At 45.3% G+C, this 108,896-nt stretch overlaps 2 protein-coding genes, 2 long non-coding RNA genes, 1 other non-coding gene and 1 pseudogene across 6 annotated transcripts in view; 2 read left to right on the top strand and 4 right to left on the bottom strand.

The window, feature by feature from the left end:
- H3-3A (H3.3 histone A) overlaps positions 1 to 5,920 on the top strand; it is a 9,118-nt gene extending 3,198 nt beyond the window's left edge. The window contains exon 4 of the mRNA XM_054248373.2: positions 5,274 to 5,920. Coding sequence (XP_054104348.1) covers positions 5,274 to 5,402 — 129 coding nt within the window. The 3' untranslated portion in view covers positions 5,403 to 5,920. The remainder of the gene's footprint in view (positions 1 to 5,273) is intronic.
- LOC128930250 (uncharacterized) lies at positions 5,418 to 14,716 on the bottom strand. Its single transcript, XR_008478036.2, has 3 exons — positions 14,422 to 14,716; positions 12,804 to 12,928; positions 5,418 to 12,473 (listed from the first exon to the last, which is right to left on the bottom strand). It is a non-coding gene; the product is annotated as an uncharacterized LOC128930250 (long non-coding RNA).
- Positions 14,717 to 18,571: 3,855 nt separating this feature from the next.
- LOC118149618 (small nucleolar RNA U13) lies at positions 18,572 to 18,675 on the bottom strand. The gene has a single exon (XR_004737187.1). It is a non-coding gene; the product is annotated as a small nucleolar RNA U13 (small nucleolar RNA).
- A 19,963-nt stretch (positions 18,676 to 38,638) lies between these two features.
- Positions 38,639 to 40,350, top strand: LOC144580375 (uncharacterized). The gene is made up of 2 exons (XR_013529797.1): positions 38,639 to 38,858; positions 40,166 to 40,350. It is a non-coding gene; the product is annotated as an uncharacterized LOC144580375 (long non-coding RNA).
- Positions 40,351 to 67,196: 26,846 nt separating this feature from the next.
- ACBD3 (acyl-CoA binding domain containing 3) lies at positions 67,197 to 108,659 on the bottom strand. Of its 2 annotated transcripts, XM_002807720.7 has the most exons (8): positions 108,326 to 108,659; positions 91,096 to 91,237; positions 89,725 to 89,865; positions 85,516 to 85,674; positions 82,494 to 82,668; positions 77,290 to 77,476; positions 74,949 to 75,233; positions 67,197 to 69,371 (listed from the first exon to the last, which is right to left on the bottom strand). In XM_002807720.7, exons 1-8 carry the CDS (start codon positions 108,609 to 108,611, stop codon positions 69,160 to 69,162), a joined length of 1,587 nt encoding a protein of 528 aa, XP_002807766.1. In that variant the 5' UTR covers positions 108,612 to 108,659; the 3' UTR covers positions 67,197 to 69,159. The 2 variants fall into 2 exon arrangements, with proteins under 2 accessions (XP_002807766.1, XP_054104331.1); XM_054248356.2 differs by lacking the exon at positions 89,725 to 89,865.
- Positions 67,865 to 68,923, bottom strand: LOC100894558 (uncharacterized; annotated as a pseudogene).
- Positions 108,660 to 108,896: the final 237 nt, after the last annotated feature.

Here is a 108,896-nt window from a genome sequence, read left to right as displayed (position 1 = left end):
TCGCTTACAACCTCCACCTCCGGGGTTCAAGTGATTCTGCCTCAGCATCCAAGTAGGTGGGATTGCAGGTGGGCACTACTATGCCTGGCTAATTTTGTATTTTTAGTAGAGATGGGGTTTTTCCATGTTGTTCAGGCTAGTCTCAAACTCCCGACCTCAGGTGATGCCCCCGCCTCTGCCTCCCAGAGTGCTGGGATTACAGGCATGAGCCACTGTGCCCACCCGCTAATATTGTTTAATCACAAGCCTGTTGGGTAGTAGATTTCGTGACTTCACTCTTGAGACTTCAGAAAGGTTAAGTTGCTCAAGGTCATGCCCATAGAAAATGGCAAAACCATAACTTGAACATCTGACTCCAAGGCTTAGTGCACATTTCATTATACCATTTAAAATTTTGAAACATTGCACTAAAAGCAATATTTAAAGAAAAGCCTCTGATTTGGTTTATGGATGCTGTAGGACATTAAGAAGAACTGAGACTAGAGGTCTATATTTTAGTAACAGTTTCAAGCCATAGTGCCTAGAATGAAAGAAATGTCTCTTTAGTTCCTGAAGAAACAGATATAGAGAGACCTTAATATCTAGGATGGGAATAGGCAGTATTAAAGAATTAGGCGTTAAGATGTAAAAGGAGCAGTGAGTGGAGGATAGGATTGGAAGGCAAGATGGGGGAAACAGTGCTTAAAGGTGATACTGGACATGTAAGGGGGCAGGGATTTGCTTTGTGATTTGCTGAAGGAGATTAAGGATTTCCACTTAAATGTGGAGTGTATTGAATTTAATCTTAATCTCTAGCATGTCAGGATTTAGAGAAATAGTATTCTAGAGATGTTTTTATGTATTTGAGATATTTGTGCTTTATGTCAAGACCAAAACTTTGCATCTGTTGCTTCAGTATTGGCAAAATAAAAGAAAAAAAAAGACAAAAATTTGAAATTACTACAGGATACTTGATAAAGGTATGTAGGTGTAATTAACAATAGTAACTTAAGTAACCTATTTTATATTGTGTGGTTGGAGTTTTTAGATGAAAGTATCCCAGAATACAGTAAAGCTACCGCCTCCATCAGAAGCATGCAGTTGGGTCCGCTAAAAATGCTGATTGCTAGGCATCATTGCAGACCTGAATCAATCTCGTGGGGGGGGGGGGGGAAGTATCCAGAATCTAAGTACGCTCCATTGGAGGATTTTCAAGGCTGCTGTTGCTGTGCCGGGCTTTTGCTTTATGTGTGAAAAAGATTTGATAGGTGGATTCCACCCTGAAGTGTAATTGGCCGAGCTGTTTCTATGGTTAGTCTAAACTTCATTTGATTGGTGAATTCCAGGATTAGGCATCCATTAAATTCTCAGTGAATTGCTGAAATTTCAACTACTAAAATCTTGTATTCTGTTACTTAAAACTTTATTTTCTCTTTTTATAGCCAATTATTTTCAGTTCTCATTTCATATATTACTAAATGCAGAAATGTTACTAAGATTCCCAAGCATTGGTACAAAGCTGCTAATATTTTCTAGTTAGAACTATGCGTAAGGAACACAATACCATACTTGAAAAGTGCAGCTTTTTTTTTTTTTTTTTTTGGAGACAGTTTCGCTCTTGTTACTCAGGCTGGAGTGCAATGGCCCGATCTCGGCTCACCACAACCTCCGCCTCCTGGGTTCAGGCAATTTTCCTGCCTCAGCCTCTGAGTAGCTGGGATTATAGGCACGTGCCCACCATGCCCAGCTAATTTTTGTATTTTTAGTATAGACAGGGTTTCGCCATGTTGACCAGGATGGTCTTGATCTCTTGACCTTGTGATCCACCTGCCTTGGCCTCCCAAAGTGCTGGGATTACAGGCGTGAGCCACCATGCCCGGCCGAGTGCAGCATTTTTTAGCTTAAATATCAGTAATGTAGCCTTTTAAATTGAGTTTACTAAACAATCTGGGTAAAAGACTCATCTTTCTAAAATTATTCATGTGTAAACTTCAATTGTTACTATTACATATTTGTCATTAAGTGTGGTTGTATTGGTTTTAAGCAAAATGTTCGCCTCTTCTGTCCACAGTGCTCTTAGTGTTAGCTCTTTATTGGAAGGAGTGATCTGTGTAACGGGCTTTTGTGTTTTGTGTTTGCTTTTTTATGCATATGCTCTTAAAGATGCAGAGGGAGAATTTTAAATGGAATAGAATAGTAAGATTGCAACTGAAGTTGAAATCCAAAGGTCACTTTCTTTTTGGCCTTAGAATTATACATTTTACAGCTAAGGGATGGGAGGGAGTCCAGTGAGAATGGTAGAGAAGTTAGTCTCAGTTTGCCATAGGTAATCAAAAATTGACTTGCTTAAAATTTAGTCTTTGCCTTTAATGTCTGAGAACTTGAACTCAAATATCCTTATGTTAAATGAACAGTGGTTGCTTTGAAATGGTAAAGAGCCAGACATTGAATATAATCAAAATGTCCTAAACTATTATTTTCTTGTAGTTTTTTCTTTTGCCATTAACTCAATTCATTGGGTCATAAATTAATGTAGCAATCTTTAATTCTCATTACAGTCTTAATGTTTTAAGGGACTTTGGGTTACTTGTAACAGAACTGGAAATGTATGGTTTATGGTCAGATCCTCTCTAGGAGTTTAATCTTTAGAGCTGACCAGACACAACCCTCATAAACTACCAGCCAGGTTCTAAGAGCTGTGAGAGCCCCAGCTGCCGCATGCCACATCTGAATAGTTCTAGGTGATACCACTCTAGGCCTCAGAATCATGGGACCTGATGGTTTGCCCACCTAGTAGCTTGTGCCACATTTCACAAAAGCATTCTAGCTTTCTATAATCCTGAGGTACCAGGTTAAGCTTGTAAGTAAAAGTAAACTTTTCTTTCCTGAGAAACTTCACTACTAGTAGGTGATGTGCGTTGTGAGCCCCTAAGGAGGCTACAATATGCCGTGTTTTCCAGGCTTTCTACCCACTCTAGAATAGGTTAAGAACGAATCTCTGAATATTAAGGACTTTTGCTTTTTAATACCTTTGGAATAGGTAAGATGTGATGGACTAATTACATAGAATAGAAACTTTTTTAAACTAGCAAAGATGAAGGTGTAAATGTACTTTTTTAAAATAGTGTAAACCATTTGAATTCATTATTGGTGTGATGATGCTTTTAAAGGGATCTCAATTGTTTTATTGCAAAGTCAAAACTTTTATAAAACAAAGGTCTGTATCCTGGTCTTGAGCTCCTAACCTTGTTTTATGTGGCATTGTGGGGCTTAAATTGCTCTGTTATTTGTGTATGTCTTATTAGGATAAAAATAGCAACTTAAAGACTATTTTCTCCCTTAATATATCTTGAGCAGAGAAATAATTTTTCCTTATAGAGGAAGAGAGGGCTGACTAATGTATTATTTCATGCTCCAAATCCAAAACTGTTGGATTCATGGTTTATTTATTTATTTTTTTGAATAGAGACGGGGTTTCACCATGTGTTGGTCAGGCTGGTCTTGAGCGCCTAACCTTGTGATCCACCCACCTCAGCCTCCCAAAGTGCTGGGATTACAGGCATGAGTCACTGTGTCTGGCCTGGATTCGTGATTAATTTTCAAGATGGCAATTTCTCGGCCGGGCGCGGTGGCTCAAGCCTGTAATCCCAGCACTTTGGGAGGCCGAGGCGGGTGGATCACGAGGTCAACAGATCGAGACCATCCTGGTCAACATGGTGAAACCCCGTCTCTACTAAAAATACAAAAAATTAGCTGGGCGTGGTGGTGCATGCCTATAATCCTGGCTACTCGGGAGGCTGAGGCAGGAGAATTTCCTGAACCCAGGAGACGGAGGTTTCGGTGAGCCGAGATCACGTCATTGCACTCCAGCCTGGGTAACAAGAGCGAAACTGTCTGGGAAAAAAAAAAAAAAAAGATGGCAATTTCTCCATTTCAAGATGAGTAAGCAGGATGGGAATCGTGGTTCACACCTGTAATTCCAGCACTTTGGGAAACTGAAGTGGAAGGATCACCTGAAGTCAGGAGTTCGACACCAGCCTGGCCAACATGGTGAAACCCTGTCTCTACTAAAAATACAAAATTAGCTGGGTGTGGTGGCGGACCCTTGTACTCCCAGCTAATCAGGAGGCTGAGGCAGGAGAATTGCCTGAGCCAGGGAGATGGAGGTTCCAGTGAACTGAGATTACACCACTGCACTCCAGCCTGAGCTACAGAGCAAAACTCCATCTTAAAAAAAAAAATTAGTAAGCAGATGTTTTAACTTAGACTAAAAGATTCTCAGCTTTTCAGACAAGTTGTTTTTTGTTTTTTGGGTAGGGACAAGGTTTCACCCTGTTGACCAGGATGGTCTCGATCTCTTGACCTGGTGATCCATCCACCTCGGCCTTCCAAAGTGCTGGGGTTATAGGCCTGAGCCACTGCACCCGGCCCAGACATCTATTAAGTATACTATATGTGTGCGAAAGTTAATAACAATTTCAGTTATTAGTTAACTAACTAGAAATGCCCCTTCCTCTTCACAAGCTACCTGTCAATGAGTGATTCATATACCTGTCATTCTTGAGTGGTAGTAGTAATAAGGTAACTTGAAAGGATCTTCTAATCAAATGGGAAAAACCAGGGAGATAAATATTAGTACTAGAGAACAACAAATGCTGTTACAAATAGGGGTACATAGAGGAAGGTACTTGGTAGAGGACAGGGGCACATCTCCAAGGCATAGATCAAAGTATATAAATAAGGAACTAACTTGTGGTGTGTTCTGGAACCAGAAGTACTCTCATGGTAAAACAGATATAAAAGGGAAGGTAGATGAGGAGCATGTTATAGAAACCAGTTGAGCATATTAAACTACTGGGCAAGGCAGAGGTTCGGATACTGTGTGAATGGGATTCAGAGTGAGGAGGAGACTAGGCTGGGATGGGGTATTTGGATTGGACATGATTTTGTTTATAAGAATGAGAATATTAAAGAAGTTGGATTTCTTGGCTTTGAGACATTTCAGTTTATTAGAAATCAAATTACCATTAGAAAAATTGAACTTTGTTGGTAACAAAGCAATTTAACTTGTGTAACTTGATAGAGATTTACTGACTTAAGCCTTGGGGTTTTTCATAAGCTGCCTTTGAGCATTGTCCTACAGGTTTTAAAATGTAAGCATTTGATAAAATCGTCAACATCCTGCAGAGCCATTTTTTAAAGGGTTTAAAAACCTTTTTGTTTTAATTCATACAGTTGGGTCTTAACTATTGGCGATAACACCATTAATAATTTTTTCTTCATTCCTTTTGCAGGAGGCAAGTGAGGCCTATCTGGTTGGCCTTTTTGAAGACACCAACCTTTGTGCTATCCATGCCAAACGTGTAACAATTATGCCAAAAGATATCCAGCTAGCACGCCGCATACGTGGAGAGCGTGCTTAAGAATCCACTATGATGGGAAACATTTCATTCTAAAAAAAAAAAAAAATTCTCTTCTTCCTGTTATTGGTAGTTCTGAACGTTAGATAATTTTTTTTCCATGGGGTCAAAAGGTACCTAAGTATATGATTGCGAGTGGAAAAATAGGGGACAGAAATCAGGTATTGGCAGTTTTTCCATTTTCATTTGTGTGTGAATTTTTAATATAAATGCGGAGACGTAAAGCATTAATGCAAGTTAAAATGTTTCAGTGAACAAGTTTCAGTGGTTCAACTTTATAATAATTATAAATAAACCTGTTAAATTTTTCTGGACAATGCCAGCATTTGGATTTTTTTAAAACAAGTAAATTTCTTATTGACGGCAACTAAATGGTGTTTGTAGCATTTTTATCATACAGTAGATTCCATCCATTCACTATACTTTTCTAACTGAGTTGTCCTACATGCAAGTACATGTTTTTAATGTTGTCTGTCTTCTGTGCTGTTCCTGTAAGTTTGCTATTAAAATACATTAAACTATACCTGCTTTTGGTCTTTATTATCAGCCTTGCCCCACAATTCATGTTCAAGATAATATTAGTAGTAAGTGCTTTAATTGTCACTTTATATATGAGACATAAGACTTACTGAGAGATGAGGAAATTATGGGCTTGGTGGCAAAAGGAAACGAATACTGGCTTTAAGTCTTAGAAGCTTGCCAAAACCTAATGATCTTAACTCTGGATATGTTGTCTTCTGAACCAATTAATTCTAAAAGCTAGTCAATAGGATCACCTGGAAGTAGTGGAATCTGTAAGTGGATTCAACTTTCATAAATGTTGAATAACAAATGGAAGTGTGTAACAGTCTTTAGCTCAAAAGTTAATGCATTCAAGATCTGGCTATATTAAGATGCTCTGTATTCATTAACCCGAACTTACCCAAGCACTAATGGTTAATTCTTAGCCCTGTTTTATTTAGTATTGGTATGATTAATGTGAAATGAGGATGATAATAACCTTCTTAAAACTTTTAACGATCCCATTAGTTGTAATGTTTGAGTGTTTGAAACTGCCCCAGAAGTGATGAAATGTTAATCACTGTGCTAAGAATAGACTTCGTGTCAATAAGATACAACATTGGGCTTGCATTTTTACTGCTGTTAAACATTTTAGCGATAACTTAATCTTTCAACTATAGGTGAGTATAAAATTCTTTAATGGGAGAATTCTAAGAGCCTAAGTTTGTTAGCATGCATCCCAGTTTTCAGCATGATCTTTTGCCTATATGGGGAGGTACTGATAACGGTTGGTATTTTCTCAGTAGTTGAATATTCTCTGTTTAGTCCAGTTTTTCAGTGCAAAGGACCAAATGGTAGGCCTTTTCATGAAAAACACTCAGAAGAAAAAGTTCGTGTCCCCATTAAGGGAGGAAGTTAATATTACCTGCTGGAATCTGATAAGGACCAGTTATTTACAAGTGGATGATACAGTCCTTTGAGTTCTTGGAATCCTAAATTCTCTAAAAGTTTTTGTGTGCTAAAAGTACATTTTTTATTGCCCCATGAGTGGTTGTTAACAGTTAATTTTTTTTTTAAAGCAAAATTTCAATTCGTTTAAACAGATAATTAGTACTATGTGGTCATTGTCCAGGTATAAGACAGTAAGTTGTACATTATAAAATGGAAAAAAGTACAAAGATGAACTTGGCACTCAGTGTATGTACACAGATGTCTGGTCAATTTATTGAATTTGCCTCATAATGCTGTGTTAATATTGGGCATGTATTCCTAGAAAGTAGGTAACTTGTTAATACTTACAAATGAGGCAGTGGAATTTGGGAAGACATTTTTAACTGACGAAGGACCTTACCAATATGCTTAGTAGTTTTGAGCTCAGGGCTATCCTTTGACTCCGGTGCGGATCTGCCAGCTCATTGATCCCTGGCTCAGAAATGATTAGGCTGATAATCCTCTTTCCTATGATGCTTCAGAGCTGGTATATGACAGTTCCACCCAGAGAGAAAAACTAAAGTGGATTGGAATTAAGCTCAAAATGTATGGAGACTAGGTAAAATCACCACTTTGTTTCAGCTTTTGAATAGCAAAGTAACTTAAATAGCCAATAAACACCTTTTAAGATTTCAGAAAAGTTCCCTAAAGTCTAAGTTGACAGATGAAAAACCCCAGAAAATTATATTTTAAGTTAAAAATTCAGGTAAATGTCTTAGGAAAGTCAGGAATACTACAACTGGAAGAATCTTTAGGAATTTGAAAACATTAACCAAATAGGGGGAATCTTAGTTATTACAGATAAGTGCTTGCACAATGCCCAAGCTCTTGCTCTTCTTGACAGTCTAGAATCTTTAAGAGGAAATACATTCAAATTTGCAAATACCTTGAGGGCCTCCCGAATGCTGAGGATGCAAAAGTATGCTGGAACTCAAGATTTAATTCTCAGCAACCCTATGAAGTGGGTACTGTTTTATGCTCTATTTTACAGGTTAAGAAACGGCAAATGGAGGAGGTAGACTTTGTCTCCAGATAGGCTAAATCCAAGGCCATTCTCTTAAGTGATAGTGTAGAATAAATTAGAGCAGTTAATTTGCCAGGGATTGTAGAAGTTGAAGTCTTGGCAGTGGGAGAAACATGGTGGGTGGGGGTAGGAAACAAAATTAGGATTGAAGGTGATGTTTTAGAGATCACAAGAAAAGCCTATATGCAAAACCATGCTGCTCATCACCTGCTCAGTCATAACCTACCCCCTAATTCCCTTCTCATCCATCACCTGTTCTTAGGCTCTTCCTCCAAAAAGGCATCCACAACTTTCCACTTAACACAACTACTACCCTAATGCAAGCTGCTATTTTCTTTTTCTTGCTTGCTTGCTTTTTTTTTTTTTTTTTTGAGATGGAGTTTCGATCTTGTTGCCCAGGCCGGAGTGCAATGGCATGATCTTGGCTCACTGAAACCGCCTCCTTAAGCGATTCTCCTGCCTCAGCCTCCCAAGTAGCTGGGATTACAGGTGCCTGCCACCATGCCCAGTTTTACCATGTTGGCCAGGCTTGTTCTCCAACTCCCAACTTCAAGTGATCTGCCTGCCTGGGCCTCCCAAAGTGCTGGAATTAACAGGCATGAGCCACTCCCTCCAGCCTAATTTTTGTATTTTTAGTAGAGATAGGGTTTCACCATTTTGATCAGGCTGGTCTCGAACTCCTGACCTCAGGTGGTCCACCCGCCTCGGCCTCCCAGAGTGCTGGGATTACAGGTGTGAGCCAACGTGCCTGGCCATTTGTCTACTATTTTACTGACTGCTCCCACTATTATACTGCAAGAACGGGGGTTTGCTCTATTTCCCATTATACTCCCCGTGCTGATATCTAGTGAGTCTGAATAAAAATCTGTCGAATTAGTGCTAGAATGAATGAGTGGTTCTGCTTGCCTCTATGTCAACGTTAAGCTTCTGTAACCTTAATATATGGTAACTGATCTGGTATTTTGAGGATTAAATGAAAGCAGATGCAAAAACAAGGCCTGGCTGGGTGCAGTGGCTCACGCCTGAAATCCCAACACTTTGGGAGGCTGAGATGGGCAGATCACTTGAAGTCAGGAGTTCAAGACCAGCCCGGCCAACATGGTGAAACTGTCTACTAAAAATACAAAAATTAGCTGGGTGTGGTGACACACACCTGTAATCCCAGTTAGGAGGCTGAGGCAGGAGATGTGCTTGAACCCGGGAAGTGGAGGTTGCAGTGAGCCGAGATCTTACCACTGCACTCCAGCCTGGGTGACAGAGTGAGATCCTGTCTCAAAAAAAAAAAAAAGTGCTCAGAACAATTAACGTTAGCAAAACCATCAAACAGGTTTTTTTGTTTTTTTTTTTTGAGATGGAGTCTTGCTCTGTCGCCCAGGCTGGAGTGCAATAGCACAATCTCGGCTCACTGCAACCTCTGCCTCCTGGGTTCAAGCAATTCTCCTGCCTCAGCCTTCCATGTAGCTGCAATTACAGGTGCACACCACCATGCCCAACTAATTTTTGTACTTTTTTTTTAGTAGAGATGGGGTTTCACCATTTTGGCCAGGCTGGTCTCGAACTCCTAAACTTGTGATCCTCCCACCTCAGCCTCTCAAAGTGCTGAGACTACAGGCCTGAGCCACTGCACCCAGCCTATTTTTTAAATAAAATGTTGAATAGCTCATGAATACTAAACTGAAAGTGACAAAGAGAATGGTTGTAGGGGCACTCCAAGGACAGTTTCTACTGAATGCATGTCACTTTTGCATCATCGTAAAGTTGAAAAATTGTAGGTCTAACCATCATAACTTGAGACCATCTGTACATAGTTTATCAGGAGTAGTAAGTGCTAAAAAGAAAAAACAGAATGTGGATAACAACTGTCTTGGGTGGCAGTGGGGGAGATGTTGGCAGTTAGGCTAGCCAGGGGAGGCATCGTTGAGGTATCTTTCAAGTCAAGTCCTGAAAAAAATGAGAGTAAGCCACACAGAGGTGAGAGAAGAGTACTTCAGGTTCTATTAGGGGTCCCATTAGAGAAGCCAGCCTGGTATGTTCTACGTTGGAGCATGCCACAGTGGAGCAAATGAGAAGCACCGTGGGAAACCAGAGATATAATGGGAGTCAGAGCATGTAGTGCTTTATAGGTCCTGCAAGGACACAGTGAGATGGGAAACCTCTGGAGTTTTGAGCAGAAGGATAAATGGTCTGACTTATGTTTTAACAAAATCACTCCAGCTGCTGTCTGGAGAATAGACTGAAGGCAATAAGGGTAGAGCAGAAAGGAAAACCAGTTAAGCTATTGCAGTAACCTAAGTGCAGCATGATGTAGTGGTTTGGACTTGGGTGGTGGCAGTGGAGGTGTGCAAAGCGGCATTCTGGATATTTTATTACAATGATAGGAGGATGGCTAGGACTTGCTGATGGGTGTAGGCATGAGAAAAATAAAGCAAGGGCTTAATGGGGCCAGGGTTTTCATCTGAGTAACTGCATGAAGTTCCTATTGCTTGACATAGGGAAGACTGTGAGAGAAACAGGTTTGGGGAATATAAGGGCTCAGTTTTGGACATGTTAAAATTGAGATGCTTAATTGGACTTTTTAGTGATGTCAAGTAGACTTTTGGATTTGAACCTGGGATTAAGGAAAGAGGTTTGGGCTGGAGATACAAATCTGGAAGTCATCAGCATGGTCTTAAAACTAGCTGAGACGGCCAGATGTGGTGGCTCATGCCTGTAATCCCAGCACTTTAGGAGGCCAAGGTGGGTGGATCACAAGGTCAAGAGATCAAGACCATCCTGGCCAACATGGTGAAACCCCATCTCTACTAAAAAATAGAAAAATTAGCTGGGCGTGGTGGCGCGTGCCTGTAGTCCCAGCTACTCAGGAAGCTGAGGCAGGAGAATTGCTTGAACCTGGGAGGCAGAGGTTGCAGTGAGCCAGGATCATGCCACTCCACTCCAGCCTGGCAACAGAGCAAGGCTCCGTCTCAAAAAAACAAAAACAAACAAATAAAACCTAGCTGAGAGGCCAGGTGCGGTGGCTCATGCCTATAATCCCAGCACTTTGGGAGGCTGAGGCGGGTGGATCACGAGGTCAAGAGATCGAGACCATCCTGGTCAACAAGGTGAAACCCCATCTCTACTAAAAATACAAAAATTAGCTGGGCATGGTGGTGCGCGCCTGTAGTCCCAGCTACTCGGGAGGCTGAGGCAGGAGAATTGCTTGAACCCAGGAGGCGGAGGTTGCGGTGAGCCAAGACCGTGCCATTGCACTCCAGTCTGGGTAACAACAGTGAAACTCCATCTCAAAAAAAAAAACCTAGCTGAGATCACCAAGAAAGTAGGTGTTGATAGAAATTAGAGAGGAGGGCTGGACATGGTGGCTCACGCCTGTAATCCCAGCACATTGGGAGGCTGAGGCAGGTGGATCACCTGAGGTCAGGAGTTTGAGACCAGCCTGACCAACATGGAGAAACCCCATCTCTACAAACAATACAAAATTAGCCAGGCGTGGTGGTGCATGCCTGTAATCCCAGCTACTTGGGAGGCTGAGGCAGGAGAATCGTTTGAACCTGGGAGGTGGAGGTTGCAGTGAGCCAAGATAACACCATTGCACTATAGCCTGGTCAACAAGAGCGAAACTCTGTCTCAAAAAAAAAAAAAGAGAAAGAAAAAAGAAAAGAAAGAAATTAGAAATTCAAGGACTGAGGCACTCAACATCTCAACATTTAGAGTTTAGGGACTAACAGACAGCTCCAAAGAAGACTGAGAAGACACAGACATAGAAGAAGAAAGCCAGACATATGTGATAATCTGGAAGTCAAAAGAAGATAGTGCTCCAATGAGGACAAAAAGTGATCTATTGTGTCAATTACTACTAAGCCAAGTGGGGTGTGAGGTCTGAGAACTGACCATTTTATTTGTAGAGGTAACTGGTGACCCTAATAACAGTTTTGATGAAACAGAGGGAACAAAACCTGATTAGAGTGAATTCTAGAGAAACTAGGGCTTTCATCAAATGATGAAACTTCATATCATCAAAAAAAGAGACAAACTGACATCATACTGAGGACACAACATCACCGAAAAGTTTACCCAAAATGTTTAAACTGAATATAACAATAAGGATAAGGAAAAAACCTGATAAACCCAAAGTGTAAGACATTGAGCCAGGCACAGAGGCTCACGCCTGTAATCCAAGCACTTTGGAGACCAAGGCGGGCGGATCACCTGAGGTCAGGAGTTCAAGACCAGCATGACCAACATGGTGAAACCCCGTCTTTAAAAAAAAAAAAAAGGAAATTATTGAGGAGATTTTAATAAGCCCTGTATATTAAATACTACATCACTCTCAAATTTATTGAATGTATAATAATAACAGTATTATGATTGTAAAGAGAATGCTCTTGTTCTTTGAGGTAGTTGCTGAAGGGGTAAAAGGTCATAATGGTTGCAGTTTAAAATTTAGGAGTCAGGCATGGTGGCTCCTGTCTGTAGTCTCAACACTTTGGAAAGCCGAGGCAGATGGACTGCTTGAGTTCAGGAATTTGAGAACAGCCTCGGCAACACAGTGAGACCCATCTCTACAAAAAATACAAAAATTAGCAGGGCATGGTGGCATACACCTGTGGTCCCAGCTACTTGGGAGGCTAAGGCAGGACAATCCCTTGAACCCAGGAGGCAGAGGCTGTGGTGAGCTGAGGTCATGCCACTGCACTCCAGCCTGAGCAACTTTCTCACAAAGAAAGACAGGGCTGGGCGAGGTGGCTCATGTCTGTAATCCCAGCAATTTGGGAGGCCAAGGCAGGCAGATCTCTTGAGGCCAGGAGTTCAAGACCAGCCTGGCCAACATGGCAAAACCCCATCTCTACAAAAAATACAGAAAACAACAACAACAAAAACAAACAAAAAACCTGGGTATGTTGGTGCACCGCCTGTAGTCCCGGTCACTCTGGAGGCTGAGATGGGAGGACGGCTTGAGTCTGGGAGTCAGAGGTTGTAGTAAGCCAAGATCACACCACTGCAATCCAGTGAGTACCTGTCTTAGAAAAAAAAAAGGAAAGGAAAGGTAGCAAGGAACAGTTCAAAACAAGCAGTTAGGGGAAATGCTTATAAAAAGAGAATTGGAGGGGCCAGGCCCGTGGCTCACGCCTGTAATCCCAGCTCTTTGAGAAGCCAAAGCAGGTGGATCACCTGAGGTCAGGAGTTCCAAACCAGCCTGGCCAACATGGCGATACGCCATCTCTACTGAAGAAATACATAAATTAACTGGGCGTGGTGGTGTGTGTCTGTAATCCCAGCTACTCGGGAGGCTGAAGCAGGAGAATCCCTTGAACTTGGGAGGCAGAAGTTGCAGTGAGCTGAGACCGTGCCAGTGCACTCCAACCTGGGTGACGGAGGGAGACTCAAAAAAAAAAAAAAAAATTCAGAATTAGAGGAAATGAATTAGAGACAGCAAGTATAGGTAGTTTCCAGGAGTTTTGCTTAAAACGGAGAGAAACGGTAGTAACTAAAGAAGAAAGTGGGAACTCAAGAGACCTGTTTGTTTTTCCTTTCCAACTTTTAAGTTTGGGGTGCATGCATAGGCTCGTTACATAGGTAAGTTTCGTGTCTCAGGAATTTAATGCACAGAGAATTTTGTCACCCAGGAATTCAGCATAATACCTGAGAGGTATTCTTTTATTTATTTATATGCAGGGACTCACTCTGTCACCCAAACTGGAGTGCAGTGGTATGATCACCACTCACTGCAGCCTCAGCCTCATGGGCTCAAGGGTTCCTCTTTCATCAGCCTCTTGAGAAGCTGGAGCTACAGGCATGAGCCACTGCACTCAGCTAAGTTTTTAAATTTTTTGTAGAGACAAGATCTCACCATGTTGCCCAGGGTGGTCTCAAACTCTAGGCTCAAGCAACCCTCCCACCTCAGCCTCTTAAAAAATTTTAATGGTAAAAGTTCAGTTTTACAGTTAGTGCTGGCAACGCAAAAATAAGGAAAGTGGCAGGAGGTCCGGGGATTATGAGAGAACGCATGACAAATGTTTAGCACAGAGCTGGCCACACACAGTATGGGCTCAGTTCACGGTGGATTTTATTTGGTCATCATCATTACATTTGGATCTGAAATAAAACACTTCTGATTCCAAATGAAGGGGAGGGAGGTAGAGTGGAGGCAGTGCGGAGGGCTGGCTTGGATTTCTGCTAAGATGTCACAGCCTCAGATACCCTCAAGGCATGCCATGCCCGGCTTAGCCGAGTGAGGGTCTGTGAAGCCTGATGGCGTGTAGGAAAGCTCGGTGGCCTCACTGTCAGCGCAGCCGAGGCCATCACGCTGGCTCCAGACTAGTCAGCAGATGGCCGCGCACCAGGCCCTTCCTGAGGCCGGGGAGACTCAGCTCTCAGTGACGGAAGCGGCCGGCCCGGGACAGACTCCTGAGGAGCGCTGCCGCAGACTCGCGAAACAGGACGTGGAGCCAGGCGGCTCCTTCCAACCCCTCCTGAGGGGGCAGCCTGAGGGAGGGTCGCTGTCAGGACCTCGAGGACTGAGGGTTCAGGGTGCCCGCAGCTCCTCGCCTCGCCGCTCCCTCCTCCCTCCAGGTCGTGGAGGCCAGTCCCCAGCATCGCTCCAGCGGTCCCCACTGTCATCGCTCCAGCGGTCCCCACTGTCGTCGCTCCAGGGTGGGCTTCACCCTTTTCAGGCATTTCTGAAATCGGCGCCTCACCCGGATTCTCTTCCTCCCGGTAGCCCTCCCCAGCCCCAGGTGTTAGACCGTTCCCAAAACGCGAAACCGATTCTTCCAGCCGCCTGGCGGTCGCCCAACAGCACCTCAAGCCCGGGTCGTTGTCACGTGACACGGCCCCTGCGCCCTGGCCCCGCCCCCGCCCCCGCCCCCGCCCCGCGTCCGGGCCCCGACCCCCCCGCGCCCGCCTGCCCGGGGGCGTTTCCGCCACCCTCTCTTCCCAGGTTTCCAGAACTTGCGGGCCCCCTCTCCGCCAGCCCGGCTTGGCCCCACCCAAGCTCTTGCCCAAAAATTCAACAGATCTCATCTCCCAGCATGGAACAAGTGACAGTGAGTGCTAGAGAGGAGGCAAGTTAAAACTGCTCTCCAGGTGGGGCACCGTGGCTCACACCTGTAAACCTAGCACTTTGGGAGGCCAAGGCAGGTGGATTGCCTGAGCTCAGGAGTTTGAGACTAGCCTGGGGAACATGTAAAACCGACATCTCTACTAAAGATACAAAAATCTAACTGGACATGGTGGCTTGCTCCTGTAATCCCAGCTACTGGGGAGGCTGAGACAGGAGAATGCTTGAACCCGGGAAGCAAAGGTTGCAGTGAGCTGAGATGGTGCCATTGCACTAGGACAGAATGAGCCTAGGACAGAGTGAGACTCCACCTCAAAAAAACCAAAATAAAACAACAACAAAAAAACTGCTCTCCACAGGCAGATACTTTCTTTCCTTCCTTCTTTTCTTCCTTCCTTCCTCCCTCCCTCCCTCCCTCCTTCCTTCCTTCCTTTCTCACTGCAACCTCCACCTCCCAGGTTCAAAGTGATTCTCCTGCCTCAGCCTCCCTAGTAGCTGGGATTACAGGCATGTGCCACCATGCCCGGCTAACTATATTTTTAGTAGAGAGGGGGTTTCTTGGCCGGCATGGTGGCTCATGCCTGTAATCCCAGCACTTTGGGAGGCTGAGGCGGGTGGATCACCTGAGGTCAGGAGTTCGAGACCAGCTTGGCCAACATGGTGAAACTTCATCTCTAAAAAAAAGAAAAAAAAGAGAGAGAGGCTTTCTTCATGTTGATCAGCCTGGTTTTGAACTCTCGACCTCAGGTTATTGCCTACCCTGGCCTCCCAAAGTGCTGGGATTACAGATATGAGCCACCACACTGGGCCTAGAAGGATATTTTCCTAAGGAAAAGGTGGATTCACAGAGAGGAATGGTGCAGCTCCACTGTTGGGGATTTCAGCTAGGTTCTGCCATGGTGGGATCTCCCCAGAGCCTTCCTTTCCTCAGCTGGGTGGTTGGGAGGGGTATGTGGTGGGGGGGAAGCACAGACCACTGACTTCTGCTAGTGCCCACCCTGCCCACTCATAGGAAATAAAGACAATGGCTTAGCCTAAAAGATTTCCAGGGACCGGCTGGGCGCGGTGGCTCAAGCCTGTAATCCCAGCACTTTGGGAGGCCGAGGCGGGTGGATCACGAGGTCAAGAGATTGAGACCATCCTGGTCAACATGGTGAAACCCCGTTTCTACTAAAGATACAAAAAATCAGCTGGGCATGGTGGCGCGTGCCTGTAATCCCAGCTACTCAGGAGGCTGAGGCAGGAGAATTGCCTGAACCCAGGAGGCGGAGGTTGCGGTAAGCCGAGATCGCGCCATTGCACTCCATCCTGGGTAACAAGAGCAAAACTCTGTCTCAAAAAAAAAGAGATTTCCAGGGACCCTGGAACTTAATATTGAAAACAGTTGACAAACAGTTTAAAGAGGGATATTTGGCTGTATACTCCGAAGTGAGCAGATGTTTTTGAATATTGTCTCCACCACGTGCCAAGCACCAAGCAACCCTGTGGAGCAAGTATTGTTTTCCCCATTTTAGAATACGAAAACTGAAGTTCATAGCAATGAAGTGACAAGGCCCAACAACAGCTATTGAATGACAGTCAGAATTTTAAGACAGGTCTTGACTTCAATCTTAGTAGAAGAATGAATTTAGATAATTAAGATGTATATGAAACATTTGTTAGCTTTTGTAGAGCATAGAAGGACAAATATGGACTCACCTTCGGATTTAGTAAGTAATGTTTCCCAAACTAGAGTTGTTGGGGTCCTGCCTCATGGTCTTCCCCGTATCTGTGAATTGCCCCAGGCTAGTTCTGCTCTCTGATGCTGGGGCTGGGCCTCTGCTTTCCAGCTGACACTCTAATAATAGGCTCCGCCAGTAGAGAACAGTGTCCAGAGACTATCAGGAGATAGCAAGGCTGCTGGAGGAAAGGGGACCTGCTCCTCCCCGTGGGCTCCCTGTTTCCAGTTCTTGGGAGCATCGTTCCTGTCTTAATTCCTTAACCCAGCAGTATGGATTCCCTCCTGTTGCAGCAGTTAAATCCAGTTAGTGTTTTTTTCCTACACTTTTGCATTGGGCACCCCCTACCTCACCCACCAGAGATACAAGGACAATGCCCCCTCCCCAGAAGTCAGTACCAGACCCACAGAGCCCCTCTTCCAAACTCAGAAACACTGGCAGCCGCTAGCATTGCACCCTTCTCAGAGAGCTGTGTTTCTGCTCCAGGGCCGCTCTAAATTCCAGGATTTAATAATTCCAACTTCTTTGATTCTCCCAGCCGTTGCTACTTTTGTGAGACCTTAGACTTCCCTTTTTATTACTAGTTAACTATTTTTTACCTACTGAACCATTTTTTTTTTTTTTTTTTGAGACGGAGTTTTGCTGTTGTTACCCAGATTGGAGTGCAATGGTACCATCTCAGCTCACCGCAACCTCTGCTTTCTGGGTTCAAGCAATTCTCCTGCCTCAGCTTCCCGAGTTGCTGGGACTACAGGCACGCACCACCATGCCCAGCCAATTTTTGTATTTTTAGTAGAGACGGTGTTTCACCTCATTGACTAGGATGGTCTCGATCTCTTGACCTCGTGATCCACCTGCCTCGGCCTCCCAAAGTGCTGGGATTATAGGCGTGAGCCACCGCGCCCGGCCTCTGAACAATTCTTTAAAAAAAAATTTTAGAGCCATGGTCTAGCCCAGGCTAGAGTACAGTGGTATGATCATAGTTCGAGGTAACGTCAAACTCCCAGGCTCAAGGGATCCTCCTGTCTCAGCCTCCTGAGTAGCTGGGACTACAAGTGTCAGCCACAGCAAGGATTCTATATTAACAATTAGATATTAAATTTGTTTCTGGCCAGGTGTGGTGGCTCATGCCTGTAATCCTAGCACTTTGGGAGGCCAAGGTGGGAGGATCACTTGAGTCCAGGAGTTCAAGACCAGCCTAGGCAACATAGTGAAATCTCATCTCTACAAAAAAAAAAAAATAATAAAATAAATAAATGAGGCAGGAGGATCATTTGAGCCCTGGAGTTTGAGACTGCAATAAGCTATGATTGCACCACTACACTCCCACCCAGGTGACAGAGTTCCCTGCTTACAAAAATTTATTTTAAAGCCACTGGTGTGGGGTCAGTTGCAGTGGCTCACATCTGTAATCCCAAGACTTTAGGAAGCCAAGTTAGGAGGATCTCTTGAATCCAGGAGTTTGAGACCAGCCTGGGCAACATAGCAAGATGTGGTATCTAAAAAATAAATAATAATGCCCAGGCACAGTGGCGCATGCCTGTAATCTCAGCACTTTGAGAGGGCGAGGCAGGCAGATCATGAAGTTGGGAGATCAAAACCGTCCCGGCCAACATGGTGAAACCCTGTCTTTATTAAAATTACAAAAAATTAGCTGGGCATGGTGGCAGGTGCCTGTAGTCCCAGCTACTCAGGAGGCTAAGGCAGGGGAATCGCTTGAACCTGGGAGGCGGACGTTGCAGTGAGCCAAGAGATCTCGCCACTGCACTCCAGCCTGGCGAAAAAGCAAGACTCTGTCTCAGAAAAAATAAAATAAAATAAATTAATTAATAATTATAATAATAGTAATAAAACAACTGGTGTGGTTTCTTTTCTTTTTTCATGTCAGCTGGGTAACGTACCAATGTCGGCACAAGGTTTGAAGATGGTACAGCTCACACATGCACGTGAACATCCAGTCATCACATTTAGGAACTATAAAAGGATCTGGTGTGGTTTCTGTCTCCTGGCTGGACCTTAACTGATACAGAAACTGGGACTATGAAAGGAGGAGTTAGGTGTGATAGTTGTGAGAGAAGCTACTTCTACCCCTCAAGTCCCAGGCCCATGTATTGTGGCTAAGAGGAAGATGGCGCCATGTAACGGTCTCTGATTGAAAATATGTACTGTATTGGCCAGGTGCAGTGGCTCATGCCTGTAAGCCCAGCACTTTGGGAGGCTGAGGTGGGCAGATCACCTGAGGTCAGGAGTTCAAGACCACCAGCCTGCCCAACAAAACCCTGTCTCTACTAAAAATACAAAAATTGGCCAGGCGTGGTAGCTTACGCCTGTAATCCCAGTACTTTGGGAGGCCAAGGCGGGTAAATCACCAGAGGTCGAGAGTACAAGACCAGCTTGACTGACGTGGAGAAACCCTGTCTTTACTAAAAATACAAAATTAGCCAGGTGTGGTGGCAAATGCCTGTAATCCCAGCTACTAGGGAGGGTGAAGCAGGAGAATCACTTGAACCTGGGAGGCGAAGGTTGCAGTGAGCTGAGACTGCACCATTGCACTCCAGCCTGGGCAACAAGAGTGAAACACCATCTCAAACAAACAAAAAACAAAAACAAAAATTAGCCGAGTGTGGTGACGTGCACATGTAATCCCAGCTACTCGGGAGGCTGAAGCAGGAGAATTGCTTGAACCCAGGAGGTGGAGGTTGCAGTGAGTCCAAATTGTGCCACTGCACTCCAGGGTGACACTCCATCTCAAAAAACAAAAAACAAAACAAAAAAATTACTATATTCGATGAGACAGAAACTATCCCTTCAAAATATTGACTCTCAGCAGGCTTAACACCCATTGGCCATCCCACCTTTGTGTGAAGTCACCTGCTTTTGAGAGATAGAGTATGTGATTAAAACAGATAGTTCTGGGGTGGGCACAGTGGCTCACTGTCTTTAATCCCAACACTTTGGGAGGCCAAGGTGAGTGGATTGCTTGAGCCCGGGAGTTTGAGACCAGCATGCACAACATGGCTAAATCCCATCTCTACCAAAAATACAAAAATTAGCCAGGCGTGGTGACATGTGCCTGTAGTCACAGCACTTTGGGAGGCTGAGATGGGTGGATCACTTGAGGTCATGAGTTTGAGATCAGCTAGCCAATATGGTGAAATCCCATCTGTACTAAAAATTATAAAATGAGCCAGGCTTGGTGATGTGAGCCTGTAATCTCAGTTACTCAGGAGGGTGAGGCATTGCTTGAAACCAGGATGTGGAGGTTGCAGTGAGCCAAGATTGCACTACTGCACTCCAACCTGGGCAACAAATGGAGACTCTGTCTCAAAAATAAATAAATAATTTAATTTAAACTTAAAAAATTTGACAGGCCAGGTGCGGTGGCTCACACTTATAATCCTAGTACTTCAGGAGGCCAAGGAGGGTTAATCACTTGAGTTTAGGAGTTTGAGACCAGCCTGGCCAACATGGTGAAATTCCACCTCTACTAAAAATACAAAAATTAGCAGAGCTTGGTGGCAGGCACCTGTAATCCCAGCTGCTCGGGAGGCTGAGGCAAGAGAATCACTTGAACCCAGGAGGCAGAGGTTGCAGCGAGCCGAGATCGCGCCACTGCACTTCAGCTTGGGCAACGAAGGGAGACCCTGTCTCAAATAAAATAAAAATTAGCCAGGTATGGTGGTATGTGCCTGTAGTCCTGGCTACTTGGGTGGCTGAGGTGGGAGGATCACTTGCTCAAGAGTTTGAGGCTACAATGAGCTGAGATCACACCACTGCACTCCAACCTGGATGATAGCGAGATCCTGTCTTAGACAGGGGCTGGGCAAGGTGGCTCACACCTGTAATCCCAACACTTTGGGAGGCTAAGGCAGGTGGATCTCTTGAGGTCAGGGGTTCGAGACCAGCCTGGCCAACAGGTGAAACCCTGTCTCTACTAAAAATACAAAATTAGGTGAGTATGGTGGCACGTGCCTGTGATCACAGCCCTACTCAGAAGGCTCAACCAGGAGAATCACTTGAGCCTGGAAGGCAGAGGTAGCAATGATGCCACCGCACTCCAGCCTGGGCACAGACTGAGACTCCATCTCAAAAAATAAAATTTTAAAAAGATAATAAAAATAAAAGGCAATTTCTGAGTTGTTGAGTTTAGGAAAAGAAATAAAAAAATTTAAAAAAAGAAAGAAATGAAAAATAAAAGGCAATAAGCATCTGCTTATCAATTGCTCTCGGGAGGCTTGCTCTTAGAACCCATGCCCCAGGCTACAAGAAAGCCACACAGCCATGCAGAAAGGCTATGTGGAGGTGTTTTAGCCGTAAGTCCAATTAAAGTCCCAGCCAACAACCTGCATCAACCAGACATGTCACTGAGAGAGCCCTCAGATGATCTCAGCACCCAGGCTTTGAGATGCTTGAGCTGATACTGAGTGGGGCAGAGATGGATAACCTATTGCCATCAAATGCTACAAAAATAGATCTGTGAGCAAAATAAACATGGTCAACAATTTTTGTTTTCTAATTTTTAAAAATCACAACCCGGCCGGGTGCAGTGGCTCACTCCTGAAATCCCAGCACTTTGGGAGGCCAAGGCAGGAGGATCATGAGGTCAAGAGATCGAGACCATTCTGGTCAACATGGTGAAACCCTGTCTCTACTAAATATACAAAAAATTAGCTGGGCATAGTGGCACGTGCCTGTAATCCCAGCTACTCGGGAGGCTGAGGCAGGAGAATTGCCTGAACCCAGGAGGCAGAGGTTGCGGTGAGCTGAGATCGCGCCATTGCACTCCAGCCTGGGTAACAAGAGCGAAACTCCGTCTCAAAAAAAAAAAAAAAAAATCACAACCCTGCTCACCTATGTTGTCAATATATAACACTAATATGTTTGAGATTATTTATTTATTTATTTATTTGAGATGGACTCCCACTCTGTCGCCCAGGCTGGAGTGCTGCGGCAGGATCTGGGCTCACTACAACCTCCACCTCCCAGATTCAAGCAATTCTCCTTCCTCAGACTCCCAAGTAGCTGGAACTACAGGTGTGTGCCACCACACTGGGCTAATTTTTTTGTATTTTTAGTAAAGACGGGGTTTCACCATGTTGTCCAGGATGGTCTTGATCGCCTGGCCTTGTCATCTGCCCGCCTCAGCCTCCCAAAGTGCTGGGATTACAGGCATGAGCCACCGCACCCAGCCCTTGAGATGTTTTACTATGCAGCAATAGATCACTGGCACAGGAGTCCTCTTCTCTCCCTAGGCTCTCTTTTCTTGATCTTACTGCTTGTCCCCACTTCCCTGCCCCCAGAAGCACTCAGCCTAATCTCTTCAATGACACCAGCTCTGAGAAAACTAAAGCCAAAAAGAAAAATGTAGTAAGCTGCTAATTATGCCTGAAAATACCTTCTCCCCTTCTTCCTAATAACTGAGTTTTAAATAAGCACACATTACTCTAGAGAGAGAACACATTTCTCAGTATTCCTTGCAGCTAGATGCGTCCATATGATGTGATTCCAGACAATGGAATGTGAGTGTAAGTGATGTGTGTCATTTCCAAGCCTTGGCCATAAAACAGAAAGCACATGCTTTTCTAAATTCGCTTTCCCTTTTCCATAGCTGCAACCATGCAGATGAAGACAATACCCTAGGAGATGGAGGAACAACACAGACGAGAAAGAAACCTGGGTTCCTGAATAACCATGTGGAGCCGAGCAGCTTACTTATCTCAAACCACTGCTGCCCACCTCCAGATTCATACATGAGAGAGAAACAAACTTCTATCCTTTTTGCATGACTGCATTTTTGGGTCTGTGTTATAGCAGCTTAATCTCGATCTGAATAATATTGGATTGAAGTGTCTGAAGCCATATGAATCAACCTTCCCTGAGGCAAAGGCACAGAAGAGCCTATTTTCCTAAAATGGGAACATGAAGACATAGGAAGGGAAAACCCACCAATGGTCAGGAAATGATGCTGCTATAGGCGCTTCTCTGATGAGTGTCTAGTCCTAGTGAGGGGCTGTGGGAATTCAAAGACGGAGAAACTGCCTTCAGATAGAGCTAGTAGGGAAGACGCCTGCAGACAGTGACATTAAATTGAAGGTAGAATTTGGATAGATGGGTGGAGGGAGGGCAATTCAAACAAAGGGAACTTGAGCAAAAGGGTGGAGGTAGAAAGTTGCCAGATCTTTCGGGAGATGAAGTGATATCACACAGTTTAAAGCCAGAGTTAAATATAAACTGATACTTAGAAGCTTAAATTCAACATGGCAAATTCACAGGTTTAGTTTCCTAAAAGGTTTTTCATGTTTTTATTAGAGAACTGTCTGCAAACAAATCTTTAGTTGATGAGAAGTTTAAACATAATTAATTCTAGTATAATACATGCATATTTCATTGCTTTATTAAGTCCTTCAAACAACACAGTTTTTTAGAGATATAATTAACCTCTTTAGAATATTCTCTCACAAGGCCGGGCGCGGTGGCTCAAGCCTGTAATCCCAGCACTTTGGGAGGCTGAGGCGGGTGGATCATGAGATCAAGAGATCGAGACCATCCTGGTCAACATGGTGAAACCCCGTCTCTACTACAAATACAAAAAATTAGCTGGGCATGGTGGCGCGTGCCTGTAATCCCAGCTACTCGGGAGGCTGAGGCAGGAGAATTGCCTGAACTCAGGAGACGGAGGTTGCGGTGAGCCAAGATGGAGCCATTGCACTCCAGCCTGGGTAACAAGAGTGAAACTCCGTCTCAAAAAAAAAAGAATATTATCTCACAACAGAATAAACAAACCAAAAACTTCAGATATTCTTTTTTTTTTTTTTTTTTTGGATAGTTGGGATTACAGGCATGTGCCACCACACCTGGCTAATTTATTTTTTAGTTTTTATTTTTAGTGGAGATGGGGTTTCAACATGTTGGCCAGGTTGGTCTCGAACTCCTGACCTCAAGTGATCCACTCACCTCGGGCTTCCAAAGTGTTGTTATTACAGGTGTGAGCCACTGTGCCTGGCCTGTATGATTCCATTTATATGAAATGTCCAGAAAAAAGAAATTTAGGTAGAGACAGAAAATAGATTATGGAACTGGGAACTGCAGCTCACACCTCTAATCTCAGCACTTTGGGAGGCTGAGGTGGGAGGATTGATTGAGGCCAAGAGTTCAAGACTAGCCTGGGAAACATAGTGAGACCCCCCCGCCAATCTCTGCAAAAAAGAAAATAGATTAAAGGTTGCTTGGAGCAGGGAGACAATGGGGATTAACAGTAAATGGGACTGAGGACTCTTATTGGGGTCATGGAAATGTTCTAAAACGGATTTATGGTGACAGTTACACAACTTGGTAAATTTACTAACAATTCACTGAATTGTACACTTGAAATGCGTAAGTTATACAATATGTAAGATATACATCAATAGGGCCGGGTGCGGTGGCTCATGCCTATAATCCCAGCACTTTGGGAGGCTGAGGCGGGTGGATCACGAGGTCAAGAGATCGAGACCATCCTGGTCAACATGGTGAAACCCCCATCTCTACTGAAAATACAAAAAATTAGCCGAGCATGGTGGCGCGTGCCTGTAATCCCAGCTACTTGGGAGGCTGAGGCAGGAGAATTGCTTGAACCCAGAAGGTGGAGGTTGTGGTGAGCCAAGATCGCGCCATTGCACTCCAGCCTGGGTAACAAGAGTGAAACTCCGTCTCAAAGAAAAAAAAAAAAAAAGAAAGGTGACTTGTTCCAGAGCTTCTGTGTCTTAGATTCCTAAATCCATAAAACTTCCCTTTCCTGATCCCCTGAAAGGGCGAGTTTTCTTTCCTTTTACATCCTGCACCAGGACTTCTGTGGAGGGTACCAAGACGAAGGCCTGCTTCTAGAAATTATTAGCCGGTTAAGCTGTCAGGGTCTTTTTTGTGTTTGTTTGTTTGTTTGAGGCAGAGTCTAGCCCTGTTGCCTGGGCTGGAGTGCAATGGCACAATCTCGGCTCATTACAACGTCTGCCTCCTGGGTTCAAGCAATTTTCCTGCCTCAGGCTTCTAAGTAGCTGCAATTACAGGCACACACCACCATACCCAGCTAATTTTTTTTTTTTTTTTTTTTTTTTGGTATCTTTAGTAGAGACAGGGTTTCACCATGTTGGTCAGGCTGGTCTCCAACTCCTGACCTCATCATCTGCCCATCTCAGCCTCCGAAAATGCTGGGATTACAGGTGTGAACCACCTCACCTGGCCCACTGTCGGGGTCTTACAAGGAGACAGCAGAAGAGAGTGGCTCTGTCCACAGGGAGCAGAGAGGTAAAGATTTCAGAAGGCTGGGAAACCTTACCCTTCAGGTTGCCCTCCACCCACCACCACCATGACACACACAGACTAGGAGCCTATTGGAGGTGTTTTTTGTTTGTGTCTTTGTTTGAGACAGAGGTTGACTCTGTCGCCCACGCTGGAGTGCAGTGGCCCAATCTCATCTCACTGCAACCTCCACCTCCTGGGTTCAAGCAATTCTCCTGCCTCAGCCTCCCAAGTAGCTGGGACTACAGGCATGCACCACCACGCCCAGCTAATTTTTGTATTTTTAGTGGAGATGGGGTTTCATCACGTTGGCGAGGCTGTTCTTGAACTCCTGACCTCAAGTGATCTACCTGCCCCTGCCTCGGCCTCCCAAAGTGCTGGGATTATAGGCATGAGCCACTTCACTTGGCCCCTATCCTAGGTTTTTATAACATCATCAAGCTTGTCTTGCTCAGAGCTCCCCTCAGAGGAATGGCTGGAAGAGGTGAGACTGAAGCTGTTGCCTTGAGGATCCAATCTGGTCTCCAGCCTCAGTCCTTCAAGGACAGGGTCCTTGCTGGATAGAACTACTGGTGATTCAGACACAATCCACCCTGTGCTGCCTAGGGCTGACCTCTACTGGCAGGTACTGCCTCCCTCTACAGGGGAGGTGTATGCACTCAGGAAATGCAGACACAGCCCAGCAGTAGTCCCCTGGAGGCAGGGAGCCCTTTGAGAGGTCTGAGCCAGGGATGGTTGCTCTCAATTGTCATCCCAGCAGTTTAGGAGGCTGAGGCTGGAGGATTGCTTGAGGTCAGAAGTTTGAGACCAGCATGGGCAACATAGCAAACCTATCTCTCCAAAAAACAAAAACATTAGTCAGGTGCGGTGGTTCCTGTAGTCCTAGCTACTCAGGAGGCTGAGGTGGGAGGATTGCTTGAGCCCAGGAGTCCAAGGCTGCCGTAAACTAAGATTGCATCATTGCACTCCAGCCTGGGCAACACAGCAAGACCCTGTCTCTAAATAAATAAGGAATTTTTTTTTAATTAAAAAAAAGAGGCCAGGCACGGTGGCTCATGCCTGTAATCCAAGTACTTTGGAGGCCAAGGTGGGCGGATCACCTGAGGTCGGGAGTTCAAGACTAGCCTGACCAACATGGTGAAACCCTGTCTTAAAAAAAAAAGTCAAAAAAAAGAGAGAGAGACAGAGAAATCCAAGCCAAGCCAAATCCTCCAGGAGTCCAAGTCCTGCTGTCCTCCCCTGCTCTGCCAACCCCCATCCTACCTCTGTGTTGGGTGGGAGTGTCAGGCGAGCCCAGGCTGCTGAGCAAGGAGCTACCTCAGCTGGTCTTTTAGTCATGTCAGGCTAGGTTCTACCTCAAATCAACCCCAAATTTAAATGATTCACACAACAAAGTGTATTTCTTTATCATGTTATATGCTAAATGCAGTGGAGAAAAGAGGATGGAAGGGCAGGGCTCTGTTCCACCTAGTGTCTCAGGGATTCAGGTTACTAGAAGAGCCACCATCTAGACAATCACCTGTCACCATGGCATGGGAAGAGAAGGCATACCAAACTTATACCTTTTGATCCAGTGGTGACACATGTAAACCAAAAGGTGACTGAGGCAGGTCTCAGTCGATTTGAAGCTTATTTAGCCATGGTTGAGGATGCAAAACAAAAACAAGTCACAGAAGCATCTATAACCTGTGATTTTCCCAAAGAAGATTTCGGGAACTTCAGTATTGAAAGGGGAAAGAGCAAACAAGAGAGGAAGAAAAAAAAAAAAGGAGGGAGGGGCTGGGCACGGTGGCTCACACCTGTAATACCAGAACTTTGGGAGGCTGAGGCAGGTGGATCACAAGGTCAAGAGATGGAGACCATCCTGGCCAACATGGTGAAACCCTGTCTCTACAAATAAAAAGTTAAAAAAAAAAAAAAAAAAAAGGAGGGAGGGTTCTGGGTACAGTGGTTCACACCTGTAATCCCAGAACTTTGGAAGACTGAGGTGGGTGGATCACCTGAGGCCTGGAGTTTGAGACCAGCCTGGCCAACATGGTGAAAACCTGCTAAAAATACAAAAATTAGCTGGGTGTGGTGGTACATGCCTGTAATCCCAGCTATTCCTGAGGCTGAGGCACGAGAATCGCTTGAACCTGGGAGGCAGAGGCTGTAGTGAGCCAAGATTGGGTAGACAATAAGGCAGATGGATACAATCTTAGGTTCTGATTAGCCTTAGTGAATGTACCTTTTACACTTGAAACAGAGGACAAAGTCAATTATGCATTTGTCTTAGGGCAGGAGGAGGAATGATTTCTAGTCTTGTCGTTACCCTGTGTCTATGAAGATAAGCTGGTAATTGACATTGTCAGGGTGAAATTTAACAGAACTTGATTTTAGGGCTAGCTTATAGGGTGAATGTGTATCCTGAAAGACTTAGGGGTCCACAAGGAATTTCCTTGTTAACAATTTGGGAAATATGTAGCCTTCTATAGTTGTGGGAACCTGGCTTATGAATGAGGCTATGCCACAGGATTGTGAAACTACAGCTATCCGTTTGGGAAGAAAAGGAAAGCAGTTTTTGTGTGACCAGTTCCCAAACGTAACTTTCCCTTTGGCATAGTGAGTTTGGGGTCCTGAGATTCTGTTTTCTTTCACACATAGGTCATACTTCTGATTATAGCCAACTGGCCAGCACTAGCCCCCTGGCCAGCAGCCAGGGCTCTGGAAAGGTAGAAGAGCCCAGGAGTACTCAGTGGGCAGTGACTATCTGCTCAGCCAAGTGCAAGCCGGGTTGGAGAGCAGGTTGGCTCCTGCCTGGACATAGGAAGATAGATAACAAAGGATGCCTGGAAAGGTGTAGACTTCTTCCCAGTTACCTCCAGCCTCCATCTGCTCTCTGATTTCTAGAGCACAGCTCAGAGAACGTCAGTTCCACTCTCCCCCAGCTTACCCAAAATACAGCCCCTACCCATTCTGGCCTCAGCACAGCCCTGCCTAATTTCCCTGCACTCTTTCTCTCCTCCCCTCCTGGTTCCTTCTCCATCCCCCTGGGGAGGTGATACCTCCCAGTTCCAGCCACACAAGGCTCCCCCTGCTCTGTAATATATACAGTATCCTTATCCCTCCTGGAATGTTCTACCCATTTCTGCTAACTAGAACTCCACCCATTCTTCCAAGTCTGGCTCACTTATCACCCGGTCCATGAAGATTCTTCCCACAACGTATCCTCTGCTTCCTCTCATCCCCACAGTCTCCTGCAGGTGAAATGCCCAGCCCACAGCCCCCCCAGAGAAAGGGCAGCCCCAGGCAGACCATGTGATCCCATTTCCTACCCCAGCCACAGTGAGATGGATACTCATGGTCACTCAGTTGCCTGGGCAGTGGTCTATGAGGTAGGGCCAGTTGGGAAAGATGAGCTGAGTCTATCAAACTCTCTTTAGATAACATTTTTTTTTTCTGGAGACAGGGTTTTGCTTTATCACCCAGGTAGGAGTGCTGTGGTGCAATCATGGCTCACTGTAGTCTCAAACTCGTGGGCTCAAGCAATCCTACCACTTCAGCCTTCTAAGTAGCTGGAACTATAGGCATGTGCCGCCACACCCAGCTAATTTTTTATTTTTTTATAGAGATGGCAGGGCAGGAACTTGCTTATGTTGCCCAGACTGGTCTGGAACTCCTGGCCTCAAGCAATCTTCCCACCTCAGACTCCCAAAGTGCTGGGATTGCAGGTGTGAACCACTGCACCCGGCCACCTGATGGTTTTTTTTTTCTTTTTCTTTTTTTTTGGGGGGGAGACAGAGTCTCACTCTGTTGTGCAGGCTGGAGTGCAGTGGCGTGATCTTGGCTCACTGCAACCTCCGCCTCCCAGGATCAAGCAATTCTCCTGCCTCAGCCTCCCAAGTAGCTGGGACTACAGATGCCCACCACCACACCTGGCTATTTTTTGTATTTTCAGTAGAGACAGTTTCACCACATTGGCCTTTAGTAGAGACAGGGGTTCACCATGTTGACCAGGCTGGTCTTGAACTTCTGACCTCATGTAATCCCCTTGAGGATCCTGACCCTGTGTATGCACTTGGCCTCCCAAAGTGTTGGGATTACAGGCGTGAGCCACTGTGCCTACCTAATGTGTTTTGTAACTAGATTTCTTTCCTTCCCCTCTTTTTTTTCTTGTTTCCTTTTCCTTTCTCTTTCTTTTCTTTCTTCTCTCTCTCTCTCTCTCTCTTTCTTCCTTCTTTCTTTTTTTGAGACAGCATCTTGCTCTGCCACCCAGGCTGGAGTGCAGTGGTGTGATCGATCTCTTGGGCTAAAGGAATTCTCCTACCTCAGTCTCCCAAGTAGCCGGGACTATAGGTGCATGACACCATACCCCAGCTAATTTAATTTTTTTTTTTTTTTTTTGTAGAGATGGGGCTCACTATGTTGCCCAACTCCTCACCTCAGGTGATCCTCCTGCCTAGGCCTCCCAAAGTGCTGTGATTACAGGTGTGAGGTGTCTTTGCATTACTTAGAGCAGTGGCTGCGATAGCAGCCCAAAGCGAAGGGGACCAGACCACCCCCATTTGCTCTGGAGGAAGTACCCTGGACAGAGATGGTCCAAGGCAGACCCTACTGGCCAAGAACCTAGAAAGAGTGGGCTGCCCAGAAACTCCCCAGTCCTCAGGTAACTGCCCCCACAACCTTGAAACTGGAGTTGAAAGCTAGGTAAGTAGCACAGAGGCAGCCATGATAGCAAGTGCATTCAAGATGGGCCTGATGTGGAGCCTGTGGCTTCTTGGAAGGATGGGAAGGGGCTGACAGAAAGTCCTAAGACTAGAAAGTCCTGGTTTCTAGCACTTCTGTACTCAAGACTGTCCTAAATGGCGCCTTCAGGGAGTTTCTACTCAAGAGTAATAGACTGAGCCAGACACGGTGGCTCACGCCTGTAATCCCAGCACTTTGGGAGGCCAAGTAGGGTGAACCACGAGGTCAGGAGTTTGAGACCAGCCTGGCCAAGATGGTGAAACCCTGTCTCTACTAAAAACACAAAAATTAAACGGGCGCGGTGGGGGGGGCCTGTAATCTAAGCTATCTGGGAGGCTGGGGTAGCTTGAACCCGGGAGGAGGAGGTTGCAGTGAGCCGAGATCGTGCCACTGGCACTCTAGAATGCAAAGACACCTCAGAGAGAGACTCTCAGGGCGACAGAACGAGACTCCGTCTCAAAAAAAAAAAAAAAAAAAAGTAATAGACTGTATTTCCCGAAATATATTCATGGCCTTGGATGTTAACAAGCATTCCGATTTTAAAAGGGTCCGAGGTCAAAGCCATTTAGGAAGAATGCCTAATTCCCAGTTAAGGCTCTGATGGGAGGGCGCATGCGCACAAGTTCCTCGCCTCCAGGCATTAGCGGAACCCGCTCAGGAATCGCTTTTTCCAAAGGCCCAATTTCATTTCATTATACACCACCAGACACTGTGCTGGTCTCTGGGGGAAGAACGGAAAGCAGTTTTGGTCCAGTCCAACAGGACCTAGTTTTAGGAAGAGGGTGGCAAGGCAAAAAAAAAAAAAAGAGTAAGGCACAAATTCAGTTCAGTCATGAGCCCATGACAAGGTTTCTATCAATGACAGACCGCACATAGATGGGGCCCCAGAAGATTATGACGGAGCTGAAAAATTCCTGTGGCCTAGTGATGTCATAGCCGTCTGCATTACTCACATGTTTATGGTGACGCTGGTGTAAAGAAACCTACTGCACTGCCAGTCATATAAAAGTATAGCACAGGGGTCCCCAACCCGTGGACCAGTACTGGTCTATGGTCTGTTAAGAACCAGGTGGCACAGCAGGAGGTGAGCGGCGGGCCAGCCAGCAGAGAAAGCTTCATCTGTACTTACACTGACATTACTGCCTGAGCTCTGCCTCCTGTGAGATTAGCAGAAGTATTAGAGGTCCCTAGAATCCAGAACCCTATTGTGAACTTTGTATGCTAGGGATCTAGGTTGTGCACCCCTAATGAGAATCTAACGCCTGATCCGTCAGTGTCTCCCATCACTCTCAGATGGGACTGTTGCAGGAAAACAAGCTCAGGGCTCCCACTGATTCTACATTATGGTGAATTGTATAATTACTTCATTATATATTACAATATAATTATAATAGAAATAAAGTGCACAAAACGTGTAATGCACTTGAATCATCCTAAAACCGTTCCCGCCCCCTTACCCCGATCCATGCAAAAACTCTTCCACAAAACCAGTACCTGGTGTCAAAAAGGTTGTAGACCTCTGGTACAGCACATATAATTATGTACAGTACAAAATACTTGATAACAAATGACTGTGTTACTGGTTTATATATTTACTATGCTATACTTTCAATCATTAAAGTAAATTATAAAAAGAGAAAAGAGTGTATAGAATAAGGATATAAAGAAAGAATATTTATTTATTTATTTTTGAGAAGAAGTTTCCCTCTGTCACCCAGGCTGGAGTACCGTGGCACAATCTCAGCTCACTGCAACCTCCACCTCCCAAGCTCCAGTGATTCTCCTGCCTCAGCCTCCCAAGTAGCTGGGACTACAGGAGCACGCCACCACACCAGGCTAATTTCTTGTATATTTAGTAGAGATGGAGTTTCAACTTGTTAACCAGGAGGATGGTCTCGATCTCCTGACCTTGTGATCCACCCGCCTTGGCCTCTCAAAGTGCTGGGATTACAGGCGCAAGCCACCACGCTCAGCAAAAAGATGTTTTTATACAGCTCTATAATGTGTTTGTGTTTGATGCTAAGTGTTATTACAAGAGCCCGGCCGGGCGCGGTGGCTCACGCCTATAATCCCAGCACTTCGGGAGGCCGAGGCGGGTGGATCACAAGGTCAAGAGATCGAAACCATCCTGGTCAACAAGGTGAAACCCTGTCTCTACTAAAAATACAAAAATTAACTGGGCATGGTGGCCCACGCCTGTGGTCCCAACTACTTGGGAGGCTGAGGCAGGAGAATTGCTTGAACTCAGGAGGCGGAGGTTTCAGTGAGCAGAGATCGCGTCACTGCACTCCAGTCTGGGTAACAAGAGCGATATTCCGTCTCAAAACAAAACAAACAAACAAACAAACAAAAACAAAGTCCAAAAGTGCTGCAACTTCATCAGAGAGCATGAACCAGAAAAAAAAAAAGAGTCCAAAAGTTTAAATTTTTTTTCCGACAGTCTTGCTGTGTCACTCAGGCTGGAGTATGGTGGTTCAATCTCGTCTCACTGCAACCTCCCCATCCCGGGTTCAAGTGATCCCCTAACTTCAGCCTCTCGAGTAGTTGGGACTACAGGCGTGCTTCACCATGCCCAGGTAATTTTTGTAAAGATGGGTTTTGTTTGTTTGTTTGTTTGTTTTGAGACAGAGTCTTGCTCTGTCACCCTGTCACCCAGGCACAATCACTGCTCACTGCAGTCTTGACCTCGTGGACTCAAATGATCCTCTTGCCTCAGCCATCTGAGTAGCTGGGACTACAGGTGTACACCATCATGCCCAGCTAATTTTTGTATTTTTGTAGAGATGGGGTTTCACGATGTTGCTCAGGCTGATCTCAACATCCTGGGCTCAAGTGATCTGCCTGCCTCGGACACCCAAAATGCTTGGATTACAGGCATAAGCCACTGTGCCTTGCCGAAGAAAATTTAAGTCACTTTAGTGTAGGTTAAGTGTACAGTGTTCTAACACCTACAGTAGTGTACTGTGATGTCCTCGGCCTTCACACTCACTCACCACTCACTCACTGACTCACCCTGAGCAACTTGTAGTCCTGCAAGCTCCATTCATGGTCAGTGCCCTGGACAGATGGACCATTTTGTTTTGCTCTGTTGTTGTTGTTGTTTTCGTTTCCTTTTCTGAGACAGAGTCTCATTCTTGTTACCCAGGCTGGAGCGCAGTGGCGCGATCTCGGCTCACCGCAACCTCCACCTCCCGGGTTCAAGTGATTCTCCTGCCTTAGCCTCCCGAGTAGCTGGGACTACAGGCACACGCCACCACACCCAGCTAATTTTTGTATTTTTAGTAGAGACGGGGTTTCACCATGTTGGCCAGGATGGTCTCGATCTCTTGACTGTGTAATCCCCTGCCTCAGCCTCCCAAAGTGTTGGGATTACAGACATGAGCCACTGAGCCTGGTCTGCTCTTGTTTTTACAGGTGGCATCTCACTACATTGCTCAGGCTGGAAAGCAGTAGCTATTTATAGGCACGATCATCACCTTCTACAGCCTCAAGCTCCTGGACTCAATCACTCCTCCCACCTGTCTCCCTAGTAGCTGGGACTACAGGGGTAGGCCACTGCACTTGGCTGGATATGCCATTTTTCCCTCTTTTTTAATTTTTAATTTAAAAAAATTTTTTACTTCATTTTATTTTTTTGAGAGGGAGTCTCTCTCTGCCAACCAGGCTGGAGTGCAGTGGTACAATCTCAGCTCACTGCAGCCTCTGTTTCCTGGGTTCAAGCGATTCTCCCACCTCAGCCTCCCGAGTAGCTGGGACTATAGGTGCGTGCCGCCACACCCAGCTAATTTTTTGTATTTTTAATAGAGATGAAGTTTCACCATGTTGGCCAGGCTGGTCTCAAATGGCTGACCTCAAGTTTTTTTGCCAGCCTTAGCCTCCCAAAGTGCTAGGTTTACAGGCGTGAGCCACCGAGCCCGGCCCATGTCTTTTCTTTTTTATGACATATTTTGACCATACTTTTTATCTGTTCAGATGCACAAATACCATTGTGTTACCATTACGTACAGTACTCAGTACAGTAACATGCTGTACAGGTTTGCAGCCCAGGAGCAATAGGCTGCACCATGTAGCCTCGGTGTGTAGCAGGCTCTACCATCTAGGATTGTGTTAAGTACACTCCCGGAGGTTCACAGAGCGTTTAAATCACCTAACGACGCATCTCTCAGAATATATCCCTGTCATCAAGTGATGCGTGACTGTACTCAACACCCCTAGAAAGGTGAGTCCAGAGCGGGGCTCATCAGAATGCAGCTGTCTTAACTGAGAGAAAAACTCAGTAACCTGCACACCCCCACAACCCATGGGTAAGAGGGAGGCTAGGGCCCAAGTTCACCTGTGTCCCAAGGAGAGACAGGCTCTGTGGGGCTTGGCAAGAAGAGGAACTGGTCCTGGATGCGGGAAGGAGAGGGAGCCAGTGCTGCCCAGTCCTTGGAGCATACAAGAAGCAAAGAAGATGGCATATGCCTTCACTGGGTGCTGTTTTCCTTCAATCTTATAATAAAAAGAGTTCTGATGGAGAGATGGACAAGGGGATAACTGCAAATGGGGCACACCGATTAAGAGGCAAATCCAAAGGACCAAACTGCAGCAGTCAGAAGAGAACTTCCACAAGTTCTCACCACCGGCTTACGCACCTCCCTGCATCTGGACCCAAGAATTCTGCTTTCCCTGTTGTACCTATGAGCAAACCCTCAACCACCCTCTCCGCAAAGACTCCAGCTGTCCCCATGCACGCCATCCAGCTCTCTCCCGCTCAGGACTTCGCTCCAGCCACTCTCACCTCTCCCACTCCTCCCCATCAGCAGGACACATGCTGCCATTCCTCCCAGCTGTGCAAGAGCCCTTTCTGTCTCACCTCCCACTCCAGCCACCCCTCCCTTCTCCCTTTACAGCAAAACTCTGCTGATGAGCTGTCAGTCCATTCCTGTCCTCTCCTGGATCTACTCCCGTCAGGCTTGGCCCTTGCTGTTCCTCCAAAACTGCTCTTGCCAACATCACCATTGCTGAACTCGAGGTTCCTCCCTTGTCCCCATTACTTGATCTTGCAGCAACATCCATCTGACTAGATAGCTCCCTCCTCCTGGTAATGCCCTTTTCTAGGAGCTTCCAGGACAACACATCTACCTGGTTTTCCTCCTACCTCTCAGACTGTTCTATCCCAGGCTTTTCTGCTGGTTCTGCCCCAGATCACTGGCTTGTGTAAAGCAGCGCCCCAGAGTGTGATCCACAGACCCCTTCTCTTCTCTGTCCATACTCTCTCCCAAGATTGACACTAACAGAAATTTAATGTGAACCACATATATAATGTAAAATCATCTAGTAGCAACATTCTATTTTTTTTTTGAGATGGGTCCCCCTCTGTCACCCAAGCTGGAGTACAGTGGCCCCATCTTGGCTCCTTGCAATTCTTGCCTCCCAGGTTCAAGCAATCTTCCCACTTCAGCCTCATGAGTAGCTGGGACTACAAGCATGTGCCACCATGCCCAGCTAATTTTTATATTTTGATAGAGACAGGGTTTCCCCATGTTGGCCAGGCTGGTCTCAAACTTCTGGACTCAAGCCATCCACCTACTTTGGCCTCCCAAAGTGCTAGGATTACAGGCGTGAGCCACCGTACCTAGCACATTTTTAAAAAAGTAATAAGAAGGCCGGGCACAGTGGCTCACACCTATAATCCCAGCACTTTGGGAGATTGAGGCGGGCTGATTACCTGAGGTAAGGAGTTTGAGATCAGCCTGGCCAACATGGTGAAACCCTGTCTCTACAAAAAATGCAAAATATTAGCTGGGCATGGTGGTGAGCATCTGTAGTCCTAGCTACTCAGAGGCTGAGGCATGAGAATCACTTGAACCTGAGAGGCAGACATTGCAGTGGGCTGAGATTGTACCACTGCACTCCGGCCTGGGTGACAGAGTGAGACTCCATCTCGGAAAAAAAAAAGTAATAAGAAACAGGTAAAATTATTATTATTATTATTATTGAGATGAATTCTCCCTCTGTTGCCTAGGCTGGAGTGCAGTGGCGGGATCTTGGCTCACTACAACCTCTGTCTCACGGGTTCAAGTGATTCTCCTGCCTGGGCCTCCCAGATGGCTGGTACTACAGGCATGCATCACCATGGCCACCTAATTTTTGTACTTTTAGCAGAGGTGGGGTTTCAGCATTTTGGCCAGGCTGGTCTCAAACTCCTGACCTCAGGTGATCCCCCCACCTCAGCCTCCCAAAGCGCTGGGATTATAGGCTTCAGCCACTGCACCTGACCAGTGAAATTAATTTTAATAACATTTTATTTATCCCAATGTAGCCAATTAGTATCACTTAAACATGTTATCAACATAAAAACTATTAATGAAATATTTTAGTTTTTGTACTAAATGTTTGAAATTCATTGTATATTTTTCACTTACAGCTTATCTCAATTTGGATGCTAAATTTTCATCAGAAAATCTTTATCTGTATTTAGATTTCATAAACTCTGCTGCTGAAAAAGTCGATTTATATACTTGAGTTTTTCCAAACATACTTAAAACATTTCCAATAACTGAATCAGATATCAGTTTTCAAAATTTATGTTAATTATTAGTTCTAGGCTGGGCATGGTGGCTTACACCTGTAATCTCAGTGTTTTGGGAGGTCAAGGTGGGAAGATTGCTTGAAGCCAGGAGTTCAAGACCAGCCTGGGCAACATAGGGAGCTCTCATCTCCACTAAAAAAAAAATAATAATAAAATAAAATAATTAGTTGGTCACAGTAGTGTGCGCTTATAGTCCCAGCTGTCAGGAGGCTGAGGTGGGTAGATCGCTTGAGCCCAGGAATTTCAGGCTACAGTGATTGTGCCCCTGCACTTCAGCCTGGGCAAAAGAGCAAGATCCTATCTCTTTAAAAAAAGTTAGTTCTTCAGTCACACAATTTGCACTAATTTCAAGTGTTGGAGAGCCATATGTGGCTGGTGGCTACCATATTGGACAGTACAGAGCTAGATAGTCTTAGAAAACAGTGGCTTTGGCCTGGGTGTGGTGGCTCACACCTGTAATGCAAGCACTTTGGAGGCCAAGGCGGGCGGATCACCTGAGGGCGGGAGTTCAAGACCAGCCTGACCAACATGGTGAAACTCTGTCTTTAAAAAAAAAAAAAGAAAGAAAGAAAACTGTGGCTTTAAATACCAGCAGGTCTGTGGTGGCAGCTCCCCAGGATTTATCCCCGGCCTGCACATTTCCTCTGCACTGGCCCTCCCTCACCAGTGTCTACTTAACCCTCCACTTGGATGTATCTAATGGGTGTCTGAAACCTAACCCATTCAAAACTAGGCTTCTACGAGCCCCATCCCACCCACCAAACTAGCAAGGCCAGTCTTCTCCATCTTGGTTAATGACAACCCTTTCTTCCTGTTGCTCAGGCAGAAACCTTGAGACTCCCCTTGATTCCTCTCTCTCCTTTCTCTCTCCCACTTCATATTTGGCCTGGCGATAAATCCTGTCAGCCTTTAAAGTATTTCCAGAGGCCACCATTTCTCACTACCTCCTCAGCCACACCCTAGGCTGGCCCCTAGGGTAATCATCTCTCCTGGGATTACCCCAAGAGCCTGCTGACTGGTCTCCTGTTTCTGCCCTTGCTTCTGTCATCTCCCCGCCCTCCAGGGTGTTGCTTTCAAAAAGTCACAGGTGTCCCTCCCTTGCCCAGAAAGAAGAACCCTGCAGTGGCTCTCATCTATAAGCCCAAGTCCTTACAATGGCCCACTGTCTCTCTCCAAGATCTGACCCTCTCTCTTACCTCTCCAGCCCTAGGTTCTTTTTTTCATTTTCAAAGACAGAGCCTAACTCTGCTTCCCAGGCAGAGTGCAGTGGCATGATCATAGCTCACTAAAGCCTGAAATTCCTGGGTTCAAGTGATTCTCCCACCTCAGCCTCTGAAGTAGCTGGGACTATAGGCACCACCATCATGCCTGAATAACTTTCTTTTCTTTTTTTGAGACACAGTATCACTGTGTTGCCCAGGCTGGAGTGCAGTGGTGTAATCTCGACTCACTGCAACCTCCACTTCCCAGGTTCAAGTAATTATTGTGCCTCAGTCTCTCACATAGCTGGGATTACAGGCAAGTGCCACCATGCCCAGATAATTTTTTTTTTAATGAATGAGATGGAATTTTGCTCTTGTTGCCCTGGCTGGAGTGCAATGGCACGATCTCGGCTCACTGCAACCTCTGTCTCCTGGGTTCAAGCAATTCTCCTGCCTCAGCCTCCTGAGTAGCTGGATTACAGGCACATGCTACCTCGCCTGGCTAATTTTTCTATTTTTAGTAGAGACAGGGTTTCACTATGTTGGTCAGGCTGGTCTTGAACTCCTGACCTCGTGATCTGCCTGCCTCGGCCTCCCAAAGTGCTGGGATTACAGGCGTCAGCCAGAGCCAGGTCCCTGGCTTTCACTAGGCACCTCCTCTTCACTCTGCTCCAGCCACTCTGGCCTCCCTGTTGTTCTGGGAACACAGGAGGCCACCGGATATCTGTGTGGGTAGCTTGCTGGGTTCTCTCTGGTCTTTACTCAAAAATCACTGTCGCCTTCTCAGTGAAGCACTTCCAGGCACCCTACCCAAAACTTCTCCTAACACACATTTCATATCCTTCTTCCCTGTGGTTATTTTTTGCCTTGGCTTGATCACTATTTTAACATATTTCACATTTTACTTTGGTCGTTCTGTCTCTCCCATTACAATATAAGCTCCAGGAGGGCAGGGATTTTTGTGTTTGTTTTTGCTCCTGTATCCCCAGTTCCTAGGAATAGTGCCTATTAGGCGCTCACTAACTATTTTAAATGAATGAATGGATGGTTTGAAGGTGAGGAGAACAGTTGGCGCAAATGCAGCTGCTCCCTTCAGGCCTGAAGCCTGAGCTGGGGCATCCGGGCCGCTCCTTGGGGTGTGCAGTCGAGCTGAGCACTGACACTTCCCCACCCTGGAACATTGCTACGGTCAAGATGGGAGCAGGCGCTGGATCCGCGGCGCAAGGGGAAAGCGGCGGATGGAGTGGGGTTTCCTGGCCTGTCAACGCCTCCTAAGCCGCTAGGAGGAGAGGCGCGTTGGCCTCCAGAGCCACAGCTGTCTCCTTGCCCAGGGAATCCCGGGAGATGAGAATATCGAAGAACTCTGAAAACCAAATCGCATTTCTAAACGCCAGGTGGGGATTTGTTTTGAGGCTCCTAAGTGACAGATGTCCTGGCTGAGGGGCGGAGAGGGCGGGCGGGGTGCGTAGCTGTAGGAGAAACCGCGGGCTGGGGCTGGCGGGCGGGGCGCACGGCCGGGCAGGGGTCGGAGGCGTGCGCGTGGCCCGGCGTGCGCGCGCCCACCTGGGACGTCCAGGCTGCGGGCGCGCGCCCAGGCCCTGTTTACAAAACGGACTCCCGAGCTCGCACTTCCTGCCCGGTGCGTCCCGCGGGACGTTAAGAGAGTCCGCGCCGAGCGCGCTTGGGCCGCGGTGCAGGCCCGGTGGGGGGTGGGTTTGCGGCAATGCCCCCGGATTCCCCGCCGCCTGGCCCCGGAGCTGCCCATTATTTATTTCAGTGGGCAAGGTGGGGTCATCTGTGTTGAGGACGCAAATCTTTCCAGGAAGTTTGTGCCTATTAATATTTCAGTTTCTGGCAGCCGCCTCCAGTGCGGGGCTGGGGAGTTCAGTGCTGCGGGGAAGGGAGGCGCCTGCAGCTGCCGCCTTGGTCCACTGGCCTCGGCTGGCCTCGCGCGTTGGTGCCACCTCTGGCACCAGGGCCAAGACTTGGAAACCTCTGGGCAAAGGGAGGGTTTCTCGCGTAAACTTTCTCACTCCAGGGTCCCCTTCCTCTTCATAACTCCCCCAGTCTACCCTCTAATCCGTTCAACCGAAGCACCTGGTCCTCCCAGGTGGCTCAGTAGGAAGGATATGACGGATTCGGGCATTTTAAGGTGGCTGACTAGAAGGTCTTCATGAACTCTTCTCCTAGGAAAAATGCTCAAAGTCCCTAACGGAGTGTGAGCAGAGCTGGCTGTGGCATCTGCCTCCCTGAGATGCCAGGCTTGGTGATGCAGTGGAGGAATCTCAGCTCCCACGGCTGCAGGCAGCAGGAGACGAATTTTGGAGGCTTAAGTCCTCAAGCATGGTTGGCTCCTATGAGACTTCCCAGCTCTGAGCCATACCCAAAGCGGTCTGCTTCTGTTTGCATTCACGCCCACGAGGGTTCAGTGAGGGGGGTCCATGAAATAAATGCCCTGTCCTCCGCTTGGGTGGGCCAGGCCCTGCCAGCTGCCTTCACTTTTGGCTGCAGAAAGCCTGCCAGGCTGCAGTGTGCAAGGGCCTGGAACAATGACTGGGAGCATCAGCTATTTTAATGCAGAGTTAGGCACACAATCCTTGCTAAAAATAAATACAAAGGAAAGCCCCAAAGTAGCTAAGCCTATTTTAATACCTTTTATTTTTCTCATTCCTGGTTCTTTTGTCTTTTCGCTACTTGAAAGCTGCGGTTCACATAGGGCCCACCCGGAGTGTCGGAGTGTCGTCAGGGCTCCCACCCATGTCCTGGACACACAGCCCAATCTTGATCATTGGCAGAAATGGAGTCAGAGGGAAGAGATTCAATAACTGTTGTTGTTTTTTTTTTTTAATGCAATTTACATTAAATCAGAAGTGAATGATGGCACCACTTCTGAGACTTGGTTACTGAAAAGGAGCCTAGGGTTAGTGACCGGTCTTCCCATCCCTTCCCTCTTCCAACTCTCTACACAGTCCCTCCATGGGGAGCAGGGATGTTTGCAAATCACCAACGTAAGAAATAGCCAGCAAATGAAGAATTTGTCCTCCCAATGGGAGATAAATCCAAATGCCACTCGGCTCCTGGAGGCATCACCACTTACCTTTCAGAATAGAAGCAAGAGCAACAGACACCTCTGGGGATGTCTACTTAAACTGGAACCAGTGACCCCTCTTTTCTCTAGGAAATGCTCTTCATCCATGTGGGTTCAAAGAGGTAGCTTCCACCTACTATGTTATTATAATTTTTCTCTGCCCACCCCACCTCCTCCACAGATGGTAGAATCAGGGGTGGAACCTGGCCAGTCAGAGCCTCTTCCCTGGAAATTGGAACAGGGAGAAAGAGGGAAGGAGAGAGAGTCCAACATCTGGGCCCCTCAGTGAGTTTCTGTTGACTCCTTTTTCTTTTTTTCCAGAGTGTGGGTCACACTTTCCTTTTTCTTTGCATGTCTTGTAATTTTTTGTTGAAAATTGACATTTTAGATAATATATTATGGCCAAACGTGGTGGCTCACACCCGTAATTTCAGCACTTTTGAAGGTGGAGGTGGGAGGATCTCTTCAGGCCTGGAGTTTGAGACCAGCAGGGGGCAACATAGTGAGACCCTGTCTCTACAAAAATATATAAATCAGCTAGCTGGTACGCCTGTAGTCCCAGCTACTCAGAGGCCGAGAGGTTGCAATAAACGGAGATTGTGCCTCTGTACTCCAGTCTGGGTGACAGAGCAAGACCCTGTCTCAATAAATAATAAATAAAATAAAGCCGGGCACAGTGGCTCATGCCTGTAATCCCAGCACTTTGGGAGGCTGAGGCGGGCAGATCACCTGAGGTCAGGAGTTCAGGACCAGTCTGGCCAACATGGGAAAACCCCATCTCTACAAAAATACAGGCATCAACCCCCACTACTCAGGAGGCTGAGGCCAGAGAATTGCTTGAACCCAGGAGGTGGAGGTTGCAGTGAGCTGAGATGGTACCATTGCACTCCAGCCTGGGCAACAGAGTGAGACTCCATCTCAAAATAAATAAATAAATAAAGGCTGGTGCAGTGGCTCACGCCTATAATCCCAGCATTCTAGGAGGCCGAGGTGGTGGATCACAAGGTCAGGAGTTTAAGACCAGCCTGACCAGCATGGTGAAACCCCATCTCTACCAAAAATAGAAAAATTAGTCTGGGCATGGTGACTCACGCTTGTACTTCCAGCACTTTGGAAGGCTGAGACCAGTAGATCACCTGACATCGAGAGTTCAAGACCAACCTGACCAACATGGAGAAACCACTAAAAAATACAAAAGTTGGCTAGGCATGGTGGCACATGCCTGTAATCCCAGCTACTTGGGAGGCTGAGGCAGAATCGCTTGAACCCAGGAGGCAGAAGTTGTGAAGAACGAAGATTACACCATTGAACTCCAGCCTGAGCAACAAGAGCGAGACTCCAAATAAAAAACAAAAAACAAAAATTAGCCAGGTGCAGTAGTGCACACCTGTAATCCCAGCTACTCAGGAGGCTGAGGCAGGAGAATCCCTTGAACCCGGGAGGCAGAGGTTGTGATGAGCCAAGATCCACTGCACTCCAGCCTGGGTGACAGAGTGAGACTCCATCTAAAAACTAAGAATAAACAAACAAATAAATAAAACACACTGTAGCAACTCTGGATTCCAGTTCCCTTACCCGAGTTGTTCTTGCCATCTTGTTTGTTCATTTAATGGCTTGCTTGGACTAATTCTGTGAAGTCTGCCTTTTCCTCACAGTGTGCAGTTGCTGCTATCTCTGCTCAGTTTTTCTTTCTTTTTTTTTTCTGTGAGACGGAGTTTTGCTGTTGTTACCCAGATTGGAGTGCAATGGCGTGATCTCGGCTCACCGCAACCTCCGCCTCCTGGGTTCAAGCAATTCTCCTGCTTCAGCCTCCCGAGTAGTTGGGACTACAGGCACGTGCCACCATGCCCAGCTAATTTTTGTATTTTTAGCAGAGACGGGGTTTCACCTTGTTGACCAGGATGGTCTCAATCTCTTGACCTCGTGATCCACCCGCCTCAGCCTCCCAAAGTGCTGGGATTATAGGTGTGAGCCACCGCGCCCGGCCACAGTTTTTCTTTTCTTTTTTTTTTTTTTTAAGAAAACAAGCTTTATTTTTATAATTCGAATGTTCTAATAAAAAAATTATTGTAGGCCGGGCGCGGTGGCTCAAGCCTGTAATCCCAGCACTTTGGGAGGCCGAGGCGGGTGGATCACGAGGTCAAGAGATCGAGACCATCCTGGTCGACATGGTGAAACCCCGTCTCTACTAAAAATACAAAAAATCAGCTGGGCATGGTGGCACGTGCCTGTAATCCCAGCTACTCGGGAGGCTGAGGCAGGAGAATTGCCTGAACCCAGGAGGCGGAGGTTGCGGTGAGCCGAGATCACGCCATTGCACTCCAGCCTGGGTAACAAGAGCGAAACTCCGTCTCAAAAAGAAAAAAAAAATTATTGTAATATTAGCAACCTTCATTCCGGGCCCTGATCTCAGTTTTTTCTTGCTTTTATTTATTTATTTATTTATTTATTTATTTGAGACAAGGTCTCACTCTGTCACCCAGGCTGGAGTGCAATGTCGAGATCTCAGCTCACTGCAAGCTCTAACCTTATCCCCAAACCCCTGGGCTCAAGCACCACCTCAGTCTCCCAAGTAGTTGGGATTACAGGTGTGCACCACCATACCCGACTAATTTGTGTGTGTGTGTGTGTGTGTGTGTGTGTGTGTGTATATATATTTCTTTCTTTTTTTTTTTTTGAGACGGAGTTTCACTCTTGCCCAGGCTGGAGTGCAATGGCGTGATCTTGACTCACGGCAACCTCCGCCTCCCAGGTACAAGCGATTCTCCTGCTTCAGCCTCCCTAGTAGCTGGGTTACAGGGATGTGCCACCGCACCTGGCTAATTTTTGTATTTTTAGTACAGATGGGGTTTCACCATGTGGGTCAGGTGTTTGAGAACACCTGACCTTGTGATCCATCCACCTTGGTCTCCCAAATTGCTGGGATTACAGGCAGCCTAATTTTTGTATTTTTAGTAGAGACAGGGTTTCGCCACGTTGTCCAGGCTGGTCTTCAACTCCTAACCTCAAATGATCCACCCACCTGGACTCCCAAAGTGTGGGGATTACGGAGGTGAGCCACCGCGCCCAGGCTGCTTGTTTTTATTTTTAAGGCTGACTTTCTAGGGGTTGTCCCTGGAAGCCAGTGATTGGTCGGAGGTTGTGCCCAAACAATTTGATCCAGTAAAGCTTCCACTGTTTGCTTTTTTTTTTTTCCCTTCCTCCCTCCACTCCACTGTTTGCTAATAGATCTGTGTGTAGATTGTGGGGGACACATTCAAAGTCCAGACAACTTTACAAGTCTGACACTGCTTTTGCTTTCTGCCAGGCCCTTTCATGTCTCATGTTCAGTGAGCAAGGCTGATGTTCATCTCCGCATGTGTGGGTAGCTAGGGCTCTCTGGTCTCTTGAGTGTGATGCAAACTGCCTCATGCATGCAGCCCTCCAGACCACCGAGGGTGTGAGGCTGCTCACCCACCAATCCCTCCTTCTCAGAGGGTCAGGGTGAGCCGTGTTCGGGCCCTTGACTGGCAAGTCAAGAAGGGTGCCTGTGCATTATGACCTCAGGCAGAGCTGAGAGGCTGCACTCCCCTGTGGAGGTGCTTCAGGGAAAATGGGAGTCTTTCTGCTCCCACAGAAAGGTGACTTCTGCTCCCCGGCCAATTCTATATGGCCTTCGTCCTTCTCTTCCCCTTCACAATTATATTCAGCAGTCCACAGGCAGGGCCCTTGGGGAAGGAGAAAACAGACAAGGTTCTCAATGACAAGAAACTCGGGCTAGCCCTGTATGTGATTAATTCCTTTTCTTTTTTGAGACAGTCAGACTGGAGTGCAGTGGTGTGATCTTGGCTCACTGCAACCTCTGCCTCCTACCTTCAAGCCATTCTCCTGTCTCAGCCTGCCAAGTGGCCTGCCACCACGCCCAGCTAATTTTTGTATTTTTAGTAGAGAAGAAGTTTCACCATGTTGGTCAGGCTGGTCTTGAACTCCTGACCTCAAGCCATCCACCCTCCTCTGCCTCCCAAAGTGCTGTGATTACAGGCATGAGCCATCGCACCCACTGCCCCCCTCCCCCTAAGTGATTAACTCTTAGACAACGTCCTAAGTGCCCCAACCAAGGTTAACTGGGAGCTGAGGGCAGAGTGTTGGTGGGCAGATACTGTGCTCTGAGGGATGAGGAGCATCCCTGCTTCCCCCATGCACCCCCAATTCTACTATCAGTGGAGCTCACAGCTGGCTCCCCAGAGAATCCTGCCTGGATAATCACACTTTGGTCCTTTCATGGGCATATATTGAAAAGATTTGTATGTTGTGAGTGATGTTCATTTTTTTGTATGCTTCACTTTTTTTTTTGAGACGGAGTTTTGCTCTTGTTACCCAGGCTGGAGTGCAATGGCGCGATCTCGGCTCACCGAAACCTCCACCTCCTGGGTTCAGGCAATTCTGCCTCAGCCTCCTGAGTAGCTGGGATTACAGGTACGTGCCACCATGCCCAGCTAATTTTTTTGTATTTTTGGTAGAGACGGGGTTTCACCATGTTGACCAGGATGGTCTTGATCTCTTGGCCTCGTGATCCACCCACCCCAGCCTCCCAAAGTGCTGGGATTACAAGGTGTGAGCCACCGCTCCCGGCCTTTTTTTTTTTTTTTTTTTTTTAAGAGACAGGTTTCGCTATGTCACCCAAGCTGGAGTATGCAGTGGCTATTCACGGACATGATCATAGCTCACTGCAGCCTCCATCTCCTGGGCTCAAGCGATCTTCCTGCCTCAGTCTCCTGAGTAGCTAGGACTATATATGTGTAGTCTGGCTGTCTGTCTCTTTCTATGAATATTTTATTTATTTATTTGTTTATTTGTTGGGTAGACGACACAATCACATAGCTCAACATTCTGAAGGGGCCATAGGGTATTGAGGGGTAACCCCCGACCCTCCCCAGTCCTAGCAGCCCAGCTGCTTGCAGCTCTGTGTTCCAGCTGTAAGGTGTGGGCTCCAGGTGTGCAGCATATATTTCCCTTCGAGTGGGATAATGAGACTGCCTGTCAGGAGCACCTCCAGCCCCAGCCCTGGAGACAAGACTGCCTCATAGCACTCTAGTTTGATGGGTACAGACGACAGTGACAGCCAAGGCCAGAGGAGGGCAGGACCAGAGTGGGTAGGGACCTGGGGAGGCTACAAGCAAACCAGGGAAAGTTGTGGCTCCGGCCTCATCTTCCAGAGTCCCAAAGGTCTGCTCACTCTCCCCTCAGGCTGACCAGGACTCAAGTATTGCAAAGTCCCTGCAGTGGGTCTCTCTGGCTGCCCCCACCACGCAGCTCCTGAGGGCAGGACTCTATCCTGTGGGAGGTGTTGGGTGTCGGCAAATGGCAACTATATTCCAGACGACACAAGGGCTGTTGGTATTTGGGGGAACTAGGTCAGGAAGGGAAGTTGGGGGAGGGTTCTCCCTCATCTGATGATCTGTTCCAGCAGAGGCATGTCATTTCTTGAGGGACAGTGGCAGCTGTCAGCTAGAAGGTTCATTAAAGAAGCCCCTGACACTAACAGAGAGGTGATGAAGAACGATGGTGACGAATGTGGGCACAGTGAACTGTTCATCTTCTCCCGATGCTGTCCCACACGAGGCTTCTGCCTCAGGCGGCCTCTGTCTAGGTTCATCTAGGCAATTAGGATTTCTGTGGCAGCCGGTCTGTGCTGTCTCCCCTCCCACCTTGGGCTGCTGCTCACAGTGTGGAGGAGAAGGGAAGAGGAAGGAAGAGAAGGGTGAAGGAGGGAGAATCAGCTTGTTCTTAATAGGCAAACTCTTGAGGCTGGGGACCTTGGCTGCTGGGGACGTTAATGGCCAGGAGGTGGGGTAGGGGGTGGGGAGAATCCTTAGACCTGTGAATGGGCGTTTTCAGGAGCTGAGAGTCTATTTCTAAGGGAGGAGAGGAAGGGTCTGGATGAGGCATAGCCAGTTCCCTGGGCTGACGGCTGACTGCAGGGAGGCATGCACCCGCTTTCAGACACGTCCAGAGCAGGCCCTCATAGGATGGGGAGGCCCTGCAAGGTCACACAGGGTGAGTGGCAAGCGAGGACATGGGCGGGGCCTCATGACTCAAGTGGCTTAGAGAGCTCTTTCTCCCCTTGTGGGATATCTGTCCCTGACCCAGACAGGAGTCTTCAGTGACCCTCAATATTCAATCAGTTGCCGGACCCAGTGGCTCACGCCTGTAATCCCAGCACTTTGGGAGGCCAAGGTGGGTGGATCACCTGAGGTCGGGAGTTCAAGATCAGTCTGATCAATGTGGAGAAACCCCATCTCTACTAAAAATACAAAATTAGCTGGGCATGGTGGCACATGCCTGTAATCCCATCTATTCAAGAGGCTGAGGCAGGATAATCACTTGAACCTGGGAGGCAGAGGTTGCAGTGAGCTGAGACTGTGCCATTTCACTCCAGCCTGGGCAACGAGAGTGAAACTGATTGAATTCAGGCAGCAGGCCCTTGGATATCACTGATCAACAGGGAGGGGCCCCAGGTGGGTGAAGGAAGGTGGAAGAGAGATGAAGGACCTCCCGAGAGAAGTGTCTGGCCTATCTCCAGCGTCCCAGGTTGTCTTTCTGCTGTGGCCAGAGGACATTCCACTGGAACCCTTCACAGCCTATGCCCAAGACTCACAGTGGAGGTCTCTGGGCAAGGCCCCCTTGGTTCCATTTTATAGATGAGGAAACAGTCTCAGAGAGGCTGGGTGACTTGCTTTGGGTCACACAGCCAGTAAATGGTGAATTCAGAGTGTCGGCCCAGCTCCCCGGTATGAGGAAATAAGAAGCACTCTCCATGAACCCTATAAAAATGTCTTTATGTCTCTGCCCTTCCCCCTACTGGAGAGCCTGAACTGTGGGTAGGACAAATGAATAAAGAATAAACAGAAAATGATGGAGGCAACCGCTGCATGAGGTGTTCTGCCTGTGCACAGAGGATGGAGCCCCTATCTCTTGAATGGGCTCTGAGCCCTCTCAGGCTGCAGGGATGGGGTGGTGGGAAGGACAGGCCCAGAGCTGCAGCTGTAATGAAGGCAGCTGGGTGCTTCCCACCTGAGGCCCCAGGTCTGGCGCCCCTCCCCATAGGCTTCTCAGGATTCAACCCTCACTGTGCACCAGGGCAGGCCTGAGCATCATCCCAGAGGAGGCCGGGGCTGCTGGGGAGGAGCAGCTTTCCAGCCTCAATGGGAATGGAGAGCGCCATCAAACCAGCACTGGCTTTCCGCATCTTCTGCAGCTGAGAGGCTGCTGAGCCTGTGCTCGTTCCGCCAGCTCTTTGGATTTAATGAAAAATTCACAACATTCAGGAGATTGATTTTTTTGTTTTTGTTTTTTGTTTGTTTGCTTTTTTGAGACAAGGTCTCACCCTGTTGCTCAGGTTGGAGTGCAATGGCACAATTCTGGCTCACCGTAACCTCTGCCTCCCTAGTTCAAGTGATTCTCCTGCCTCAGCCTCCTGAGTAGTTGGGATTACAGGTTGACATCACCACGCCCGGCTAATTTTTGTATATATATATTTTTCGAGACGGAGTTTCGCTCTTGTTACCCAGGCTGGAGTGCAATGGCGCGATCTCGGCTCACCGCAACCTCCGCCTGCTGGGTTCAGGCAATTCTCCTGCCTCAGCCTCCTGAATTTTTGTATTTTTAGTAGAGAAGGGGTTTCACTGTGTTGGCCAGGCTGGTCTCAAACTCCTGGCCTCAAATGATCCACCCGCCTCCGCTTCTCAAAATGCTGTGAGCCACCGCGCTCTGCCAACCTTCAGGAGATTTAAAAGCAGCAAGTGAGCAATGGTATTTGCTATAATGGGTCCCTCTCCAGAACCGAGGGGCCCCAGGAAGGCTGAGGCTTGAGTGGCCAGGGTGAGCTGAGGCTGGTGGGCCAAGATATGGCCCAGACTTCCCATGCAGTCCTGGAGCCTGAGTCACCATTTCCTCTGTCCCCCGTGCCTAAAGAGATGTCTTACTGAGTTTGGCAATGCTGCCATTGAGCGAGGTGGCAGTCCCCAAGCCAGGCGGGACAGCAAAGTCCGTTCTCTGGCCAGCGGCCTCTGTTGGTTCGGGTCCGGGAAAGAGACCCCGAGATTGTCCCCCCGCTCGCCAGCAGCACCAGGCCGCCCCGCTCAGGGGCCGGAAGTGGCCGGCCCGCCGCTGACCTCCCCCACCCAGCCTGGGTCCCGCGCTCGGGTGGGTGGCGGCGGCAGGGCGCTGGAGGAGCGAGGTGATTGGCGGCCGGGCGCCCTCTGGTGGCCGCCGCGCACGGTATGGGGGAGCGCCGAGCCCCGGAGCCTGCGGGGGCGCTGGCGGCCTGGTGACCATGCACCTGGGGCGACCTGGCCTGGCGGCCGCGCTTACTCCACTACAAAAAGGAACCATATCTTGGAAACAACGAAATTCTGTGACACCAATAGTGACACCTGGCCTTAATCGAGCGAGTAGCGCCCTCCCGTCCCCAGCACTGAGCAGGGACCCGCGGGGAGTCGAAATGGTGGCTGCCGTTGTTACCGCGCGGCTTGCTTTCTGGGGAGCCCGCGGACTGGCGCGGCCGCCAAACCCCGCCGGGCCCGGGGGAGAGGAGACCCCAGCTCCGGACGCCGAGGCTCCGCCCCGCCGGCGATACACCCACCGCCCACCTCCGCACCCCTTTGTTCCGCGGCCGCAGTCCTGCCGAGGGCCGCACGGGAAAGTCCCGGCCCGGCCACCCAGCGGCTGGGCAGGGCGCAGGCCCGGCGTTTCCCGCCGCCTCACGGGTCTTGGGCGGGTGCGGCCCAGGCGCTGGAGTGGCCGCGGCTCCCACAGCGCAGCCGGCACTGCACTCCGGGCTGCTGGGGCTCGCGTACGCCCCGGGCGGCTCCACGCGGCGGGGTCGCCCTCGCGCCTCCCACCCCCGGCCTCTCGGGGCCGCCGGGCTTCGCGCGCCCTCCCGGTGGAGGCCCGAAGCTACTGTGAGGGCCACCGGGTTGGGGGGTCCTCTGCAGCACCCCCAGTTTTTTTTTTTTTTAAACAAAAGTCGCCCTGTTAAACAGCCGGGTCGGAGACGCAGCTCTCTGGTCGGTAAAAGCCAAAGCAAGAGCCGGCAATTGGCTGCGGCGGCGGCCGCTTCCGGGGCGTCAGTCCAGCGTCCCGGCCCGGCCTGGGAGAACCGCACCAACCACGGGAGGGAGGACCGGGCGTGGGCGCAGCCCAGGAGCGGAAGCAGGGTTAGCACGGCTGGCGCGGGGGCGGCGCGGGGGCGGCGCGGGGACACTGGGAGGCAGGGAGGTCTGAGCCCGGAGCCGCTGAAGACTCCAGGGGCGGGCAGCGTGAGGGAGCCTCGCCGTGGCCGGCCCGCGTGAGCGCTGCCGCGTGACGGAGGCGGGACCTGGGCTGTGTCTCCTGCTGGGCGAGAGCACGGAAGAGATCTGAGGGCAGTTCTTGAGTCTGGCGGGAGGCCAGGGGTTTTACAGGGCAGGGAGGAACTGAGGCGCCACGTTGTTGGTTGCTAAGAAGGGTGGCCGGGTGGGGAGGAGGCTGGCAAAGGGTTTCAGGGAGCAGGAAGGGCACCTGTGAAGGCGCCTTGCCGAGGGTGCGCTAGAGGCGGGGTGAAATGAGCACTGCTCATTAAGTAACTGTTGTTTTTGTTTTTTGAGACGGAGTCTCGCTCTGTTGTCCAGGCTGGAGTGTAATGGCGCAATCTCGGCTCACTGCAACCTCCTCTTCCGGGGTTCAAGAGAGTCTTCTACCTCAGACTCCTCAGTAGCTGAGATTACAAGACTCGCGCCACCACGCTCGGCTAATTTATTTTTGTATTTTTCGTAGAGATGGGGTTTTGCCATGTTGGCCAGGCTGGTCTCGAACTCCTGAACTCAGGTGATCCTCCCTCCTGAGCCTCCCAAAGTGCTGGGATCACATGCGTGAGCCTCCAGCCTGAAGTGACTGTTTAAGACAATAAGTGCAAACAATAGGTCACCAACATTTGTCTGCTGAGGCTGGGTGTGCCTAGGTAGCCCCTCTCCTCTCCAGTCCCTCCCCGAGCCTGCCCACTGGTGGGGAAGCTGCAGGGCCATGCCTCCAGGGGGATGCCCTACCAGGCCAGGGAAGGTCCAGGTGGGTGCTCACCAAACTGCCTAGGTTCCCAGCACAGTCATCTCTCGTGGTTCCCTTTAGCAAGCAAGTCACATCCCCTGACTCTTAACATCTGGGTCCTGGCAGCTTCTGGGTATGGCACCATCTCCCTTCATGGACCACAGGTTATCTATCACACGGACCCGCTGTCCCTCACACAGTCACCCACCTGTGGCACTTGGACAGGACTAGCTTCACAGGCCTGGCTGGGGCCCAAAGGGAGGTGGCCAGCAATCGAAACCAACCCTGATGACTAAGTAGAAAAGGAGTCATTGGGAGTGTTGTGGGGAGCTCAGGGAGCTGACTAGGGAATGTCTTGGGAGGTGACTGTGGACGCCATGGCTACTGGGCTGCAGCATGGCTGAATGCCACCCCTGCAATGGCTCTGCAGGCTTCGGCTGTAATCTTGGGCGAGGCGCTGGGTACTGCGGCCCGGAGGGAGCTGTCTTGTCCCTGTGTCTTTGCCTGGGTCTGCCAGATCCTCAGGAAGGGAGAAGGAATGCTGCCTCCTTCAGCCTTTGTGGTGGGAGGCAGAGCTCTGGCTCCCATGACAGCTCACAGAGTGGGGATTGCCTCCTTGTTGGGATGCTGATCAGCCCACCCGGTGCTCACCACTGAGCACCATGGAGGCTCTTCAACAGGAGCAGCAGTTGGTGCTTTCCAAAGTACACCTGGCTGGGAGTGATGTGGGGAGGTGCTGCCGCGGCAGGTGTGAGGGGAAAAGGCTGCAGAGAGGTGGCAAGGTGGACAAGGGAGAGGAGAGGAGAGGAGCCACCACTGGGAATCTGGTGGCTCAGGAAGGAAACTGGTGTGGGTGTGGGAGAATTGGGTCAGAAGGCCAGCACTGCTCATCATGTAGCACCTGTGAGAGCCACAGCCATTCCGCTCCTGGCACCAGGTGAGTCAGGAAAATAGCGTCTGGAGGCAGGGAATATAAGGCCGATTCACATCAGCTGTAACAGGAAATAACCTCTCCTTAGGGCGTACCCGGTAGATGACTTTGTGACTCTACTTCATCCTCTCCATTTACATAGGGCATACCCGAGGTAACCAGTGGAATCCTCTAGGGGGTGTTGAAACTCAGGGGCCTTTTGAACTCCTATGCTGGGACTGTCCCACACTGTAGAGTGTACTTTCATTTTCAGAAAATCTCTTCATTCCTTCCTTGCTTTGTGTGTCTGGTCCAATTCTTTGCTCAAGATGCCAAGAACCTGGACACCCTCCACCTTTAACACAGGGTTGTTAAATTTGCTGTTTGCCTTAGAAACATAAAAAGATACACACACAGTGAAGGTGTGTAAAAGGAAAGGCCTTTCACCATCCCCCCAGTCCCATTCCTCCCTAGAGGTCCCCAGGATTACCTTGTCCTGTGTCCAGCCCACCCTCCCTCTACATTTCAAGCGGATATGTAAACAGTGGGTCAGGCTCAGGTGTGTTTCTTCTAGTAAACGCCATCATGCTGTATGTATTGTTCTTTAATGTGCTTCTGGAGATGTTTCCAGTCCAGCACATCCTTTTATCCATGCATAATATTCCATAGAATGCATGCTTCGCATCTTGAGGGATGTTTGGGTTGTTTCATTCTGCTCTGTCACGACAAATCCCTGCTTTTGTGCACAGTGTTGAGTATGGGGCGAGGATGTAAGGGGAAGAGACTCTGTTTAGAGTCCCTGTAAATGTGAGGCGAAGGTGTGCTGGCCCGGCATTGAGCAGGCAGTGGGCGGTACATGCTGAGCTGGGCTGGGACAGTGACTGGACTGTGGATTTGGGACTCAAAAATAATGTATGGCCAGGTAAGTTTTGCTTCTGGGTCACAGAAAGGGCTGCGGTCTCCGCACATCCAGATGCGTCCACTAGATGGCGCCAAAGCCAGTAAGGTGAGGCCATTGATCTCGGCAGGAGTCTGGGCCCAGGGTCTGACACCCAGCTCCTAAGAGGTGGATGAATATTCTCTCCTGAGCTTAAATAGCAGGGAGGCTGAGGGGGTGCAAAGCTGGGTGACCATGAATGGTTAGACAGGATGTGCCCTGGCCAAGGCAGGGAGCTGAAATTCAGTCTGTGGGACAGGCCCAGAGGAAATCGACAGATGGCAGGAAAGCTATGTGTGTGTCATGTTGCCAGAACCTGCAGAGGAGCCAGCTTCTGCAGAAGATACAGGATTTGGACGGGAAGATGGGGCGAGTGTTTTCTTTTTTCTTTTTTTTGAGACGGATTTTCACTCTTTTTACCCAGGCTGGAGTGCAATGGAGCAATCTCGGCTCACTGCAACCTCCGCCTCCTGGGTTCAAGCAGTTCTCCTGCCTCAGCCTCCTGAGTAGCTGGGATTACAGGTACACGCCACCATGCCCAGCTAATTTTTTGTATTTTTAGTAGAGACGGGGTTTCGCCATGTTGACCAGGATGGTCTCGATCTCTTGACCTCGTGATCCACCTGCCTCGGCCTCCCAAAGTGCTGGGATTACAGGTTTGAGCCACCGCACCCGGCCGGGGTGAGTGTTTTCTATACTGGGCACTGAAGATTTGATGAGGACACTGGGATGATCCCTGTCACCAAAGCAGCTCACGCTCAGGCAGCGGAAATAGGCACTAGACACATGCAGTATTTCCTTTTTTTTTTTTGGTCTCACTCTGTCACCCAGGCTGGAGTGCAGTGGCATGATCTCAGCTCACTCCAACCTCTGTCTTCTGGGTTTAAGCGATTATCCTGCCTCAGTCTCCTGAGTAGCTGGGACTATAGGTGTGCGCCACTGCGCCTGGCTAATTTTTGCATTTTTAGTAGAGGCAGGGTTTTGCCATGTTGGTTAGGCCAGTCTTGAACTCCTGACCTTCTGATCCACCTGCCTTGGCTTCCCAAAGTGCTGGGATTACAGGTGTGAGCCATTGCGCCCAGCCCAAATGCAGTATTTCTTATGGGCACTGCTCTAAGGAGTAATTTGAAATCCAATAGGGTGATGTAAGTGAAGGTGCTTTGAAATCCCCCAAAGCCCTCACCCAGGTAAGGAGGTTGTGGTCCTTGTCACCATTTACCCAAGAAAGCTTCAAAGCAGCAGCAGCAGCAGCAGCACCAGAATTTCCCTCCTTTCCTGTCACTCTCCCACCCAAGTTCAGAGCTGAACCCCCTCCTCTGCTACTCATGGCAGTTCCCAGGCCTGTGCCTCTCCCAGCATTCGAAGCTGCCCCAGGCTCCCAGACTGAAGCTCAGACCTGATTTTGGAAAAATGAATGGATGGCTGAGAGTGGTGGCTCAGGCCTGTAATCCCAGCATTTTGGGAGGTCAAGGCAGGTGAATTGCTTGAGCTCAGGAGTGTGAGACCAGCCTGGGCAACATGGCGTAACCGTCTCTACAAAAAAATACAAAACTTAGCTGGGCATGGTGGCACACATCTGTAGTTCCAGCTACCCAGGAGGCTGAGGTAGGAGGATTACTTGAAGCATGGGAGACGGGTTTCAGTGAGTCGAGATTGTGCCACGGCACTCCAGCCTGGATGACAGAGCAAGATTGTCTCACACACATACACAACTGGAATAGTTGAGGGTTCTTGGGCTAGGTGTGGAGGCTCATGCTTTTATAATCTGAGTGCTTTGTGAGGCTAGGTGGGAGGATTGCTTGAGCCCAGGGCTTCAAGACCAGCCTGGGCAACATATCAAGATCCTGTCTCTACAAGCACACTACTTGGGAGGCTGAGGCAGGAGGACTGCTTAAGGACAGGAGTTGGAGATTGCAATGAGCTGTGATGGCACCTCTACACTCCACCATCACTGACAGAGCAAGACCCCGTTTTGAAAACACACGCATACACACACACACACACACACACACACAATGCATAAAGTGTTTCTGAAACTTTGGTGTGTGTCAGAGAAACCTGGGGACTTATAAAAACACAGATGGCTGGCCTCACCCTAGAGTTTCTAATTAAGTAGGTCAAGGGTGGGGTCCAGTAATTTGCATTTCTAACAAGTTTCCTGGTACTGCTGCTGTTGCTGTTGGTTGAGACCCAAACTTCCAGAACAACTGGTCTGAATGAAGGGCTGGGTCCACGACCTGCAAGTCCCAAGGTACTGCATGCCTGAGTACCTCCTCCTCAGTCTGGCCCAGCAGCGTGGCAGGAAACAAAAGCCTATCACAGTCAACCAGGAGAAACGGGTGTCTTCCTGGCAGGGTGGCAGGGCACTGTGGAAACACAGCTCAGCCCAGAAGTGCCCAGCCTCCTTCCCAGAAGTAACTCCAGCCCCTAGGGGAGGAGTGAAGTGAACAAACAAACCGAGAGGGCAGAGCTCAGTTCCTGGATGGAAGGGGCACCAGCATGGAAGCGCCCTCAGCAACCTCAGGGCCCAGCCTTCCAGGAAAGGAAATCATTCGCCTTACAGTGCCCCTGGCTTGAGTTTTGAAGCTGGAAGGGAACTTGGCAATCTTTGGTACAACTTTTTATTTCAGGTGATTCTCTTGCCTCAGGCTCCCAAGCAGCTGGGATAACAGGCGTGCACCATCATGTCCAGCTAATTTTGTAGTTTTAGTAGAGATGGGGGTTTCCCCACGTTGGTCAGGTTGGTCTCGAACTCCCGACTTCAGATGATCTGCCCACCTAGGCCTCCCAAAGTGCTGGGATTACAGGCATGAGCCACCTTGCCGGGCCCATGTTGAAATTTAATTGCCATTGGCCGGGCGTGGTGGCTCACGCCTGTAATCCAAGCACTTTGGAGGCCAAGGTGGGCGGATCACCTGAGGTCGGGAGTTCAAGACCAGCCTGATCAACATGGTGAAACCCTGTCTTAAAATAAATTAATTAATTAAAGAAATTTAATTGCCATTATGACAATGGCATTGGCAGGTGGGGCTTTTGCAAGGTAATTCTGTTATGAGGGCTCTGCCCTCAGGAATGGATCGATGCCATTATCTCTGGAGTGGGTTCTTGATAAAAAGGATGATTCTGGACCACTTTGCTCTCTATCTCACATGCTCACTTCTGCTTTCCATCCTTCTGCCATGGCAGGGCTCTCACAAGATGCTGGTGCCATGCTCTTGGACTTGCCAGCCTCCAGAACTAGGGGACATCAATTTCTTTTCCACCGTCTATGGAATTCTTTTTAAAATTTCTTATTAGAGATGGAATCTTGCTCCATCACGCAGACTGGAATGCAGTGGTGCGATCTCTGTTCACTGCAACTTCCACCTCCTGGGTTCAAGTGATTCTCTTGCCTCAGCCTCCTGAGTAGCTGGGATCACAGGTGTACGCCACCATGCCCTGCTAATTTTTGTATTTTTAGTAATGATTGGGGTTTCACCATGTTGCCCAGGCTGGTCTCCTGGGCCCAAGTGATCCGCCGGCTTCAGCCTCCCAAAGTGCATGAGCTGCCGTGTCTGGCCCAGTCTGTGGAGTTCTGTATGGCAGCAGAAAATGGACTAAAATGCAGAGCAGAGATGTGCCCATGCAGAGCCCTTCAGCTCAGTTCCACCAACCAAATGAACCCGTCACGACCTTCCGCAGCCTGGTGGGTTTTCTGGAAAGACTTGTTGCTCTGTTACTGGCCCTCCGCCTCCTCCCTTCCTGGGAAGGGAAGTGTTCACTGTATTATTAACGTCCTGTTACTACGACAGGAACTGCAGGAGACCCACAGGAAAGATGGCCCTGCTCTCCAGGGCTCGCCGGATTCTTGGTTCCCATGTGGAAGAGATGGGCAGGTAAGAGCCAGTGTGGTCCGAGGTCAGGGCTATGCTGAGAAGCTGTGTGAGGACAAGGGCCCTGTGCTGTGTGAGCAAGGGGGGTCGCTGGGCCTCTGTGGAGGGAGGACAGAGTACTGAAGGCCAAGTTAGCAGGAAGGGCAAGGCCCAGAAGGGTGACTGATGAATTTGGGTCATGTCCTGGGGAGCAGGTGGGAAGTGGTAAGGAGGTGGGAGGAGGAGGTGGGGCTGAGGTTGCTGAGCTTTGGAGTTACCTCTGCTTCAAAGTTTGGCTTTTGTCTGGAATTCTCTGGGATTGAAGAGTTTTAAGCTGGGGAGGGACATGATTAGATCTGCCTTTTGGAAAGCTCCCTGGCTGTGCTGTAGAGACTGGATGGGAGGCTGTGCTGTAATGTGACAGATAACCAGCGAGGGCCCCGGGGAGGGTCCTTGGGAGGTGGACGCAATAGAACTTGGCGCTGACGGGAAGGAGGATGAAAAGGGGATGCCACTACAGACACAGGGATCCAGGACGGTGGACCTGGGGGCTGTTTTGGACACACAAGGTTGAGATGCCAGTGGGACTCCACAGTAGAATCCAGGACAGCTCAGTGTAACCTGGGCACCTCCGTTGCCCTTGTGAGCAAGGGGAGCTGCTCCATCATGTTTCTAAGTACATCATGCAGCCCTCCCTGCAGCACACACAGGAGATTCCCTTTCCCTTCCCCAGGTGTCTTCTCCCAGGTGACACCAAACTACTCAGTGGACGGGGTGAGACTCGGTGGATGGGGTGAGACCACTCAGTGTGCAGGTGTGGTGGCCATGATCTCAAAAAGGGGCTCCCAAAGGACTTTTGAACACTACTCAGAACACCCTCAGCATAAACTGTGGCCCAGCAGCACCTCTTACATTGTCACTGCAAACAGGTCATGTTCTGTCAGCTCTGTCTCCAAAACGTACCCTGCCTTCAACTCCCATCTTCACTGCTCCAGCCTAGTTCAAGCCACCAGAGCCCACCGGGACCACTGCCCTTACCTCCTAACTTGTCTCCTGTGTCTACTGCTTCCCCACGCTATACAGCAACCAGAGAAATGTTTTCAAACAGAAGCCAGATCATGCCCCTCCTGGGCTTCCCGCCTCCCCCATGGTCCCCACCCAACACCTGCAAAGGAACAATGTGCCCACCACCTTTTCCAATCCCATCCCCTGCTGTTCCTCCACCTCTCACTTTGTGTTGTCCTGCACACACACAAACGTGTTCCTACCTCAGGGCCTCTGCACTGCCTGTTCCCTCCTGGAAGGCTCTGCCCAGATCTTCAAGGGGCTAACATCGCTCAGGTCTCAAATAGTCCCTCCACATAGTGCCTTTCCTGACCTCTCAAGCTAAGGTAGTGGCCCGGTATTATTCATTTTTCTCACTGCTTTTCATTGTTATTTGCTTTCCTTATTTGGTCTGCCTCTAGCCAACGGATGTCAGTTACTTGACAGCAGTGCCCATGCTGGACTCCTTCCCCGCATCTGGTGCTGGGAGCGCAGGTGCTCCAGGAGTGTTTGTTCAATGAGTTGTTACTGAATGCTGCAGAGCCCTGCTCCACGCTGCTTCCTAGCCCTGGCATTTGGGAGCCTGACAGCCCTGCCCCTGAAGACAGCACCCAGGGACAATGTCAGCCTGAGTAGTTAGCCAGGTGGCCCTGGCTCTGATGCTGCTGCTCTGTGCACTTGGCCCTTCTCCTGCATAGTCGGGCCCAGCACAGGGCAACTGCACAGCCTCTGTGCTAGGCCTGGCCTTCAGCCAACACCTCTCCTTTCCTAGTGCCCATCCTCTCCTAGTGCCAAAGTCCACTCCCCTTCTGCTATGGGAAAAATGGCACTCCTTTTTTTTTTTTTTTGCCAATCAGTGTGAACTTGTAAGGTTGCTCAGGTTAGCCTTGAACTCATGACCTCGCCTTCGTAAGCGCCACGACCTCCGGCCGGAGCCACTTTGGACCCCCAGAAAAATGGCACTCCTCTTAGGGGGACTGCCCACTCCCCACTCAGTTTGAAGCTGAGCTTAGGAGCCAGAGGGAGCTGCAGGAGGCGAGAGACCCGCCGGAGCGTAAGGAGCAGTGGACACGCGCTTCTTTCAGTGTCCTTTGAGAACAGGGTGGAACCTGAGAAAATGCCTACATGTCCACACCTTGCACTGTTTCCGGAGGTTCACACATCACCGAAGCCAATCCATGGGGTTCCAAAAAGGACAGAGGAGCCCGCCCTCCCGCAGTGTCTAAACTGATAACATAGGTTACCCAAGGCATTTTACACACAAGACTGCTCAAAACCCTCGAAGAATGCTTTGCAGGGAGTGCTCATGTTTCCTAGACTACAAGAGAGGAGGCTCCCAAGCCAGTGGCCGGGCGGGAGCACACAGGGGAGGGAGAAGAGGGCTGCAGCCAGAATTCTAGGGACCTGGTGGTTGAGAGACAGGTGGGAGCCAGGGAGAACGCACAGAATGTAGAGTACCCGGTGCCGACTTTCAAGGAGGAAGGGGCAGGAAAGAGGGCGAAATACTGCAGAGCAGATGTCAAAGGCTTTATCCACAGAAACTGCTGGTGACCTCTGGTGAGGGCAAAGTCAGCCTACTGGGTTGACAGGACAGATGAGGGGTGTCAGATGTTGTTAAGCAGCCTGCGGGTGTGCAACAGAAAGGAGATGCGGCAAAAGCTAGCAGGATCAGGCTCCAGGCACATTAGCTTCTTTCCCGCTAAGATGAAACTTGAGGGCTGGGTGTAGTGTGTTGGCTCACACCTGTGATCCTGACACCTTGGGAGGCCGAGGCGGGCAGATCGCTTGAGCCCAGGAGTTTGAGACCAGCCTGGGCAACATAGCATAACCCATCTCTACAAAAAATACAAAAATATTAGCCAGGATTGGTGGCACATGCCTATAGTTACAGCTACTCGGGAGGCTGAGGTGGGAGGATTGCTTGGGCCCAGGAGGTCAAGGCTGCAGTGAGCTATGATTGTACCACTGCACTGTAGTCTGGCCAAAAGCAAAAGAGAAAGAAACTTGAGTATGCTTTTCATGCTGAAGGGAAAAGGTGGCCATGCCAGGAGGAGGACTGCAATTACTGCAGTGAGGAGGACTCGGGGCAGGCCTGCGAAGGAGGCAGGGGAAGCAAGGCCAGCAGATGTGAGGATGATGCAGGGCTGAAGGGGGGCCTTCTTCCCTTGTTGGAGAAAGGTGAACTCATTTGTCAGGAGTGGAGGGCTGAGGAGCAGCTGGGGCCTGTTGTGCTGCTGGAGGGGAGCCAGGGCCTGTAAGGGTGCAGAAGGAAGTCTATGGGCCCTGAGGCCCAGCACACAACCTGGACCTGAGGATGACCTCAGGTGACCCAATCACCTCGGCGTCCCAAAGTGCTGGGATTACAGTGAATTTTCATATTTTCAGTAGAGACGCGGTTTTGCCATGTTGGCCAGGCTGGTCTTGAACTCCTGGCCTCAAGTGATCCTCCTGCTTCAGCCTCCCCAAGTGCTAGGATTGCAGGTGTGAGAAAAATAAAATTCTGATACATGCTACAAAACGGAGAAACCTTAAATACAGTATGCTAAGTGAAATGAGCCAGACACAAAAGAACAAATACATGATTCCGCTAATCTGAGGAACCTAGAATAATCAAATTCGGAGACTGAAAGTAGCATGGTGGTTACTGGGGCAAGGGGAAATGAGGAGCTACTGTTTAATGGGTAGAGTTTCAGTTTGGGAAGATGAAAAAGTTCTGGAGATAAAAGGGGATGATGGTTTCACAACACATAAATATACTTAATGCCAACACACTGTATACTTGAAAATGGTTAAATTTATGTATATTTTGCCACAATAATAAATAACAAATCTGTCATCAGACTGCTATAACTGCCATGTCTCAATACCAGTGTCAGTCTTGTTCTAATGCTGGAGATTAAAAAAAAAAGTCAAATCCCTTCCAGATGACTAATTATTCTAAGAGTCCTGAATACAAGATCAGTATGCAAAACAATTAGCAACAAACCACATGAAAAAGTATTTTTGAAATATTTAATCTAGGTTAATTTCTGCTTAAGCTGTAGAAAAGTGTAAGAGAACATTGCTGCTATATTATTAACAGTTAGAAAAGGCTAGGCACAGTGGCTCATGCCTGTAATTCCAGCACTTTTCGAGGCTGAGGCAGGTTGATCACCTGAGGTCAGGAGTTCAAGACCAGCCTGGCCAACATGGTGAAACCCCCATCTCTACCAAAAAAATAAAATACAGAAATTAGCCAGGCATGGTGGCACACACCTGTAGTTCCAGCTGCTCAAGAGGCTGAGGCCTAAGAATTGCTTGAACCCATGAGGTGGAGGTTGCAGTGAGCCAAGATTATGTCATTGCACGCCAGCCTGGGCAACAGAGCAAGACTCCATCTAAAGACAAAAACAAAAGGCCGGCCATGGTGGCTCACGCCTGTAATCCCAGCACTTTGGGAGGCCGAGGGCAGATCACGAGGTCAGGAGATCAAGACCATCCTGTCCAACGTGGTGAAACCCCATCTCTACTAAACAAACAAACAAAAAACAAAACTTAGCTGTGCATGGTGACATGCACCTGTAATCCCAGCTATTGGGGAGGCTGAGGCAGGAGAATTGCTTGAACTCAGAAGTTGGAGGTTGCAGTAAGCCGAGATCACATCACTGCATTCTAGCCTGGTGACAGAGTGAGACTATCTCAAACAAATAAAAAAACCCAAAACCCCACCGCCCCTGCCAAAAAAAACAGTGAGATAAAACCAGATAATATTCAAAATCATAACACTCCTTAGGCCCATCAGAGAGCTAGAGCAAAGGCAACTGAGCAAACTGAATTCCCAAGTGTGAGGAGCCCATCCCCACTGACAAAGGATGTACTGCCATGCCTTACCATGTTCAGCATGGATGAAGAGGGTCATGCTGCTGGAGACAGGGAAGAACAGTTCTTAAAGGTCAAGTGGTGGGGTATCAATTTTGAACAGCAGAGACCCTGACGAGGAATCACAGTCACCTGCACACTTTCCCATGATGGGCCTCCAGTGGTACAGAGCAGGAGGGTGGGGAGAGTCACCCTTGGCAGCACAGACAAGTAGAAATGATCAGCTGATCCCAAGGACAGGTAGGAACACCCTTTCCCGGAGCCCTTTTCTATGAAGCAAAAACTTTAAACCACAGAAGAAGGGAAGCAAACCCTCTCATAAGAGACCAGACAAAAATCTACTCTTAAACCCAGTATGGAGGCAATAGAAATATATTGTTGTAATGTTCATTTTGTTTTTCTGAGACTTAGTCTTGCTCTGTCACCCAGGCTGGAGTTCAGTGGTGCGATCTTGGCTCACTGCAACCTCCGCCTCCCTGGTTCAAGCAATTCTTGTGTCTCAGCTTCCTGAGTAGCTGGGATTACAGGCACACACCACCACACCCGGCTAATTTTTGTATTTTTAGTATAGAGACGGGTTTCACCATGTTGGCCAGGCTGGTTTCGAACTCCTGGCCTCAAGCTGTCTACCCACCTCAGCCCCCCAAAGTGCTGCGATTGCAGGTGTGAGCCACCATGCCCAGTCTGTTGTAATGTTCTTATGCTGTATGTTAAGTGGAATAATATATTTGAAATTAGTCTTTGGTGTGTTAAAGATGTATATTTTGGATCCAAGCACACTAAAAAACAACAAAACTAAAAAAGCAGAAGAACTAATTTAACAAGTCAACAGGAGGAGAAAATAGATCTATAAAAAATACTCATTCCAAAAGAAGGTCATACAAGAGGAAAAAAATAATCCAAAGAACATATGGGGGCAGGGCACAGTGGCTCAGGCCTGTAATTCCAGCACTTTGGGAGGCCAAGGTGGGTAGATCACCTGGGGTCAGGAGTTTGAGACCAGCCTGACCAACATGGAGAAACCCCATCTCTACTAAAAATATAAAATTAGCCGGGCTTGGTGGCACACGCCTGTAATCTTTGCTACTAGGGAGGCTGAGGCAGGAGAATTGTTTAAACCTGGGAGGTGGAGGTTGTGGTGAGCCGAGATCATGCCACCACACTCCAGCCTGGGAAATGAGCAAAACTCCGTCCCAACAACAACAAAAAGGAACAGATGGGACAAAAATAGCAAAACTGTATATTTAAATCCAATCACATTAATAATAATTACATTAAATATAAATCATCTAAACATGACAATTAAGAAAATGACTGTCAGGTTAGATTTTAAAAAGACTCAAATTATATGCTGTCAACGAGAAACCCATTTTAAATTAAAAAGTAAAAAGATGAATAGGTTCAGCATGGTGGATCATGCCTGTAATCCTAGCACTTTGGGAGACCCAGGTGTGTTGATAGCTTGAATCCAGGAGTTAGAGACCAGCCTAGGCAACAAAGCAAGACCCTGTCTATACAAAAAAACAAAAAAATTAGCAAGGTGTTGTGGTGCAAGCCTGTAGTCCCAACTACATGAGAGGCTGAGGCAGACGGATAGCTTACAGCCTAGGAGGTCAAGGCTACAGTGAGTTATAACTGCACCACTGGTTATAACCGCACTGCTGGTTATGATTCACTGCAGTCTTGACCTCCTGGACTCTAAGCTGTCCCAGAGCAAGACCCTGTCTCAAAAAAATAAAAATAAAATAAGAAAGTATAAGGATGGAATAAGATATATCATGTGAACTTTAATCAAAATAAAACAGGAGTGGCAACATTAATACCAGATGAAATGGACTATAATCAGACATGAAGAGATACATAACAGTAAAGAAGTCAATTCATCAAGAAGCCATACAATCATACAGAAAACTTCAAAAATGACCAAAAAGGTGGGGGGGGGGGACACAAATCTATAATTTAGTTGAAGAATTCAAAACTCTTATTTTGGTAACTGACAGAACAAGCAGAACTTAACCATCACTATCAACCAACTTAACTTGGCTGACATTTATAGAACACTCCACTCAATGACAGCAGATTATACATTCTATTCAAGTGAACGTGGAACATCAACTAGGAGAAACCATTCTTGGACATAAAACAAGTTTGGTAAACTTTAAAAAATGGAAATAATAAAATTAAATTAGAAATCAACAACAGAAAAACATTTGGGAAATCCTCAAATATATGAAACCTAACACACTTCTAAATAACCCATGTAACAAGCAAGAAATCTCAAAGGAAATTAGAAAAAAAAAGTATGTATTATTGAGACAGAGTTTTGCTCTTCTTGCCCAGGCTGGAGTGCAATGATGAGATATTGGCTCACTGCAACCTCTACCTCCCAGGTTCAAGTGATTCTCCTGCCTGAGCCTCCCGAGTAGCTGGGATTACAGGCACGCACCACCATGCCCAGCTAATTTTTTTTATTTTTAGTAGAGACGGGGTTTCATCATGTTGGCCAGCCTGGTTTTGAACTCCCAACCTCAGGTGATCAGCCCACCTCAGCCTCCCAAAGTGCATGGATTACAGGCGTGAGCCACCGCGCCCAGCTGGAAATTAGAAAATATTTTAAACTGGGCTGGGTGTGGTGGCTCACGCCTATAATCCCAGCATTTTGGGAGGCCGAGGTGGGCAGATCACCTGAGATCAGGAGTGCAAGACCAGCCTGGCCAATATGGTGAAACTCTTATCTACTAAAAATAAAAAATTAGCTGGGCATGGTGGTGCATACCTGTAATTTCAGCTACTTGGGAAGCTGAGGCAGGAGAATTACTTGAATCCGGGAGGTGGAGGTTGCAGTGAGCTGGGATCCTGCCATCGTACTCCAGTCTGGGCAATAGAGTGAGACGCTGTCTCAAAAAAAAAAGAAAAAGAAAATATTTTAAACCAAAGGCAAACAAAATCCCAACATATCAAAATGTATGAGATGTAAAAAAGCAACACTCAGCTGGGCATCTGTGGATCATGCCTGTAATCCCAGCACTTTGGGAGACGGAGGGGGGCAGATCATGAGGTCAAGAGATTGAGACCATCCTGGCCAACAAGTGAAACCTTGCCTCTACTAAAAATACAAAAATTAGCTGGGCATGGTGGCGCCCGCCTACAGTCCCAGCTACTCCAGAGGCTAAGGCAGGAGAATCTCTTAAACCCAGGAGGTGGAGGTTGCAGTGAGCCAAGATCAAGCCTCTGCATTCCAGCCTGGTAACAGAGTTAAGACTCTGTCCCCCTCCACCCCTCAAAAAAAAGCAACACTCAAAAAGTTTTTAGCTTTGAATTAAAAAAAGGTGGAGGTGGGGCTTAAATAAATAACCTAAGTTTCTAGCTAAAGAATCTGAGGAGCAGGGAAAGCCAAGCACATAATCACGCCTATAATCCCAGCACTTTGGGAAGCTGTAGTGGGAGGGTCATTTGAGCCCAGGAGTTCAAGGCTGGCACCTCTGTACTCCAGAGAGACCATGTCTCAAACCAAAGATACGAAAAGCACAAACCATGAAAGTTTAATAAATCTAAATGAAGGTCGGGCGCAGGTGGCTCATGCCTGTAATTCTAGCACTTTGAGAGGCCAGGGGCAGGCAGATAACTTGAGGTCAGGAGTTCAAGACCAGCCTGGCCAACATAGTGAAACCCCGTCTCTACTCCAAACACAATTAGCTGGGCATGGTAGCACATACCTGTAGTCCCAGCTACTTGGGAGGCTGAGGCAGAATAGCTTGACCACGGGAGGCAGAGGTTGCAGTGAGCTGAGATCATGCCACTGTACTCCAGTCTGGGTGACAGAGGGAGACTCCATCTCAAAAAAAAAAAGTCAGCCCCTATGGTGGCATAGCTACTCTGGAGGCTGAGGCATGAGAATTGCTTGGGCAATAGAGTGAGGCTGTATCTCAAAAAAAAAATTATTTTATAGATTGCCATTAACATACTTTTAAAATTTTTATTTTTTTGAGATAGAATCTCACCCTGTCACCCAGGCTAGGTTGCAATAGCATGATCTTGGCTTACTGCTACCCCTGCTTCCCAAGCTCAAGTGATCTTCCCATCTCAGCCTTCCGAGTAGCTAAGATCACATGCATGCCACCATGGCTGGCTACTTATTTGTATTTTTGGTAGAGACAGGGTTTCACCATGTTGGCCAGGCTGGTCTTGAACTCCTGAGTTCAGATGATTCACCTGCCTTAGCCTTCCAAAGTGCTGGGATTACGAGTGTGAGCCACCACACCCAGCCAACATATTTTATACTTGGCTCTTTTCAGAAATAAACTTTCAAGTCATCAGTACATTATAGATTGAAGTAAGCAACCAGATACAGTGTTTACTACAGCTACAGTTAACTGCTCCAATTTAGACTTTCACCCCACATATGACTGAATTGAGTGCAAAAGTCAAGTGTCAATTCTAAAAAAGTTAGGTATCTGGTACCAAATTAAGGACCCTGATCACTAGTAAAATGGAGCTAGTGCTTCTGTTTCATTACAAAAGATAGCAAGCAAAATAAGGACCTGAAATAATGACAATATAATGAATTCAAAGTAAAACCATTAAAGGACAATAATCCACTCAGTCTTTAAAAAATGTTAAGTAGGCCAGGAATAGTGGCTCGTGCCTGTAATCCCAGGACTTTGGGAGACTGAAGAGGGTGGATCACTTGAGCCCGGGAGTTTGAGACCAGCCTGGACAACATGGTAAAACCCCAGCTCTAAAAAAACTACAAAAATTAGCCAGGCATGCCAAATCATGTGTCTATAGTCCCAGTTACTGGGGAGGCTAAGGTGGGAGGACTGCTTGAGCCCAGGAGGTCGAGGCTGCAGTGACCTGAAATTGTGCAGCCTACGTGACAGAGAACCTGTCTCAAAAAAAAAAGAGAGAAAAAAAATTTTTTTAAGAAAATTAAAAACTGCAGGCAGATATATGTGAGACAAAAGTCCAATACTAATTCACACACATTTTGAAAAGCTACTGAATGAAAATGAAGATCTGTTCTACCCCAAATAGACACACAGGCACATGTTTTTAGGTTGCAGACAGGAAGTGTTGAACTGAGAAAAAGCCGGGGAGAGAAGCAAAGATGGCTTTAGTTGTAGATTGAACTTTTTTTCCCCCCTGGAGACAGAATCTTGCTCTGTCACCCAGGCTGGAGTGTGGTGGCACGATCTTGGCTCACTGCAACCTATGCCTCCCAGGTTCAAGTGATTCTCATGCCTCAGCCTCCTGAGTAGCTGAGGCTACAGGTGTGCTCCACCACATCTGGCCACTGACTGTTGAACTTTAAGCCCTAATGAATTATTAGCAATTACTTACTATTTTGAACTGGTTGATTCTCTTGCACCAAAAGACAGATGGTCAAGACTTAGTAGCATGGTTTCCAAGAGGTGCTTACATCAACTGCTCTACTAATGCTTCTTCAGTCTGGCTTTATGGTATCCCACACAGCAAAAATACCTCATCTGTCTTCCCAGATTCCAAAAGAAAAAAAATTAAACATGCCAGTTACCCTGCCTATCAGTGGGGTCATCTGGATGTGGCAACCTGGTTCTGGGACTCCACATCACACTGACTAGGCACTTGCCCACAGCTGCTCTGCAATCATCCACCCTGAGTGAGGGCTCCATCTCCCAAGATCCATTAAAGTCTGCTGGCTCCACATATTTCACGGAACACACTACGCACACAGCAGTGTAGGGAAACAACTTTATAACCCAGTCATTTGCAATAAGAAAAATCAGTGCTATCCTTTGCATTTAAAAGTCTGAAAAAATTTAAATCTATATTAAGTCAGTAAGGTAATTAACAGTAAAACTAAATAATTGGCCAGAAGGAGTCTGTTGCAACTAGAGCCCTTTAAAACAAAGATATTTAAAACATTTCTTTTTCTCCTACCTGGATGTTGAAATACTGTACTAGTGCTTCAGAGAATAACTATATTAATAAAACAACAAGTTACAGATAAACATTTTAATTGATTAAATATATTATATTCAAGATCTTTTTGAAATCGCATTTGTACTGTACTAATCAAGAGCCAAAGGCAATAAAAAAAGTTTAAAACCAAAAATATTCTGACGTGAACACATGACAGGAACCGCTGCTATGTAAAGTAACATATACTGCTCCCAAGAACAATGATATTTTTAGGAGATAATTCATCTTAACATGTGCACGAACAAATTTGTAATCAAAGGCTGGAAGAAATATATATTAGTGCCTGCTTGTTAAAAGTTTATTTTACATTTTAAATACAGTATTTTTCTCATTTAAAAAAAAAATCCAGGAAGTGCCTAACTCCATGGTTTCTATACCATATGTACATGAGAGCTGACAGCCTGACAAATGTTCTAGATGTAACAGCATGAACACCTATGAGCTGGGACTACTTCTGAATCAAAATTTAAAAACACAAATTAAGCACTGCTTAAGAAAAAATAATCCAGTTTCTGAACAACCAAAAGAGAACAGTTAGATATGTACAAAACTAGGTATAAAAGACAGACAGAAAGAAAGCACACAAAAAACTCAAATTGCCCATATGTAGTGAACTGAAAATACTGCAGCTAGTCAGTGGAAATCCTCCTATAAGTGATTTATGAACAAAAGAAAAATAACAAAACCAAAACAAAACAAAAAGAAGTGATTTATGATTTAAAATTTTAGAAATCTAAGTATTTCAGTAACAACATAAGAATAACAACATTAAGTATATATTGCCATCTTTGTCATTTTCTATCTAGACCACTCTCCCTTCTGAAAACAAGAATCTCTAGACTAGCCAATCACTTATACAAATTTGAGGCAGTTAATCCATGTTTGTTTTCAGCAAGGAAAACAAAGGTATACCTCTTCCTGCCAATAAAGAAATAATACAAATTAAAGCTATCAAATTTAATCATGGGCATACGTATTTCCAATTCTCCTTAATAAGTAATTCCAAACTGGAATAAGTAGGGTCTGTGACTAGTAGTAACAAATTAAAAGAAAACAGACTGTCTCTGGCAGTGATTTCCATATTAGTGCAATGTTACTTCCCATATGCTGAATTATATTTAAATGATCTTATTTTTAATTCAGTAGGGGCCAATTTGAATTTACAAAATCCCTAATTGTATTCTTTGTGCAGAAAAGTTTCAGTTTGAGATACTCTACGAAGCCAAATCAAAACGAAAAATCTGTATTTTGCTACTAGTAGTATGAATAACAAATAAAGATACAAGGATTCAAAGTTTGTGGAAGCTCCTGAAGAAAAATCTCTGAGGTGTTCTATGTATCCTGATACTTCAATTATCAATTCGTTTTGAACATTCTAGTTTAAGATTATCTCAGAAAATAATTCTCTGTAAGGTAACTCTGAACAAAACAGCTATACCCAAAGCAAAACCAATCTGGGTCATTCTGAACAAGATCAAACTGAGGCCATTTCTTTTTCTATTATAATCTGTGAGGTGAGGTCTTGAGTTTTTAAGTTTTAAAAATGACCTTTAATCAAAGCCAGCAGTACCTGGTATAGACTTATTAACTTAAGGATTTCAAACTAGAGGACACTGTAACTACGGGCTCTCATAAGACATATGGAGCAGGCAGCAAGGGACTAACCATCAGCCGGGTAAGGTCAACGTTGGGGTGTTTTATTTTGGAGACTTTAAATATTTAACATGTAGCTCATGTAACTTCAGCATCCACTAGTGACTCTGCTAGTCAGCACCCAAAGGCTGGATGAGTCTGAGGAATCTCTTTTAGCCCCAAACTCTGAATCCTAGAGTCTCAAGGAAATTTTGATTCCCAGCAAGAGTTCATAAACCATCAGATCAAAATCAATAAGGTAAACCCTGACTCTAATGCTCCACAAAAGTCAAAGGAAATTTCCAAATTAAATGCCATCCTCTGCCCCGAGACTCCAGACTCTGCAACACTTTTATCTAGTATAATAGACTCTGTAGTAGACTGATTTTGACCTCCACAAAGAGTAGGAATTGTCAAACTTGAGGAGATAGACTCCTCTCCCTGGATATTGGTGGCTGCCAGCATACACTTCCTCGTGACAGTCCCGTCGGTACACAGGCACGATCTCATCCAGTAGAGGCTTGTTGGCATTCTTTTTGGCTTTCTCTTCACAACTGATGTTTTCTGTAGAATACAGATAAATCAATGAACAGATTCAGGAAAAACAGATTCAGGAAAACCACACTTGCATCAAGCAATTAAAATCTATCCTTTAGGCTGGGCGCAGTGGCTCGCGCCTATAATCCCAGCACTTTGGGAGGCCGAGGCGGGTGGATCACAAGGTCAAGAGATCGAGACCATCCTGGTCAACATGGTGAAACCCCGTCTATACTAAAAATACAAAAAATTAGCTGGGCATGGTGGTGCGCATCTGTAGTCCCAGCTACTCAGGAGGCTGAGGCAGAAGAATTGCTTGAACCCAGAAGGCGGAGGTCGTGGTGAGCTGAGATTGTGCCATTGCACTCCAGTCTGGGTAACAACCGCAAAACTCCGTCTCAAAAAAAAAAAAAAGTCTATCCTTTCTTTGAGAAACTGCTCTTGTTGGGAATTCTGTTGAACTATTCAACAAGTTATGTGCATTTATTTGTTCATTCATTCATTCACTCACTCATTCAAATACCTGATCACATGCTATATACCAAACCCTGTACTGGGCCCTTGGGAGCCCAGGGATGAACATCTTCTCATGGTAGCAGTGGTAAGCACAGAAAGAGATAGGATGCTGAACACATTTCTATTTCTAGGTCCCATTTTCCCCTTTCCGTATCTATTCAATTCCCAATTCATCCCCAGGAATCTCACTAATCTAAGTAACAAAATGTTGCTCTCATCATCCTTCTCCTGATCAATATGAGTCCTCCCCATTTTAGAAAGATGTAAGATGATTTGTGAGGACTACTGCTTTCTATGTATCTTAAATATAAGAAGTAAAATTTGAAAAATCATAGTAGAGAGATAGGCATTCAGAGACACTCTGAAAATTCAATTATTTTCACTAGGCCAGTTTAACCTAGAGATGATATCTAAGTGGCAAAAAATTAGCTCTGATTATAGGTTTGCCCTGGTTAATAGTTTTCTTAACTATTAGCTATGAGCTTAGAAAAAAAAAAACACCTCTAGAAACCTATAGGAATTTTGAAAATTATGAACCAGCTTTGAAGTCTCGGTTTAACTTATTTAATATAAACCACTTCAAAGAAAAGAGGTCGGCCGGGCGCGGTAGCTCACGCCTATAATCCCAGCACTTTGGGAGGCCGAGACAGGTGGATCATGAGGTCAAGAGATCGAGACCATCCTGGTCAACAAGGTGAAACCCCGTCTCTACTAAAAATACAAAAAATTAGCTGGGCATGGTGGTGCGTGCCTGTAATCCCAGCTACTCAGGAGGCTGAGGCAGGAGAATTGCCTGAACCCAGGAGGCAGAGGTTGCGGTCAGCCAAGATCGCACCATTGCACTCCAGCCTGGGTAACAAGAGTGAAACTCTGCCTCAAAAAGGAAAAGAAAAGAAAAGAGGTCAAGGGAGTATTCAGCATAGAAGCCAAGACTTTCAGGTTTATTTTTTTGTTTGTTTTTGTTTTTTCAAGAGGCTGGGACTATAGGCATGTATTTCGAGGTTTATTACATGGCAGAGTGAATTCTGGCAACACAAATTAACTGAGTGATGCTTGTCAATGGCCACTATCAGGAATTTAAAACAAGGGAAGTCTGAGAAATTCTCACAGTCTAGAGGAGATTAAGGAGATATGATGACTGACTACAATGTGGCATCCTGAAATGGATCTTGGAACATTAAGTAAAAACTAAAAACATCTGAATAAACATGGACTTTAGTTAATCCAATGTATCCATATTGTTTCATTGGCTGTGATGAGTGTACCACAGTACAATGTAAGATGCTAACAACAGCGGGAACCACTTGGTGCAGGGTATATGGGTACTCTTTGTACTGTCTTTTTAACTTTTCTGTAAATCTAAAACTACTTTAAAATTAAAAGTTAATTTTTAAAAAGCAGATGGCAGTCTTTTTGAGACAAAGTTTCACTCTTGCTACCCAGGCTGGAGTGCAATGGCGCGATCTCGGCTCACTGCAACCTCCACCTCCTGGGTTCAAGCAATTCTCCTGCCTCAGCCTCCCGAGTAGCTGGGATTACAGGCACGCGCCACCATGTCCAGCTAATTTTTGTATTTTTAGTAGAGACCGGGTTTCACCATGTTGACCAGGATGGTCTCGATCTCTTGACCTCATGATCCACCTGCCTTGGCCTCCCAAAGTGCTGGGATTATAGGTGTGAGCCACCGCGCCCGGCCGGCACTCTTATAAAGGTAGGTAGAAATCAGATTTACTTCACCACAGAAATACCTAAAATTAAGCATTTTTCACATGCAAATGAGAAACAGAGAACCATTCAAAATGTACACTATTGTTTACATCCAAGAAACAGACTGGTCCATTGATTCAAGACTCAAATTGTTCAAAATGTATAAAACTAAAGATTACTGGGATAGATGAAAAGGCACCTTTTATCAATTTAAGCAAAGATTTAGGACCTGTAAACAATAAAGAAAGTGGAGATTTAGAGCAGGCAAATGAATTATCATCCATGCTTCTTCAAGGAAAGCAAACTCCTCTGTCTACCTTTCAAGATCTAAGGAAGAAAAAAACCAACAAACAAAAACCCCAGATACTTCTACCATCTGAAATTAAGCCCAAAGGACTCCTCATAAAATGCCCATATGGACAAAACATGGTAGGACAGTAGCTTCTAAGGCATATGGACAAATACAATTTGTGAGCTAAATCTTTAAGTGGAATAAAGTTACACTCACTCAATGAACAATTCTTGCGAGTGATAAAGCCTCACTGCTATGAGGCTAAAACGTTTCAGCTGCAAATCATTTTATGATTAGAAATGGTAAAAGTATAGGCAATGCCATCTTTCATTGGAGGGACATACTAGAGCTAAGATAAGGGATATTAAGGTTCTCACCTCTAGAAATGGACCCCTGCCATTTTCACCAGTGCTCTTCTCAAAACCAATAACCCTAAAACTACCATCAGCTAAGGGTTCAAACTAGGCAGTAACCGCCGTATAGAAGTTCTCTAGTAGGCAAGCCAGGAGAAATACATTAACTCAACCAATTTCTGAACAGAGAATTCTTATTCACAAAGCTTTCTTTTTTGTGGGGAGGGGTGGGCCGGTGGTCTGGCTCTGTCACCCAGGCTGGAATGCAATGGCACAATCTCAGCTCATTGCAACTTCCACCTCCCAGGTTTAAGCAATTCATCTGCCTCAGCCTCCTGGGTACCTGGGATTACAGATGCACACCACCGTGACTGGCTAATTTTTGTACTTTTAGTAGAGACGAGGTTTTACCATGTTGGCCAGGCTGGTCTTGAACGCCTGACCTCTGTCTCCCAAAGTGCTGGGATTACAGGCATAAGCCACTGCACCCAGCCATCTTTTTTGTGTGTGACATGGGGGTCTGGCTCTGTGGCCCAGGCTAGAGTGAAGTGACGTGATCTCAGCTCACTGCAACCTCTACCTCCTAGGCTCAAGCAATCCTCCCACCTCAGCCTCCCAAGTAGCTGGAACTACAGGTATGTACCACCACACCCAGCTAATTTTTTGTATTTTTGGTAGAGACAGGGTTTTACCATGTTACCCAGGCTGGTCTTGAACTCCTGAGCTCAAACAATCCAACTGCTTTGGCCTCCCAAAGTTCTGAGATTACAGGCAAGGGCCACCATGCCTGACCTCACAAAGCTCTTTGTAAGTACAGTAATTTGTACACATACAAAAAACTTTCCTTCCCAGACATCTGCAAAGAGTCTGACTCTAACGAGTCTCTGTGATACAACAGAAAGGACAGAACAGTCTTGACGTTGTTGAGGATCACATTGAGATCACATCCTTGACGTTGTTGAGACAGCAGTAGTGGCTCCTGGCCAATCTGCTACAGTCCTGCTCTCTCACCCCTTCGTTTATGGGTTTTTTTTTTTTTTTCATTTTTAGAGGGAGGGCCTAGCTCTGTGGCTCAGGCTGAAATGCAGTGGCGTGATCACATAGCTCACTTCAGCCTCAAACTCCTGGGCTCAAGCAATCCTCTTGCCTCAGCCTCCCAAGTACCTGGGACTACACCCAGCTAACTAAAAAAAAGTTTTTTTGTAGAGATTAGTTGTCACTCTACAAAATGCGTTGCCCAGGGTGGTCTTAAACTTCTGGCCTCAAGAGATCTTCCTTCTTTGGCCTCCCCAAAAGCTGGGATTATAGACATAAGCCACCTTGCCCAGCCATGCTTTTTCAATGCTAACATTTTTTATTCCTGTTTCAGTCAGTAGTATTTATGGGCAATGCTTTACCTCGCTGGTGGTATCAGGAATAAAGATTGATGAAAACAAAATGCCATGGAAGACAAAGCAGTTCATGCTCCATATTTACCAGCTAGAATCTGGACCTGTAGTATAATGAAGGATTTTAAATCTGCTTCTGGGGTGAGAGTCAACCTGCAAGATGTACTGAAATTTCTTGGATACTCTGATAGTTCATATAGGTAATGGCACAGAGTCAACTTTGGACTATCTTTTGACTAGCATTAAATTAAATACTAACTGCTAAATTGAATATTAAACCTAATTTCAAGAGATGTTATGGCACACCGCTGTGTCTGTTTCTGTAGATAGCCCCAGAGGCCTCAGGGTGTTGCATGGTGCAGTAATATGATTGGACAACTTTGTACTTCAAAAGTTGACAGACCTTTCAGGCTTATTCCATGTACTTCCAACAATATCTCTTTAACTTTATCCCACTATAATCCATAAAGCAACATTGCCAAGCCTCTTCAAGAATAAGCAGTCTGTTTATAAGCCACCTGAAAGGTCAGTTAGACCAGAAGAACTGAAACATGGTGCTATTCCATTCTCACAGGGCATGCATTCCACATCACTCTCAATCAAGTCTATAAACTAAGTGCTTATTAGGTGTTTATAAGCAAGCCCTACATTCTAACTTTTCTGGGAAACAAAAATAAAGAGACGATCTTCTCAAAAAGCAGCACATTTATACCTATTTCTTAGACCAAGATATTTTAGACTGTCCTTTAAAACACCCACTTTTGTCTACATATTCAGAGGAAATAAAAAATATTCCACTAGCAAAATTGGGATTTCTAAATGGAAGAATAATTGAAAAAATTTTTAGGTGGAATGTTCTGGTGAGTTTCTGTATTTACATAAAAAAATCTTAGAATAATGACCTAAAAAGCTATTATCAGAAATATAAATTTAAATAAATGCCAAGGTTGACAAGAATTCTTTCTTGCAGAAAAAAGCAAATACAAAAAACAAACAAAAAAAAACAAAAAAAAGAATTCTTTCTTGCTCCTTTAAAATTTTTCAAAGTGATCTTACATATTTGGCTTTTCGAAACACAGGGTTAGAAGTAAAATAGTATTCAGAAAGGAGTAAAATAGCAAACTGCCAAATAGATTTTCTTGGTATTCGAAAAAATTCATTCAGGCCCCAATCCCCTAGAGGAGCCTGGCCTCACAACCTTTTCAGCCCAAGGTCCCACTAACAAAGAGAGTGTTTCCTAACCATGAAATGCTAATCAGGAAGCAAAAGGCTAGCTGACACCTGAACCATGTACCATTTCTGCCAACACATAACCCAGCAGCTACTGAATATGGACCAAGGGTTCTACCTTCTTCCTCCTCGTCGTCATCGCTGGATTCACTGACGTGCACACTGACAGCAGTGTTTGGAGAGTCTGTCCATTCAAAATATACTCCAAACCCAATGTCATAATTGTCTGTAGCAAATTCCCAAAAGAGATATGATCCTTCTTCATGGGTGGGTACTCGAACAGTGACCACTTCTCCTCGGCCCACTGTAATCACGGAATCTGCATCCTGCTGAATCTTCTCTTTAAAGTCTTTGATCTGAGGTCGGGTCCACATGGATGGAGCTGCTATCACTGGAAGAGATTCTAAAGGCAACAGGAATTAAAAAGCTAAAGAGAAAAAGTCTTCACCCAGCAGGTAGCCACATTTGTATAGGACTACCTGATCAGTTGTACTTAGACACCAAGTACAATATGGTCTAGCTTAGATCAAGGACTTGGAGAAATAAAAAAGCCTCCCCATGCGAGTCTCTCCAGATCACCACATTTAACAATGTTGCAGGCACTCAGAGGTCATCATACTTCTTCAAGTAACAACTGCAGCCCACAATCATAGAAACAATTTTTTTCAACACTCCCTATAAGGAGATTCAAGAATGACCTTGGAAATGCCCCAACTGAAGTTAGGGAAATATTCTAGCAAGGAAGAGAGATCTGGCTTTAGGAATAGATTACTCTTTTGGCTGTGAACAAAGAATACTGGACTTTGACTTCAGCCTGTCTGTCGAAAAGTCTTGACCTCCAACCATTCCAAAGTTCTAGGGGCTATTCTAAAGGAGCTCAAAGAAACAGAAGAACTCAGACAGGATTAGAACCACCAGGGAATGAGAAAAAGGGGTAAAGTCTTGTTGCTGAGCAGCATCTATGTGCACTGGACTATGAATTGAGTTTCTCAAAGTTAGTCACAGAGCCTTTGAAGTATTTTCTCTCATTTGAAAATGCTGGGATAATCCCTTGATAAAAAAAAAAACAAAACAGGGAGTGGGGCAGTAAACCAAAGGATTTCAAAGCCTTTTCTGAAGCAACTGTGTGTTACTAGTTCTAAAAGGACAAGGAAGATCTCTGAAACCAAATTTCTTATGAACCATACTGCCATCCCTGACCACTGTCACTGAAATGCCCTCCTCTTTCTCCTCATTTAGTTGACTCCTCTTGCTTCATATTTCTCAGGTTAATTGTCCCTTCCTCTGGAAAGCCTCTGGTGGCCTCACTGACTAGGTCATACTTCCCTGTTTCACATTCTCTCAAAAATAATGTACCTCTCTCTCCATCACAGTACTTATCACAATTACCATCTACATTTTCTGTGTGCTATTTTGCCTCACCACTGTACCCCTACTAGCACTCAGAAGACCTTCAACTAACTGCTGAATGAACAAACAAGCTGCCCATGGAAAGCTAGCAGAGCTTTGGAAAATGCTAAGTTATTTTCTAGGCAACATGGTACCTTAGTCTCAAAATATATATTGTAACATATGGTAGCCAGCCTCCAAGATGGTCCCCAGGGATCCTCACCTCCGGGTCTTCATGCACTTCTGAGGTTACCACCCACAATATATTAGGATGGGTATGTGTGACCAACAGAATATGGTGGGAAGTTCCAAAGTCAGGGCGTAAAAGACACTGACACTTTTGCACTATTCTCTTTTAGATTACATGCCATAGGGGAAGCCAGTCACTGTTTTGAGGGCCCTCAAGCAGTCCAATGAGAGGCTTCATGGGGCCAGGAACTGAGCTTCCTGCCAAAAGCCAGCCATGTGAGGGAACCATTTTGGAAGCAGATCTTCTAGTTCCAGCACCAACATCTGGACTGCAGTCTCATGAGGGAGCCTAAGTCAGAGCCATTCAGTTAAACTGCTCCTGAAATCCCAACCCACAGAAGCTGTGCGAGATAGTAATAAATGTTCATTGTTTTTTCAAGCTACTAAATTTATGTGTAATTTGTTGTCTGTTTTTGAGACAGAGAGTCTTGCTTTGTCACCCAGGCAGGAGTGGCGCAATCATCGTTCATTGCAGCCTCAAACTCTTGTGCTCAAGTGATCTTCCTGCCTCAGCCTCCCAGGGTGCTGGGACTACAGGTATGAGCCACTGTGCCCAGCCTGTAATTTGTTATGCAGCAATAGATAATTTATATGTATATATAAAATAAGGCAAAACATAGCTTTTGTCTTAAAAGTGTCCAAAGACATCTGATTTGCTCTTCTACACTGATCTATGAGTCACCAGAGCATCAGATTCAGAGTAAAAGAATGTTCAACTCTCACAAATATGTAATTGTTCTCAAAAGCGAATTATAACCTGACTTTGTTTTTCATGGATTCGGAATTATGACATCCGGACAAACACATAAGCAAAACTATACCTTTTGGTCCATTCTCTACAGCTTCTTCTGCAGCTTCTGGTTCCACTTCTTTTTCAGAGCTGTCAGTGTGTGATTTGGCCTGTCCATTAACCGACATCATATCACTTGGTATAGTTACATTCACTTTTGATGATGTAGGCAAGGAAGACCCAGCTACTACTACTTCCTGTTGTTTCTGTAATGCTGCCTACAAATCAAGAGAAAGTGAAGACATACTGACCAGGAAGGCTAGCAAACAGGACATCTGCCCTGGAGTACCACTGATACCATGCTTTTGCCCTACCAAAGTGCTATGCTCAAGAAATTACTTTTATCAGTTTTTATCCTGTCTATAATGAATATTAGTAGTACAATATCAAACTGATAGCTAAACATAATTTAAAAATCAATAATAAAAAATTAATGTGGACAAAAACCTGCAACTAAGGGTCACATTTTTCTAATCTGAGAATCACTAAAAAAACTAATTATGAAAAATTAAAGTAAGTAAGGCCGGGCAAAGTGGCTCACAACTGTAATCCCAGCACTTTGGGGGGCTGAGGCAGGTGGATCACTTGTGGTCAGAAGTTCAAGACCATCATGACCAACATGGTGAAACCCCATCTCTACTTAAAATACAAAATTAGCCAGGCATGGTGGCTTACATCTGTAATCCCAGCTACTTGGGAGGCTGAGGCAGAATTGCTTGAACCCGGGAGGCAGAGATTGTAGTGAACCGAGATCATGCCATTGCACTCCAGCGTGGGTGACAGAGCAAGACTCTGTCTCAAAAAGAAAAAAAAAAAAAAAATTAAAGTAGAAATAACCCAAGATAAAACTATTAGAGGCAAAAACTGAACGCAGTAACTTGTGCTCTTAAAATTGATGGAAGAAAAACAATCTTCTTGATAAAATTTAAATACACAGAATTTGAATTAGAAAAATTAAACTTGGTGGAAATAGTCACAGAAGAAAATTGACAAAGGGAGAAGTTATAATTGGTAAAATCTGATATAGGCCCCCACAGTAATAAAAAAAATCAAATATGGACAATTATTTTAACATAATTGACCTCAAAAAAATCAATAAATTAAAACTTCAGAGAAAAATTACGATCACAATTAAATAAAAAACTGTTGTGTTGTAAAATACTTACCTAAGAATTAAATAGGCTTATAGGATGCAATTTGAGGTAAAAATATTTTCTCAATAAAAATTTGTCACTGTTTACATAGTTACAATTGAAATGTGTACTCATAAATATAAAATCAAAATGTCTTGAGTCAAAATGGGAATAAAAACATCTTAAGTCCAAAAGACAACTATTTTGGGACATTCCTCTTCTAAATCAATATGGACAGATACTACTTCAAGTACCTGAGTATTACTTAGGTAACTCTGGTGGGGAACTATAAATTGAATTACAACATACATGCAGAAAAGTGTAAATTGATAAATTACACAGCTTGATCAATTTTCACAAATCTGGGTACAGATACTGTCTTGATGTGAGTATTAGTTACATGGATACATTTGCTATGTGAAACATATCCATGGTACCCCTTTCTGGGCACCTGCCCTGAAGGGTAACAACTATTCTGACTTATAACACCATAGATTTGCTTTGTCTATTTTAAAACTATAGAAATAGGTTGTATAATATATGTTCTTTATTATGTCTGGCTTCTTTCACTGAGCATTACTTTTATAAGGTTCATCTATAGGGTCACAAGTAATTCCGTTTTGTTGTTTGCATTACTATTATTTCATCATGAAAAGATAAAATCTATTTACCTATTCTACTGTTGATGAGCATTTGGGCATGTAAGCAATGTTTTAAACTAAAACACTGTCACAAGAAGCAAGTAAGCATATGCTCACTGCAGGAAAAAAAAGTACACACACACACACACACACACACACACACACACACACACTCTCTCTCTCTCTCTCTCTCTCTCTTTCTCTTTCTCTCTCAGAAAAAGCTTTTACAATTCCATGGTGTAGGGATAATGATACATTTTGGTATATCTCTACATACATTTCATTTAATGTATCATTAACAAGCCAGTTACTTAAATGAATAGCAATGCCTCTCTCTGCTGCTAATACAGGTTAATAACAAACTTAAGATTTTAAGATATCATCTTCCAAGGTCTGTATTTTCAGTAATTTCCACATTAGTTTTCTCGAAGGAATATTAGTTCCAGAAAAAGTACCTACAATCAAAACAAGTCAGCACACTCAGAACATTCACTGCATGACAGGAAAGCAAAAGAGCATTTCTCATTATCAAAAGGCCCAGCTCAAATGGTCCCTCATCTAGACTAATCCTTTCTTGAAAGGTTCTAGCAGAACAACTCCCTTCTCTGGGATTCCCCTGACTATGAATCTATTGTACTACAAGTAACAGATTGTAATAATAAATTTATATACTCTTTTCCTATTTTTAGAAGTTTTTTTAAAAAAAAGCATAGAAAGGTATAAAACAATGTAACAAACACCCACAAATGTACCCACACCCCACAATTAACAAATGTGTTCACTGTGCTCAATATTTATATAAAAATTTATATTTTATAGGAGTAAAGTTCCCTTTGTTCCTTCTCCAGTCCCTTTCCATTTCTCTTTCCAGAAGCAACCAATCCTTTTTTTTTTTTTTTGAGATGGAGTCTTGCTCTGTCACCCAGGCTGGAGTGCAGTGGTACAATCTTGGCTCACTGTAACCTCCGCTTCAACCTCTGCCTCCCGGGATTAAGCAATTCTCCTGCCTCAGCCTCCTGAGTAGCTGGGATTACAGGCATGTGTCACCATGCTGGGCTAATTTTTGTATTTTTAGTAGAGATTGGGTTTCACCGTGTTGGTCAGGCTGGTCTCGAACTCCTGACCTCATGATCTACCTGCCGTGGCCTCCCAAAGTGCTGGGATTACAGGAGTGAGCCACCGCACCCAGCTGCAACCAAGCAATTTGATAAACTAAGTTTGATCCCTCTAATCTCAATTTGATAAACTAAGTTTGATCTCAATTACAGCTATTTTTTTTTTTTTTTTGAGACGGAGATTTGCTCTTGTTGCCCAGGCTGGAGTGCAATGGTGCAATCTTGGCTCCCAGGGTCAATTAATTCTCCTGCCTCAGCCTCCTGAGTAGCGGGGATTAACAGGCATGTGCCATCACACCCAGCTAATTTTGTATTTTTAGTAGAGACAGGGTTTCTCCAGGTTGGTCAGGCTGGTCTCGAACTTGCGACTTCAGGTGATCTGCCCGCCTCGGCCTCCCAAAGTGCTGGGATTACAAGCATGAGCCACTGTGCCCGGCCTATGTCTTTTTTTTTTTTTTCCAGAGACAGGGTCTCGCTCTGTCACCCAGTCTGGAATGTAGTAGTGCCATCATAGCTCACTACAGCCTCAAACTCCTGAACTTAAGTGATCTTCCCGCCTTAACCTCTCAAGTAATTGGGAATAGAGGCATGTACCACCATGCCAGGCAATTTTTTTTTAAGAGATGGGGGGTCTCCCTATGTTGCCCAGGGTGGTCTCAAACTCCTGGCCTCAAGCAACCCTTCTGGCCTTGGCATCCTCAGGTGCTGTGATTAAAGGCATGAGCCACTATGCCCAGCCTCCATTACAGCTTTCTAATTTCGTTTCAAAGATTTGTGGTTTTATCCTACTTGACTTTCTTCTGATTAAGTGATAGCAACGTACAAACAGGACAGAACGTATTTGCTATTAAAAATGATCTCACTGCCTATCAAAGAAGCAGGAAAAAGGAAGTGAAACTAAAGCAGAAACAGGCTTCAGAGGAGAGAGAATAAATCCCTCAAAAATACCACTTATTATCTTTAATAAACTCTGGTTTGGAATCTTTTCCTCCTCTTCAAGATTACAAAGAACCTGCAGTGCTTTTTATCTTCTAACTGATGCTAAAGACTCGGGAAAAGGTAGTTTAGGTAAGAATATACATTTTCAAGGAATTTAAAGAGTTTGGCAAAAACAACAAAGATTATTTCATGCAACAAGAAATGCTGAGCAACTATAATGTAACACTTTTCTTCACTCAGATTTTTTGACAGGTGGTAACTGCTTTATAAGTGAAAATTACATAAGTTAAACTAAGCTAGATCAAGTTTAAGGAGGTTTTTTTTGTTTTGTTTTGTTTTGTTTTTGGAGATAGAGTCTCGCTAGAGCAGTGGCGCAGTCTCGACTCACTGCAACCTCCACCTCCAGGGTTCAAGTGATTCTCCCTGCCTCAGTCTCTCAAGTAGTTAGGATTACAGGCGCCCACCACCACTACCAGCTAATTTTTTGTATTTTTAATAGAGATGGGGTTTCACCATGTTGGCTGGGCTGGTCTTGAACTCCTGACCTCAGGTGATCCACCTGCCTTGGCCTCCCAAAGTGCTGGGATTACAGGCATGAGCCACCATGCCTGGCCTAAGGAGGTATTTTATGCCTGCACAAGATATAAAAAAATGTATGTAAAATTGGTATCTTCCACAAGCACAAAAAACACTCACAGGCTAACTCTTTTGTCATTTGATTCCTCTGATAGTCCTGTGAGGTTAATAGGACAGGTGCTTTGAATTTATTTCCTATTGTTACAGATTGAAAAGGCAGAACAATCAGAGCAGTAATAACTTGTCTGAGATCAAACAAGGTGATGTCAAAGCCCGAACAGAATCCAAGTGTTACCAGACTCCCAGTCCCATGTTCTTTCACCTAAACCAACTCTCCTATGTGGAAGCAAAATATTTGGGGGCAGGCAGTTGAAAAAGGAATAGCAATGTGCTGTCATGAGTGCAACCTAACTCTGGTACCTATCACAAAGTCAAATGGACCCAAGCTAGCTCTGCAGGAACAGCCCATGTCTTAGAGCAGGGCAGTCCTCCCATTGGAGGCTGTCCGAGCCTCTGACGGTGCACTGCTAATTACTCATATTCCAGGACCACTATTAGTGTCTATGCCAGACTCATAATAAAGATACTCAACCCATACAACTCCCAAATACCCTTATGACAATATAACATCATCTGTTGCTTCGAAAAGACTATTTTCTGTCACAACTGCCCGTGTAATTCTCAAGTCTGACTAAAAGATCACCTAAAAGTTACTTTACACCTTAGAAGCTAACTAATGCAAAATTCATTTGTGACTGTTAAAAAAGAACTTGGGTTCCAATGAAACTAAAAACTCTCTCTAAGGCTGAATGCTAGGGTTGGCTATCGTACCTGTTGCTGTGCAAGCTGGACTTGATACAACTGCTGCATATACTGCTGATAGTGTTGCTCCTGCAACTGGCGGATGAGAATTTGCTGCTGCTCGTAGTTCCCTGGATACTGTTGGGCTGCATACTGCTGGAACTGCACGGCAGTCTGGGAGTTTAAAGCTGCCATTATCTGCTGCCTAAAAACATTAAAAATATATACACTAGTCTGGCTATAGGAGATTGTTCATGACAAAATAATATGTCCTTATTACTTTTATAATTTGTAACTCTTAAAAACAACTAAGCTAGTAATGTATACCAATTAGTATGTGTTCTGGATTCAGAAGAGAGATTTAAGAAAATAAATCTGGCCTCTAATATTTTACTTAGGATTTTCCAGGAAAATTTGGGATGGAGGATAAGCATATGATTATCATCATAATTACCACCATCATAATTACTAACACTTATTGTGCCCTTACTATGTGCCATGCAGTGTTGAAAATACTCACACATGCTAACCCATTTAGTCTTCACAACAACCCTATGACAGAGGGTTCAGTAACTTGCCCAAGACTACAGTGCTAGCAGATGCTAGAGCCTGAAGCAAATCCAGAGCTACACTAATTAACCATGACGATGTAAGATGATGGATTGTCATACAGATGAGGTATTTAACTGTTGGCTATGGCCTCTCTACCTAAATAGATAAAAAAGAGTAAGAGGCAGAAGAATAGCTGGAAGATGTTACGGGTAGCCCTGGTAAGTATAAATAAGCCAGTGAAAATTTGAGGGTCACAACATTTAATTTAAAGTCTGTCTTAATAGAGGAAAATACTGAAAACATCTTGGCATGCTTAGAGATACTCTTATTCTTTTATAGATAAACCACATGCTTCTTTTTTTTTTTGGAGACAGAGTCTCACTCTGTGAACCATGCTGGAGTGCTGTGGCATGATCTCAATTCACCGCAACCTCCACCTTCCAGGTTCAAGCGATTCTCCTGCCTAAGCCTCCCAAGTAGCTGGGATTACAGGCACCCACCACCACACCGGGCTAATCTTTATATTTTCAGTAGAGACAGCGTTTCACTATGTTGGCCAGCCTGGCCTCAAACTCCTGACCTCAACTGATCCACCTGCCTTGGCCTCCCAAAGTGCTGGGATTACAGGCATGAACCATGCTTTTTAACTTACTTATGTGACCAACTTAACAGAGACCTCAAAGCCATCTATTAATGGATAACAAAGCAAAGTCTCACAAACTCCTGCATATAGCATGACACTGGATCCACCTAGGACAAACTCCTCCCAAAAAGAGCAGCATTCACAGTCTTTCTCCAAAGTTGAATGAGGCCTTGGATTAGTCTGAGGCTAGCACTGAAGGTTTTTCTGAGAAACTACCCAGAAATAATAAGAAGAAATAAAAAAAAAGAACAATGGACTCTCATGTTCTCTGGTTTAACCTATGAGCCATGTCACCCCTACAACCCCAGAGTTTTATGGGTGTTATTCGCTGCCTCCTTGTACCCACAGCTCCCTCTTGAAAAACCCGTCAGTGTCTGAGAGAGCTGCTCTCACAGCCCTCACTGAGTAAGCAATAGTTGCAGCCTCCAAATTGTATACTAAAAACTACAAATGAATATCTGACATAGACTGGGCCAACAAGATTCTCTGTCCTGGCAAACTGCAACTGGTTCTCACAGATTCCAGCCAGTCTCTGTCAGATGCATGGAAAGATAGACCAAATAAATCCTGGGATAGCCTTGCATATGCCAAAGCAGAGTGTGACAATTTGCACAGAGCAAGAATGAAGCAGAGACATAAGCTGAGAGAAGCAGAGACAAGAAACAGAGCAACCAGGCAACCCCAGCTCCTGCTTCCTCTGTATTCTACAAGTGAACCCCAAATCCTTCTAATACATTCCTTTTGTTTTGAGATGAAGTCTCACTTTGTCACCAGGCTGGAGTACAGTGGCACGATCTCAGCTCACTGCAACTGCCGCCTCCTGGGTTCAAGCGATTCCTCTGCCTCTGCCTCACGAGTAGCTGGGAATACAGGCACATGCCACCATGCCCAGCTAATCTTTTGTATTTTAATAGAGACAGGGTTTCACTACATTGGCCAGGATGGTCTCGATTTCCTGACCTCGTGATCTGCCCACCTTGGCCTCCCAAAGTGCTGGGATTATAGGTGTGAGCCACCACACCCAGCTTTTTTTTTTTTTTGAAATGGAGTTTCACTCTTGTCGCCCAGGCTGGAGTACAATGGCATGATTTGGCTCAGGGCAACCTCCACCTCCCGGGTTCAAGTGATTCTCCTGCCTCAGCCTCCCAAGTAGCTGGGATTATAGGCATACACCACTACGCCCAGCTAATTTTGTATGTTTAGTAGATTTGGTTTCTCCATGTTGGTCAGGCTGGTCTCGAACTTCTGACCTCAGGTGATCCACCTGCCTCAGCCTCCCAAAGTGCTGGGATTACAGGCATAAGCCACTGCACCTGGCATACATTCCTCCTTTTGCAACCAATTGATGCTTAAGACCAGACTCTCCATGGTAACAGATGACTGGTAAAAATAGCAAAAAGCTAATACCAGTGTACCTCCCCATCGTGTAAATCACAGAAGTATTCTTAGGGATACAACGGTAAAAAGTAAAGTTATAACAGTATTTTAGCCCTTTTTTTTGAGACGGAGTTTCGCTCTTGTTGCCCAGGCTGGAGTGCAATGACACAATCTCAGCTCACCACACCTCAGCCTCCTGAGTTCAAGCGATTCTCCTGCCTCAGCCTCCCGAGTAGCTGGGATTACAGGCATATGCCACCATGCCCGGCTAATTGTTTGTATTTTTAGTAGAGATGGGGTTTCACTGTGTTAGCCAGAATGGTCTCCTGACCTAAGGTGATCCACCTGCCTCTGCCTCCCAAAGTGCTGGGATTACAGGCGTGAGCCACCGTGCCCAGCCTGCCCATTTCTTATTTTTATTCTATTTTATTTTTTTTTTCCATTTCTCATTTTAAAACATAAGCCATATAATAAGCTTACTTTTGCTGCTCCAACCGAAGCCTCTCTTCTTCTATCCGTCTCCTTTCTTCTTCCTCCCGTTGAAGTCTTTCCTCTTCTTCTCTCCTACGCTTCTCTTCCTCCTTTTGCAGACGTTCTCTTTCTTCCTCTTCACGCCGCCTTCGCTCCTCCTCCTCCTTCCTAGAAGGCAAAGGGTAGAGAATGAACCCTATACATTGAATCCTGTTTAAAAATAATTTAAAACTTTAGTTCTCAGTGAAAACTGACATGACCTTTTTAGAGAACAATGTGGACCTATACATCAAAATTTAAAAGGCATACAATTTACTAGCAGAAACTTAATGGAGTAAATCTCACAATATACAAATCACATCAAAAATAACTACTGTTGCACAGCAATAGAAAATGTGTCCACCATAAGATACTACTTAAATCATTATGATAATCCCTATACCCTGAAGGATCCCCTCTCATATAGGCTCACAGCACTAAAAGCTTTTCCTTCTTAACACCTGCTGTCATTGTAATTAAATGTGTGTGATACATTTAGCAGTAGGTCTGCCTTACCCATTAAAGTAGATGCTCCAGGCCGGGCGCGGTGGCTCAAGCCTGTAATCCCAGCACTTTGGGAGGCCGAGGCGGGTGGATCACGAGGTCAAGAGATCGAGACCATCCTGGTCAACATGGTGAAACCCCGTCTCTACTAAAAATACAAAAAATTAGCTGGGCACTGTGGCGGGTGCCTGTAGTCCCAGCTACTCAGGAGGCTGAGGCAGGAGAATTGCCTGAACCCAGGAGGCGGAGGTTGTGGTGAGCCGAGATCGTGCCATTGCACTCCAGCCTGAGTAACAAGAGCGAAACTCCGTCTCAAAAAAAAAAAAAAAAAAAGTAGATGCTCCATAGGGGCAGAGACTGCCTATCTCACACCACTATATCTTCAGGGCTTAGCACAGTGCTGGAAAGAACAAGCACTGAACAAACATGTATAGAAGCAAAAAATTCACCCTCAAACACAGCAGAGTCAAAGGACAGAAGCACATGCCTAATATGTAAAGACACTGAATACATTTGCTTAATGAAAAAAGGGTAAATACATAGGAAAAGATCTGGAAGGATACAATCTAAATGTATCAGTTATTATCTATATAAAGGAGAGTGAAATTGAAAGAAATATGGGAAAAAAAGATTTTTCAGTTTGTGTTTCATTTATTGCTATAAATGAAAATCTTTATATTGCATATATTTGTGTATTATTTCTGAAATCAAAAAATGTTTTTAAAGCTTTTAATTTAAAAAAGAACAGTTAATCTCACAGTGCAGCTCTTGCCCAGCTTTTGCCCACGCCACAAGACCTTTCCAAAAAGAAAAGATCCTACTATGCTAGGAATGGACATCTTAACGGTCTGCGAGTAGTTTGGTGTCCAGGGAGGTTGCAGATAGGATGAAAGCGATGATTTCTGAGGAGTATCAGATAAGACACCATTTCTTGGTCCTACCATGAGAACTGTCTGTGCTATCTCACCCTTCTCCCCTCTAACTCTTATAAGTGATTAACAACACACCTGAGCCATAGCCAAGGCTCAAAATATAGCAATAACATGACCTACTTTTTTTTTTTGAGACAGGGTCTCACTCTGTCACCCACACTGGAGTACCGTGGCATGTTCTTGGCTCACTGCAACTCCACCTCCCAGGCTCCAACAATCCTCCCACCTCAGTCTTCCAAGTAGCTGGAACTATAGGGACCTGCAACCACATCCAGCTAATTTTTGTATTTTTTTTGTAGAGATGGGGTTTTTGTCATGTTGCTCAGGCTGGTCCTGAACTCTTAGACTCAAGTGATCTGCCAACCTTGGCCTCCCAAAGTGCTGGGATTACAGATGTGAGCCACCATAGGCATGAGCCACCATACTTGGCCATGGCCTACTTTTAATGTGTCACAGCTGGTACAGGGCAAGAAGGGGTCCCAAGCTAGAGCTTAAACTTCAGAATAGATGAAGTCTACTCTTAAACACTTTAAAGTAATTCTCTATGGACTTTATCCCATGACAAACGTATATTTCAACTTTATAGGTTGAGTAGTAACTTTTGACAATGCTTAAGAGAAATATGTATATATCATTAAAATAAGAACTTAAAATCAATATATACATACTACTTCTACAGACATCATAGCAGTATCTCATTGATCCAACATCACTACACAATGGACTGTAGGACATAAACCAATTTTCCACTTCAAGAAAATTTATTCTATTCTCAGAAGAATCAAAGCTTTTCCTTTAGATTAAAAAAACAACTTTCGCAAGGATACACAAAGACTCAAAACAAAGGGATGGAGAAAGATTTACCAACCAAATGGAGAGCAAAAATAAATAAATAAATAAAAAGCAGGAGTTGCAATTCTCATATCGGATAAAATAGATTTTAAAGCAACAAAGATATAGTGGTAAAAGGATCAGTGCAACAACAAGAGCTAACGATCCTAACACCCAGATACATAGAGACTTAGACTCAATGAGACAGAAAATTAATAAGGGTATCAAGGACTCGAACTCAGATCCGGAACAAGTAAACTTAATATATATTTATAGAGCTCTCCACTTCAAATACACAAAATAAACATTCTTGTCAATACCACATCACACCTACTCACAGGTTTAAATGAAACATTGATTGGCCATTATTAATACCCATTTTTTTTTTTAGAATAAAGCAATATTTCCGTTCACCCTCCCTCTTTCTCTTCCTCTTTCTTCCTCTCCATTACTCTTTTTTTTTCTTTCCTTCTCTCAAAAAAAAAAGAAATCAACTTGTAAACCTCTAGATCCAGGTCGGCAATGTCTCTCTCATTGCTTGATTTCCTTCCTTCCCTTCCCTCCCTCCCTCCCTGCTTCCTCCCTTTCTTCCTTCCTCCCTCCCTTCCTGCCTTCCTCCTTCCCTCCCTTCCTGCCTTCCTCCCTTCCAAAAAAAAAAAAAAAAAACTTTCTTTGGATAAATAGCTTCTGAAATGTAATCAAGCCATTTCCTATTATCCTAAACAGGAATAAATCGTATCTGATGTTCCATCTCTTGATGACTCAGGGGTTATAGCTATCAGCATAAAAACTGCACATCATCATACTATTGTGATGGAGTTTACCTTCATATTAAATGGCCCCTGACTGCCATGCTCTTATAATTCTTGTGTCTATTTTTCATGGTTTCTGTTACGTCCCTCACTATCAAGCTATTTTCTCTTCTTATCTGGCTTTTTCTAAACCAGGTTAAGGTAGGAAACCAGAGAATCAATTGTTTTTAAAGAATAACATCAGCGGGGCACAGTGGCTCAGGCCTGTAATCCCTGTACTTCGGGAGGTCAAGGCAGGTGGATTACCTGAAGTCAGGAGTTGGAGATTAGCCTGGCCAACATGGTGAAACCTCATTTCTACTAAGAACTTTTAGCTGAGTTTGGGGATGGGTACTTGTAATCCCAGCTACTCGAAAGGGTGAGGCAGGAGAACTGCTTGAACCCAGGAGGCAGATGTTGCAGTGATCTGAGATTGTGTCACTGCACTCCAGCCGAGCAACAGAGCAAGACTCTGTCTCCAAAAAAAAAAAAGTATAACACAACCTGAAGAAAAATTGGGTTTGTAGCAACACTTTCATCATCTAAAATTTTACACAAAGTTGTTGAAAATATAGCCAATAGATGGATAAGGTGTAACTGTAATTCTAATTCACAGCTACAAAAGAGAATCCCATAAACATAAACAGCACACTCAGTAGCTCCTCCTCCAAAACTCGAAAATAATCAGTAAGTCAGCTGGAAGGCAAAGCCAATATGAATATCTATATAAGGTAGCACAGCTGCAAACCATGAAATGGAGCATGAGGATTCTAAAAGCTCAAGGGAGACTGCAACAAAGGGTATGTCAGACCACAGGACAGAGAGAAGGGAGTGGTTGAGTTTTGAGCTTATTCAGAAACTTAGCGTAATAAAACAAAAGGAAGGCTGCCATGATGATGGGAGGTTCCTTTTAAAGGCATGGCCAGTAGGAAGCAGCCCTCCCTCCTGCTAAAACTCAGAATATAAATACCTGCTCACACCAGGAAGTTTGAACAACTGCCAGAAGAAGAGGGGATCCAAGGAAAGCAAGACACCTTATCTAGAACAGACACTCCATAAAGCAAAAGCATCAGTATACTGAGCTGTGCAGTGGTAAAGTATTCCATGCCCTCAAACTTCACCTTTTTTTTTCTTGCTCTTCCTTCTCTATTTTGTGGGATGCAACATATGTTGAAAACAGATGGCAACACCTATTTAAGAGCTTGACAAACTCTACCATGGCATCCTCTTTAGACATGCTTCCCAGGGCTGCCCATTCTCTCCTGTAAGGAATAACAAGAAAAGTTACCTCCCCTTCTTAATAGAATGAGAACTTGATTGAATTTAAACCTAAATATGAACAATTCTCAATTATAACTGAGAATATAACATGAAGAATGATTCAACTATAAGCAAAAGGCTCAAAACTTCAAGTTTTAACAAGTATGTATTGACTTACTAAATTAGATATGCCACACACAATCCAAACAACTGCATTGCTGACGATTCCCAAATAGGAAAAGGGTACCAATGTTTTATTTTTCTTTGTTTTCTTTTTTTGGGACAGGTCTCACTCTGTTGCCCAGACTGGAGTGCAGTGGTGCAATCTCAGCTCACCAGAACCTCTACCTCCCAGGCTCAAGCAATTCTCCTGCCTCAGCCTCCTGAATAGCTGGGATTATAGGCATGTGCCAGTACTGCCAGCTAATTTTTCCTTTTTTTGAGACAGAGTCTCGATCTGTCGTCCAGGCTGGAATGCAGTATTGTGATCTTGGCCCACTGCAACTTCCACCTCCTGGGTTCAAGTGATTCCCCTGCCTCAGTCTCAGGAGTAGGTAGGACTACAGGTGCGCCATCATGCCCAGCTAATTTCTGTATTTTTAGTAGAGATGAGGTTTCACCATATTGGCCAGGCTGGTCTCAAACTCCTAACCTTGTGATCTGCCCACCTGAGCTTCCCAAAGTGCTGGAATACAGGTGTGAGTCACTGTGCCTGGCCTAATTTTTTTTATTTTTAGTAGAGACGAGGTTTCACCATGTTGGCCAGGCTGGTCTCAAACTCCTGACCTCAAGTGATCCACCCACCTCGGCCTCCCAAAGTACTGGGATTATAGGCATAAGCTGCTGCACCTGGTATATTTTTTTATATAATATTTGAGCCTTAATTAAGCAAAATACTCAATGTACTCTTTTTTGTCACCATTTTCTTTATGTTTCAATAAGGGAATCAATTACTATGTATTTTAAATGGTTGCTTTTAATATTATTTGGGAAGAATCAAATGAAGCTCTACTTATCATATGTTCATAATCAGATGAGTACAGTTCTTCCATAATATTTAGCCATAACCATCTCTAAGCTAAAAAAACATTTGAAGACTCCACAAGCTGCCAGCAAAAATGTTCAGTTCCTATTCTAAGCTAATGAACCAGCTATTCATGTCTTAACCAATACATATTGTACCCTTTGCCAACATTATCCTCATTAAATTCACTACACAGAAAAACACTTACCTCCTGTCATTCCCTAACACATCAAAGAATCCAACCTCAGGACAAGTGTCTGGATTATACGGGCCCATAAGAACCTGCTTATGCAGTGCCACAAGCTTCAGCTTTTCTTCGTAAGTTGGATGAAATGCTTTCCCATCTTTTTCTGTAAGAAAATGAAACACAAAGAAAACAATTAGCACTGGCAAAATACATGATTTTCAACATTATATACTAAAGCTTTGCTACAAAGTATGTCACAAACTGCCTGTAATAGACACAAACACTATTATAGTGAAATTTTTATTTCAATTACTACTTTCTCTTTTTTTTTTTTTGTCCATGGTATTCAATAATATATATATATATTTTTTATTGTTAGATTCTTACTCTGTTGCCCAGGCTGGACTGCAATGGTGTGATGCTGGCTCACTGCAGCCTTGACCTCTCTGACACAAGTGATCCTCCTACCTCGGCCCCCCAAGTAGCTGGGGCTACACATGTGTGCCACCAAACCCAGCTATTTTTGTATTTTTTGCAGAGAAAAGGCTGTGCAGGCTGGTCTCAAACTCTTGGGCCTCTCGTCTCAGACTTCTTTCCAAAAGTGCTCTGGGATTTGAGCCAGCATGCCTGGCCCAATTACTACATTCTATTAGTAACAGAGCTGACTGGGCATGGTGACTCTCGCCTGTAATCCCAGAACTTTGAGATTATATATATAAATATAATATGTGGCTGGGCGCGGTGGCTCAAGCCTATAATCCCAGCACTTTGGGAGGCCGAGGCGGGTGGATCATGAGGTCAACAGATCGAGACCATCCTGGTCAACATGGTGAAACCCCGTCTCTACTAAAAATACAAAAAATTAGCTGGGAACGGTGGTGCGTGCCTGTAATCCCAGCTACTCAGGAGGCTGAGGCAGGAGAATTGCCTGAACCCAGGAGGCGGAGGTTGCGGTGAGCCGAGATCATGCCATTGCACTCCAGCCTGGGTAACAAGAGCGAAACTCCGTCTCAAAATAAATAAATAAATAAATAAGTATAAATATGTATATAATATATAAAATTATACATATTTATATATAATTTTTTTCTTTTCTTTTCTTTCTTTCTTTTTTTTTTTTTTTTTTAAGAAAAGGTCTCACTTTATTGCCCAGGCTGGAATGCAGTGGCACGATCACAGCTCACTGCAGCCTCAACCTACTGGGCTTAAGCTATCCTCCCACCTCAGCTGCCAGAGTACTGGGGACTATAGAAACATGCACCATCATACCTGGATAATATTCTTATTTTTGTAGAGACAAAGTCTCACTATGTTGCCCAGGCTGGTCTCAAACTCCTGAGCTCAAGTGATTCTCCCGCCTCAGTCTCTCAAAGTGCCAGCATTACAGATGTGAACCGCCATGCCTAGCCTCAATTATGTTGTAAAAATAAGCCAACTATCAACTTTTATGCTAAAGCTACTACGGAAAAACCCATCTGTCAAGCTACAGTCAGGCTGCAGCCTTGACCTCCCAGGCTTAAACAATCCTTCTGCCTCAGCCTCCCAAGAAGCTGTGCCTACAGGCACATGCCACTACATCTGGCTAATTTTTTACTTCTTGCAGAGGCAATGTCTTACAATGTTACCCAGACTGGTCTTCAACTCCTGGGCTCAGGCAATTCTCCTGCCTCAGCCTTCCAAAGCACTGGGATTACAGGTATTAGCCACCATGCCCAGTCCAATTGGTTTTTAAAATAGTTGTTTTTTTTTTTTTGAGACCAAGTTTCGTTGTTGTTACCCAGACTGGAGTGCAATGGCACGATCTCGGCTCACCGCAACCTCCGCCTTCTGGGTTCAAGCAATTCTCCTGCCTCAGCCTCCCGAGTAGCTGGGACTACAGGCGCGCACCACCATGCCCAGCTAATTTTTGTATTTTTAGTAGAGACGGGGTTTCACATTGTTGACCAGGATGGTCTCGATCTCTTGACCTCGTGATCCACCCACCTCGGCCTCCCAAAGTGCTGGGATTATAGGCCTGAGCCACCGCACCCGGCCCTTAAAAGTTTTTTTTAAAAAATAATTTTTAGCCAAGAGAAAATAAAAACTTGAAATAATTTTATATTAGTGCCTTTTAACATGAACATGCATAAGAGATTACAAACACTTTGAAAGGCTGTCTTAAAAAATATATCCATCCCACTGAAGCAGTATGATGTGGTGGAAAAGGCTTTGGAATTGGATGGCCTGGGTTTAAATCTCATCTGAGACACTTCCTAGCTATGTGACCATTCAACCTCTGAGTTTATTCATCAATAAAGAGAGTGTTACACTTCAGAGGTTGCTGCTTCAGAGGTAATAGGATTATTATTAACAACTATTAATGCTTTTCTTTCCTTCATCTGATTGCATCTGGTAGGTTTCCATACAGGCAATTAAGAGTGCAGCCAGTTTTACCTATAAAGACTAACTGCAACCAACATTTAAAAGCAGTATGAAATTGGGTTCTGGTAAAACGGGAAATGCTGAGAGAACAGTTCTGCTTCTTGATGAATGGCAGCATTAACTACTGGTTGATTCCAAAAGACTATCAGATTTTTGAAAAAGTGGGGAGGGGGCTTGAAAGAAGTATATGTTACCTATATGTCTCACTCATGCATACAGTGGTGAAATAAAATCACTAATGAGTGAGAAGAATATGGGTTAAAGAACAGCAGGAAACTCAGAGAAGAAAAAATATAGAAGCTGCCAATGAATGTCCAACAAGATATTCAACCCCACTAGTCAAGAAATAGAAATTAAAAGCATTAGATACCAAGACCACCACCTCCTTTAGATAAACAAAAAAAATTAGATAACATCGAAAGTTGTTAAGATCCTACAAACAGGTACCCATTCTCATATATGAATGCTGTAAGTATAAACTGTTACTGTTATCTTGAAGGGCAATTTGGCAATAAACAAGAGTCCCCACCTTATCCCCTTGTGGATGCTTAAAACCGCAGATAATATTGAACCCTATATATATTATGTTTTCCCTATATGTACATATATAATTTATAAATTAGACACAATAAGAGATTAACAAGAATAAAATACAACAATTATAACAATATACAACAATAAGTTATGTGGGGTCTCTCTCTCTCTCTCTCTCAAAATATCTGATTGTACTCCACTCACCTATTTTCATACCTTGATGGACCCCACGTATCTGAAACCAGGGAAAGCAAAACCACGGACAAGGAAAGACTCTTGTATTTCAAAACTATAAATGCATCTGCCCTATGATCCACTCACTCCAGTTCTCATTACATATGCTTGATAAGCACTCCCAGATACATAGAAGGGGTTAGATACAAGGACACTCATTGTAGCACTGTTTTCTTATTACTGGAAATAACTTAAAAAGTTATCAATAAGGGAAAGTTGAAACAATGCGGTGCAGTCATGTTCTGCATAATGGCATTTCAGTCAAGGACAGATTGTTTATACGACTGTAGTCCCATAAGATTATAACGGAGCTGAAAATTTCCTATGGCCTAGTGGTGTGGCAGCTGCCATAACATGGTGTAACACATAACTCAAGTATTTATGGTGATGCTGGTGTAAACAAACCTACTGTGCTGCCAGTTATATACAAGTATATAGCACATACAACTATGGACAACACATATTTGGTGACACTAATCATCAAATACTTGATAAGGATATTAGTCACCAAAAGTTTTCTTACACTATTATGTCACATAGCCCAAAACAACTTCCTTCTCATTTTTTTGAGACAGAGTCTCACTCTGTTGCCTAGGCTGGAGTGCAGTGAGTGGCCCAATCTCAGCTCACGGCAGGCTCTGCCTCCTGGGTTCAAGTGATTCTCCTTTCTCGGCCTCCGGAGTAGCTGGGACTATAGGTGTGCACCACCACACCTGGCTAGTTTTTATATTTTTAGCAGAGATGGGGTTTCATCACATTGGCCAGGCTGGTCTCCAACTTCTGACCTCAGGTGATCCACCCGCCTCGGCCTCCCATAGTACTGGGATTACAGGCATGAGCCACCATGTCCAGTCCCTTCTCACTTTTAACAAATGGTGGTAAGTTGAAAAATAGCTCCAACTTCAGATCTTAGCCTTGAGATTTAGAAAGTTTTTGTTTCTTAAAACAAAAGAAAGGCACTGACCAGTCAGGCACGATGGCTCAGACCTGTAATCCCAGCACTTCAGGAGGCCAAAGCAGGTGGATCACCTGAGATCAAGAGTTCAAGACCAGATTAGCCAACATGGCAAAACTCTGTCTCTACTAAAAATATAAAAATTACCAGGCACAGTGGCGCATGCCTGTAGTCCCAGCTACTCAGAAGGCTGAGGCTGGAGGATCACTTAAGTCCAGGAGTTCTGGGCTTGTAGTACGCTATGCAGATCGGGTATCCGCACTAAGTTTGGCATCAATATGGTGACCTCCCAGGAGCAGGGGACCATCAGGTTGCCTAAGGAGGGATGAACTGGCCCAGGTTGGAAACGGAGCAGGTCAAAACTCCCATGCTGATCAGTAGTAGGATTGTGCCTGTGAACAGCCACTGTACTCCAGCCTGGGCAGCATAGTGAGACCCTGTCTCTATTTAAAAAAAAATTTTTTTTTAAAGAAGAAAATATAAAAATTAGCTAGGTGTGGTGGCGCGCATCTGTAACTCCAGCTACTCAGGAGGCTGAAGCAGAACTGCTTGAACGAGATGGAGGTGGCAACAAGCCAAGATCATGCCACTGCTCTCCGGCCTGGGTGACAGAGCAAAACTGCATCTCAAAAACAAAGAAAGAAAGATGATAACCTATATCATTTTATGTTGAGCCTTATAAAAGAATGTATGCTGCCAATGATTCAAGAAAAAAAGACGTGGTGGGCTTGAGAGTGCACTTTTCCTTAAGTATAAATTCAATTAAGTGGTTTTAACTAAATAAATGTCAGTAAAGCTAAAATCGCATGGAAACTATTGACCTGAAGACCACTTTTCTGGTCATGCAATTTTGAACATACACACAAAAAAATTATTATTTTTGCTGCAGGAGGGTGGTATGAATAGATGAGGCAAATGGATATGAAAAATATTTCTTGAAATCTATTACTATTACTATAAAATTATCTGTAAAATACTGCTATTTGGGTTTTTTACTAATGGAGGGAGGGTTCATTTCCTAACAGATGATAAATTTGCTTCTTTTAGAGACAGGGTCTTACTCTGTTGCCCAGGCTGGAGGGCAGTGGCACAATCACAGCTCACTGTAGCCTTGAACTCCTGGGCTCAAGGGATTCTTCCACTTCAGCCTCCTGAGTAGCCGAACTACCAGTGAGTGCCACTATGCCCAGTTAATTTTTGTGTTTTTGTAGAGACAGGATTTTGCCATGTTGCCCAAGCTGGTCTTGAGCTCCTGGCCTCAAGTAATCAACCCCCTCTGGCCTTCCAAAGTGCTGGGATTATAGACATGGGCCACCATGCCTGGCCAGTTTGCTTCTTTATTTTAAACATTTGGTAATGTGAACTAGGTACAAGGTCTTTGAAGGATGGTGAGTAAACAATTTTTTTTTTTTTTTTGAGACAAAGTCTCACTTTGTCACCCAGGCTGGAGCGCAGTGGCACAATCTCGGCTCAATGCAACCTCCATCTCCCAGGTTCAAGCGATTCTCCTGCCTCAGCCTCTCAAGTAGCTGGAATTACAGGCACGTACCACCACACCGGCTAATTTTTGTATTTTTTAGTAGAGATGAGGTTTCACCATGTTGGCCAAGCTGGCCTCGAACTCCTGACCTCAGGTGATCCGCCCACCTGGGCCTCCCAAAGTGCCGGGATTACAGGTGTGACCACTGCACCTGGTTGATTTTTAGTACTTTTAGATGTTATTTTAATATCTGTCCTTTTTATACCAGACAGAATTAAAAATATAATGCAAATTTTAAAAGATAAGAGTATTAGAAGTTTAATCCAAAAAATCAATTATCTATTAACAGTACCAAAGAGTGAAAACAGAGAAAAAAAAGAGAAAATTATCAAAGAAATAATAAAGGAAAATTTCCCTGAAATGAAGGATTCAAGTTTCCAAACTAAAAAGACTGTCACAAATATTCAGCAAAATCACTGAAAACACACAAGGAGACAATAATTCTGAAATTTCTGATCATGGAGATTAAACAGGAGATCCTTTGTACTTCTAGAAAGAAAAACTGGTCACATACACAGGATAAAGAATCAGAATGACTACAGACTTCTTAAGAATATGAATACTGAAGGCTAAAAAACAATGAACGGAATAACGCCTTCAAATTTTTGGAGGGAAATTATTCCCAGTCTAGACTTTTATGCCCAATCAAATAAATCAAGTGACAGTAAAACACACACATTTTTGGAAAGGCATGGACTCATGTACCCTTTTCATTAGAAGATACTAAGGGATGTGCTTTTCCAAAGTAATGGAATAAGTAACAACAACAAAGGAAAATAAGTGATTCAGGGAAAACAGAATCCAACACAATAGGAAAAGGTGAAGGTCATTTCTAGGAATGACAGTTGGGCAGCGGACTAAGTGTCACCACAAACACTAAAACTGGTTCAAAAATTTAAGGACATTTAAGATAGCTATCTTTAAAAAAAGGTTTTCACAAGAACAAAAAAGTAATCAAAGTGCATGATCTGTTTCAGCTATGAATAACATAAAAACAAACAGCAGATGCCAATTTAACCAGAAAAGATGAAATAAAATTAGGAGTCTAAGAAGAGGAAAGAAGAATAGACATATGTAAGTTAGAATTTTTTTTTTTTTTTTTTTTTTTGAGACAGAGTTTCGCTCTTGTTACCCAGGCTGGAGTGCAATGGCGCCATCTCGGCTCACCGCAACCTCCGCCTCCTGGGTTCAGGCAATTCTCCTGCCTCAGCCTCCCGAGTAGATGGGATTACAGGCGTGTGCCACCATGTCCAGTTAATTTTTTGTATTTTTAGTAGAGACGGGGTTTCACCATGTTGACCAGGATGGTCTCAATCTCTTGACCTCTTGATCCACCTGCCTCAGCCTCCAAAGGGCTGGGCTTACAGGCATGAGCCACCGCGCCCGGTCCAGAATTTTTTTTTTTTTTTTTTTTTTTCAATTAAAGCAGCAGTAGGAAAATAGAAGCAAATACCAGAAGAAACAGTTAAAATAATGGAAAGCAGCTGCCTTGGGGAGAGGGCCTAGGAAATGGGAAAACAACAGAAACAAGATGACTATTTTTCATTATAAATTTTATAGTACAACTTGGCGTTTTCAATTGCTCTGGTTTCCACTTTTAATAAAAAAGGTAAAAGGAATAAACTCATATGCACAAGTTCAGCAATCAATTAATAAGTTACTATGACCCAAGTGGTGGGAAGAATAATGGCTCCTCAAAGATACTTAAGTTCTGGAGCCTGTGAATATGTTAGGTTACTTGTAAAGGCAGAATTAAGATTGCAGTTGACCTTATCCTGAACTAGTCATGTGGGCTGATTGTAATCATAAGGGTCCTTATAAATGGAAGAGAAGAGTCAGAGATTTGAAGAGCTATGGTGGCTCTGAAGATGGAGGAAGGGGCATAAACAAAAGCTTGCAGGTGTTCCCTGGAAGCACCTGGAAAAGACAAAGAAACAAATTCTACTCTAGAGCCTCCAGAAGAAACAAAACCCTGCTGACACCTTGATTTTACCCCAACAAAACCTATCTCTAACCTGCAAAACGATAAGAGTGTATGTGTGGGGTTTTTTGTTTACTGTTTTGCTTGTGGTCATATTTATTATTACCATTTTTTACAGCTTCTTTAACAACAGTTGTGATCCTGGTGGTCTCTGGCAAGAGGGCATTCAGAAAAACATGATTTAACTTTGGTATTATGAGTGAATGAGAAATCACTATCATGATAAAAACTGTGACTATATGAACACGAAAAGTTAAATATGCCAGGCGTGGTGGCTCACGCCTGTAATCCCAGCACTTTGGGAGGCCGAGGCGGGAGGTCAAGAGATTGAGACTATCCTGGTCAACATGGTGAAACCCCGTCTCTACTAAAAATACAAAAAATTAGCTGGGCACGGTGGCGCGTGCCTGTAACCCCAGCTACTCAGGAGGCTGAGGCAGGAGAATTGCCTGAACCCAGGAGGTGGAGGTTGCGGTGAGCCGAGATGGCGCCATTGCACTCCAGCCTGGGTAACAAGGGCAAAACTCCGTCTCAAAAAAAAAAGAAAAGTTAAATATACAAGAAAAAATGCCTTAAGTTCTGTGCATGTGATAATACTGACTTGCAATGCCAAATGAATAATCAGCAAAATTATAAGGCTGATTATAAAGCTTATCTGATTCATGACTGTCAATGAGATATTTCAATATTTCTTCTCAGTAAATTAAAAAAACAGTATTTGTTAGTAGATGAATTGTTAGAAACAGTTTATTAACTGCTTTCAAAGAAACATGCCCAGCAACTTTGAGGAAAAAAAATGCATATTATTTTTAATTACATACAATCAAACATAATCGATAATAGTACGAAGGATTACATTCAGCCATGAATAACAGAAAACACCCACAATATTCCTGAAAGAGGAAGGTGCTTATTCTTACATCAAAGTACTGAGTGAAAATAGTCACTGTACAATGCAGCAGAGGAACAAGCTCTCATGTGGCTATTTTTCACAGTTCCATTGTAACTGTCATCTTGAATCAGGAACAGTCAATACCAGCATGAACAGAGGAGTTTACTATACAAATCAGGTCTTCTTCTACCAATTTAATCCGCAGACTACGGGAGTCAGATCATCAGAGAATCTTCTCAACCATGAGAGCATGAATTGGATGTCTGATACACAGATTACAGTTTGCAGGAAAATCCAGAGTGTAGATGGATTTTTAGTATGAGTTGTTTTAAGCCACTAATTTTTTCTTTTTGAGACAGGGTCTTGCTCTGTAGCTCAGGCTGGAGTACAGTGGCGTGATCTCGGCTCACAGCAACCTCTGCCTCCTGGGTTCATGTGATTCTCCTGCCTCAGCCCCATGAGTAGCTGGGGCTACAGGTACAAGCCACCAATGCCCATCTAATTTCTGTGGTTTTTGCAGAGATGGGGTTTCCCCATATTGCCCAGGCTGGTCTCGAACTCCTGAGCTCAAAGTGATCCATCTGCCTCAACCTCCCAAAGTGCTGGGATTACAGATGTGAGCCACTACACCCAGCCCAAGCCACTTAGTAAGAACATGTAGATGCCATTATCTGTTTTTAATTGCTTGAAAATGTGTTTTGCATATTGTGTTAGTTTCTCATTGCTCTTGTAACCAGTTACCACTAAACTTACAAGTATTTAACTTTACAGTTCAAATAGGACAGCATAATTTGATAATAGCCTTATAATCAGTCACCAAGTCCAAAGCTCTGAAAGATTTTTTTTTTTTTGAGATGGAGTTTTGCTTTGTTGCCCAGGCTGGAGTGCAGTGGCGCCATCTCGGCTCACTGCAACCTCGGCCTCCCGGGTTCAAGTGATTCTCCTGCCTCAGCATCCCAAGTAGCTGGGATTCCAGGTGTGCATCACCGTGCCCGCCTAATTTTTGTATTTTTAGTAGAGACAGGGTTTCACCGTGTTGGTCAGGCTGGTCTCAAAGTCCTGACCTCAAGTGACCTGCCTGCCTCAGACTCTCAAAGTGCTGGGATTACAGGCATGAGCCACCGCACCCGGCCCCAAAGCTCTGAAAGATTACAACTAAGTCCCTCCCACCTGAAATTAAGTACACAAAAGATTATTAGGCTCATACCTCAATTGCTATTTTATAGGAGAAATCACATTTTTTGTCTTCCCTCTGGAGGCAAAGGAATGTACCAAATGATTTCAACATGTGGAAGGGATGTTAAAGATAGGTGACTGAATTGCAAACTAAAGCTCAAATCCTCTCTACAATATCCACCCAGCAACTGCTAACCTATGCTGAATACTTCCTGGTGATGAGAACTCACTGTCCCAAAGAAGTCTAATCCATCTTTGAATAGCTGTGATTCTTACTTAGCTCTTTATTCTGAGTTGATATATCTCAACTCCATCCACAGGGTTTATTTCCTGTCCTCAGCATTAACTAAAACACATCAGACCTCAAAAATACCTATTGTGTTTGCCCTGAGTTCTCTCTTCTCTTGGCTAAACACTCCCAGCTTAGTCAATCATACCTCAAATTTAAATGTAATTCCAAGCTCTGCTGTTAAGTATATAACATGGACCAGTTATTTAATCTTTTGAAGTCTGTTTTGTTATCAATAAAATGGAGATAATACTGCTCCTTAGGGCTCATGTGAGGGTTAGAAATGTGTCCCAAAATCTTGGTAGAGTGCCTGCATAGAGCAGACACTGATTAAACAGCAGCCATTATGATAATAATGGCAGGGATTTGAATTCCCACTCGATACAAGTTGCTCTCTTCTGAATGAGCTCCATTTTGTCTTTAACGCTGAAGAATGATGCCTCAAATGGAAAGCAGTATCCGGAGCTTGTCTGAGGTGTACTCCTTGGTGCAGAGGAGAACAGGATTCTCTCTTCCCTCATCCTAGGTGCCATATTTCCACCAAAGCAGCCTAAGATCAAATCTGTTTTATTTCATGGCTGTATCACATTGTCGCCTCACATAGAATACACTTTGATTAAAATCCATCTTTTAGAAATATTAAAACTGAAAAACTGGCTGAGCATGGTGGTTCATACCTGTAATCCCAGCACTTTGGAAGGCTGGGGGAGGGGGGTGGATCACCTGAGGTTGGGAGTTCGAGACCAGTCTGACCAACATGGAGAAACCCCATCTTCACTAAAAATACAAAATTAGCCGGGGGGGCGGGGGGTGGTGCATGCCTGTAATCCCAGCCACTTGGGAGGTTGAGGTAGGAGAATCGTTTGAACCCAGGAGATGGAGGTTGCAGTAAGCCAAGATCTCACCATTGCACTTCAGCCTGGGCAACAAGAATGAAACTCTGTCCACAAAAAAAAAAAAAGCTGGGTGTTGTGGCTTACACCAAGCCAGGTGGATCACGAGGTCAGGAAAGCGAGACCATCCTGGCTAACACAGTGAAACCCTGTCTCTACCAAAAATACAAAAAATTAGCTGACCATGGTGGCACAAACCTATAGGCCCAGCTACTCAGGAGGCTAAAGCAGGAGAATCTCTTGAACCCAGGAGGTAGAGGTTGCAGTAAGCCAAGACTGTGCCACTGCACTCCAGCTTGGGCAACAGAGCCAGACTCCATCTCAAAAACAAACAAAAAACTGAAAAACCACATCTTCCTCATGTTGAATTGAGAAAAAAAAAAATCCCAATTGACAAATTCTTATACTACTTACTTATGAGAAAGGAAAAGGATCATATGGTTGGGCGTGGTGGCTCATGCATGTAATCCCAGCACTTTGGGAGGCCAAGGCGTGCGGATCATGAGGTCAGGAGTTCGAGAATAGCCTGGCCAATATAAAACCCCATCTCTACTAAAAATACAAAAATTAGCTGGGTGTGGTGGTATGTGCCTGCAGTCCCAGCTACTCAGGAGGCTAAGGCAGGAGAGTCGTTTGAATCCAGGAGGTGGAGGTTGCCGCGAGCTGAGACCGGGCCACTGCACTCCAGTCTGGGTGACAGAGCAAGACTCCACAGGAGGGAAAAAAAAAAAAAAAAAAAGGGCCAGCACAGTGCCTCATGCCTGTAATCCCAGCACTTTGGGAGGCCGAGGTGGGCAGATCACGGGAAGTGGGGAGTTCAAGACCAGCTTGGCCAACATGGTGAAACCCCATCTCTACTAAAAAAAAAAAAAAAAATTAGCAGGGCATGGTGGTACACACCTATAATCCCAGCTACTTGGGAGGCTGAGGAAGGAAAATCACTAGAACCCGGGAGGCTGAGGTTGTGGTGAGCCAAGATCGCACCATTGCACTTCAGCCTGGGCGGCGAGAGCAAAACTCCATCTCAAAAAAAAAAAAAAAGGATAATACAATGTGGTATTCCTGAATCAATGAGTAAGAAACACTCTGGGAATTGCCTAGCGTGTACTAACTGCTTAGTAAAAGTTTTAAGACTTTCCGTCTATTAACTCAAAACATCCATGATCAATTCTCAGAGGTACCTCCTTTATAACAGCATAAGCAGCTACAAAATACCAACAGCCAGGCATTCTGCTAAGAGTTTATACATATAATTTCTTATAACTCCTAAAACAACTCTTTGAGTACAGGAAGGCACAAAAAGTTAACAGAAGTAGCAGAGCAAGGAAAACACACCTAGAGAGTGTTGACTCCCAGAGCTTACCTTTCTAAATACTGATTCACAGTAGCTCTCGTATTAGTTAAATTCTTCAACCTACAGTTTATATACTTTTATGCACTGCACGTGTGATAAAGGGAAGCCTCTGGAAAATGTTAATATCATTACATACAAACACATACACACCCCTGAATTCAATCAAAGGAAAATTTTGGTTCAGTTCAAATTTAACATGAACTTGGTGGCTATAATTTACATCTGTCTCTTGGATCTATATATCCTCCTACAGTATTACCTACTTATGTCTAAAGGTAAAGATAATAAAGAAAAAAAAACCTCAAAATTTAATAGATGTTCCATAGTAACATATAAAATTAAAATGATCTGAGGATAAACCACTGAAGTCCAGGAGACACACTAATTATGTTTCCAAGGAATAAATTACCATTATCCAGTATTTTAAAACATTAATGAGGCCGTTTTATAAAAGCTCTTGTAGTTACTTATGTTTAAAGAAGACAACAGGAAATGGAACCATCAGTTGCCCATTTGACTGCCATCATTAATAAAATTCCCTCCCAACATATAATACTCTGCTATCAGTAATATAATTGAGTATAATCAATAGCAATGGTAGCAGTAATATATCAACTATTCCATAAAGAAAATGAGTCCAAGACTTACCTTCCAAATAACTTAGGGGCCTGAGGCAGGATCCTCATCTCAGAAATGGGGTGAATACCCTTACAGAAAGGCTCTTAGAGGATTAAACAAAATAATGTATATACAGCTTTTAGCATAGTACCTGAGATTCAGTAAACATCTAGTCAATAACTATTGACATTACTCTGAATTTTTAAACTAATGTAATCAAGCTACCAGCTTAATGTAATAGGGCAATAAAGTATTAGAGAAGGAAAAGTCCACCCTAAAGAACTCTAAGAACCAAAATACAATTTCCGGGTCAACTCCATCCAAGAATTATAAAGGCCATAATAAAACGAACCCACTGGATTCCTCTGGATCCTTAACCCAAGGAGATAAGAAAACCTAGCTTAACATTTTTAAAATAGAACTAGGCAACTTTGGTCGGGCATGGAGGCTCATGCCTGTAATCCCAGCACTTTGAGAGGCCAAGGCGGGTGAATCACTTGAGTTCAGGAGCTCAAGACCAGCTTGGGCAACAAAGTGAGAGACCGTCTCTATAAAAAAACACAAAAATTAGCTTGTTTTGGTGGTGCAGGCCTGTGGTCCCAGCCACAGGAGGCTGAGGTGGGAGGATGGCTTGAGCCTGGGAGGCATAGGTTGCAGTGAGCCAAGATGATGCCACTGCCCTCTAGCGTAGGTGACAAAACCAGCCTATCTTAAAAAAAAAAGAATTAGGCAATTTTGCTCCTCCCTTTAAAAACCTCCAGTGGTTCCTCATTGTCTAATCTACTGATAAAAGGCTTAACTATTACTATTTACATGGCCAGGAGTGACGGTTCACACCTGTAATCCCAGCACTTTGGAAGGCTGAGGTCAGGAGTTTGCTATCAAACTGGCCAATGTGATGAAACCCCATCTCAAGTAATAATACAAAAATTAGGCCGGGCGCGGTGGCTAACGCCTGTAATCCCAGCACTTTGGGAGGCCAAGGCAGGTGGATCACGAGGTCGAGATCGAGACCATCCTGGTCAACATGATGAAACCCCGTCTCTACTAAAAATACAAAAACTTAGCTGGGCATGGTGGCGCATGCCTGTAGTCCCTGCTACTCGGGAGGCTGAGGCAGGAGAATTGCCTGATCCCAGGAGGCGGAGGTTGCAGTGAGCCGAGATCGCACCATTGCACTCCAGCCTGGGTAACAAGAGAGAAACTCTGTCTCAAAAAAAAAAAAAAATTAGCCGGGCGTGGTGGCACAAGCCTGTAAGCTTAGCTACTCAGGAGGCTGAGGCAGGAGAATTGCTTGAACCCAGGAGGCAGATGATACAATGAGTGGAGAGTGTGCCACCGCATTCCAGCCTCAGTGACAGAGCAAGACTCTGTCTCAAAGAAAAAAAAAATTTGCAATGGCATGCAAGTCCTTCCAAGATCTGAACTCAGTTGCCTTCCCAGTCGTCTTCAGGAAACTGCTTTCTATTTTCCATGTTGCAAACACACACGCTTTGCCTTTTCATGGCTCTTGGCCTTCCCCCACTCTGGAATGGCGTCTGCTCCCCCAGTCCTCCACACTGTATTGCAGTTGTCACTGGGTCCTTAACTCCTTTTTTGGACTCTAAGCAAAAGAGAATGTACTATTCATTTATAGTTGTGACCTAATATAAAACCATCCAAAATGAGGGCTCAATAATGTCTGAAATTGAGATGGTAAAAGGCTAACTTATATTTACCCATATCTTCATCTATTTTACTGTCATAAAAAATTAAGAATAGTTGACATAACAGATTCAGTTACTGCTCTATTACCACCTGACAAGGATGGAATAAGAAATAGGGTTTTTCACTCCCAATCCAAGCTATCTGCAATGGAAAAATATACCCATGCTTTCCAGATCTGTATTTATTCTACAGTAGAAGGGAAGATGTAATGTGATTTCTAATGCTTGTGAAATACTGGTACAAAACCATAGAATGGCGGTCTATGAGAAGTCCTTGCAAGCCTGACAAAGCACCAAGTGTCCCACTAGAAAAATTCACACATTCAAACAAAGGCAGCATCACTTGGCTCACTCCACGTTCAGTAATTCTTCTGCTTTTACAACCTTCCCTTTCTTTTTTCAATTAGCGTCTCATATACTAACAGTCTCCAAGATCCATGCAGAAAGGTAGCCTTTAATTGCTACACAGCTCTTTCTCCTTTTAAGTACCTGAATATTGCTTTGAGAACTTAATTTAGGAAGTAAGTGAACCACCTATCAATGTAGCTTTATTCTCTAAGGTGACTAACACCTAGGCCCCCAAGTTACAGGTTTCCCTAGAATTTCTACACATGTTAAAATAATCTGTTAGGTTTAGAGCACTAAATATTAAATCTGAGACATCATATTTCATCTAATCCAGCTCCCTTTATACATATGAAACTGAGTCTGGAAAAGTTAATTGTCTAGGAGTTTACAAGGTAACTAGAATCTAGAGCTTCTGACTCTCCAAACAAGGCTAAGTGTACTGCACATTATAGTGGTTCTCATCCTTCAAAAAAGTTATTACTACTATTTTCAAATAAGACAGGCTCAGAGATGAAATTACCCATTTTCTTACTTTTTGTCATATGACAAAAGCTAGGATTATGGCCAGGTGCAGTGGCTCACACCTGTAATCCCAGCACTTTGGGTGACTGAGGCAGGTGGATCATTTGAAGTCAGGACTTCGAGACCAGCCTGGCCAACTGGTGAAACCCCATCTCTATTAATAATACAAAAAAAAATTAGCCGGGCATGGTGGCACACACCTGTAGTCCCAGCTACTCGGGAGGCTGGGGCACAAGAATTGCTTGAACCTGGGATGCAGAGGTTGCAGTGAGCAGAGATCACACCACTGCACTCCAGCATGGGCAACAGAGCAAGACTCCAGCTCAAAAAAAAATAAAACAGAAATTAGTTCTTTTCTATTCTTACTCTCTGCTACAATATACTTTATTAAAAAGTTCCAAGAATAAAAATTTAAGGTGGAATGAAGCTATATGAGTTGTACAGAAACCACCTGATTTTTATAAAGTAGTAATATATCATCACTACAGCAAACTCTAAATTCAAGCCAGTGATCTAAAAATCAAATGATCCAAAACCCATTCACCATTACCAATTCCCCAAGCTGGTTAGTACACAGAGGGCTGAACTCATTCTGCAATGACAATGAATATGTCAATGAATGTGAAATGATCAAATGTTCTGGAAAATGTATAAAAGAAACTTTCACTAGTTTGCACAACTAAAGTTATTTTGAGAGAAAACAACTTCAGCGTGTATCATTACACTGAAGTACTCAACTTCAGCTAGTAAAATACGTACTCCAAAAGGTACTGACTCCCTTTGGGTGAAGTGTCATAAATATGCCATTCCGGAATGTACGTGGAACCTAGCAACCCACTTTCTAAACTTTCATTTGCTGATGTCCCTCCCTGTCCATTTGCACTACAAGACTAAATATCTTTAAGAATCAAACTAACGGGCTTTTCATCAGTCTTTCCCACTGACAAAAATCATGTGATTGGTCTCTCCACCATTTGACTAAGTGAATCACCCAATTAAAAAAAACCAAAAAACCGCACACTACAATCTTGCTCTAAGACGAGAGACATTTAACAATTAATTATGCGAAAAGCACAGAAGGTACTATCAGGCCTTACTCAGAGAATTCACTCTTGCACATTGCTTAAAAGATAAAATTTTAACCACCCAGAAGTTCCTAGAACATAGTGGACATCCCTCCTCAAGAGTCTGACAACCCGGAGGGGATGGTGAGCCTAACACTTTACTTCCTCCTCTCTGCCACATAAATACTGCCAGAGGATCAAGTCCTATTCGAGTTTACGATTCCCAAGAACGGGTGGAAAGGCTATGTATGGAACCTCTTGACAGATTTCTTACACTAAGGGTAAAAATCGGCGGTCCTGATGTGACAAGCCATGGGAAACAGAAAAAGAAAGGCGCCAGTAAAATAATAATAATAATAAAGGGCAATCCCAGAATGGGATCCTTTGGGAGAAAGTGGATTCATGCTTCCACCCTGGCTCCAGGAAATCCCAGAAACTAATTGAGCTAAAATGCCCCAGTAACCTCTGGGAGGCGGGACGTGACTGTTAAACCAAGGTTGCAGGCCCGTCAGGGGTGTGACCTAGTGGCCAAGCAGGTAGTGACAAACTTCGGGTACCCACAAGGACGGAGGCCCGCTTGAGTCTCCAAGGCCCAGTATGAGGGGGTGAGGGCAAGGCTGGTCCAGTCACCCTGGGAACCACAGCCCGTGCAGGGCTCCCGGGGCCGGGCAGAAGCGGCGGGGGTGGGGCCCCCCGCCCCCGCCCCCGCCCCCGCCCAGCTCACCTTTGAAGAAGCGCAGGGCCAGGCCGTACAGCTCCTCCAGGCCGAAGCCCCAGCGCTGCTCTAGCCGCCGCGCCTCCTCCGCCGCGCCCCCAGCCACCGCCTCCCCGGGCTCGGGCTGCTCCCCGGAGGCGCCCGGGCCCCGACCGGATCCGGGTGGCGAGGGCGGTGGCAGCGGTGGCGGCAGCAGCGGGGCGCCCTCAGCTCCGGGCCGCTCCTCCGGGTCCGGGCTGAGTGTGAGGCCGTCGACGGACACCTCGAGTCGCTCTGCGTTCAGCACCGCCGCCATCTCCGGCTGCTGCGCCTCCTCGGCGGGGACAGGCGGCGGCCACGTATCGACTTCCTGCTGGCCTCTGACCTCCACTTACCGACACCGGAACTTCCGCTGCTGAGGCGGCTGGAGGGCTCCGGGAGAGTGGCTGAGGCCTGGTGCTCCGCCTCCTCCGGAACCAGCCGTTACCCCGGCTCCGCGACTACCCCTCACGCTTCTTAACTTCCGTTGGTCCCGAACTCCCCTCCCCACACTCACCCCATCCTCTCAGATCCCAGTTGCTCCAGGTGGGCGGATGCTACA

The sequence above is a fragment of the Callithrix jacchus genome, chromosome 19, assembly GCF_049354715.1.
Source record: "Callithrix jacchus isolate 240 chromosome 19, calJac240_pri, whole genome shotgun sequence".
NCBI lineage: Eukaryota > Metazoa > Chordata > Mammalia > Primates > Cebidae > Callithrix > Callithrix jacchus.
The sequence above is the reverse complement of the archived record's forward strand: the minus strand, read 5'-3'. Positions and strand labels throughout refer to the sequence as shown.

Coding starts and splice junctions, on each gene's coding strand:
- ACBD3 (XM_002807720.7), bottom strand. CDS start 108,611: ATGGCGGCGGTGCTGAACGCAGAGCGACTCGAGGTGTCCGTCGACGGC. Junction 82,669..85,515: donor CTTCGGTTGGAGCAGCAAAA/GTAAGCTTATTA, acceptor TAATGTTTTTAG/GCAGCAGATAATGGCAGCTT. Junction 69,372..74,948: donor TGACGACGAGGAGGAAGAAG/GTAGAACCCTTG, acceptor TGTATTCTACAG/AAAACATCAGTTGTGAAGAG.